General features: G+C 45.4%; 2 protein-coding genes and 1 non-coding gene across 3 annotated transcripts in view; all 3 read right to left on the bottom strand.

The window, feature by feature from the left end:
• The window catches only part of AQP12B (aquaporin 12B), a 14304-nt gene extending 8562 nt beyond the window's left edge, over window positions 1-5742 (bottom strand). The window contains exons 1-2 of the mRNA XM_088466626.1: window positions 5136-5742; window positions 2512-2628 (exon numbers count right to left, since the gene is read on the bottom strand). Of these exons, the coding sequence (XP_088322752.1) occupies window positions 2512-2628; window positions 5136-5742 (724 nt within the window). The remainder of the gene's footprint in view (window positions 1-2511; window positions 2629-5135) is intronic.
• A 2806-nt stretch (window positions 5743-8548) lies between these two features.
• Window positions 8549-89837, bottom strand: PAK2 (p21 (RAC1) activated kinase 2). The gene is made up of 15 exons (XM_088466635.1): window positions 89670-89837; window positions 60126-60337; window positions 40988-41082; window positions 39814-39964; window positions 38730-38764; window positions 38533-38634; window positions 37062-37188; window positions 36203-36266; window positions 34372-34420; window positions 31342-31454; window positions 23470-23587; window positions 22734-22833; window positions 21823-22019; window positions 21361-21498; window positions 8549-12380 (listed from the first exon to the last, which is right to left on the bottom strand). Exons 2-15 carry the CDS (start codon window positions 60313-60315, stop codon window positions 12294-12296), a joined length of 1566 nt encoding a protein of 521 aa, XP_088322761.1. The 5' UTR covers window positions 60316-60337; window positions 89670-89837; the 3' UTR covers window positions 8549-12293.
• On the bottom strand, window positions 45187-45301 carry LOC148534420 (U5 spliceosomal RNA). Its single transcript, XR_015877656.1, has one exon. It is a non-coding gene; the product is annotated as a U5 spliceosomal RNA (small nuclear RNA).
• Window positions 89838-120272: the final 30435 nt, after the last annotated feature.

Here is a 120272-nt window from a genome sequence, read left to right on the forward strand (position 1 = left end):
GAAGGAGACTCATCATCACAGCCATGACCTTTGTGAATACCCTGGGGGTTGATGATAAGCCGAAGGTTAAAGCCTAAAACTGGAAATGTGAATCCGAACCGCGAATCTCAGAAACGCCTGGTGAGGAGGCCAGATAGGGATGTGAAAGTAGGCGTCCTTGATATCTAGAGATACCATGAATTCGCCCTCCTCCAATCCCGCAATCACTGACTAAAGGGACTTGAACTTGAAAATCTTTAGGTATCGATTGAGATCCTTCAAGTTCAGAATAGGTCTGACCGAGCCGTCGGGCTTTGGAACCACGAAAAGAGTGGAGTAAAAACCCTTTCCAGTCTGATGTATGGGAACTGGGACCACCACTCTCTTTGATAGAAGCTTGTCTATTGCTTCTTTTAGAACGACACTCCTGTCGTTGGAAAATGGTAAACCTGTGGTAAAAAAATCAAGGTGGAGGTTGAAACTGAAAGTCGAGCGTATATAATGAGATCCCAGACCCAAGTGTCCGTACAAGTTTCCGTCCATACTTTTCCTTAGTCCAGAAGACGCGCTCCCACTCTGGGGTCCCCCAGGTGAGAGGGAAGCCCATCATGCACTGGACATCGTAGTGGACTTAACCTCCTGCAGAGCAGAGATTGTTGTTGCTGAAGGTCTGCCCCGACCTCTGAAACCACGGGAAGATGATGGTCCAACATGGCTGCATGTTGGAATGGGGGAGAGAGCCCGTTGCTGAAAGATATCGTTAATGGGGTGTAGTAGGTATTACCGCGTGGCCGGCGGTTCAAGTCCCGACAACGGAAGCCCTCCATAGGTGAAGATCCCCACTGCTAATTAGGTGAGTATCACTAACCTAATTCCCTACCCTAACCCTCCTTTAGGGGTGCCTAACCCTAAACCCCCCCTCCCCGCAGCCTAGACCTAAGTCTCCCCCAGGGGGGGGTGACTAACCCTAACTCCCCCTTCCCCTAGCCTAAACCTAAGTCTCCCTGGGGGTCCTAAAACCTGACCCTCCCTCCCCCGTGGCTGTTCGTGCCTGGCTTACCTTCGTTCGATATGCCTGGGCGTCGGTCTCCCGATGTAGGTTTAATGACAGGCGTTGGGATTTCAACGCCTGTCATTAGTAATTTGCTGGGATTTGACAGTCACGAAGCCGGCGGTCGGCATTTAGACCGTCGGCTTCCTGACTACATCCCCATTAATGATATCGTTCATCGGGTGTGATCAATGTCATGAGCGACATTGAGCACACCCTGCCAGGGACACACTAGATGATATCGCTCAGGGAGCATATCGTCTAGTGTGTATGCTCCTTTAGACTGGGCTTGTAGAGGGGGCGGAGCTAGTCACACTTCAAAAAAAATTAAAGTGCCAGCTCCACTCAGCACAGTTTATACCCCACTGTCTTGATGCCTCCAGTGTCCCCTATGGATGAAGGAGAAAACCAGTTTAAACACCACAAATTAAAGCGTATGTCTCACTGACTTATAAGACCCACAAAATTAACCAGAACTCATACTAAAAGTACAAAATGTCAGAGGCACAGGGCAAGAATTTCCTTTAGTCTCAATTTGTGCTGGTCCACTTACATTTCTGCCAAAGTGCATGTGTCTGTAGAGTGTATTGACGTGTACAACTTCTTCATGAAAAACATACTCTCCTTGGCCTGTATCTACCAGGTACACTGAGGTAGGTCCTTGCATAGGCCAGTAGTATTTGTGGTGTAAGGTAAGTAGTGTGTTTGGACTTAAGTACTGTATGATACGGTATGCAGTTTCTTATTATTATATTTTGTAATTAAAATTTATCAGGGATCTACTTTCCCCATTAAAAACCAATGAAGGATGGATAGAGAGGTATGAGAATGGGTGGTGTACGATCACTAGTGTAGAATATATGGTACTTCCTCATCTTTGCGGCCCCTGCTGGAGGCGCTGGTTACGCTATTTACGTATCTTATCCAGTCAGTGAAGATACGCAAGTAGCGTAAAGATCAGCCAGTGTCCAAGGTCATTAACTACCATCCAAGTGGGCATGGAGGGGGAATATATCCTTGTGGTGAGCGAAGCGAGCCACCGTGCCCGCAGTGTGGCGAGTGAAGCGAGCCCGCAAGGGTCCGAATGGTATTTCCTCATGTTTACGCTACTTACATATCTTCGCTGACTAGTAAAGATACGTAAGTAATGTAACCAGCGCCTCCAGCAGGGGGCCGCAAAGATGAGGAAGTACCGAATATATTCACATTCTCTGAGGTATCATCATAACGTATAATCATAGTCTCAGTCCACAGCAGCACCGATTAAGGGTGAGCAGAAAAGAGTTTATGCTCATTTCTTATTCATATTTTCTTTATTGGAGAAACAGATTGCAGACAAGCTCCAAAGAAATTAATGAGAGGGGGAATTATAAAGTGGTTCTTAAATATAATTCATGTTTGTGTGCTCTGTGGTCGTGCTGGGCTTACATTGGTAAATGACTGTTTGATCTATACATTAGTACATAGGTTCACCTACTCACCAGCTAATGAGCCACCGATGTAAACAATAACATATTCCTGCAGTGTGCTCCCGGAGCAGTCAAACGTCAGGTTGTATGCTAGAACTGGGTTGAAGTATGCTCCTGTGTATGGCTCCCCTGAGAAGAGGAACAAGATTAATGCTCAAGAAGGGTATAAAGGTGCGCCCATCCCCTACATATGCTGGAGGCATGGAATCTGGGTGCAAGATACAGCTGAATGCAGAATTGTGACCATTCAGTTAGGGTTGCACCGCACAACATTCAGCCTAGCATAACGCATACACTGGTACCAGGTGTGAAGGTCGGGTAAAGATACATGGAAAATGCTACACAAGCTGTGTGCAATGCAACACTTCCGCAAGTCGTCTTTTTATTTTGTACCAATGGATTTATTATGTGATCCTGTGTGAGCAGAAGCAATATTAATACCACTAGGAACATTTCTGTAATTTGCACAGGATAGATTCAGTGATGAATCTCTTATTGATTTACATCCATTAGCATTTTAATTTGATTTCAGTAATTTAGTAAGTCTATCTGGTTGGGGCTCTCTAGAAGTTCAACACACTAGATAGAACAAAGAAAGGCATTCTATAATCGGGGCACTCTAATAAGCCACTTACTTATAATAGTACTTTAATATGATTAAAACCTTAAAGTCTCTATCCGTAATAATCATACGCAGAACATAAAACAAGGCAAACGTGTGAAAATTTATGATTTCATACAAAGCTCAAAGTCATAAAATATACTATATTTACAAGAACATACTATATTTGTTGTTTAACATTTATCGGAATTAAATGCACCCTTCCTCTCGTCACTGTTTTACATTTCACAAGATTATTATGGATATTGAATTATTGTTTTAAGAATAATAAATAATGTTTTGTTTAATAATAATGACTTATTACAGTGCCCCATTATGGAATACTTTTCTTGGTTTCATGTGGTCCAATATTCCTCACTGCACTGAGCTGTGCGCCATCATAGACATTAGGCTACAGTGTAAAACTTGAAATACACAGTACAGAAAACAAGAGGCCATTTAGAGTTGGTTACAGCAAGTAAAACCAGAGGTTGAGTTTGAATCGGAACAAGAACCTATCTGTGTGGAGCGTGTATGTTCTCCCTGTGTTTGCATGAGTTTCCTTCAGGTGCTCCGGTTTCATCCTGCATTCCAGAAAAACATACTGGTAGGTTAATTGGCTGATGAAAAAAAAAAGTATCCTAGTGCGTTGTGTGTGTGGTCTATAAGCTCCAATGGGACAGGAACTGAAGCGAAGGACAATTTTTCTCTTTACAGCGCTGCATAGTGGCGCTATATGAACCATAATAACAATAAAGTGAGTCAGTCACAACAATATATTGTTAATACCATACTTTCCTGTCCAGCTACTCGTTATTCCGAGTTCCCCACACCTCATAGATTGCAAGTTCAACTTTACCTTCTATTTCATGTCATTATAATCTGATCCCCCTCAATGTACTGTGCTGTGCTGTCTGTGTAATATGTTGGCACATTATACCTAACCAATAATAGCAATACTACTTTACAAACAGCAATATGACAATGTTTTTTTGGTGCAGATAAGAACAGCCTCAGGTTACCTCAGCTGACAGCAATAAGTAGATGAGGTAAAATAATAGAGCTGTACAGTAACTTAAACATGGCCGGTTGATGCTGTAACTTGAGGGAGTACATTAAGGAGACCTCTCGCCGTCCTTCACACTAACGATCCCTAGGATTGGCTGTGAACACTACACAGACACTGAAGTAGAAAAGCCATGTGCACTAAACAATCTGGGAATTCCTGATTAGTCTAACCAGTCAGCCCTAGGGGCACCAAATGGGGTACTTGGGTACAGATTAATCGGGCCTCTGTAGGCGCTTAATACGCATAACCACGCACCCAACATAGTACTGTATACGAGGGTGTGCCACTGCTTCCCCTGCACCTAGGTTAATGCCCAAAGTCTCAGTGGTCCCTGTTAGTCCACATATCAAACTACATTGTAAGAATGGCTGCAGCAGCAATCATCCAGGACACGTCCAGCTCCTGCCACTGACAAACCTAAGATGCCCAGGGAGCTGAAGAACACAAATCCATTTTAACTCCATGTAGATGCAGGCTCTCTAGGAAGCGTCTGCTCACACAGAACATTATAAACATAGAAATAAGGGACTAGAGTGCTTATTACTTATATATGTGAATTAGTTCTTGGAATGGTCATGAACACCCTGCCCCAAACTGTGCGGTGTAGCTCTGAATGTACATGCAGGTAAGTGTGACTATTTTCAGCAGCTATTCCCAAATTGTGCTTAAATATTGGCAGACATTTGGGTCCCAGTACAAATATGCTTGACATCAGCTCAGCACACCATTAATAACAGCTATCATACACAAACCCCCAACACACACTGCACCTACCTTGTCCACAGACATATTGTTTCCTATGGGTGCTATAAGAACCTGACCCTTGTCTCTGGTCTGTCCTTCTTGTAGACTCATTTTTTTTAATATATATATTTAGGGAAAGCTTTGCAAACTAGAATGCTAATAAGCTTTATTAACTGAACACTAGCAATATTAGGCTAATACAGAGAGATAAGGGCTACTCACCTGCATATGCCAGTAAAGCGACAGTAAGGGCAGTTGTAGGCACCTTGTACAATAATCTTGTGTTTTGGAGGCGGAGCAGCAGTAGATGATAGCAGAAGGCACACAATGTCTCCACAAAGATGCCCTGAGCAGGGGTGGTTTGCAGGGAAGAACTGCAGTCTTGTGACATCATCCATTGGATTGTATGGAATTCGGTCAGCTCCAACATCCAATATTGTTTGGTCAAGAACTTGGCAGCCTCCATGCCGGCAAACTGAGATGCTAGTTTAATTATGGTTTCTATAAAAGGACAATCTTTGAGCAGGAACTCCTGTAGGGATACTGCCGTGTTGGCAGATGCCCCATCAAAGGTGAAACCATGAGCTAGAAACAGTACGAAGAGCAGAGTGGAGACCACGTCAGGACCAAAACCACCCCCCCACATGCCTATCTCCACAAGCATGCGGAGTTCCATATAGCAGGCACACAGCTGCAAAGAACTGACCAGCTCACTGATGGTGCATCTGTAAATCCTGGCAGGGAGCAATTTCTTTGTTATCCAGCGGATTAGCTGAGACAGGGCAACCACTGAGACAAAGAAAGCCACCAGGATGTTCAGGCCAGCCATGGTGGTCAGATGCTGCAGAAGGAAGGAAAGGCTGGCTGCAAGTCTACACTTATACACTGTTAATCTAGGTAAACGTGGCCCAATCTTCAACCAGCAATGTCAAGGGCACAGCTGGGAATCCCTCCAGCTGTGTGAGACAGTATTATACTGTTTGCCTTAATTACTACACAGCAAACATTTTTAAATGTCACTTTAGGGTTAGGTTGTTCTCATTCCTATTAACATGTACAGGGTTGTTCTATAAAAGGCAATCGGCCCTGGGCCCACCACTACAGAGTGCCTAGTAATGGATTCTGGATTGGAGAGCTTTTATCTTAGTCCCGTGGCTGTCTTGGAAACTTTTGCCTTTAAATGAAACGTAACAGTTAAGACATACAAGTTAAATATGTACCAGACTCAATGTTATAGTCCCAAATGTATTACACTCGGATTTGCTGGTCCTGCACGTTTCGGTCGATATAGCTCTTAAATTTCAAGCAGTACATGCTAAGTCGGTGACCGTGTTATTGACAGAGTGTCGGGCCCTGGTGCTACAATTCTCAGGCTAACTACCCAAAATCTGGCAGGCCGGCCTGAAAATTGTATAATGTGTACGCACTTTAATTGCTGCTTTAAATCTAGAGACTGTATAGAAGGGACCAACAAATCAAGGCCCATTACAAATGGGAGATAGTCTAAATACATTGTCCTAGCATAAGTCCTAATCTAAACCTAACCATAAATACTTTACTTATCCTATGTCCTTAAAGTTTCAGATCTTGCCCCAATTTGTAAAATTGTAACATTTTCACATATAATTACACTGTACAACAAATTAATACTTTTCATTTTTTTCCTTTCTAAAAACTAAAATGATTTCAGAATGTTTTTACTAGCTCTATTTTTTGAGCTACACTTGCACTATACTGTATGTACATTAGTAATATAGTCATAGTGAAAAGCTATTTTAAAATAATCTGATATTTTCTTGATAGAAAATAAATAACAGTTGTTTTAATTCAATCAATCACAAAGAACACAAAACGAAACAAACATACATCATACGAAAGTACTATCTAATATAGTGGCCTATTCATGCGGGTGGTTTCTCTTTGCTTGTCGCTTGTACTCCTCTTCTGGGGCATCTCTTGTCACTGTCCAACAGTAGTGATCACCTACCCTGATATCTTTGTTCCATTGCTGAAATGTCTTGGTGGAATCGCTCACTATGCTTGTCACTCAGTGCACCACACTTATCTTGTGTGGGTAATCCTGTGAATCGCATATATTTGAATAGGGGAGGGGACAAAACTGATTTAATTGGGTCATTAGGCCCCACCCTCTCTACGCGGAACACAGATTGCTGGTAAGATTCTCTCCATTCTGCCCACTTCACTAGGAATACCCCTACATCATCATAAATGGGCTATATCTCAGAACTCAGAGCTAACAGAGTTTTAAATGTCATATTCATTCTTTGCATGCTGAAATCAATTAGAAGTAACTATTTTCACATCGGGAACATTTTTATTGTTGTGCAGTGTTATTTGCTTTGAAGAAAGCTACATTTTTACTTTCAGGAAAGTAGGGAATTAACAAACTTCTATTTCTGATATGCATTTCAAGTGTAAAAGGTTATAGGCGGAAACTTATGAAAGCTTGGAGAGAGAATGTTGCGAGAGATTTAGGGGAGATAAATTACCAGCCAATCAGCTCCTAACTGCCATCTCTCACAGGCTGCATTTGAAAAATGACAGGAGCTGGTTGGCTGATATAATAGTCCTCAAACCTTTACTGAAAATGCTGGTTTTGTACGTCAAACCTTAATCTACCTTTAATTTGACCTCGAGAAAAAAAAAATTAAAGCAAAAAACAAATAGACAATAGAGATTTCTTATTCCACTACATTTAAATTTGAGAATAGGATCACAGTCCTGTAATCCACCACGGTATATCTGACAAATTAAATGAACAGAAAATGGTTCACAAGTGTAACAAGGTACACAGAGAGATTCAAAGTTGGTAAGATCAGTTGTACGATTTCCCTTGAAATTCTTCATAAGATGTGGGTCAAATGGTGTACGATTGAAGATCATAGGATACGATGCATAGAAGTGTATCACATCGCACACGATCAGTTGATATCTCTCTGCAAAACCATCTGATAGATGACGGCGAGTACACCAACTAGACGGCGGGGACGCGCATCGGGGTCGCAGAAGACTCAAAATACAACTATTGCAAACGATTGGTCTGACCAACCTGTAGAAAATGCCAAAATCGTGTTAAAAATCATCCCGCATTAGTTTACATTTAAAAGTATAGTCAGATGTGTAGGTTTACAGGGAAAATAACATAATAAAGTTCAGACAGTAGCCTTAAAACCTTTAGAAAGGTTTAAGCTGGGCATCCACTATACAATTTTCTGTTAGATATCTGTCCAATCTGGCTGGTTGGAATGAAAACCTGGTAATGTATGAGAGCAAATGACAGTCGATCATATGGGTTTCAACACTGAAAAAAGGAAATTTTTTTTTTTTTTTTTTTTTCAAATTGGTTAATTTTGTGTATTTTAACCAATTTGTCTGAACAACCATTTTTGGCTATTTTCCAGTGTTTATGACAATTGTCGAGTTTGAGAACCTGTGCCTTAGATGACAACATCTTATTGATCAATGTTACTAGAATCTCTTGGTCATTTAATGGGCATAAACACAACGTATAAGAGGTGTCTGCATCTCATATAGATGTGTACAAGTGGAAGACTTTTAATCATAAGTCATTCTAAGGCTGTGACCGCATCAACGAAATGAAAACAGAAAATATATTATTAAAATAAAACAAAAAGTTTATTCCAAGCAAGGTTGACGCACACAAATGATTCAGTAGTTATTGCCTTAAAACTTAACAATTAAATAAAAAAGATGGGATAAATTAAACAAGACAGGTAAGGAAGAACTGCAGAAAATGAATCCACAAAATAACCAATATAAAACATCTGCATGCAAAAGCTACAAGGAGGCGGAGACACCGGAAAATATAGGAAAGGTGGATTCACACTGAACTGAGGCCACTCTACCAACTACAGAAATAACATGTCCCCAAAAAGGGATTTCAAGCAATCTCAAACGTTCTAATTGGGCTATTAGCATTAACAAGGTTCAGTAGCCTGTAGAGCTGGTAGCAGTTTCATGAAGCCCAATTGATCTCTATACAAACTATATACAGTGTTTCAGGTGTTCTGACAGGAAGGAGCCAAATACTGGTTTTAATTGGCTGCAACTAACCATTGTGAAGTCTCACATATCTCATGGCTAATAAGAAATGGATGAAACTTTGTTTTGGGCACTGTATTTATTTGCGGTCAGAGGCAGCAGGACTTGGTGGCGTAGTTGGGACTAAGACGGCCCCAAAATGCTATTGGTTTCATTGAATGAGCAGCGCAAATCGTTTTGAAATAAGCTGCAGTTATGGGTGTTTACACTATTTTTTAGAACCTTTGTTTCAATGGAATGGCACCACAGCTTTTATTTTTTAAACCCTAAATAAACTTTATATATTCATTTTGAAAACCAGATCTCCCTTCAAGTCTCAAATGTTAATGAGGAGTCAGGGTGTTGTCAATAGGAAGAAATCATATATGAGAAATGCCCTATGTTCGTGTTAATGCATTGTCCTACAAAAACTCACAAAAGGACACACAACCATTCACCTATTCAACCACTAAATCCTAGCTATTTACAAGCATTACAATTTTTTTTTTTCTTTTACATTGAAATAATTACAGCCATCTTCACACTTTATTCAGATACAGTATGATGTCGTCATATGCGGCATGTTCTATACTGAGCAGTAATCACGGACTGCCGGCCGGCGCTCTGTCAATCCTAAGAGATGTATGGAAAATCTTGACATAGAAAATGAAATGCAACACAGAACACAGAGCCCTTCAGAGTATTAAAACAATCTACATTTTCATTTTACAGACTCCTTGGTTATGTAGGAGGAGGAGGAAGATGAGAAAGAGGATATTTTGGCATTAGGGAAAAATTCCAAACTTAAAAATGGCGGACCATGATTCAGCAAATGTGTCACTGATATTTCCCTATGTATACACTGAGTGTTCAGAACTTTGTGGCAAAAATGAAGTAGAGAAAACAACAACATTTCAACAAATATACATATATTCCTAACCGGATTATCTGCATTTTACGCAAATAATTCTGAAATTCTTACTAGGGAAGCCCTTGATCTCCGCTCATCAGCACCAAGGTGACGGTTCTGTGCAAAGAGTCCTGTAATAGTAACGTGTCCTCGCCAGCTGCACATAATGGAGGACGGATGCCATTCTACGGGCTGAGAATCCCACAAGAACGCATTCAGATGCAGCCATTTGGTGCTTAGGCCAAGTATCCAGACCACTATCGGACCACAGAGTTCGGTCAGTAAGATCAGATGATAATGCTGTGCGCGCCCACAAGCCAAAAGATGAACGTAGCCTAATAAATATCACACTGATTACATTAACAGGAAATGGTTTATTATACTATAGCTGGGCAGTATTGCCTTGTAACTGGCCAGCTGTAGTGATGTTTCTAGCGAAAGGCTTCTCTTGATATGTGTTCTGCTCACACAATGGCTTCACTTCCTACTGAGTGGTTGTGTAAGTATCTACTCACTATAACGCAATGAGGGTGATGAGCGAATGTTTTTACGGACAGGTCCTTAGAATGTAACAGTTCATTGCAATAAACAAGCCCATCATGGGTACAGAAAGGAGACAATAGAAGTGACACCAACAAAACAAGCAGCAAATAAAAGTTGTGGGACGTAGTATCGGCTGCTGAAAGTAGTAGCTTAGACAGTGAAAAACCTAACAAGGATAACTACAAATCATTGCATTTAGTAGGACGGGTCATTCCCTTGGCAGCAGCAACTACACAGGACCCCAACACAACAATCTGATACAGAACAAGTCAGTTACTTACTGCACCATCTGTCTGATATGTTATGTCATATAACCACCATATTAGCTAGAAACAAAGAATTGCAATCTCTATGAAGTTAAAGGCACAATAGAGGGGTTATGGTCTTCCATAAGAGGATAATATGGTGTTCAGCTTCCAGTCCTGACGGTATTGGCAAGGTTGACCTTCAATGAAATGTCCACAGACCTACATAGAGCTCCCTGCTGATATAGTGTAACAGGGTGGAATGGGAGCAATTAAGAGGCAAGAAAAGATTAACAAGGACCAGGACATATAATGCCATTCAGCATGATACTAGAATTCCCTTTTGTCCAATTAAGCAAAGAATAAAAAACCAACAGCTATTGGCCCTGTTGAAATTCCTATATACAGAAGATCGGTTGGTAATTAATTTCACTAAAGACTGGTCTTCCTGCACATGTAAGACATTACTACACTATCAGCAATCCAATGCTTTAGCAAGAAAGCAGAAGGGATTCTAGGACATACTATAACTGTGCTGCAAAAAAACTGACTTATCCATTCAAATCAGGATGGGCAGCTTCATTTCCAGGTTTTCTGCAGGAAGTACCTAACTGCTCTACATGTGTAGGAACACTGCTGGCTCAGGTTTTCTATAGCAACAACAGACTTGACCCAGGCACTTACTTTTTTGTAAACCCATATAGAATTTGCCAAATAAACCCACAAAGTAGCAAAAATGACCAAGAAGTATTAAAAAAAAAAAAAAAAAGAGAATAAAACAGAAAATGAAACATGCAGTGATCTATGGTGACTTTGGCACTACTTCCCCTTGACATGAAAGTCACAAGGATACAAAAAGAGAGAATTATATGATTCTGTAAGTTTCCCATGGGTGTATTGTTAAGAGCACTTTTAGATTATGGGAACAAGGCTGTATTAGCTACAGAAGCTGCTGTTATTCTGAATAATCATTTAGTTCATTGAAATGGCATGGCGCACATTGTACGTGCGCAGTCCTCACTCTCCCATCACCCTTAGCACGTTCCCTACTGTAAAACTGACCAAAAAACTTTAGAAAGAGTTAAGACATGTTCAAAAGTCATCAAGGAATACAAACACCTTCCCTGCCAGAGGCACGTTTCCAATCACCTAAGACGTAATGGTAAATCCAGGCACAGGGACAGTGAGTGATATATAAAGAGGCAGCATAGAGAGAGACAGAGAGACTCTGACACTGGCATGAGAGTTATTCAAGTATCAAGCAAAGGCCAGAGAACAGAAGCGGTGTCCTCAGAGGGCATAGAACAGATGCACAAAGTAAGGTCATTCCCGTAATGCAGTCGAACCCCTAAAATATAGGGCTTTGACAAAGGCCACAAACAGAACTCAGTTTTATTTTTCTGCCAGGAGGAAAAGATACACAGCATGGGAGAGCTGTATCCTTCCCAGTACGGTCACTGCCACGGCAAGGAGAGAACATCTACATTCCCAGCCTCTTCACAGAATGCTGCTGGATTCCCCTCTCGGGTGGCCTGTGAGCAGAGCTAGAGTGGCTCTTATAGAACGTTAAGATGGTTAAGAGGACAAAGGTAGAATTACATAAAAGGTCTTGATAGGATGTTAGCGGTTGCCCTTCATGGCTTCTTTTGCAGCCAGGATTAGAGGCGTCAGGCTGGACAGTGGCTTAGCAAGTTTCAAGAATGGGTGCTGCAAGGAAAAGGAGAATATATATTAAAGACAATCACTTTGTAATTCTCAGTCTTGCAGAACAGAACCTTTCCCCTTACATATACAGTCAGGTGCATAAATATTGGGACATTGACAGAATTCTCATATTTTGGCCTCTATTCACCACCACAATGGCTTTGAAATAAAACAAACAAGATGTGCTTTAACTGCAGACTTTCAGATTTCATTTGAGGGTAATTACACATCCAAATCAGGTGAACGGTGTAGGAATTACAACGGTTTCTATATGTGCCTCCCACTTTTTAAGGGGCCAAAAGTAATGGGACAAACTAAACAATCCTAAATCTAACTTTTACTTTTTTTTTTTTTTTAAACAAAATATTTTATTGGAAAACATAAGTTTGCATAAAGAAAAACAAACAAACAAAACATTGTCTTGAATATGTGATGAATTAGAACACATTCAAACTGTATACTTTTACAGAAGTAAATAATATCGATATTAACAACTCGGTAGTTAATAAATTAGCCAAAATCAACACAAGTAATACCGAGAGTTTACTAACTATTATTAGCCATAACATCCCAAAAATGTTGTATTTTATAACAAAAAAGAGAAATAGAAAGAAAAAAAAAGGAGGAACAGAACAAAACAAAAAGGGGAGGGGGGGGGGATTCAGAGGGAAGGGAAGGAAGGGAGTTTTAGGGTAGAGTATTCAACGAACTCCAGGAGCAGGACGAGTCAGAGTGAAACCATGGTAACCAAATCAGATGATATTTCGCTACTGAATTATTTTGTAAGCTGGAAATATATTCCATTGATGCAATATAGTTAATTTTAGCAATAAGAGCATCTTTTGAGGGTGGGCGGTGGTCTTTCCAGTGTTTGGCTATAAGGGTTTTAGCGGCATTACATATATGTGTAATCAGTTTATCCTGGGTTTTAGATACACCAATGTGTGGTGCATTCAATAAAGCTGATATTGGATCTAATGTAAATCCCGTACCAAGAGTCTGATTAATCAATTGGCGAACATGGGACCAAAAAAGGCGGATAGAGGGACAAGACCACCAAATGTGGAAAAATGACCCATCTTGACCACAAAGTCTCCAACACATTTTGGACGTAGCAGGAAATATGGAATGGAGTTTAGTAGGTACTAAGTACCAACGGGTATATACTTTATAGCAAGTTTCACGTATTGAAACACTAATAGAAGCTTCGGCGGTACGTAATCTAATTTCTTCCCATTGATCCTCAACTATATTCATAGCCAAGTCAGATTCCCACAGTAATTCGTGCGGTTCACGTGGAGGATGATCGGGGGCCAAAATTGAATTGTAAATTATTGAGACATTCCCTCTTCTCCCAATTGAATATAAACACAGACGTTCAAATGAGGTAGGTTTGCGCAGCGAAGGAGATTTAGATTGGGAGCAGATAAAACTAATAATGTGAAAATATTGGAAGAAGCAAGAGGAAGGGAGGTTTAAGCGATCTTGGAAGTCCTGGAATGAGGAAGGAGCAAAATTGCCTTTGATATGAATAAATCTGTCTACACCTTGAGCCTGCCATGGAGCTGCCATTTTTCTATCCCATCCTGAGGGGAATTGGGGTGAGTGGGGACGGATAGGGAGAAAGATCATAGGTGGTGCGTACTTTGTCCCATATAGCTGGAGAGAAAATTTGATAGTAGGGATTGAGTACACTGACGCCGGCCTACAATTTTTAGGAAGCCAAACCAAAGTATTAAGCATACCACTTTGAGTCAAGGAATTCTCAATATCAACCCACTTATTAACTCCTGGGTCAGAATGCCATGACAGGATGTGATTAAGATGACATGCCTTATAGTAAGACTGTAGAATAGGGAGTCCCAAGCCTCCCGTGATTGTACTTTTGCTACGAATTGATCTCCTGATACGGGGTCTACTACTCGCCCATACAAATCTGTTACAGTGTTTTTGTAAAGAGATGAGGGTTGCGTGGGGTACTGAAATTGGAAGAGTCTGGAAAAGATATAATAAACGGGAGAGAAGGTTAATTTTGAGAGCGTTTATTCTACCAAACCACGAGATATACATCCGGTCCCAGTTCTGAAGTTCCTGTGTCAAATTATTAATCAGAGGAACAAAATTAGCCTGATACAGAGAAGAGTATTTTTTAGTGATGAATACCCTAAGATATTTTATAGCGGATGGCCTCCAAAGAAAAGGAAACGAAGAGGTTAACGTGGCCTGCATTTGAGGAGAAACATATAATGCAAAAGCTTCCGATTTAGAATTATTAATTTTGTACCCCGATAAGGAACCGTAAATGGAGAGCTCCTTTTGATGATTAGGAAGGGATATTAACGGATAGGAAAGAGTCAGGAGAACATCATCCGCGAAAAGGGATATTTTGTAATGGTTTTGACCAACTGTGATGCCCTGTATATCAGTATTAGCTCGAATACGGGCTGCTAGTGGTTCGATGCATAGGGCAAATATAAGGGGTGATAATGGGCAGCCTTGTCATGTGCCGTTGTTGAGGGTGAATCGGGGGGAACAGATCCCATTTGTCAAAACCATAGAAGAGGGACAGGAATAGAGGGCTTTAATAGCCGTGATAAAATGGAGCCTGAATCCAAATGAGGAGAGAGTAGAGAATAAGAAGGGCCATGAAATGCGATCAAACGCCTTCTCAGCGTCGAGTGCTAGGACTATAGAAGGTGTTTTGGAGGCATTAATATGATGGATCAAATTGATAGTGCGTCTTGTATTGTCTGAGGCCTGACGTTCCGGCATAAAGTCTACTTGATCAGAGTCGATTAAAGACATTAATACAGAATTTAATCTACTAGCAAGTACCTTAGCAAATAATTTAAGATCAGTGTTTATTAAAGAGATGGGCCTATAATTGGTACAAAGGGAAGGGTCTTTACCGGGTTTGGGGATAACTATAATACGAGAAGCCAAAGAATCAGTGTGGAACGGGGTTCCGTTCATGACTCCATTAAATAGTTTAACCATATATGGTAACAGCTGAGGGGCAAATGTATTGTAGTAGGCCATTGAATATCCGTCTGGGCCTGGGGCCTTAGATGGTTTCTGGGTTTTTAGTGCAGCTTCAATTTCCTCAATTGAGATATCATTATTTAACAGCTGACGAGCAAATGTATCAATTTGGGGGAGGGCACAGGAATCTAGATACAATTGGGACTCAGTGGCATGAGAGGATGGGTCAACAGGTGGTTTTAAATTATATAGAGCTCGATAGTAATCCAAGAAAACCTTGTTGATACATTTAGGGTCATAGGTCAAACAACCAGTGGGGTCTTTAATTGAGTAGATGGCCTGGGCAGCTTTTTTATTGCAGAGTTTATTGGCCAACAAGGTATGAGCCTTGTTGCTTTTGTCATAGAAATTTTGATTAGCCCAGCGCAGAGATCGTTCGACCTCTTCAGCTTGGAGAGATTGCATTTCAGCTCTTGCTTTAGAAAGTTGGATAAGAGTGGTGTTGGAGTGAGTGCGCTTGTGTTCTCTGTCAAGATCTGCAACGGAGTTGGTCAGGTGAGCTATCTGTTGTTCCTGTTCTCTTTTTCTACGAGATGCATATTGAATAATCGATCCCCGTATGACTGCTTTATGGGCCTCCCAGACCGTCGACATAGTACACTCTCCCTGTATATTAAGAACGAAGTAATCCTGAATTTTAGATTTTATCAGTTCCTGAAACTGGGGGATTTTTAGTAAAGTCTCGTTGAGTCTCCATGGTGACCTACCATTCTTAGATTCTAAGAGGTCAAATGTTACTGACAAAACTGAATGGTCTGACCAAGTGTTAGGAATTATCTTGGAGTGAATTGCAGACTGTGAGAGTGAGGCACAACAAAGAAATAAATCAATACGGGAGTATACATCATGGGGTATGGAGTAAAAGGTGTAATCTCGGGTGGTGGGGTTAAGAAAACGCCATACATCAAAAAGCCCATTTTCAGCTATATTTTTTTGTAATGCTAAGGATGGGGTTGATATGTATCTACGAGGGGGGGAGCCTGATTTGTCCATGTGAGGAGCGAGAGTCATGTTAAAATCTCCCCCTACCAGTGTTTTACCTTTATGATAAATACTGAGATCATGAAAAAATTTACGAAAGAATCTGGTTTGGCCAGTGTTAGGGGCATATATGTTAGCTAATGTAATCTCCTCATGTCCAAGCTTACCTCGTATAATAATATATCTGCCCTCAGAGTCACATCTGGAATCTAGAAATTGAAAAGGGAGGGACTTTCTGAGCAAGCTTGCCACGCCATTACGTTTGGAGGCGTGGTTGGAATACCATACCATTGGGAAAGTTTTGGAGGATAGTGACGGGTGTGAGTTATTTTTCAAGTGGGTCTCTTGTAAGAAAATAATATCTCCTTTCAATTTACGAAGGGTCTTGTGAAGATGTGAGCGCTTTTGGGGTGTATTAAGACCCTTTGTGTTAATGGATAAACTTATTAAAGGCATCGCAACAAGGTTTCAAATAACAACTTAAATAATTGCCAAATAAAAAACAAAACTCTGGGGTCCGCTAGAAAGGGGAAAATGCTCGATGAGCTCGCTCTACCTGTATGGACTCAGCGGTCAGTGAAGGAGCTATTGAAATAAGTAGTCTCTTGAGATAGGATTCCAAGTCGGAAGCTGTAATGACCTCCGGGATATTACGGATTCGGAGGTTGTTCCGTCTCTCGCGATTTTCGAGGTCTTCCGTCTTATCTCGGAGAAACTCCAGTTCGCTATGTAGGCAATCCATGTTGTTGCCTGTTTTTTCTTGGAAATTCCTATGGGTGTCTGCTTGTTATTCCAACAAGGAGGTACGAGAATCCAGATCGGCGATGTCAGATTTCAATTCACCAATAGCCGTTTGAAGAGCATTCGTGAATGAGGTTTTAAGGTCCAATATCATGGATTGAAGGGATTGTATGTCCTCTTTTGTCGACTGGGCTGACATGGGATCCATCATTGGTTGAGATATAGAGGTAATAGGTGAAGTAACTGAGGTCTGTGACCCACGACGGGAGAAATGTTGTGAGATATCTTGTGAGGCAGTTTTTCTTGTTCTATTTCCTGATCTGCTCATAGTATCGTGTTAAACAAGGATAATATAGCAATGTGTGGATACATAGAGAAAAGTAATGATTATGCTTGTAGCTCAGAAGCGGGGGGAGCAGAGGATCACATATTACACCAGGAACAGCATGAGTGTATATCTAGAACGTCCACAGTTTCCACGGCCCTTATGACATCCGGGGTCAGATATAGGTCAAGAACACCAGTGTCCTATGTTCCAGGGGTAAATAAGTGAAACAGCAGAATACGGAGTCTTCTCAGTGATTTCTGATTAGAAATAATTATTCCAACAATCAGTGTTCAACAAGTGCAACAGCAGTAGCAAAGATATTAAACCCAACAGGGAGCTTCTCACTTCAGAGATAGGCAGGATGATGTCTGTGAGAGTATTCTGCGTCACATTAGTGGCCACTATTCAACTATAAAGATCCTAAATAGTTGCACGGGGCGGATTTGACCCAGTGTATGTTGATTTAGCAAAAACCACTCCAGTAATCAAAAATGCAGCAGCAATAGAAAAAATACAATACAGGACAGAGGAGTGCAGTCCTCAGGGGAAAAGATTCAAAATGGTGCTTGTAATAGTGTTTTACAATAGTAGCCCCTGCACATGTAAAGGGAGCATGGGCAAAACAGAGATCCCGGTCCAGCCGACAGAACTCACCCTTCAGCCCCTATTAGGAGTGAGACCCCGGGAGAATTATGGGAATATTTAATAATTATCTATGAGGTGGCAGGGTGCCCGTTAGTGGACTGGGCATCCCACAGTATCCCCGCTAATACGGGTCACCAGGTGTGAGGAGAAGCAGGCAAGAGCCGCATGTCACATGGGCGGCCAAGTCACAGCAGCCACCGGTGAGCTGCACAGCAAATCCGTCAGGAAGGACACAGGAGGACTCAACCATCAACAACAGGAGCCGGTGGTTCCAGACAGCGGGAGCCGCCGAGATCGTCCAGAGCGGCAAACCTCGCGGTCCTCACACGTAACCGGAGGATCGCAGCAGAGCCGGCTCTGCAGCTGAGGACGCGGCTGGCCTCGTGAGCGGGTCGGAGGGGCCACTGAAGAGACAGTCTGGTGAGGACAGGCGAGGTACAGGCACCGCACCAGGTAAGGGAGCGCTGCAGCTCGGGAGTCAGTCCGCCGGGCACCGGGTTTAAAATTGAGGCCCCGGCTTCACTCGAGTGTCCAGGCCACAATCCGCGGGAGCGAATTATTTACTCCCCGGCTCCGTAACCTCGGCCACCGTTGGTGCAGGGGGTATATCAGAGGCTGGGACAGGTGTCAATTGTCCCCAGCAGTTTTGGGCTTCTATATATTGGCTATCAGGCGGGAGCTGCAGGGAGACACGACTGATCCTGATGGACGCCAAGCCACGCCCCCCCTAACTTTCACTTTTTAATACTTTGTTGCAAATGCTTTGCAGGCAATTACAGCCTGAAGTCTGGAATGCATAGACATCACCAGACGCTGGGTTTCATCCCTGGTGATGCTGTGCCAGGCCTCTACTGCAAATGTCTTCAGTTCCTGCTTGTTCTTGGGGCATTTTCCCTTCAGTTTTGTCTTCATCAAGTGAAATGCATGCTCAATCGGATTCAGGTCAGGGGATTGACTTGGCTATTGCATAACATTTCACTTTTTAGCCTTAAAAAACTCTTTGGTTGCTTTTGCAGTATGCTTCGGGTCATTGTCCATCTGCACTGTGAAGCGCCGTCCAATGAGTTCTGAAGCATTTGATTGAATAAGAGCATATAATATTGCCCGAAACGCTTCAGAATTCATTCTGCTGCTTTTGTCAGCAGTCCCATCATCAATGAATACAAGGGAACCCAGTTCCATTGGCAGCCATACATGCCCACACCATGACACTACCACCACCATGCTTCACTGATGAGGTGGTATGTTTTGGATCATGAGCAGTTCCTTTCCTTCTCCATACTTTTCTCTTCCCATCACTCTGGTACAAGTTGAAATTTGTCTCATCTGTCCATAGGATGTTGTTCCAGAACTGTAATGGCTTTTTTAGATGTTGTTTGGCAAACTCTAATCTGGTCTTCCTGTTTTTGAGGCTCACCAATGGTTTACATCTTGTGGTGAACCCTCTATATTCACTCTTGTGAAGTCTTCTCTTGATTGTTGACTTTGACACATATACACCTACCTCCTGGAGAGTGTTCTTGATTTGGCCAACTGTTGTGAAGGGGTTTTTCTTCACCAGGGAAATAATTCTTCTGTCATCCACCACAGTTGTTTTCCGTGGTCTTCTGGGTCTTTCGGTGTTGCTGAGCTCACCTATGCGTTCTTTCTTTTTAAGAATGTTCCAAACAGTTGATTGGGCCATACCTAATGTTTTTGCTATCTCTCTGATGGGCTTGTTTTGATTTTTCAGCCTAATGATGGCTTGCTTCACTGATAGTGACAGCTCTTTGGATCTCATATTGAGAGTCGACAGCAACTGATTCCAAATGCAAATGTCACACCTAGAATCAACTCCAGACCTTTTACCTGCTTAATTGATAATGAAATAACGAGGGAATAGCCCACACCTGTCCATGAAATAGCTTATGAGTTGATAGTCCCATTACTTTTGGCCCCTTAAAAAGTTGGAGGCACATATAGAAACCGCTGTAATTCCTACACAGTTCACCTGATTTGGATGTAATTACCCTCAAATGAAATCTGAAAGTCTGCAGTTAAAACACATCTTGTTTCATTTCAAAGCCATTGTGGTGGTGAACAGAGGCCAAAATATGAGAATTCTGTCAATGTCCCAATATTTATGCACCTGACTGTATATCTAACAGAATGGATCCCATGCCAAGAGAAATAGGCCAGCTTTCTGGCAGGATGGGTCCATCCATACGTTACAGCAGAGTGGTCACATGATAGATTGGCACAGGGTGGACCATCCAGGGATGCCGGACATAGCTACTGTGTATCAACTGAATGTCTTTTATCAGATATAGGAACGACTTCCAACATGCTTACATGAAGAAGGTAAACTGGATGTGGCAAATTCCATATAGGTAAGTGGGACCTATAAAAGTAGCATGTTGTCATTTCAACTACAGTTTTACCTGGACTGTCCTAAGCTGCTCAGAGTCTGCAACACAAAACCCGTGGCAATGTATCAGCTGAGACTTGGTAAGTGTAAACGTTTTAATGCTACATTCTTTTGTATAGTGCGTGTTCAGGTGAATGAGGACAAGCAATAACCATAAGGATGCTGATATAACAAAGTGCTCTGCATAGGATATAGATGTAATACGTGTGTCCACAAAATATAAAAAAAAACAGTGAAGAATTAAAAAGAACAGAAATCCAGTTAGCAAACTAAGCGAGAGATCTAGAAGGTACTAAGAATTCTGGGCTATTACCCCAGGTTTATTACCTATATCCTCTTAGTACAAGTTATATATATGTAACAGCTGGAGAGCCACAGGTCACCTACCACAACAGAGAACATTTATACCTCTTTTCCACCAAAATCCTGGGACCGACCCAGGTTTTGGAAAACCGTTCCAACCCAGGTCAGGCCCCATTCACACCGCCCTGGCGACGCAGGTTATTCCTGGGCTGGCCCCATTTACAGTCCAGTGTTTTCTTTTCTGCCGGCGCTTGAAGATGACATCATCCCCAAGTGCCGCTAATACGGCTTCTATCGGGACTCGGGTGAGATGACCCAGGTAACCCGTTCACACCGCCCCGTAACCCAAGTCGTTATAGTGTCCAACCCTGCTCGCTACCTGGGTTGCATTGGCGGGGCACTCAACCCGTGTTATTTTTCGAAGATCCTTTCACAAGGAGCCAAACCGGCAATAACCCGGGACGTTTCGGCGGTGTGAAAGGGGTTTTAGATACTCTCTGTACACTCCCTTTCACTTACGTCAGATGTCTACCCACCTGTAGGAGCTGTCTGGCTGATCCTCGCTTTTCTACATCCATCTCCAAGGAACGATTCAGGAAGTCTCGGAAGATTGGAGACAGCTTCTCAGGATTCTGCAGCTCCGGGGTGCCGTTAGTAGCAATCAGATACAAAGCCTGAATAAAGACGGAGAGAGAGACCCTCTGTGAGCCAGCAAGATTGCACTTGGAAACATTTCAGCCTGTCCCTGAACTGTGAAAGTGTATGCCATCATTTCTCTTTAATAATTTAATATCTTATTAAATGCTTTGTTGGACTGTTCTATACAACCTGCAAAGGTAAATGTAAAATTCTTAATTACTTGTGGAGGAATAATTACTAGGCTATAGGTTTTACAGATCCCCTGCCAAATGCAATAATTAAACTACAACATCAGAACAATGTATTCATCAGTCACAGCCATGATCTTACTCATTAAATGTACAAGGTCGAGAACTTACCCTTAGAGGGTTCTCATTGAGGTAAGGTGGTTCGCCTTCCACCATTTCAATAGCCATGATGCCAAGCGACCAGATGTCTACCTTAGGACCATAAGCTTTTCTGGTCACCACCTCTGGTGCCATCCAGTATGGGGTACCCACCATGGTGCTACGTTTGCTCTGCTCAGGGGTGATCTGAGCACAGAAGCCAAAGTCAGCTACAAGAGGAGACAGAGCGGAGAATTACATCTGGTGCAGTATGAACACAATTAAGCAAAGAACAACCATAACTATAGAACACATCGTGCCAGATCCAAATGCCAAACGCTAGTATTTATACAACAAGATAGAGGTTTGATGCACAAGAAAATGCATTTTACACACATTTCTATAAAAAAGTATACAACACAAATTCCAAACCCCAAAAATAAAAGTCAGATTATACACTAAGCTAAACGACTGGTCTCTGTCACTAGAACATCATTTTTTTAATTGTCCTGATATTAATCACATAGTATTTGGTATCTCAATAAACCTAGAACTCTTCAGCAAGTCAATGACGCACTTTGGAGCATCGATCCGTAACTTTGCTGTTATATTTTGATACAAATTATCTATAATCTTACTAAACTGTGAGTTATCCCTCAAATTAGCTAATCTATAAAAAGCTCTGGATTGTAGCAAGAAAAGCACATGATTACCAGAGCTGTATGATCCTATTCAACTGATGGGAGTGACAAAACAACACAGAATCCTAAAGCAGAAAGAAATGCTGCCCAGCTGGTTTATGTTTTATCACCAGATGAATTTACTCCCCCTGAGCTGTAAGTGAAAGCAAAATTCAATGCAGCTGAGCTCGAAACGCAATTTGGAAACATAACATGCAGCCTGTGTTACAAATGTATTTAGGCAAATATAAATAAAGCACTCACTGAGTTTGACCGACCCGTCCATTCCTAGGAGCACATTGTCACTCTTAATGTCTCTGTGAATGACCTGATTGGCGTGTAAGAATTCCAATGCTTGCAAGCACTAAAATCAGACAAACACATCCATTACAACTGGCTTGCAGATCATGTGACAACTGTATTACTGCATGGGGATGAAAGGCTGTTTTTTTTTTTTTTTTTTAAAAAGTGACAACCACATGTTGGAACAAAAATGACAGATCATACTTATAGGGGCAAATGTATTATACCGGCACTTATCTTGTGCTATAAGCTCATCCTGCTTTCTCTGATCAATGTGAAGCAGAAAGCAATAACACCGAGATATTTTAACATCTTGGTCGCTGGAGTGGGGGAGAGAAAACTTTAGCGCACATGATGACAGGTAGTCCTGCCAGTATGTGAAAAACATTATAAGCCTGTTTTTTTTTTTTAATAACGTGCAATTATTTTCTGTCGCCATACAGCAGTATGGCGACGGCGGCATCGTTAGATGTTTGCAGATAAGAGAAGACAAATTTTTCTCACGCTATTTACTTTCAGAGGTCCAATGTAAGTGTCAAATAGTGCTGTTTATTTTTTACATCTCTCCATTAGCCACTGAACTTTACATCATCACCCATATAATTTGGCCATGTTGTCGTACTCTTTAATATATCTAATATCAGTCACTGGTTCTAGGCAGATGTTTAGCAATAAACCAGCAGATGGCAGCACTCACCTCTCTACACACAGCAGCTATCTGAGCTTCATCCATGCAGGTTTCTGTGACCACATCAGTGAGAGACCCTCCAGCCAGATATTCCATCACCACAAACAGCTCATCTCCAACCAGGAAGCTGCAGGTAACACACTGTATGAGTGGCCAATGGCAAGCAAGGGTGTATAGGGAGAGACCAGGCTTTTATGTGTGTATGAAATACTTCTAGATCATATAGATAAAATAGTCACATGTACTGAAACTCACTGGCTTTCATTAGATTACAGAATATATGTGCATAACAATATTCATTGGAATAACTGAAAACCAGCTGTATCTAGGTACTAGAGGTAGCAACATACCCCAGTAAACACTGTTTGAATACTAATAAAGCTGTAAATCGACATCTAATATTAGTAATAGAAGGGCGTGAAAAATGTAGAATAATAATATTTCCTTATATTATTAAGTTAGTTGAACACCCCAACATGCAGTACCCCTCTCCTGTGCTGCGACCCATCTATAAGAAACCATCTGGCTTTTATCCCCACACAAAAACATCTCTTTATAAGATTTTACCCTAATCCCAGCTGTACTACCCTTACTAATGCCCTCACTAATACCTCACTCCCCAGCTGTACTACCCAAACTAATGCCCTCACACCTACCCTACTCCCAGATGTACTACCCAAACTAATGCTCTACTCCCAGCTGTAGTACCATAACTAATGCCCTTACACCTACCCTACTCCCAGCTGTACTACCCAAACCCCTACCCTACTCCCAGCTGTACTACCCAAACCCCTACCCTACTCCCAGCTGTACGACCCAAACTACTGCCCTCACGCCTACCCTACTCCCAGATGTACTACCCAAACTATTGCCCTCACACGTACCCTACTCCCAGATGTACTACCTAAACTAATGCTCTACTCCCAGCTGTAGTACCATAACTAATACTTTTACACCTACCCTACTCCCAGATGTAGTACCCACACTACCCAAACTCCTACCCTAGTCCCAGCTGTACTACCCTAACTAATGCTCTACTCCCAGCTGTAGTACCATAACTAATGCCCTCACACCTACCCTACTCCCAGATGTATTACCCACACTAATGACCTCCCACCTGTACTAGCCACACAAATGCCTCCACATCTACCCTACTCCCCCACGTAGAAGACACATTAATGTCCCCTTGAACCTATGCAACTCCCATCTGTACTACTAATACACCGTCACACCTACCCTACACCCATCTATACTACTAATACACCCTCACACCTAGCTTACTCTGACCTGTACTACTAATACACCCTCACACCTAGCTTACTCTGACCTGTACTACTAATACACACTCACCTAGCTTACTCTGACCTGGACTACTAATTAGGGGTGAGCGGGTTCGGATTTCTGAAATCCGAACCCCCCCGATCAGAGTCCGATCAGAGTCAGGCTCGACTTTTCCCACCTGACTCGGATCTGAAATCGAGGCAAAACGTCATCATCCCGCCTTCCGAGTCTCGCGGGTTTTGGATCCTATATAAGGTACCCGCGTCGGCGCCATTTTCTCACTCGGCTGTGGACAGTGAAGAGGGAGGGTGGGAGTTAGGGCTGTGTAGTGTAGTGTAGTGCTGCTGTTGTCCACTACTTCAAAGTCCATAGGGGCTGGCTGTGTTGTGCTGCTGTTGTTAATAGGGGCTGTGTCCACTACTTCAAAGTCCATAGGGGCTGGCTGGACTGTGTTGTGCAGTCAGTTCTCCATAGGGACTGTGTCCACTCCAAAGTCCTGTGCAGTGTCCCAGTCCTAAAGGGGTGCTGTAGTGTTGTCCAGGGGGTGCTCTGTCCATCAGGGGTGCTCCCCCCAAGTGCTAAAAAAATTATATTTGTTCTGTGTTTGTGAATTGTGTGCGCAGTAGCCGCACGTGCATCAACAAAGTAGTGCCAAGCGTGCGCCTGTGTCATAAGTAAAGGGCCGGCTGGCTTGACCGTTAAGGGTGCTGTAACCCCCGAAAGTACACTCCAGTCCAAACCAAAAAAAAAATTATTTTCTGTGTTTGTGAATTGTGTGCGCAGTAGCCGCACGTGCATCAACAAAGTAGTGCCAAGCGTGCGCCTGTGTCATAAGTAAAGGGCCGGCTGGCTTGACCGTTAAAGGGTGCTGTAACCCCTGAAAGTACACTCCAGTCCAAACCAAAAAAAAAATTATTTTCTGTGTTTGTGAATTGTGTGCGCAGTAGCCGCACGTGCATCAACAAAGTAGTGCCAAGCGTGCGCCTGTGTCATAAGTAAAGGGCCGGCTGGCTCATTTCTTAAAGGGTGGTGTAACCCACAAAGTGCACTACTCTCCAGCAAAAATAAAAAAATATTTTCTGTGTTTGTGTGCGCTTTAGCCGCACGTATATATCAATATAACGTAAATGGAGGACCAAACTTTCTCCGATAAAAATAAAATAGGGAAAGATCAAGAACCACTCCCTCCTAGTGCTGTTGCTGCTGCTGGGAGTTGTTCATCATCCCAGAGAGGAAGTAGGAACATCACTATTTTTACTAAACAATTCACCCTCCAACAGTCCCTAGCGATGAGGATGAAGTACGACAGCAGTCATCCTGAAGCAAAACGTATAACTGAGGCCTTGACTGCTATGTTGGTGTTAGACGTGCGTCCGGTATCCGCCATTAGTGCAGTGGGATTTAGACAATTGATGGAGGTAGTGTGTCCTCGGTTCCAAATCCCGTCTAGATTCCACCAGCATCCTCAAAGCAGCAGCGACAAGCGTGTGTCTGTCTGTTAAAGGGTGGTGACACCCTCAAAGTGTGCTACACAAACAATTAAAATATTGTTCTTTTTTTTTCGGTCTTTGTGAAATGTGTGGGCTGTAGCCGCACCTGCATCCTTAAAGCAGCAGCGACAAGCGTGCGTCTGTCTGTTAAAGGGTGGTGTAACTCTCAAAGTGCTCCAAAAAATAAAAAACTATTTTTTGAATGTGTTTGTGACTTGTGTGCGATGTAGCCGCACTTGCATCCTCAAAGCAGCAGCGACAAGCGTGCGTCTGTCTGTTAAAGGGTGGTGACACCCTCAAAGTGTGCTGCACAAACAATAAAAATATTCTTCTTTTTTCTGTCTTTGTGAATTGTGTGGGCTGTAGCCGCACCTGCATCCTTAAAGCAGCAGCGACAAGCGTGCGTCTGTCTGTTAAAGGATTACATCGGTGACAGCATCCAAGTAGGCATGTCAGACAGTCCGTACCTGTACTGGCAGGAAAAAGAAGCAATTTGGAGGTCCCTGTACAAACTGGCTCTATTTTACCTGAGTTGCCCCCCCTCCAGTGTGTACTCCGAAAGAGTGTTTAGTGCAGCCGGGAACCTTGTCAGCGAAAGGCGTAGGAGGTTGCTTCCACAAAATGTGGAGAAGATTATGTTCATAAAATTAATTATCAACTCTTCCAGGGAGACCAGCCTCCAGAACATACAGAGGGACCTGTGGTTCCAGCGGGGACGAATTAATACTCTGTGAGGATGAGGATGTACACACTGAAGAGGGTGAGGAATCGGTGGATGAGGAGGATGAGGATGACATCTTGCCTCCGTAGAGCCAGTTTGTGCAGGGACAGATTAATTGCCAGCTTGTTTTGTGGGGGCCCAAACGAACCAATCATTTCAGCCACAGTTGTGTGGCAGACCCTGGCGCTGAAATGATTGGTTTGTTAAAGTGTGCATGTCCTGTTTATACAACATAAGGGTGGGTGGGAGGGCCCAAGGACAATTCCATCTTGAACCTCTTTTTTTTCTTTGCATTATGTACAGTTTGGGGCCTAGTTTTTCAAACTGCCATCCTGTCTGCCACTGCAGTTTCACGCCTAGATGGGTCACGTGTTTGTGCCGCCCATTCGTGTCGCTTAGCATAGTCATCCAGCTACCTCGGTGCAACCTTTTGGACATAAAAACACTATTGTGAGGTGTGAGGTGTTCAGAATAGACTGGAAATGAGTGGAAATTAAGGTTATTGAGGTTAATAATAGCATAGGAGCAGAAAAACCTACAAATTCTGTGATTTTAGCTGTTTTTATGCTTTTTTTCAAAAAAATACAGATCCAAAACACAAAACCCAGAACCCAAAACACGGAAGGGTGGTTTTGGCAAAACCAATCCAGATCCAAAACACGAAGAAAGATCCAGATCCAAAACACGAAAAGTGGCCGGTGCACACCCCTACTACTAATACACCCTCACACCTACCCTACTCCCATCTGTACTACTAATACACCCTCACAGCTACCCTACTCCCATCTGTACTACTAATACACCCTCACACCTTCCCTATACCCATCTGTACTACTAATACACCCTCACACCTACCCTACTCCCATCTATACTACTAATACACCCTCACACATAGCTTACTCTGACCTGTACTACTAATACACCCTCACACCTAGCTTACTCTGACCTGTACTACTAATACACCCTCACACCTAGCTTACTCTGACCTGTACTACTAATACACCCTCACACATAGCTTACTCTGACCTGTACTACTAATACACCCTCACAGCTACCCTACTCCCATCTGTACTACTAATACACCCTCACAGCTACCTTACTCTGACCTTTACTACTAATACACCCTCACACCTTCCCTACTCCGATCTGTACTACTAATACATAAAATAAAAAATAATTGATCAACATCAATGTTTTGTTTCCGGGGCTAAATCACACATTTACTACCCTATTCCCACTAATACTCCTCACATCTACCCTACTCCCATCTATACTATCCACACTTATGCACACACATCTACCCTACTCCCAACTGTACTACTAATACTACTAATGTAGTAGCCACACTAATGCACCCTTACACCTCCCTACTCTCCTACTTATACTAACTGCACTAATGACTCCTTACACCAACCCTACTCCCACCTGTACTACGCAAACCCTCACACCTAACCTATTCCCACCTATACTACCCACACTAATGCACTCACATACCTACCCTACTCCCACCTAATACTCCTCACAACTACCCTATTCCCAAATTAAAACTCCTCATATCTACCCTACTCCCATCTATAGTACCACACTAATGCATCCTCACACTTCCCTTCTCCCACCTGTACTACCCACACTAATACCCCTTACATCTACCCTATTCCCACACTAAGGGGTACATTTACTACAGTGAGAGTTTTTAGAAGTGAAGATGTTGCCCATAGCAACCAGATTCTAGCCATTATTGGTTGCTATGGGCAACATATCCACTTCTAAAAACCCTCACTTTAGTAAACATACCCCTAATTGCTCCTCACATCTACCCTATTCCCACGTACAGTGCCTTGCAAAAGTATTCATCCCCTTTGCATTTTTCATGTTTTGTTGCCTCACAACATGGAATTAAAATAGATTTTTTGAAGAGTGTGCATCATTTAATTCACAGAACATGCCTACAACTGTGAAGTTGTGTTTTTTTTTTATATTGTGAATCAATCAACATTTAGGACAACATAACAGAAACCTTTAGCGTACATAACTATTCATCCCCCTAAAGTCAGTACTTTGTCGAGCCACCTTTTGCTGCAATTACAGTTGCAAGTCGCTTTGGATAAGTCTCTGTGAGCTTGCCACATCTTGCCCCTGGGATTTTTACCCATTCCTCAAGGAAAAACTGCTCCAGCTCCTTCATGTTGGATGGTTTCCACTTATGAATAGCAGTCTTCAAGTCTGACCAGAGATTCTCAATTGGACTGAGATCTGGGCTTTGACTAGGCCATTCCAACACATTTAAATGTTTTCCCTTAAACCACTCGTGTGTTGCTTTAGCAGTATGCTTCGGGTCATTGTCCTGCTGGAAGGTGAACTTCCGTCCCAGTCTCAAATCACAGGCAGACTGAAACAGGTTTTGCTCAAGAATATCCCTGTATTTAGCACCATCCATCTTTCCCTTGACTCTAATCAGTGTCCCAGTCCCTGCTGCTGAAAAACATCCCCACAGCATGATGCTGCCACCACCATGTTTCACTGTAGGGCTGGTGTTCTTGGGGTGATGGGATGTGTTGGGTTTGCGCCAGACATAGCATTTTCCTTGGTGGCCGAAAAGTTACATTTTAGTCTTATCTGACCAGAGCACCTTCTTCCATACATTTGGGGAGTCGCCCACATGCCTTTTGGCAAACTCAAATCCTGTATTCTTATTTTTATCACTAAGTAATGGCTTTTTTCTGGCCACTCTTCTATAAAGCCCAGCTCTATGGAGTGTACGGCTTATTGTGGTCACATGCACAGATACACCAGTCTCTGCCTGGTCTGAGTTTTGGTGGGTGGTCCTCTCTTGGCAGGTTTGTTGTGGTACCATGTTCTTTCCATTTGATGATGATGGATTTGATGGAGCTCTGGGGGGATCATCAAAGATTTGGATATTTTTTTTTTATAACCCAAACCAGAATTGTTCTTCTCAACAACTTTGTCCCTGACTTGTGTGGAGAGCTCCTCGGTCTTCATGGTGTGATGCCTCTTGCTTAGTGGTGTTGCAGCCTCTGGGGCCTTTCAGAAAAGGTGAGTTTATACTGACAGATCATGTGACACTGAGATTTCACACAGGTGGACTTCATTTCACTAATTATGTGACTTCTGAAGGTAATTGGTTGCACCAGAACTTTTGAGGGGCTTCATAGCAAAGAGGGTGATTACATATGCACATGTCAATTTTCAGATTTTTATTTATAAAGATTCTTTCTTATTTATATTTTTCTCATTTCACTTCAATAAATTAGACTATTTTGTGCAGATCCATCACTTAAAATTCAGATTGAAAAAATAAATAAATTACAGGTTGTAATGTAACAAAAAAGGTAAAAAGCCAAGGGGGGGGGGGGGCGAATACTTTTGCAAGGCACTGTATACTACCCACACTAATGCACTCGCACACCTACCCTACTCCCACACTAATACTCCTCACATCTGCCCTACTCCAACCTATACTACACACACTAATACTCCTTACACCAACCCTACTCTCACCTGTACTACCCACACTATTGCTCCTTACACCAACCCTACTCCCCCCTGTATTACCCACACTAATATTCCTTACACCAACCCTACTCTGACCTGTACTACCCACACTAATACTCCTTAGATCTACCCTTCTCCCATCTGTACTACCCACACTAATACTCCTCACAGCTCCCTACTCCTACCTATGCATTCTCACACCTACCTTATTCCCACCTGTACTAGTTTGGTGGTGAGAAAATTTATAAGCAACTGACAAAACTCTTTGAGGTAAATTTACTAAAGTGAGTTTTTAGAAGCAAGTTTTAGAAGACATGTTGCCCATAGCAACCTATCCGATTCTAGCTATTATCTTCTAGAAGGTGCTAGTTAAATGTTAAGTAGAATCTGATTGGTTGCTATGGGCAACATCTCTTCTAAAGCTCACTCCTAAAAACTCTTACTTTAGTTAATGTACCCACCAGTCTGACCTTACAGTATAGGGCACTAGTTTCCACAGTATAACAAACTTCACCCACATCAAACATGGATAGAGAAAGCTACCATCCTCACTGCTCCATCTTAGCAACTATATAGTCAGAAGGGACACTGCTGTCAATACAACCAGGGAAGGTTTTCTTCCTAGCCCTGTATACTAAAATATTAGATACCGCCTTGTGTTACACGGCCTATATAAAATCCTTCTGCCTTTGGTGCCAATGGCTCGGTCAGTGATTGTCACAGCAGTCGCTCACTAATTCTCTGTCCCCACAATACCACCTACTCTTGCACCAAGGTACACTCTAAGCTGCAATCCTTTTACAGCATCCTGTCTCTGTGGCCTTGCATTTCCTACCACCCAGTCATCCAAGTTAGGAAAATGAATTACTTTGGTACCTGTCCAAGAAGTTCACAATATTTGGGTTCTTCAACTCTTTCATCACAAGGATCTCATTTATTATCAGCTCTTTCTTAGGCTGCTTCTGTAGATTAATTTGTTTAATTGCAACCTGTAGAAAGGCAAAACGTGGAATATGTTACTGGTGAATCTTTACCTTGAGTGATGCAACGGGATCATGACCTATTTCTATATAATATTATCACGACTGATGTGTTCAGTCTTTGACAATTATTCCAGACTCTGTATAAACTTCTCAGTCCTCTGTCTGTTGTGGTAAGGCCTAAACCAGCAACAGGAACCCAGATACTGATACACTCCAGGGGCCACACTGGGCGACCCTTTATCTTTCAAAAGGGCTGCGCATTAACCTTAACCTCAGTAATCATTTAACCAATACATTTATTCAGAGACTTTATTCAGCAGGTCCTTGATGCCTGTGCATCAAGGGCCTGCTGGCACTTATAGTCCACCTGTAAAAAAATATTAAACAAATGAAAGGACACACACAGACTGTAGAGAAAAAAATTACCCAACTGTAATATATCAGCAGGATTTTTGAGCAAGAGTAATTACCAGCTATGGCAAACAAATCTGATAATGAAGCAGCAAGGAGCTGGAGGCCACAGGAGAAGGCTCAGAGGGCTAGGGCTGGCTGTTGCCCATCACTGGTCACAGCGCTCAGAGAATATGGTTAAACCATTTTACCAGCGTGCTTCTCCCCCATCCTAGCCAGAGCTATTTTATTATTTTGTTCTACATAGGTAGTTGCAGATTACTTTTATCTGGGATTACGGCACATCAAGTCAAGGATGATACAATGGACATAGGTGAATTGGTATGCATACTGTACTTGTCCTGTAAACTGAAAGGGTTCTCACACTGAGATTTATCAGCTACAATTAGTATTATTTGCAGAATAGACCATATGGATCCATTACAACACAATATACAAAAAATGATTCATCGACCTGCCTAAAATTGTGTAGGTCCCACAGGCGTCGCCAAAACAGCTCTGACCCGTCAAGGCATGGACTCCAAGAGACCTCTCTAGATGTCCTGTGGGGAATGGGTATGAAATCCCGGCAGTCGAGATGCCTGTTATCAATATACTGAGAGCGGCATCCCGATGCACAGGATCCCGACAAGAATTGGGTAAGTATAGTAACCCTACCCCCTTCTACTCCTAACCCTCTGTTCCTACATCCAAACACTAACACTCCACCCACCCCCCTAACCCTCCCTGTTAGTGCCTAATCCTAACCCTCCCCCCTCATTGCCTAAACCTAACCTTACTCTCAGTGGTGCCTAGCCCTAACCCTCCCCCGGTGGCTAAGTCCTAACCAGTCCCGCTATTCTTACGTTCGGCATCCTGGCTGTCAGGGGTCCAGTGTCGGTATGTCACCTACTGTCGGCATTCTGGCGCCGGTCTTCTGGACGGGTAGTGGCATTCCGGCGCAGAGATTTTGTCAGCCGGGATGCCGCATGTCGGTATATTAACTACATCCTGCCCTGTGGTAACTGGCAACAAGACATTACCAGCAGATCCTTTAAGTACTGTAAGTTGTTAGGTGGTGCCTCCGTGGCTTGGACTTTATTTTCCAGTGCTCGATCACACTGAGATCTGGGGAATTTGGAGGCCAAGTCAGCACCACCAACTCCTTATCATATTCCTCAACCCATTCCTGAGCAATGTTTGCAGTGTGGCAGGGAGCATTATCCTGCGGACTGAGGCCGGCGCCATGGGGGAATACTGTTGCCATGAAGGGGTGTACTTGTTCTGCAACAATGGTTAGGTAGGTGGTACATGACAAAGTAACATCAACATGAATGCCAGGACCCAAGGCTTCCCAGCAGAACATTGCCCAGAGCATCACACTGCCTATGCAGGCTTGCCTTCTGCCCATAGTGCTTCACGGTGCCATCTCCTTCCCCAGGTAAACGACACACGCACACCCATGATGTAAAAAACAAAACGTGATTCATAAAACAAGGCTCTCTCCTTCAATTGCTCCATAGTCCAGTTCTGATGCTCACATGCCCATCGTAGGTGCTTTTGGCAATGGACAGGGGTCAGCATGGGCACTCGTCTGTGGCAACGCAGCAAGTTGCAATGCACTGTTCTGACACCATTCTGTCATAGCCAGCATTAACTTTCAGCAAGCTGTGCTACAGAAGCTCGTCTGTGGGCTAACACCAGGGGGCTAGCCTTCACTCCCCGTGCACATACTGAGAACACGTCACAAGACCTACTGTTTTGGAGATGCTCTGACCCAGTCATCGAGCCATCACAATTTGTCCCTTGTCAAAGTAACTTAGATCCTTACGCTTGCCCATTTTTTTCTGCTTCCAACACACCAACTGAGTGTTCATTTGCTGCCTAATATATTCCACCCTTAGACAGGTGCCATTGTAACGAGATAATGAATGTTATTCACTTCTTCTGGCAGTGTTGACTGGGGTATCTATGTATGTAGTAATATTACACTGGGGAAGAGCTATCTGGTATAAGATTTAAAGCAAGGGTATTTATCACGCTCCAGCTGATGTGGAACTAAACAACTTAGCATGCCCTCCCATGAATTTGCCATTTAGACATTCTAAAGCTGGGGCAGGGCATACTGAGACATGTAGTTCAACACCAGCTGGAGGGTCGCATGTTGAATACCCCTTTTATCTAAAAGGCTATCCTTTCTGCAGGCAGACCAGGTTATGATATCAGTAAGCATTGGGCTCTTACACACAAGGATACAGACAATTTGGTTGTATGGATTATATCTTGTGTAGTCCATGGATTACATCTCCTGAACTGCGCTTAGTAATGAATTGAGTAGAGGTCAGTATCGGACCATTCTTCTAAGCTAAGAAGTTTGCAGGGAACAGAAGAAATTGAATAGAATCACATTACAGCCTTTACACCGTTACCCAATGTATAAGTGTAACAGGCCTAGATCAGGCAACACAGGATACACACATGTGCCACAACTTACGACAAGATGAAAATGTTATTAATCATTATTGAGTCTTACCTCTTGACCAGTGGCTACATCGATAGCAGTGAAGACCGTCCCGGAGGCACTGAAAAGAACTTTGTACATTAGTTACGCTTCATTCATAGAAGATAAATATGGATATTCCTATTGTAAACTGTAACAATGTAAAGGTAACTTTCTCTGGCATACATGAGGCAAACCACAACATTTACCAGTATATAATACTTCAAATCTAAGTAATAGATTACCCCATCTGCCTGGGACAAAGCATATACTCAGAAACAGTCCTCTCTAGGCATACAAACTTCAGCCAACCAAACCACCAGCATCATGCAGAACCCGTCCATGGTAGACAGGCAAATAAAGATGTATGCACTACCCCCTTCTGTGTACATGCATACAAGCTTCCAGGAAGAACCTATATGCTGAGAGTTTACTATTAAAGTTATTCAACCATCAAACAACATATATTGAATTTATCCAACCCTGTATATAAACATTGATGTCCCAAACATGGCATTCACTTTTACACTTACTATTTTTACACAGTCAGATGTCTGCCTTGAAAAACTTTTCACTTCAACTACTTTAATCACAGAAATAAATCCACTACCTAATGTTTATTTTATACGAACGTTTATATTATATTTATGTTCTTTGGAAATTTTATAATTTTTTTTTTTAGATTGTATCACCTGTTTTCTTGTATAATTTTCCCCTTAAATTGACATAATAAAAAAAAACCTTTAAGACGTAAAAACAAAAATATGTAAAGTCTTACTGGTTGCTAATGGTTACCACACTTTATGGCACAGTTACCTGTGTGCCGATATGCATAGCTATTCCCTGTGTGTTCTTAATTTATTTTTTATTTTATTTTGTCAAGACTTGTCAATAATCTAAAGGATTTCAGGTTCACTTACTGTAGATAAATTGTGGTGTGAATGTAGTCACTAGGCGCTACCTTTGAAACTGATGGACAAGTCTTGAAAATAAATCACTTAAAATTACATATATACCACTCCTATGTGGTTATAATTAGCATGTCAATGAACCGACCAGTGTCATAGATATCAAAACATGCACATTTTATTATAATAAAGACAATGGTAAAATAAATGAATAAAACTTTGCCAGGGTGGCTGCTTTACCAGATAATCGGTTTAAACGGGCATTGGTGTTAGTATTTTGAAGACAGGTGGTCCGGATCACCTTAGTCCTCTCTGCCACTGCTTTAGCCGTCCTGGTCCACAGTCCCCTTTTTCCTCCTGGTTGCCTGGGGCAGAGAGGACTAAGGTGATCCGGACCACCTGTCTTCAAAATACTAACACCAATGCCCGTTTAATCCGATTATCTGGTAAAGCAGCCACCCTGGCAAAGTTTTATTCATTTATTTTACCATTGTCTTTATTATAATAAAATGTGCATGTTTTGATATCTATGACACTGGTCGGTTCATTGACATGCTAATTATAACCACATAGGAGTGGTATATATGTAATTTTAAGTGATTTATTTTCAAGACTTGTCCATCAGTTTCAAAGGTAGCGCCTAGTGACTACACTCACACCACAATTTATATGCTTTACCACTAAGGTCTGGGGTAGACCTAGAACGTTCTCATAGGCTGCTCTCCTTATGTTAGTGCAGCGCAGCTGTGCATCCCGAAACATATCCAACTATTTGTCACTTACTGTAGAAACTATTAAAAAGAGCACATAAATCATTCTAAACTACTGGCACAGATTAATCGTGGCTGTCTTGACTCTACAAAGGGACAGATATGGATTATGAGTTGGTGACTATTGATAATGTATACTTATAGAAGACATGTTGCTCTACAGTATTATAGATAATAAATACTCACCCTTGTCCAATCTTTTCATACCGGGTGTATTTCTTCTTTGGATCACCTATGCTCACTATAGTTCCTATAGAGAAACGTAGCAAACCAGTGAAAAACGCGTTGCTTACACTCAATGTAAATATATAAATGAAAGGACAATGGTTACAAAAGATTCCGCCACTTTACAGAAGCTGTGACAAATCCCGGGGGAGACGGAGGTCGCCACATTCCCTAACAACTGACCTCTGGCGTCTGATTTTATTCAGATCAATGCCCTGCTCTGTTATATGGTAGGGCTGGGCTCAGGATTAACAGCGTATAAATACAGTGCAGAAAACCATCTATATATGACCAGGGGCGTTTCTAGAGAGGAGGGGGCCCGTGTGCAGTCTCCGACACGGGCCCCCTCATCTCTGTCCGGCGGCCGGCAGCACACTGAGCTGTGCGCGGCCAGCGCCGGAGTTATAGACTCTGGGTACTAGAGTGCACCCAGAGTCTATAGAGTATACGCTGGTCACCGGGAAAATGGCAGCTGCGGCCATTTTCCCTGTACTGCGCATGCGCAAACGAAGGGAAAATGGCCGCGGCGGCCATTTTCCAGTCATTTTTACAGTGCTGGACCCCCGTGCCGACGTGGAACTCCGGAGAGGTAAGTTATACTATGGGTGCAGGGTGTGCGGTGCGGGGACCCCCTGGACCCAGGGGCCCGTGTGCCCAGCACACCCTGCACCCATTATAGATACGCCCCTGTATATGACTGATAAATGTAAACGTGTGGAATCTCTTGATGAGATTATATACACAGGTAAAGGACAATTCACAACTACCGATTGGGAGTTAACATAATACAAAAAACAATTAAGCAAAGGAGATAACTTACGAAGTTTGTCCATGATCTCTTCATCACTCATCTTTGTCTTCTTTTTCTGTCTGTCTGCACCCTTTGCTGCACTATCTGCATCGCCAGCAGGGGGAGGAATTGGGTCAATCACAGATCGTGTGTACATCTGTAAAGAGGAGACGGAAGATACAGAGGATTATAAAGGTGTTTTACTTCTCTAAATACAACAAAAGTATACCGTATTTTACAGGGGAGTATCAACAATGCCCAAGGGGGCCTGTGTGCAGTGGGCCCCCTCCTCTGAGCAGTGCCCACCAAGATCCGAATCTTACCTTGTCCGGCGCCTCCTCCATGGTGCCATCTTCCCAGTGATATTCAGGAAGAGGGCATATGCACAATATCAGAGTCTCTGCTTTCACTGAGCAGAAAGTCTTCCTGGAGAGGTCACTGGGAAGAAGGTGCCACTGAGGAGGGGGGACCCACTTGCTGGCACAAGGGCAGTATACTATGGGTGCAGGGCCCATGTGCACCGCACACCCTGCACCCATTATAAACACGCCTATGGTATTATACCAGAATCTGCGCTACTGTGAAGAACTACTATGCCACTCTATACTGCTGCTGATGTGTGTCTAGAATGTCAGACAGATGCGACAACAGAACACACTGCACCAAAGAAAGTGCGATTATCATCTTTAAGAAAGGACATTCAATCATAAATCCAGGAATTGTTACTTTTACTGTGCTTAGTATGAGCTTAGTATGAATAGCAAATCAGTATTAGTCACATGTAATTAACATATTCCGGACTGCTGTGGATACATTTATGACAACAAACATATAGGGATACAAACTGTTTATGGGTAAACAAGGAACTATACAAGGCTTGATAAGCTTTCATTTTTTTTTTTTAAACTACGAGGAGCTTTTAGGAGTCGCACTTTAATAAAACGTTTTCCCCAATTTGATTATTAGCAGAACCAATCCACTTTATTCTATCAGCATCAAGCTGGGAAACTGCTCAGGACCCTATTTCTTAATGTTTCACAGAGAATCGTGGGCCAATCAGGTGCTGACATTCTGGTCAACTCTCTCAAACACTTTACATGGTCTCCAAAGAGACGTCTGGTAACGGCCACATGTCCATAGGATTGTTCACGGTGAGAGCAGTAAAGATATGAAATCATTCCCAGAAATGTTTTAACAGTCTAAACACATAGGGGGTCAATTCTATTAGATGCAAGGAGGGCGAGTTGCAGCTGCAACTGCATAGATTTGCAAACTACAGCATCGCAAACCACCGCCACCCCCTCCCCTCGCAGCCCAATCTCTCTCCAAACTCGCTGCTTTTTGCACATAGCCCTATGGTGCGGAGAACAAAATCCAGAGAGTCTGGCATGTACCATAAGTGCCCACATATAGGAGATTCGCAGCTAATAGGATCGACACCAATGCTTTCCTGGCATTTACATATACACAAAAACAGCGTCACAATCAGGAAGTTTCTTACAGATTTTGTATGTTCAGGTCGTGGAGCAATAACTGGAGGAGTCGGATCATCTTCATCATCATCTGTCGCTGTCCTTGTAGGTTCAGATCCTTTTGCATTTGGCTATAAAAAGCACCATATACATATAGTTAAGTCTATGCTCATTGATGGACTGGACAGCTTCAACTAAAAGAGAATGTGGACAAAGTGTTACTTACAGCTGGTGACGCACCAGAAGGGAGGCCATCTTTATCTACAGAGGAGACAGGAAAATACTGGCATGTGATGAAGTGTCATTGCCTAGTGGAATAGTCTACTGTCAATACAGAGAACATGTCAGGAGTTCTGCATTTTCACAAGGAAATCTGACCTGACCTTTGGTGCTGACTCTGGGCCAGATTCACTACCGTACGCAACTGCAATAACGCATGCAATATGCCAATGGTTTGCACTGTGCATGCACCGCAGTGGTTGTGCGTGAACCGGCCGCTGCGATCGGGACTGCAGACCCATCGCAGAGTGACTGACAGGAAGTACTGTTTGTGGGTGATGACAAGGGGGTGCTTGGAGAAACACAGGTGTGCCAGTGCGTTCACACGCCGTTACAAGGGCATCCATAATTAACCCCTGCGACGGCATACGCAGCCGGGGTCTCATAGCGTGCGCTAAAGTAAGCAATTCCTGAGTGAGACCTGATCTGCCTTAACCGTGCGTATGGGTCCGATGTTACCGGTTGTTTCTCTATGTTGCCCTAGTATACGGATGTGAGTAAGGGGAAGTGGGCGTCCTTAGGTTAGGCTGCGATCGCAATGTGAATGCACACATTTACATATCACCGCTGATATTAGCAACTGCATTGCATGCGTATAAGCAGAATAGCGATCCTTGCTGAATCAGGCCCTCTGTTGGATCTTGTCTATAAGACAAACAGCTATAGGTACAATCTGTCACATCCCTTTATGTAACACGATAGAGAATATATATATATATATATATATATATTCATTCCAGACAGCTGTGCAGCCACAGAGTTTACAGCACAAACATGAGGGAGGTGTGAAAAACTGGTATGCGATTTAATAACTGTGGCTAGGTCAACGCATTTTGCCTGTGACATCCCATCCTCCCTCCCACATGTATGAATTAGCTGACTGGAGAGGACCTGTGATACACAAAGAAACAGCACAAGGGAAACATACTAGGATGGCTGGGAGTGCCTCGTTTTAGATCGAGAGAATCTCACTAGAAGTCTCTTGGGGTTCTGCAGTGGTGTATAGGACCTCTCAGGCACAGTGCACGTACCAGGCGCAGAGAAACTAAGGTACTTCTGTTTGGCAGTGTCCTTTGAGTCATAGAACTTCAGCACATCCAGCACAGCCTGTGGGTTCTTCTTCTGCTCGAGTTTGGTGATGTTTGAGGTCTGCAGCAACCGTGCCCACTGCTCCGGCATACCCTAAAAGGCACAGCAAGGACATTTACTCTATTTCACGTTACATTAACACGCTGACCACATTGTTATCTGCTTCGCAGTAGGACTATGTTCAGGACCTTTCATAAATTGCTCTGTGCCTTTAAGTCTCCTTATGTGAGAAACTACCCACATTGAACAGAAGACAAATCAATGCAAACATATGGCATCACAAATAATAATGTTCTAACTCCGGATTCTTCCGTTAGAAGGATGGCACAGAACAAATCAATGTACGGGAACTTCGCCTTCAGACAAGGGAATCAGCAAGGTAGATTATTTTCACTGGCCACATACAGGCTTCTTCCTGCACGATGTGAAAGCTGGACCAGAGGATTACCGTTCACTGTCAGCAATACTCAGTGGTTGGTGCTGAATCCCTACCAGCGCCACTAGGGAAGTGACACACAGTGAAATAGTGGCGATATTCTGATGACATTTAGGGGTTGATGTATGAAGCGGTGATCAGAGTGGACCAGTGGAGTTTCCAGCTAGCATTTATCAAATACATTCTATAAAATGATGGGTAAGTGATTGGTTGCTATGGGCAACTCTCCACTGGTCCATTTCTCCACTCTTTTCACTGCTTGATACATAAACCCATAATGAAATGCACAAAACTGATACTATCACTTACAATACAATCATTATCTGTATTATGGCATTTTGGGGCAACACATACGGCAATAGGTTGTGTGCTTGGGCAACATTAGGCATCGCAACAGAGATCCTGTGTATATACACCGTTACATTAGAGATCTGAGTTTATATGTTGATATTTCCCATGGCAATGTAAATAGACACATTATAGTATAATAGTACATAAATATTAGGCTGATGTGAGGCTACTCATTAGAAGTGTAGTAGAATAGCATCACTAGCCTTTTGGTAATATTAGCAATTGCCATGATACAATGATGTGAAGTGCATTACATTGCTGGTGTGATGGTGCCTGTTGTCTGGTACTGCGCATATAACGTTACCGTGGTTGTCACGTGACACACTTACCGTGAACTCTCCAGTCACCGCATCGAAGCCCACGTGTATAGTGTGTTCAAAGTCAGAGGGCGGGGAGATCTCAGGACGCTCTTTCTTTTTACCCACTGCCAAAGACAAAGACATGAATCACATGATTTCTTCATGTAAAACCTGACTCCAAATTCATTTACTGACATTTATGTGAGGCATTCAATTAAAAAAACTTCTTTAACAACAACTTAAAATGAAATTTATCATGAGTAAATGTACTTTTGATTCGGGAAGGCAACTCAAAGCCAACGTCTACTGCCCAGCGCCATCTCAGTGTACAACTAACAACAAGTGGGCATGATGGAGTCAAATGGTAATAAAGGGGAACTTGTTACTTTGGGCAGACCTAGACATGTAAATGGATGCCCAGATTGCTATACCCTTGTAAGATTCCTGCAAATTTGGGCAAAGTCATCCTACAAGTTTCTGTAACTGCAAAATATCACTCCACTGTAATGTAAGTGTGTTATCAACTGCCATGCTATAGAGCTACTGGTCTCCCATCTGCATCTCTTGCCATTCTGGAAGCATGAAAACAGGATTTTGGTACTTACCGATAAATCCCTTTCTCCGATTCCACAGGGGACACTGGAGTTCAAGACAGTGGGGTATAGACGGTGGTAGAGCAGAGCCTGGCACTTTAAATAATTCTGAAGTGTGACTGGCTCCTCCCCCTCTATGCCCCATCAGCCCCAGTTTAAGAACTGAGCCCGAGAGGAGACGGTAGACAATAGGAAAATGAGGAGAAGGAGAAGACCACAGAACGGAACAATACCGACTGAAGAAGAACAGAGGAACCCTCTGCAGAGAACACATGCAGTCACACAACTAGATAAGGACCCAACAAAACGGCAGGAACGCAGCGCTGGGCGGGCGTCCAGTGTCCCCTGTGGAATCGGAGAAAGGGATTTATCGGTAAGTACCAAAATCCTGTTTTCTCCTTCATCCACTAGGGGACACTGGAGTTCAAGACAGTGGGGACGTCCCAAAGCCAACCTCCCGGGTGGGAAGCGCGGAGTACTTGCCGACCTCCCGGCCAACCGAAACAGGGACAGCCCAAGACTGGAGGCATGTCGTAGAGCCAGGAGACAATCAGAGCTCCTTGCTGAACAGTCACAGACATTCCACAACTTACAGCGTAAATTCAATGGAATACGGCTAGAGAGAGTACCCGCAGATGAAAAGCATCAGAACACCGTAAGCTCAGCCAAAAACAGACCAAGCAAGACCGTTGGGAGCAGAAAACCCCAACTAGAATCCATAGAATGGCAGTAACATGAGAACAAAACTCGAGAAAACCGTATTAGCGACAACTACAGGAAGCTGCAACAGTCTCAGACAGCAGAATCCCAGCACTGCGGGACATCATATAGATAAAAGTATAATGAGACCAATATACAGAGACAGAGCTGGACCTGTCCACAGACTCCTAACAAAGCAAACAAGGAGGCAAGAATCACGACCTAACAGTCGCCCTGAACCATTCTCGAGGTCCAACTACTAAAGGGTTGGTAACCAGTGGAAGGTTTAAACCATAGAAGTTGTCAACGAGTGGAGATCCCACTGGCATGAGGCAGAGGCGGATACGAGAGGATTGAGACTACAATTCCTTCCAGTGGGTCAGACGGCAGTACCACCCATCCTGTCAAACAGCAGACAACTTCCTTCATGATGGTAGAGTGTAATCAGTACCAACAACTGGCCTGAACATAGTATGAAAACACCCAGGATACCCTTAGCAGAAAAAGAGCACGGATGCCACCTCCACCCAGGGAGAGCTACCAATATAGGGAAGTATCCCATCCGCAAGGCTAAAGCACTAGGACAACTATGAAGGTACCATTCAGGTACCTGTCAGTGTGCTGAATTATCAACAGATACTGAACAGGAAACAAACCAGGCCCCCTGTATGGAACATAGAGACTGTCACACTTTATAGTAAAGATGTGCATTAGCCCATAGATGTACTTCAGTCCATAACCCCAACAGATTCCAGTAGAATAGGGTCACAAATCTCAATGTTGCAATTATGCACCCACACACCAGGAAAGCTCTAAAGTGTACAGCCAACTGATTTAAAAGAGCGGAAGGCTGCTAGGACAGCAACTAGGGTGCATAAGAGAGAACAACAGCTATGTCAGGATGCATGAAAAAGAAAGCATCTGCCGAGGCATTAGTGGGGTAAGCCCGCTTACCTGTGAGCGACCAGAAGCCCTCTGGACGCTATGTAGGATGTCACTGACCTTATTCATCTCACAGCAAACCACCACGTCAGGTACAGAGAGTAGCCTTAGTGGCAAAGATCAATGCTCTACAGCACGGACTTCAGTCTGGAGATGCTGCAGAAGAAAATACTGTAGAAACTAGCAAATTGTTAATGGAGACAAGAAGGTCGTACAACAGGACGCTATACCTGAGCCTGTTCCATTAGGGATATGTATCCATATAGAGATTACACATACCCCAAAAACGGTCTGCTAGTGTACCCTTACATTAACACTTATAATGGTGAAGTGTGTATTACGCCCACAATCTGATACAACCCAGGCCAGACCCTGCCTATATCGACGGGTGGCCCTAGGCCTCATGTAAATTAACTAAATAAGCCATGAGGATGGAATAGATCCTGGATTCTCTATGTACTGATAGGAAATGTACCCAAGTGACCTACAGATACCTATTGTAGTGAGATATGCGACAAGACAATAATATAAGGTACCAGAATCGATACCGAGAAAGGTACCTGTACATAGACATAGAATGCGTTAATTATCCCAAGTAAAGAAGAGATATATCCGTAGTGATAACGCCAGTCAGGGGCAAAAACAGATTTCTCCAATTATTAGGAAAATTCATACAAGGAACGGGAATATATCAGTATATATACACATTCACACATATAAACATAGCTGCATGAAAAGGCAAACTCTCTGAAAGGAAGAGTTAGTACCGACATAGTAAGTCACTTGTCAAACTCCTGCACCAGGAGATCCGCACGCTACATTACATATATATATACACATATACACACATACACATATCCCGCACCAGGAGATCAGCATGCTATATCTATATATACACACATTGCATTCCTAGTGTCTTACAAGTTTGTTACTAAGTGCGCCCTAGAGTGTAGTTGTAATTAATAGGTCCCCTGAAGTGGACACTGTAGATATAGACTGATGGAAACAGGACTATAACCCGAGGCGGGTGTAAGTACATATCCTTATATACATGTGTGGACATACAGGAAGGCCCCTGGACATGTATAGAGTCCATACTAAAAGCAATGCCGTAGGAGTCTCTGACTATCCTATGTAAGCTGCAGAACATGTCTCTAATCTATAGAGCCACCATATAATATGTATGGATATAAGCGACAGCTTCTGGTAAACCCTGGCAGCTTTCCAGACGTGGAATAAGATGTATCTTAATGAATGTGGAAGTATAGGAATACCTACACATATCCATAATTATATACATAATATACACACACCACCCAATCCCTAGGGAGAGATGGTGTAAAGCGGAGTTATAGAACAAACTACCAGATCAGGAGAGTCCAGCCTCCCATCGCAGCATCCTCTTTAAATATACTAGGTATCAGACATAAAACTGATAAGAACATATCCTACCCCTGCTTTAATGGTAAGGATAAGAAGCAATATATATATATATATATATATATATATATATATATATAATAATATATACATATACACACACACATACATCTGTATATACACACACACATATATATATACTTAACACATACATAAATCCCTACATGCCTACGCGTACCTACATACAAGATTAGTAGGTGGCGATATAATTTGAAAAATATAACACGGGCAATAGTTAGAAGGAACTGAGCCCCAGGTCTAAACGCAGGGTTAGTACAAAATACAAGTATATACATACATGTGGCTTACCTCCACACAGGGAGACTACTCATGTGCCGCGCGTGGACGTCATTCTGCTACGGTGTTGGGGCAGGAAATGTTAGCAACGTACTATCCCAGACTGATTGCGATCCTGGGACTCTTCCGTTACCGGTGTACTCGCTTTATCAGGTGTGCCCTTCTGGCTCCAGATGATGGAAATCAAAAGATGACCTCAGTGATGTGAGACAGCAATGCCAACCACTACAACGGCCATACGTTACTTCTTGTGTGTGCAGCCCAGCAGCTGCCGGGCATCAAAAAATTACATGAAACTCATGATTGTTCCTCTCCACGGAAATCTTAAGTAAAAGGCGAAAGATTTATTCGATCTGAAGAGAAACCACAGTATAAGGGAATAAATAAGATATAAATCCCTATAGATGCACAGATGCATACCTTCTAAGGTAAGCACCGAAGGCTGTTGAGATTTAACATATGTGCAGCCACATATGTGCATGAGAAGAGTACGGCTCATTCTTAAGGCGAGCCAATGTGAGGCATAAGCCTGGGGATGGGACGCACCCTTGTGCTAACCTTGGGTTAAAGATATGCAATAACCGTCATTTCTGGCAGCAGCCAGAACAGTGGCCCCAACTATTTAGGCAGAGTGATCTCTGGCAGCTATAGATGCAAGAAACACACTGCATTATTCTGTTACACATCAAGCATATTTGCCCCAGATGTTCAATGTAATAAGCCTGTCGCACCTGGAATACCCAGGCGGTCTCCCATCCAAGTACTAACCAGGCCTGGCGCTGCTTAGCGTCCAAGATCAGACGAGATCGGGCGTGTGGCCGTAGGCGCTGATAGATATGTGGTGGGCAAAGTGGCATGGACACAACCTCTATATTAGGCTGTGGCATGTTCCTCCCCGTGCTTCAGGGTGCCTGGGACCCGGACACTCACTCTATAATAGTGGCGGCGGGTCCTTTTTTTTTTTTATTATATAATATTAAACCAGTACACTGCCCAGTTCCGTAGGGGAACTACTTGCAATATAACCGAGATGAGGCAGAGCCAGATCTCTATAAGGACTGCAGGTTAAAGTACAAACTCCACAGTTGTGCCTAATAAGACCAGGTGCTGTAGGCTTAAGGAAAGAAAAAAACGGTAGAGGCCATATGCAAGCACAGGGAGAACATACAAACTCCAAACAGCTAGGGCGTACTGGGAATAAAACCCACAACCCTGTTAAGGGTTGCACCCCCCACACAACTCCAGAGTGAGGATGCAGGTGATGCTGGCAATAAGCCCCGGCTCCTTTTAAGGCAGGTGCATATGCTAATAATACTCCTGGAGTATGGCGGCATCTGTGCAAGCCAGCATGAAGTAGACTGCCCCTACTATAATAAGCGGGCGGGGCGCAAACAATGTATAGCAGGCATAAAGCGAGTGGTGGAGCGGGAATGAAATAGACAGCGCCGGTGCAATCTTCATACAAGCACCGGCGCCGCAACCCGCAGCCGAGAGCGCTGTGAATAACAGCCTCGCTCCCTGGCGGCTGTGTGCAGAAGCCAGCGCTCCTACAAGCACCAGCGCGGCAGGGAACAGCCGCGCTGAGTAGCTCCCTAAGCCCCGCCAATTGGTGCTATGTAGACTCCCTTATGGGAGTAGCGGGGCGCGGCAGGCTCCCTCCTCGTGGGGATAGAGCAGAGGGAAGATTCGGCTCTCGTGAGAGCAGCAAACAGAGCGCTGTCAGGCTCTGTAAAGTAAGACAGCGCTCATCGTGCAGGGATCAGGCATGCTGCTAGGCAGCAACATTACAGACTGTCTGAACAGTCTCCCTGTACTGGTATCCGCGCTCTATGCGCGGTAGCTCCGCCCCTTGTAATAACGCTAGCGGCGTTACAGGATTCCAGGAGGGGATATACTACAGTATATGCCACCTGAGCCTGGGAGGGGGCGGAGGGGCCGCAGATTAAACTCCGTTTCCCATAAGGGGAACAGAGCTATACTTACCACTGCTGGCATCAGGGCTGCGGCTAGGCATTCGGAAGCACGGACACAGCCTCTATATTAAGCTGTGGCGTGTCCTCCCTGAGCTACTGCCAGGGTGCCTGGGACTCCGACACGCACTCTTTTTTTAGTGGTGGCGGGTCACCTGATGCCTCCATGTAGCAGGCTGACAGACGCAGTACTCTGTCAGCCTGTCCTCAATGCTTTGTGAAAGCTAGAAATTAAAATAAAGGAAAATAAAAGAAAAAATACTAAGAGTGGGCTGGAGCTCAGCCCTATGTGACCGGCTCTCTCGGGCACATTCTAAAAACTGGGGCTGATGGGGCATAGAGGGGGAGGAGCCAGTCACACTTCAGAATTATTTAAAGTGCCAGGCTCTGCTCTACCACCGTCTATACCCCACTGTCTTGAACTCCAGTGTCCCCTAGTGGATGAAGGAGAAATTGGGATGACCAAAGTGTAGGTTACATGGCACACTAGGCACTTGATAGATTAAGTGCCCCACACATCTCAAATGTCAAGGAGAAGCAATCATTTATCAGTTACCTATACTATGTTTTGTCGGCACACATATCCACGTTTAATGGTTTACACTGTAACAAGGCCAAATGTAGACCTGGATGTATTCTGCTTCCACAAACAGAACACTTCTCCGCCCCAGAGGGGTGACCTTATAATGAGGGCTCAACTTCAATTAAGTGAGGCAAGAATAAAACAAAATGTACAACATGAAAGAAAACCGTTGTAATCGCTCAACATCTGCGTATACTGAGGAAGGGCAGGTTTACATTTATTCAACTCCAGTTTAGTTGCAGGTTAGTTTCTCCAACAAGAGTTGTAGCAGATGGTTCCCCTCATGTAGGGCCACATGGAATAATTCTCAGAAGTGGTGGGGAAAATCGTTTAGGCGATCCGGTAAGGTCCTAATGAAATGTGAGTTTTCACAATCTGAAAAGCTCTTAATACAAAATATTGTAGAAGCCTGTAAACAAGAGGACTGTAGGCCTGAGCCACAGAAGTACGCTAATACCTCCACAGCGGATGTGTGAAAATAGGCAAATGTTGCAGCAACAGGGATTTGCATTGAGATGCCCACCGGCAGCTCCGCAAATCCAAGCAACTGCGTACAAAGATTGGTCGCAGATGGACAGCACAGACGGTGTAATGGTTAGCGTTACTGCCTTACAGCACTGAGGTCGTGGGTTAGATTCCCACCACGGCCCTACTTGTGTGGAGTTTGTATATTCTCCCTGCGCATTCGTGGGTTTCCTCCGGGTGCTCTGGTTTCCACCCACACTCCAAAAATATACTGGTAGGTTAATTGGCTCCCAACAAAAAATTAACCCTAGTGTGTATGCGAGAGGGAACATAGGGCCTGATTCAGACCCGGTCGCAAGCGCTGAGCGCTCGCAACCGGGTCGATGGTGGCCCAGAGCGCACGCACTCGAGCAATCCGTCGCTCTGGGTCTCACACTCGATGTTGAGTGATGGGAACGCCTACCGTCTGGGGGCGGCCCCGCTGACATCACTGTTTGAGCCGAAAGCTCTCTGAGGCTTGCGGCCACGAGACCCTACCACAAGGGTCTCGTTGCAAGCCCGATGGTCGCGAAGGTCTTGACCATCGCGACCATCATCATGGCCGCTCACTATAGCTGTGGGTGGCAACCCACAGCAATGCGAGCGTCCAGGAGGTCGCTCCATAACAAAACAAAACAAAAAAAAAGACGCCCTGATTCAGAGCGAGCGCTTTGTCAGAGCGTCCAGCTCTGAATCAGGGCCATAGATTGTAAGCTCTGACTGGAACCTGCCTAATGTGAACGGCCAAGTACTCTCTGTAAGGCGCTGCAGAATAGGTGCGCGCTATATAAATAACTGGTAATAATAATAATAATAATAATAATAATAATAATAGATGACTCGATAATCAGCCTTCTGAGTAACCCTATGGTCGTGGAAAATGAGCACCGGAACTGAGATGTTGGAGCCATTTTTACTGCGTACAGGATTGCAGGCGCAGGATGTGATATGCCCCGAAAACAGTCATGACACACCAGCACCACAAACTGTCGCTGCCTGTCAATCACTTGGTAAATAAATCCTCGCTGCGAGAAACAATGAAACTTGGGCAGATCACCAACAATCGCTCAACCGTGTAACCATCCGCATTACGTACTATTCTGAATCAGGCCCCATGAAGGTGAAACAGGTGCTGTACCTGTGTGGTCCTTTGCTCTTTACACCAATTGAATGAGCCCATTTTCAGTGGTGTAGGCCAAAGATGCAAAACAAGCTGTAGGATTAGACTGGGGCACGGCCTCGGAGTCTGTCAGCAGGCTTCATTCACATTATGGGCCTGAATCAGTGATGAACCTAGTTCCAAATGCGAATGGACCCAGCCTACTCATCTGTATGCATAGAGATCTTTGTGTAGGCACGTGTGATTCTGAGTTGGACGGATCTCGCCCATCTCTCTGCTGTACCGAAAATTGCCAATTCTGAGTGGCAACTGGGCGTATTCATGGAAGAGAACTGCCACCTGAGTGTGTTGCCATTCTTAATGGTGCGTATGCAGTGTGTAACTCTTGCACCCAGCATAGGGTAAGGGTAAATTCCGATGACGGTGATAACTGCTGTGTTTGCAGATGGAGCTGCTGCACTTGGATACACAAATGTGCGTACAGCTGAAAATACTAAAGAAAAATTACATTTGCATACTCATCGTAATGTGTATGTAGCACGTGTATGTAGATGTGTATGATCTTGGGCGACTCAGAATCAGGCTCTATGTCTGAAGTGAGGCGGGGGGAGCAACAATATAGCTCGTCCACAAAATCCTCCCCATACAAGAGATCACACATGAACGGTGCTAATGGCTTCAACATCATATCACCAGTTCACGTACATGGCTGAGGACAGACACTCACACAATAAGGATCTGGCCATGTGCACTGGAGCAGCGAGATACTGGGACAATCAGTTTTGTACAGAGAGACACACAATCTGTTCAACCTGATTTTTTTACATACCCAGCTCATGAATTCAAGGAGATTTGAGATAAATATACTGAGAGGGTATTACCTGTATTACTGGAGAACTTTGATATAAAAAAAAATAAATAATAATTTACAAAATTATTGCGACTGTTTATGTAGTTGAACAAAGAGAATACCTTTTGAGTAATGATCTGTTTTGCAATTAAGAAGTTTAAATCGGATAGAACAGATTTGCTTTAAGTTTATATATGTAATGTAAGGTGACTTAATTCCATGTGAAATTTATTGTCTAATAGTATTTTTCATATGTACAAGCAGTGTCTATTTTTGATTGTTTTGTTGTCCATCATCTAAAGCAGCAGTGGCCAACCCGCGGCTCTCGAGACGCATGAGGCTCTTTCTAGCTTCTAATGCGGCTCCCAGGCTCGCGGCTCGGCAGACCCCCATTATTACTGAGAATACTGGTCTCTGAAACCATCAGAGACTAAAGAAGCCTCTGATCGCTTCAGAGGCCAGCATTCCCAGTAATGCAGTTCCCGGGTGACGTCATCCGCGATGTGAGGAGCCTGCGCGTCTGCTAGATCCGGTTAGATCCAGCAAGCGGCGGAAGCAGCAGCAGCAAGACCCAGGAGCCCTGACGGCGTGGAGTGGTGCCAGCATGAAGGTAATAGGGGGGAGGGGGAGCTAGTGCTGGGGGCACTTCCTTAGGGGGCACAGCTACAAGGGACAAAGCAGAAGGGGCACAATTACTGGTGGGCATTACATAATGGGCACAACTCCAAGTGGGCATTGCATAAGGGCCACAACTAATGGGGGCATTGCTTAAGGGTCAAAACTACTGGGGCAATTGCTTAATGGGCACAGCTACAGGGGCATTGCATAAAGGCCACAACTACTGGGGGCACTGCTTAATGGGCACAACTACAGAAGGGCACTGCATAAGGGGCACAGCATAATGGGCACTGGCATTCTCAATGTTTTTTGTGTGGATCTGGCTTGTTTCTGTGTATTTTATGTGAACGTGGCTATTTCAGTGTTTTCTATTGCTCTGGGAAGATTATGTAAAATGTGTTTATTCAATGTCCTGAGCTCGCCCCCAGCGTGACACAAGGTCATGCTCCTGCAAATGTCATACCAAAGGCGTGCGCACAAAAATGGGGCGTGGCCTTGTGACAGCTAGACCACGCCCCATTTTTTGCGCGAACGCCTGCTATCGGCTCTTTCGCTTGACTACATATATTTTTTGGCTCTTTACCTCTGAGTGGTTGGCCACCCCTGCTCTAATGCATGCAGCTTGCCACTCTCTGTGTGTTGTAGAGTCGGATCTAGTCAAAATATTATGAGTCTTGGCTATACCTGGCAAACTGCTGTGATTGGCTGAGCTATACTAGGGCTTAACATCGCAAGAGATAAATATTTAACATAGTAAAGAGGAAGCTGAAGATGAAAGGTTCCTTATTTTAGGGAAATAAACATATCACAGCAAAGCACAAGAGATGTGTAACCAAGGCAGAAAGCAGGAAGAAATTATTTATTTTTTCTTTATTCTGGTCACTAGGATTATTCAGAGTCCAATGTAAGTACATACCAATATTAATACTGCCAGAAATAGGAGAGAGAGGCAGGGAGACCACTCGCATGCGTCAAAGAGGGACTGGGGGAATAAAAAGTTTGTGCTCGACCTCAAGAGTAACTGAAAAGTCGCAGAAAAAAAGTTCTAAGTAGGGAAAATCTGACTAGAAGTTGCACCAGTCTGCCAGGCTGGATGAGGAGGGTGGTCCAGGAGCCTCAGATATCGGAAAGGGTTGTATTGGGGGTAGAGGCTCAGAGCTTTAAGAAGAATATTAATGGCTCAGAGTAGCCCTGGGCAAAAAAAATCCTCAGCAACCCTGGGAGCCATGCTGACACAGAGGACCTGCAAAATGTTTCATTACTCATCAGTGTGACAGGGAGGCAGGAGAAAGACAGAGACAACTGGAAGCAAACACCCTGTGCTACTTCCAATCTGTGGGGATGAAGAGCATGTAAACGCAATCAATTAGTTATATAGTGGTGGAATCTTAATGACCTATCTTTTGGGGCATTGCTCTCTTTCGGGCAGAATCAAAGGGCCCGGTGCAAGCTCAAAGGCTTGTTTAAATGCACAAGTGAGACCTCGGCGAATTGAGGAGGCAGCTTTCACCTAGTTGAGTTCTTTACATTTTTTAGGTACTCTTGAAGAATTTTCACCTGTGATAATAAGAGTTTAGTGATAATATGAGATATGGTAAGAACTTACCTTTGTTATCTCTATTTCTACGAAGTCCATAGGGTTCCACAGGATACCTTGAGGTATAGGTGATGATGTCAGGCATCGGGCACCATAGAGTGAAGTTGTCAGCCTCCCAGGATGCACGAGGGTCCCCCTCCTATACCCCGCCCCTGAGCCAAGGCATCTCAGTTACGTACCAAGCCATAGGCCGGAGGAGGAGAAGGAAGAGAGAGAAAAAAGATCTGGACACACACAAGAATCACATTCTCACCAAAGGGAGACGGAAAAACCGGTGACCAGAGTAAAGCCCATCTGCAGCACAGGTGCGACAGGGCGGGAGTCCTGTGGAACCCTATGGACTTCGTAGAAATAGAGATAACAAAGGTAAGTTCTTACCATATTTCATATTTTCTACATAGGGTATCCACAGAATACGTGAAACAACTTTGGAAAGAAATTCAGGATGAGTGCGCAGGACTCCCCTGTTTCTATGAAAAATCAGGAAAGGGGGTCTACAGGAGATAGCCCCTAAGTCAGAAACACGTCTGGCCGAAGCAATGGCCAGAAGGAAAATTGTTTTAGCTGTCAGCCATTTAAAGGTCCACTGAGCCCAGTGGTTCAAACGGCGGTCCCTGGAGAGCCCTCGGGTCCACAGCTAAATCCCAAGGTGCAACCGGTGGAACAAAAGGCGTCTGAATTCGAAGAACACCTTGCATAAAGGTGCGCACATCAGGGATTGCAGCAATCCTACGATGAAACCAGACAGACAGGGCCCGTCACCTGCACCTTCAGAAAAGCAAGGCGAAGCCCATGGTCTAGTCCCGCCTGTAGGAAAGCTAACACTAGACAGACGGAACTCCCGAGGGGCATAACCTCTCGGTCGACACCACTGGAAGAACGTATGCCACACACGATGTTATATCCTTGTAGAAGATGGTTTCCGAGCTCTTAGAATAGTTTGTACTACAGAGCTGGAAAACCCCCTGGAACTTAACATGGCCGTCTCAACAGCCACGCCGTCAAAGACAGCCGAGTCAGTCTGGGGGAAGACAAGGACCCTGTGACAGCAGGTCCGGTCGTAGCGGCAACCGCAGAGGAATGTCCACGGACAGACCGTGAAGGTCTGAGAACCAGTGCCGCCTGGGCCACGCGGGCGCTATCAACAGGAGCGTCCCTCCTTCCAGTTTGAATTTCCGGTTTACCCGTGGAAGGGAAAACGGAGGAAAGAGATAAGCAAACCGGAACGTCCACTGGAGACGCCTTTTCATCTCTTGTTCGAGACCCGTACACCGGCAACTTGTTGTTGTGCCGTGATGCCATGAGGTCTATCTCTAGAAGACCCCACCTGTCCACCAGAAGTTGAAAAACGTCCTGGTGCAGAGACCACTCCCCCGGATGAACGTCCTGGCGACTGAGAAAGTCCGCCTCCCAGTTGAGGACTCTCGGGATGAATACTGCTGATATGGCCGGGAGATTGCGCTCTGCCCAGACCAGGATGCGGGACACATCTACGAGTGCCGCCCGACTTCGGGTTCCTCCTTGCCGATTTATGTAGACCACGGTGGTGGCGTTGTCCGACTGGACCTGCACGGGGTGACCTTGGAGAACCCGATGTGCCTGCTGGAGAGCATTGAAAACCGCGCAGAGTTCCAAGATGAGTCCATCTGCCGTTTCGCCACCCAAAATGGACGACCCTTGTTGAGGTGGGTCGTCTGCAACCACCAGGCTAGGGACAGGCGAACCTCCGGAGTGAGCACCATCGTCTGGGACTTTAGACTCTGAGGCAGTCCATTCCATTTGGACAGGATCAATTGCTGCAGAGGTCTGGAGCAAAACTGGGCATATTCCACCATGTCGCATACTAACACCATGGAGCCCAGTAACCTCATCGCCGAGTGCAGAGACACTCGGCGACTCTGCAGACAACTGCGCACCCTCAACTGTAAGGCAGAGATCTTTTCCCCCGTCACAAAGATCCTCTGCTGTCTGGAGTCACAAAGATCCTCTGCTGTCTGGAGTCCAAAAAGGCTCCGAGGTGCAAAATCCTCTGAGACGGGATCAGGGTGGACTTTTGCCAGTTTATTAACCAGCCGTGGCGTTGCAGTACTGCAATTGTCAAGTCCAAGTGGCGTAGAAGGAGCTCTGGAGATCCTGCTACCAACAGAAGGTCGTCTAGGTACGGCAACATGCGGACTCCCTGCAGCCGCATGTAAGCCGCCATGACCTTGGTGAACACTCGCGGTGCTGTCGCCAGGCCAAAGGGTAACGCCCGGAACTGGAAGTGATCGTTGCGGATTGCAAACCTGAGGAACTGTTGATGGCGTAAAAGAATAGGGACATGCAGGTAAGCATCCTTTATGTCCAACGACACCATGTACTCCCCAGGTTCTAGCGCCAGAATGATGGACCGTAGGGTCTCCATCCGAAACCATGGCATCCGCAAGGACTTGTTGAGGGCTGAGAATCTGACGGTACGACCCATTGGGTTTCTGCACCAAAAATAGATTGGGATAGAAACCCTGGCCCCTCTGGGAGAATGGAACAGGCACTATAACTCCAGCCTGGAGCATAGTGTGCAAAACCTTCCGCAGTTTCCCGGCTTTGTTCCGGTCTAATGGAAGGCCCGTGGTGAAGAATCGGGATGGGGGCCTGTGCCGAAAGGAGAGGGCATACCCGTGAGAAACCACGTGAACCCAATTGTCTGTCGTGGTTATCGACCAACACTGGGCGAACTGCAGCAGGCGGCCTCCCACTTTGTGATCCCCCAAAGGGAGGCCCAGACCGTCAGGCCGCAGGTTTGTCATCTGACTTAGGGGCCGGACGTCTGGTACTCCAGGCCTGTTTCCTGGGCTTGGCCGATTTTTTGGGGCCAGTCTGTCGGGGAAAAGACTGTGCTTTAGGCCTACCCTGGGCCGTGTAAGGCCGAAAGGACGACGTACCCGAACTGGAAGGGACCGCAGCAGACGGGAGACATGCAGATTTAGCTGCCGCCAGCGTGGCCACGATTTTGTCCAGATCCGGACCAAATAGGACTTCTCCATTAAAAGGCAAAGCTTCCAAGCCCTTTTTGGAATCAGCGTCCGCCTTCCAAGATCGCAACCATAAGGTGCGACGAGCAGCCACAGCCGCCAAAGAAATCCGAGATGTGAGGGTACTGATATCCAAGGCCGCTTCATTGATGTAAGTGGCCGAATCCCGGAGATTGCTTACCAACTCGGCCTGTTCAGCCGAACAGTCGGAATCCAAAGACGCCTGAAAAACTATCAGCCCAGCGCTCCATAGCTCTGGCTACCCAACATACGGCCATAGCCGGTCTGGATGCCCGCCACCGCGAGGGAATAAATGGACTTTAGGCAGATCTACACCTTGCGGTCCGTAGCATCCTTCAAGGAGGACATGGAGGGCATGGGCAATGTGGCACTTCGGACTAGGCGTTTCACATGAGAATCCACCTGTGGAGGGGATTCCCACTTAGAAAAATAATTGTCCGCAAACGGATAAGCCACCGCTAAGCGCCTCTGAGGCTGATACCGTTTACCAGGGTGTTTCCACGCCTCCTCTAAATGGTCTGCTAACTGACCCGAAAGAGGAAACACTGTGGCGTCACCCTTAATATCCTTAAAAAAGGCATATTTGGACTTGGACACCGGAGGATCGTCATCCTCAATAACTAAAGCTGTGCGGACTGCCCGAATAAGGCCAGGAATATAAACCTTGGACTTAGGGAGACTGTGGGGTACCATCAGTTGTCTCGGGAACCCCTGCATGGGTGACGACACCACTGACTGCTGGGATAATCCCATCTGGGAAAACGCAGGTGGCGGAGCTAACTGGCCCGCCAGGGCTGTAAGCGCTTTAGCGAAACAAACCCAGGGAGGTTCCTGTATCGGAGCCGTGACAGTAATTTACCGCGCCAATAAATAACACTGTAGAAATAGCCCCTCCGCGTTACCCTCCCCCTCCGCTATCGGTACATTGCACTTAGGCCCTCATTCAGAGCCACTCGCTATCGGCAGAACGCTCGTTCCGAGCGATGTTCGCACATCTGCGCATGCGTACGGTTTTTAGTACGCATGCGCGAACCAGTCAGTGCGGCCGAAAATCATTTGTACGCAATATAGCGAGTGCCTGCTATTTTGAGTGACAGAATGAGGCGTATGTGGGTGGTAACGGGAAGGTGCTTGAAAACGGGGAGTGGAGATCAGATCGCAGGCGTGCTTAAAGGTCAAAACGGGCGTTTTATGGGTGTGCATAATTAATACAGCAGCGTCAATGACCACGTCACTTGGTTTTTTATTAACTCAGAACTGCTCGCAAAATAGCGGCTGAAAAAACCAACCACAAGAATAGCGAGCAGTTCATATCCTGTTCGATGTACTCGATTAATCTAATAAATAGCGGACATGACGTATGGTGCGAGCGGCCAGGGGGCGTTTTTAAGAAATAAAAGAGCGTATGTTTTGCTCGCTCGTTCAGACTTAGAGGTGTGAACAGACTGCAATGTGCGAACAGATCATTTGCATAGCCACCCCTTGTTTTTGAACGAACGCAAATAGCGAACGGCTCTGAATGAGGGCCTTAGTACACATAAGCTGGAGAGGAAATTCGCTCTCAGACATGATGGTAAGTATGTGACCCCTCTCACTGATACTCGTTAGTATAGTGGGAGAACCACCTTGCAATCACCGCACCGCAAGGGATTTAGCAGAAGAAGAGCAGGGACAGTAAAATGGCTGACAGTAGAATGTGAAAGTACAGGCAGCACTATCAGCGCTGTTCCTCAACTACGCGGTCACAGAGCCTGGTAGGACACAGCGCTGCATACACAGACCTGTAGTCAACAAAGGAGAGGTATGCCGGGGTACCCAGACCGCGATGCCACTGATCAGCAGCTTCCACAGTGTTCACCATGCTTTGCAAAGATGGCCACAGAGGAGCAGAGAGGAGGCCGGCCTGTGAGAGGAGCGCTGCCACAGGGCCAATCGGCAGCGCAGAGAGGGCTGTGTGCAGCGGGGGAGGCGCGCTCCCCTGGCATGCAATTAACCCCTGGGACGCCGCAGCACTACCGCTCAGCTGCAGTCCGCTGTCCCAGGGGGGTAGTGGAAGCGGAGGTTAGTTACCAGGCTCCACGCTGCAGCCAGTCCCCAGGGAGCCCCGTGCCTGGGGACTTTGGACCATGTGTTCAGCAGGGACCCACCGCGGGACCCTGCTGCTTACCTGTTGCCCCCTTGAATCCGGCCATGGTCCGAAACATCTGGGGTCACCGCTAGCCATGACCCCAGATGCTTACCAGCATCCCCGGATCAGTACCGGCGGGGTGTAGGGGAGACAGCATGGACGTCAGTAGTGACTGTCCATGCTGTACTTCCAGATGTGCAGCCACAGCTGCCTCGAAGAAAACTTCAGGGGCTATCCTTAGCCCCCCTCTAAACAGGTGCACCGACTCCGAGCCGGGCACCAACGAAACTGAGATGCCTTGGCTCGGGGGCGAGGTATAGGAGGGGGACCCTAGTGCATCCTGGGAGGCTGAAAACTTAACTCTATGGTGCCCGATGCCTGACGTCATCACCTATACCCCAAGGTATCCTGTGGATACCCTATGGACCCTGATGTAGAAAATAAGAGTTTAGCCAGCACCTGCTTCTGTAAGGGTCCAGTACTCAGTTAGCTTGTCAGTGTTGCTCAACCTCAACAGCTGAGGAGCCAAAGGACGCCACTGCAGAAGAAAGCACCTACATGGTCTCTTTGCAAGTTGCTTCAATCATGGACTGAAGGGATTTTGGAACATCTTCTAAATCTTTTTTTACATTTAGTATTGTACCCTGTACTTTGTCTTCAGAGATACAAAGAGGGTTGCCATCTTGAGGCCTAGAAAATAAAGTTAATCCTGGAAAAAAAAAAAAAAACAATCCAACCCTAGACTTTCTGGGAGGAGCATGACATCGTTTAGTTGTCTATTTAAGAGAATGTCTTTAAGCATTTAGCAATTTAGATGCATCAAAATGTTGACATAGCTCTTCTAATGCAAGTCCTTCATGAACAGCGGTCAGACCTTACCACAGGTGAAGTAATCCTTTAAGCGGTCCATATACAGTTTAATATCCAATTACTGATGCATGTATCACTCTAAAATGAGCATGATTTGTGAGAACGTTTTTAAAATCCAACATAAAAGATGCAAACAGACCGATATCTTCCAACTAAGTAACTAATGTGTTAGTGTAACTTGGAAGAGGGCAGGTTCAAAACATGTCCAGCCAGCATTATAAAAAATACTTTATAAACACAGACAATAGTTTAAGAAAGGTAATCTAGAACGACAAGAACACATTGCAATAGCAAATCAAAAGACTAGAAGCCAAATGCCTAGAAGCAGTACCTAAACACAGGGCCTGATTCAGACCCGCTCGCTAGATGCGTTTGCACGCAGTCAAATTATGCGAATCCCGCGATCACACGGCAAGGCGTTAGCAAGCCCACTATGTCTTGGCGTGCGATCGCGGTGTGTATTTAGACGCCCACCAGCCTGTCTTCCCATGTCTTCTCCAGGAAGTGTATGCAACAATCGGTAACATCGAACCCATAGGCAGCACTTGTGGCTGACCATACCCTACCGCAAGCACTGCGAGTGCTTCAGTGTATAATTCAGGCATGTGACGTGTATTATAACGCTGCATCTTAATTATGCACGCCTCTGAAACGGCGTTAAGACGCTCAGACATGCCCGTGTTCGCACCACCACACCCCCATCCCGTCACCACCCATAAACGGCTAATCCGGTCACTCATTCAAGCGAGATGGCTATTAGCAGTGAGCGAACGCTTCCCGATCGCATGGACTAGTTAGCGCACTGCGACTTATACGCGTGCGCGCATTGCAAACATCGGCAGGCTACAAGCAAACGCAGCCTAGTGAGCGGGACTGAATCAGGTCCACAATCCCTGGCGTGAATGGGACTACAACACTCTGCTTTATACAGTAGAAGCAATACATCTGATTACTTTACTAATGAGAAAAATTAATTGACTTGATGGGGAATGTTTTTTTCTTGTGTGCACTATCAAATAGAAAAATGAGGTTGTCTCCAGCATTAGCACACTTGGACGTTGACCACACGAAAACTGTTTTAGCTTTAACAGACTGCAAAACACAGCACCTGTGATCCAAAAAGACCACTATTTACCATCTAGATAAGATGGAGAACCAACAGACATCTGTCAGAACATTTGGGAAATGTTAAGCTGCGTACACACCTATAGATATATATGTCCAATCTGTCTGGTCAGATGGAAAATCTGGTAATGTATGGGAGCAAGTAACAATAGAAATTTGTTACCGAACACTGGAAAACGGACCAGATTTTCCTTCGCACCTGACACATTGAACAGATATATACCGTTATGTTCCCAAACTAACAACTGATGACTCCCCAACAAGATTAGCAGTACCGGGCTCATATATACACCGATTAGCTAATAGTTAGGTCTAAAACGGCCAAATTGTCTGCCCTTATCACAGTATACATGGGCGCCTTAGTTCCTGCCAAGTGGTGATGCTCTAGAGGGCAAGTCATTATTTTACCATAACAGAAGCATTCAGTACATCCAAATATCTGTCAATTACTAGTACTTGAACATTTTTATTATGGTTTACATCGGTGGCACTTGTACTCTAATCTCCTTACCACAGGCGCCCACAGAGACACAAATCTTCAGTGGATTTTATAGGAAACCTACCAGTATGTTTTTAAACTGTGGACAATACACACACTCCATGTAGGCTAACAGTGCTATGTACAGAACTGGGCCTAAGACCCCACGGCTGCAATGCTGCTCCTATGCTATCCCATGTTCTACCATCTAATTTACCTTATATGACACTTTCCCTATACAAATGTGGCCACTGGCCTACAGAACATTCCTCACCAAGGTATCCAGGGAAAACTGCCCAACCAGCCCTGTGTGGCGGCTCACCTTTCTCATTGCTGGAGAAGATTGATATGATTTTGTTCCTGGATGATTTTCTCTCTTCAGGGATCAGAGGAAGGGGCTTTAGGCTGTGATTGCTAGACAGTGGATCTTTTGTCCCAGAGCTGAAGACTGCGCTGCTCATCCGCACCGGAGGGGCTGGTGGTTTATCCTCGATCTCGCCGTTGTCAGACATGGTTGCTGCAGCTGAGTCAGACCTTGAGAACAAGATAAAAACTATATCAGACTACAGCACCAAATGGAAGCACCGAAAATTTCTTTATGCACAAAAAGAAAAAAACACACACAGTAGGTGACTTGAGATGAGGAGTAAATATTAAATATCATGGTCTTCGGATGCTTTAGTTAGGTCAGAGAACAAATTGAAACATATCTGCGTTACACCGTGTTTTCCATCTGCCTCGTGAGTTTGGCCTAGTACTATAATGGAGTCCAACCCAATAGATTAGACACTACACCGACATTCGTTCCATATTATTTTATAGATGTACTATTAAAGCACTGAAACACATGACGACCAGGTCAGAACAGACAACTTTATTTATAGTTTTCTATAAAATATGTATTGTGACAGCGAGAACTTCTGGGCCCATACAGCTCATTTATAGTCATGGAAATACAAGGTCATTTCTACAATCTATTATGCTTTAAAGTAGAAGGTGCCTCGTTCCTTACAATACAGACATTTTCCTAATGAACTCTGAAGTGATGTCATCAGAACTCACAGGATTATAAGCAATGATCTACGATACACATATTAGTATACCGGGGTCAATACATAACTATGTTCCACTGTAACAGTCTAGTAATCCTAAGGTGAGAGAAAATATAACAGTAGGTTTGGTGTAATGATAGCTGAATGCAAAGCTCCAAAATGCCAAATGTACTAGTGGTATAAAACTATAAACACAATACTTTCAGTTCTATAGGATTATACTCATGTGTATTTTAAATAAGAAGTACAGGTACAAGATCTATTATTTAGAATGCTAGGGACAGGGTCTTCCCCTAAATATATCAATATAGATTCGGGCGCAAAACACATAAAATCTCAAGATAAAATATCCAATTACTTTCCTATACGTATATAAATAAAAAGAATTCTATTAAAGCTGCTTCTAAAAAAGGGGGATAAATTCTGTTTCTCCCCAATTCAAACATAAACCAAAAATAGAATCTTATTAAGAAATAGACACAATTGTCCTGTTAAATATAAGGATAGTAAAATTAAGTGATTAAAAAGAGTGCTTAAATATCAATTTGTGTTTTTATTACTTCAAAAGAAACACACACACACACACACACACACACACACACACACACACACACACACACACACACACATATATGATTAAAACAATAAAAAGCAATAAACATATATCATAATCAGACAGGTTACGAAAACAATGTATATATGTATCAACACAAAGGCGGTCCCTTGGGGCAATAACGGTGAAGAACCCTAATCACTAACATCCTAACTTGATTTGGAGTACAATCCATGTTTACAAGACCTATTCATATTATGTCCAGGCACTATAAGCAAACAACTATTTAGTGCCTCAGCTCGTCCAGACTTTCTGTCCCCCGTTTATTGATGAGAGCAGGGTGAGAGGATTGCAGTGTATCGGCCCGCTTCTTTTTAAGTTGACAGGTAGATATCCATTTCTGTTTATGGACACCCATTACAGAGGGAAATAGTCCTAAAAGAACAATTTGATTTAAGCTTTGTGTTGATGGACGTATACATTGTTTTCGTAACCTGCCTGATTATGATATATTTGTATTACTTATTATTGTTTTATTCATATATAGGTGTGTGTCTTCTATTGATGTAATAAAAACATAAATTGATTTTTGAGTGCTCTTTTCAATAAATCAGTTAATTTTACTATTATTATATTTAAACAGGACTATTATGTCTATTTCTTAATAAGATTCTAATTTTGGTCTGCCCCTAAAAAGAATGCATGAGTCTGCCTGTACCCTCCTGAGGTGGCAGCAGAAATCAGAAAAATAGTCCCTGCTTTGATCGCCCAAACTACTGTTTGGGTATGCTGAGCAAGACTTTAGACGGGTTTAGCCACTTTATGTGATTGAATATCACCCCTTCAGTTTAGACAGAGGATTTTGACGAGCAAAAACAATTGAATTTCCCCCTATATAATTGAAAATAAAGTTCATACAGATATGCCCTCACACACTGTGGCTTCAGTCGCCCCGAACTAGCCAGGTCCCTGGCGACTCAGGCGCCCCAAACGTTAAAAAACTTTTTGCTTAAAATGTTTGAGTTATCTGCACAAATAAAACAACTGGGAGCGACAAAACTACTTTGCTAGATTGCAGTGATCAATTTGATGTGCAACATTTATATGTATCTGTGTGTGAGAAGGAGTCTGAAGTCCTACGATGCGGCTTTTTCTCACTCCAAGTTCAAAGTGCTCCATCCATGACTTTATACAGGTTTACAATTATTCCTGTGCGGTTAAAGTAGCAGCCCAGCGTCTCTAGTACACTATGGCTGGTGTGTTGCACAAAAAAAAGACAACATTACACCTATCGGAGCGGCTCAAATGTGCCCGGGGTCCTGCGCCGTATGGCGCATTCAGGTTAGGTGTATGAGGACACATCTGTACATATGCTTTGGGAAAATGTAAGAAAACAATCTTTAAATTGTATTAACAACGCATTTTGAACATGTTTCCATGTGTATTTGATGCTTTAGAGTTTTGCCAATTATAATATATTGTACTGGACTTTCTCCTTACTCCATGAGAAATAGCAGGTTAGCACCCAATGAGCGCGAAAAGCCACCATTCATCTGATTTCTTAAGAATATGGAAGATTGGGAATAGGGAAGGGCACTGAAATCGCCCTAACAGCTGGGGGTAGGATTATCCCCACACCTCTTTGAACTCCTGTAGTGCTTAGGACAAGTCGTGTTCTCAGCCCTGAAAGGGTTAAAGCACTGGGGTGGATTACCTGTGGCTCTTCGACTAATACTGTCAGTATTTCTGTGACAACTGGAAAGCATCGCTTCTCATAAACCTAGAAGTGCAACTGGCTAAAGTCCAGTATTCACAAAAACAAGTGCTCCGTAACAGTGATTGCTGCCGCAGTTACCGGGGATACAAGGAAACAATAGCATAAAGAAAAGTATTTAGGGAAATATACGCTGCAAAATATTATACTCCTTTCCTGCACACAGTGAAGGTGGTCATTTTCATTCCTCAGGCCCATTTATGTCACAAGTTCTGAATACATTAATAGGCTGCTTTCAGTAAACCTCCCAACAACGGGGACCAAAATAAGCATCACCCACAAGCCGCCCCAACTCTCACACAAATGCCCACTTTAGTGCAAACTCCTCCCCTCTCAATGTCTGCGAATCGGGACTGCATTGCTAAAATCAGAACAATTGAGAGGTATGCTTGAGGCATATGAGTGGTAGGTCTACACTAAAAGGTAGAAAGTCAACAGGTCGACAGTCAATAGGCTGACAGGTATAAAAGGTCAACAGTGACTTAGACTGACAGGGTAAAAGGACAACATTCAAATGGCTGACACATGGCTGTCATGATTTTTAGGGTTAGTAAGGCTAAAATAACAAAAAAAATTGCGTGTCAAATATTTGAATGTCGACCTCAGTCACTGTTAACCAATTACCTATTAACTGCCTATCTTCTTAATGTAGACAGATCAATCCACACCCATGCTTCAGTCCATAATATGGATGTCTCCACAACGTGCAGGCAGCAAGTACATATTAAGTCAGTGTTTAACCTAAATGATTGTGCAGCTGTTGTATAGATACCGTGTGAGCAGCTAACACCGTAGGGAAGATATGAGAATATATAGTCAGATTACTTGGCAAAACTGGGACCGATGAAAGAGGAAGACAAATATAGTGCAGCAAATAACCACTATTCACACACAGTATAAGATCAATCATTTGCAATAAATGTGACACATTGAGTAATACGCTCTGACAGTCTCTTCTCCTATTTTCAGGTGAGCGCAGGTTTTATATGCTGCAAGATGATTGGTTATTTGCTCTACACATTACAGGTGTTCCTCTCTCCCTGGAGTCCCAGCAGCACAGAGGAATTCCCAATACTGATATTTGTGGGAAGGACCCTAGAACCTGTGCCTCTCTTTATGCCATGGGGCTTGTTTTCCTTCATTTTCATCAAGTCGGGTGGTGCTTGTCTACCACTTGCATTGAAGATTGAGAAATCCCAAAGCAGCAAATTATTATTGGTACATACTGCAAGCTCCCTACATTATAGAAGGTTTACAATAAGGCGGCAATGTGCTGGATTCACCGATGACTAATACCCCTTTGCCACTGGCCAAAATACCTGGGTTATTGCAGGGTCAACCAGAGTAACGGCTCAGTGGAAAAGGGTCCTAGTAAAAAAATCCCAGGTCGATTGAACCGGCATTTCTTCCCAGGTCTCCAGCAGGGTTTTATGTGGGAAAAACCCGGCTCAGTGGAAACGGGTTACCAGAGGCTTCTGACCCGGGACCCGTCTCCCGCATGGTGATTGTGCGTCATTCAGAAGGCAGTCTGTGTGACAGTGGTCACCGGGGAGGGAGAGATTGCAGCCTCTCTGTATGGTCCACACTATTCCGGTTTGCTTTATACGGGAAGGCTGTAATCTCTCCCTGCCCGGTGACAGCTATCACAGATAGCCTCCCAAATGACAGCCCCCTCTCCAGAAGGACCCCCGGTAAGAGCCGGGATTTTTGGTGGAAAAGGGGTATAAGTCACCAGGGTCTGATATTTGGAATAGGTCCAGTCATGAACAGAGAAATATAGGGTGGCAATAGCGTCTGTGGGGGGAGATGTTACAAGCAATGTAAGGGTGGAGAAGTGGACAGGTTGCAATAGGAAAGTGGCTGAAGATGGACTTGCATTGTGCCATGCTGTCATACAATATTTACTTGCTCCATACCACTGCACAGAAGAACTTGTACTCTTGTGTAATATTATTTCTTTGGAAGGCACCTTTTGTTAAGGCTTACTGGCAGTAAACAGCGCTAATCGCTGCTGCCTATTGTAGTGTATTTGTATGAAGAGGAAGTGTACATATGTCACAATACTGAGTCTCGTAGTATGACGTCCAAAGAGAAATAATGACTGAAAACATCTAACACCACAATAGGTCACTATCACAAAATGTGTTTTCAACTCATATATACCTATAGTTTATTAGGCAACATGAATAATCCATGGTGGCAGGCAGACATGGTAACCTTCCTAGGGCGGAATTCAATTGTTGTTTAGGCGCCTGTCAGCAGCTAATCAATTGTTTGCCGATCGGGCGCGAGTGCACGATTTCTGCTCCCAGCCTCTTGTGGTGGCGGAGCAGAAATCTGCGGAGAGTCGACTGTTTGAGCGCCCTAAAACAGGACTTTGCTTTACACAGCTAAACCCCATACATTTGGGCACAATAAGCGCAACAAGTAATGCAGATGTGTCTGGTCAGCAAAACAATTGCTCTGTTGGCCAAAAAAAACAATTGAATTCCCTCCCTGGTACCCACCTTTCTGGAATACTTGTAGGAAAAATCCAGACTAAAGAGGGAAGAGTAACATTATAACAAAACCTCAATGTTTGTTTTCATCTCTGTGGTGTAGTTACAGTGTTGCCCTCAAACTGGCACCTGTGTGCTATAGAGACTAGACATTGGGATTTTACTTCAGGGCACAGCAAAGATTCTGGGGGAGATTTATCAAACCTTATAAAACAGGACAAGTGTAGGTGTTATGTATAGCAACCAATCAGTTTCTAAATATAATTACTAAAGAATGTACTAAATAAATGTTGGTCAGCATCTGACAGGTTGCTATGGGCAACCAATACACTGGTCCACTTAGAAAGTTTGATAAATCTGTTATTGGACTTTTTTTTTTAAAGTTCTAAAACATTTTTCTTGATAGCAACTCAAAATATCCAGTCTAGCACATCATTTGACATATCCAGTCCACCGCCAGTCTATAGGCCATAGAGGGCGATTCAGCTAATTTTTTTTTTTAAGGCGCACTAATTAACGGGCATCCAATGTTGCAATTCAAATGTTTTTGGGTGCCCATTATTGCACTTGTCACACTCATTTAGACTGGGCTAAGCCGCATAAAACGGTTAAACTAATCTAAAGACCTGGGTAGGACGCCCAAACCACGGACTTTTCGCACATTTAAGCTCACCTCCGACGGGAGCTCAGCATTGACAGCCGCCGTCCCTAACACCTGAATTGCCCCCATTTACAAAAAAAATCCAGTCTAGCACTAGTGTCCAAAATAAGGACACCCCTGGGGGTATGAAATGTTATAGCTGGAAGCACGAGACACACCGCCCCACCCGGATTCACACACACGTTTATTTGTACAGCACGAGTGAAACACGTGCTCCATTTCAGCATTGGTACCAGTGATGGATCCCAACAGGCTCGTAATGTTGCAGTGTGGCATTTGTGTGGTCAAACTGATAGTGTCACGTGTTCCTTGTCTTTGGTGTTGCAAAGTGATAACTGTATTGCTGTAAAGGTGCTTGTGTGAAATGAGGAATTGCAGGGTGAAGATGTGGTGTTAATAGCACTATATTGGGGCACAGTTACACTTGCAGAGTGCAGTGTGGTGTTACCATGTAATGTGACGAAAGTAGAATTTCGAAGTTGTGTCTTAGTAAGTTATTCATTGTGGTTGGGATTGACGCCATTTGACTTTTCTATAATATTGTTTTTTGTGACGGTGGGTGTAACCTTAAACGAGGCATACATCCTTTGGATTGATCATGCTCTGCAACAGTAACGATCATACTGATTAGAAAAAAAATATACATATATATTTACTTAATATGGGGTACGATAAAAAAAACAAAACACATGAAACCTGAAGGTATATGAGAGCACTTACAAAGGTTAAGAACAACTACTCTAGAACATTATTTGACATAACCAATGTAGCAGCAGTCTCTAAAGTGCGATTCAATTAGCCGTGGCACTTACTGCAGGGTTTTAGCTCCCGGGTTAAATGCCCAAAGCTATTCAAATATTTCCCGTGGTAAGCCATAGCTCCTGGGTTAAATGCCTAGAGCTATTTGACTACCATCCGCAGTAACACCGTGACTCGCCCCGGAAGCCCTAGTTAATAATACGGATTTCTGCTCCCACTTCAGGAGGGTGCGAGCAGAAATCCACGATAAGTGCACCCTCTAGGATAGTCACGAGTTACAGCGGGCAGTAACTGAATAGCTAAAATCCTGCGGTAAGTCCCGCGGATAAGTGAATTGCCCCCTAAGATACCATTTGAAATATTGAGTCTAGCACAAGTCTCTAGAACATCATGTGATATATGCAGTCTAACAGTCTTTAGATAATCATTTGATGCTAGTATTTTGGAAGGTTCATTTGCCGGGTCACTAGCTGTTGTCGGAGGCGTAGCGTGCAGCCATGGCACCGGAAGCATGCTATTGCTACAGCCCCCCCCCCCTTAATTTACTGAAGTTTGCTAAACTAGTCGTGGGCTACATTTGCCAAATCAGGAGCTCAAACCTACCAATTGCTCGCTGGCTATCAGGGCACACCATAGATAAAATAAAGGCAGGGAGGGGGATGTATATTTAAGCAGTCCACTGCGAGCAGCAGCTGCAGGGGCACTTGTCCAGAAGTAATGACAGTCACAGGCAGAGAGACGGGCAAGGACTGGAGGCAGGTGAGTAGGTGGGTGAGGACGGGAGATGGGTGAGAAGGCATGCTAGTAGGAGGGGGAGGACTGGAGGTGGACGAGGACTAGAGGCAGTTGAGGAGGAAAGTGTGGATAGATGGGAGTGGGCTGGAGGCAGGTGAGGTGAGTGGGCGGGTAGGCAGGAGAGGATTGGATTAAGGCGAGGAGCCAGTGAGGTGTGCTGGTAGGTGTGAGCGGACTGGATGGGGGCAAGGAGACGGGAGAGGAGGTGCGCTGGTAGGCAGAAGAGGACTGTAGGTAGATGAGGACTTGAAGCGGGCAAGGAGGAGGGCGGGTAGGCAGGATAGCACTGGATGGAAATCGGAAGACAGGCATGGAGGCGTGCTGGTAGGCAGGAGAGGTCTGGAGGCAGAGAACTATACGGGGAGTTGAGCTTGTGAATGTAAAATAAAATAAGTAACAGTGTTAATTATAATTATTAATAATTATTGTAATTAGAATTTGTTGGCTGCCCTACATCTTTTTTTTTTTTCTTCTCCCTCTCACCTCTCTTTCCTGTCTTCCTCTTCTCCCCTCTTCTTTCTCCTTTTACCGAGTGTATCAGAGCTGCAGGGGCCTCCGTTGCAGCTCACTGCCTCACTTCCACAAGTAGGTTAATGCCGGTAACAAATCCCTCACATCCCCCCACTCGCGGCTGCAGCTTCCCTCACCCAAAACACTGAACAGAGATCCAGCCCGTACCTGCCCCCCAGCGCAGTCCACCTCTGCTTTCAGGATCCACGACGGGCGCTTAGGTGTGGCACTGTGCAGGAGCAGAGAAGGAGGCAATCCGGGAGAGAAAGCATCTCACCTGGGAGTCTATTATCTATTATACAACTGCTGGAGTCAGACTTCATCCCTAGCCAGTGCCCTCTGATCTGCCCAGGGCCCATGCTCCACTGGTACCACCCTCCCTACGTCCCTGGCTGTTGTGCCATGTTTCCCCCCTCTGTATCTTACCTCTCTCTCCCCCTCCCCCACCCTGTCTTCCCCCTTTTTCCTTTTTTATTATTTGCCCCAACTACCACCTTGGTCCCGTAATCTGTCTTGTGTCCATTATGTAATGGTAAGAAGCTGCAGACAATTATTTTCCATCTATTAGTTTGTCTGTGTCTGCTTTATTCCTTTCCTGAATTACAAAAGCTTTTTTTTTTTCCAGCAGCACCCCCACCTTGCTCATTCACCCGCATTTCATCCACCAACTCCAGCGTCTTTTCATTTATTAATTTACATGTTTCATAAACAACTTATTGCTGTGAGAGACTCTCTGGGCCTCATTCAGAGATGCACACAACCCCGATGGTTTACGTACAACCCCGATTGTTTGCGTACATCCCCGATGGTGGGCACCTGCACAGGACCTGTTTTGCGTAGGTGCACAAAGCGTCCTGCGTCACTGCACAGGCTGCAGCAGTTTAGCAGCCTGTGGGGGGCGGTGCTGACCTCCATACCAGAAAATCGGGGCCTTTCGCATCATTTCTTCTCAGCGTTCATCTCTGAATCAGTCCACTCCTTGCCATTAATAAAGTGTGCCAGCTCTGTAATAGTCTAGCCTTTCAGAATCAGAGTAATGCGCATGTTTAGCGGTCAGTCTGTGCACGCGCCACTTGTTCAGACTCAGCATGCTTCGCAGACGTGCGCGGCCTGTGCTTTATCTGTCGGGATATGAACATAGTATGTGATATGTGGCAAGATTACAATGAACACTAATCCAGGGTAAGGGAAAACCTGATGATGGTGGTGGCAATGAGTATAACGTCCCCAGCAAGTGCTTCCCTATTGGTGTCAGTGGGGCTTAGAGCAGAGGGTGCGCTTCGCCCCTCCGGCTCTTACTGTGCATGTCAGGGACAGACATTTTAGCAGATTATAGGATATCCAGTCACACGTGTCAAGAACAGGGGTAGGCAACCTGTAACACTCCAGTTGTTGTGGAACTACACATCCCAGTATGCCTTGCCACAAATTTAGCATGCCCTACAACAAAACTGTAACTGCAACTGGAGTGACACAGGTTGCCTACCCCTAGAACATCAGTTGATATATACAGCCGAATCGGAAAGACATATCCGCCGGATCGTTTTGTGTGTACAACCAATCTGTGCGCTCCCGCAGTCGGCTGAGTTTAACAGCCAAACGGACGATATCGGATGAGGCGCCGCGCAAGATAATGAAGGACATAACGAGGGATCTTCATTACATCGTTCTGATGTGTACTGCAGAAATGTCAGCCCGTCGGCCGCCATATCATCCGGGTAAATCTAGGAACCAGATCAGGGAGCCCAGTCAGAAATGCTTCTCACTCACAGTTACAAAATATAGATTAGATCACAGGTTCTCAAACTCGGTCCTCAGGACCCCAAACAGTGCATGTTTTCCAGGTCTCCTCACAGAATCACAAGTGAAATAATTAGCTCCACCTGTGGATCTTTTAAAATGTGTCAGTGAGTAATAAATACAACTGTGCACCTGCTGGGTGACCTGGAAAATGTGACCTGTGTGGGGTCCCGAGTACTGAGTTTGAGAACCTCTGGAATAGATGCAAAAGAAATGTATTTCATGGCTGCAGATAAGCAACATTATAGCTAGCTTGTGTAGCGAGCATTATCTAAAGACATCTGCTAGAGACATGTGCATTGAATTAGACAGGACTATAACAAGGTTTTCATGAGTCAATGAAAATTAGTGGCCTTGACTGAGCACTCCAGGGCTGTGTCCTTCAGGACAAAGAATACAATTTACCACCATGCCCATACCAATCATTTACATTGAGTCGTTTTGTGTCAGGTACAAGACACAAAACACAGAGAGCAATAAGCACACCAAAGCCAACAGCGAGGCCCTTCCTTACGCAAACACAAGTAAAGGACATGAACGGGGAGGGTATGGAGGCATAGAGATTCGTGGTGCTTATTCACAGCGATGGGGTTAAGTTCCAACCAGGACACTATGGGTGTGGGGTTTGTACGTTCTCCTCATGCTTGCGAGGGTTTGTTCCCAGTCGGAAAAAATATATATACTGGTAATTGTAAGCTCTGATATGGCAGGGACTGACAGGGACGACTAAACATTCCTTATAATGAGCTGCGTAATATTTTGGTGCTATCTGAAGGTTAATAATAACAAAAAATAAAAATATCAAAAAGGAATTTGCTAAAGATTGCTAAAGCATAACTAAGCAATCAGTTACAAGTCCTGGGGGAGGGAGGGTGTACTGACCACTGGTAGAGGTTTCTGTCAACCACTAACGTTACATAGCCTCACTTAAGTGATCCTACATAACCTATTATGTACTTGTGTATAGTCCACACTTTAGGGATGTTTCTCATTTGGGAGCAAATCAAAAAGAGCAAAGTAACTTTGTATCTGGCATAAACCATGTTGCAATGTAAGGGGTGCAAATGTTTATATTTTTTGCATGCATGGTAAATACTGGCTGCTTTTACATGTAGCCCACAAGTGCTGGACAGCTTTATTTTTACACTGAAATTTAGATCTTAGACTCGCCCCTCTCATATCTAATGGCACGTATCCACTTGCTGATTAAAATGAGCGATTGAACGATAACGTTATAATTCAATCGCTCATTATTCGTGCATGAAAATGTCAAAAAACGACCAGCAATGCGCGCTCCCACTGGTCATTTTTGACATCTATCATCTCCTGAACATGCCGGTCAATCTGCCATGTTTGACCATGTTCAGGGATGAGGGAGGGTGCCTTCACGGAACGACATATCGTTCAGTGTAGGCACTGCAGTGGATGAGGAACGACTGCATGACTACAATCTTGTAGTCATACTGTCGTTCCACTATCTGCTAGCGGATACTCAGCTTAACTCTCTCTGCTCATTTTACATCTGCCCGACCAGCAGTGCATCATGGTATTACCAAGGTGCAAAGTTACTTGCTCTTTTGTGCTTTGCTCCCAGCTCAGAATCAGCCCTTTGTGTGCAGGGAAGAGCAGCGGTTGTCTGAATCACACATGCGAGTCCCATACTTGCAGTGATCACACACCTGTACATTCCTCCCGGCTCCCTACACCCTGTGCTGCCACTGAGGAAGTGAAATCACACATGCGAGTCCCATACTTGCAGAGATAACACACCTGTACATTCCTCCCGGCTCCCTACACCCTGTGCTGCCACTGAGGGAGTAAAATCACACATGCGAGTCCCATACTTGCAGAGATCACACACCTGTACATTCCTCCCGGCTCCCTACACCCCGTGTGCTGCCACTGAGGAAGTGAAATCATACATGCGAGTCCCATACTTGCAGAGATCACACACCTGTACATTCCTCCCGGCTCCCTACACCCTGTGTGCTGCCACTGAGGAAGTGAAATCACACATGCGAGTCCCATACTTGCAGAGATCACACACCTATAATAGTCAGACACATAATGGTCATGGGGCATAATATGTACGTGTGTGACGTTAATCTATATTCACCACGGCTGCATTATACCATGTGGGGTGTTCCATATGTTGAATCAACATCATGCGGCTTTAAGTAGAATAATCATCATTTATTATTAAATGGAACATCATTTTCCAAATACATAGGGCGGAATTCAATTGTTTTAGCGTGCCCGAACTCCCGTCTAAAGTGATGGGAGATTGCAGGGCGCTATTCAATTGATGACGATGATTGCGCTGATCACGGCCATAGAGGTCGGGTATAGCCGCATAAAACGGCTATACCCGACCAAAGTGCTTGGCGCGATCTCGAAAAGTGCCGTTTGGTCACCCAAACGGATCATTTTTTGCCCATTTCAGCTCGCAACCCCCTGGGGGTGCGAGCTGATATGGTTCACCGGCAGATCGCGCCCGATAGGAGCAACAATAGAATAGCTCCGTCAGGCGTGAAGGGGGCTGGAAACAATTGAATTCCGTCCATAGTATTTATGTAAAAATGCAGCAATTTTTACAATGCTAGATCAGTTTTAGATGGGAATCACTTATATTTATGTAAATAATTAAGTTCAAGACAGCACCCCCACCCCAAAATAATAATAAAGTATCCCATAGCACAGAATATAATGTGATTGTACAACAAGTTTATTCAAACAAATAAAAAAATTGTGTGGCATGTGAGGGCAAATCAGAGGTGTTTGGGGGTCAAAAGGCTTTCTGGCATTATAAAGTAACTAGCTAGAATAATACGCACAAGGTTTCCACTGCATGTAAAACATTTCACAATTATGTTGTGGCACGCAAGCCAAACATGTCACCCTCTGAGAACACAGCCATTGTTCTCTAGCTGGGTCTGGCTATTTGTGCAGCAGAGCCAGGCACCTGCAGCACTGGCAGATTCCACTAATGCTATCTCTGTCCTCTGCAGGAAAGGGAACACAAACAGCAGTTGCGTCATAGGAGGAAGCAAATCAGAAACCAACCACTTGTAAACACGCTACTCACTGATGGGAAACCTGCAGCCTCTCCAAAAGCTGGGCACACTGATAGATATATCGGCCATTCCATTGAATGGCCGATATATCTATAGTACATCTGCAGGTGTGTACACCTGATGTGTCTGTGAAACGATGTTGTTCACAGACATATTAGATCAGCCCTGCAGCACAGCAGATGGCCGATATATCTGAAAGACACTTCTGGTGTATACAGGCGAACTGCCAATTGCCCATACACCTGCTGCAGGGACCCGGCGGTTAGTGACAGCTCAACTGGGAGGGCAAATTTAAATGCCCGCCCAATTGTGACATCAAGCCCAACACATTGGGAAAATGATATGCACTTACCAATCGGCAACCTAGTGTGTACCCAGCTACAGAGCAGTCCTGGGACTGTGCAACTCCTGCACACCCATAAGTAATGGGGGCCAAAAGGAGCGCAGAAAACAACTGAATTCACCCCTCGCATGATAAACAGTAACTAACAACTGTATTCTAAGGGTAGCTTCACTAACTCCAATAGCATCACATAGTACAGTCCTGGACAGCCTGCTGTGACTCTCCAAACCCTAGCATGCTCTGCCAGATGGTAGCTGGCTGGATATGCTGGTACTTGTAGTATCACAACACCTGAAGGTATATTTACTAAAGTGTGGGGCTGTTGCCCGTAGCCACCAATCAGATTCTAGCTATTATCTTCTCTAGAAGGTGCTAGACAAATGAAAAGTAGAATCTGATTGGTTGCTATGGGCAACAACTCCACTTCTAAAAACCGGCACTTTAGTAAATATACTCCCTGGAAAGCCACAGGTTGTCCAGGCATGATGTATAGGAGACCAAGGCACAAAACCAACTCGCTAAAAGACCTATTCATTATCGGGAACAAAATTGTTCGGATCCCTCGTCACAGCCCAGAACTCCTCCTTATAGGAAGGAGCCGGGCTCCGGGAACCAATGCATCTGCAGATGGTGTAAATTCACAGTTTGCTGCATATTAGGCAGCCCCATCAGGCCCCCTAATAATGAATGGGCACATTACTAAAAACAGGAGGAAAGTAGCAGTTCCAAATGTTTAACAGGCCCATTAGTGATAATGAATATGCCATCAAAAACAGTGACAGTTCATGTTATCCAGATCTGCAAAAATACACAACAATACAACGTAATCCTATAGGTTATGTGTTCTCTGGTGAGAGCTTCTGTCGTCATGGACAGGAAGTACAGGCACATTTAACAACAACTTAGTACATTAATATTTTGCTGGGTCAGTAATTGTCCAACCTGTTTTCAGACAGAAATCCTCAAATCATGAGCTGTTGGGAAAAATTCCCCCGATGGTGCCTAACCCCCCCCCCCCCTCCCCGCAGCCTAACCCTAACCCTCCCCAGTCGGTGCCTAAGCCTAACCCAACCCGGCAGTTACCTAAACCTAACCCCCCCCCCCTCCGATCTTCAACCTAACCGACATACTTGCCTTTGGGATGCCGGCGTCGGTATCTTAATCCCTTCGGGATTCTGGTGTCGGTATCCTGACATCCGGCATCCCGTCCGCCGGCATCTTGACTGGATCCCCTCTGAAGCTACTGTGGCACTACAAGCATAAGCATGCCCTGCCAGTCAGAGTCTAGAATTTGCAATTGCATAACATCTTGAGCACCAACTATTTTATAAACCTCTTCTACATCAAACATTTAAAAATAAAATTTACAATGTGGCAAATTTACTACAGAAATCTTGCAACAAGTTTCTCAACATCACATCCATATCACCGCAAGGGCTGAAAGATCAGACTTGCAGATTTGCTAAACCCTTCACAATGGGCAAGGCCGGTTTCATTTTTCTGCTCCCTACCCAAGGCAATGAACACGAACGGCCCACCTGAGACATCCACCTGAGCAACCAGAGTGGATTTTGATTTCAAAAGGTTAAAAGAATAAGATGTATAGATTATAACCCATTCATAAAAGTGCAATTCATTTTTATCCCAATGAAGTAGTGCTGCATACTGACTATAACGTAACCTCAGCTTGACAGGAAAAAGGATACGTTGTTCTGCGGACTAAGAATGTGTATATAAAAGGCAGTTCCGTCCAGGATTTCCTATTGGAAAGCCACTTACTCTCTCAGTAAATCTCGGTCATAATTAGACTTACAGATGAGGGGAGACTCGCCCCTCCCACCTCACCCACAAGCTTACACTTCAGGAAACAGGTCTCACCATCCATGCACTTCTCATACAATGTAACAAGGTAACCAAATTACACACTTAGTACATGTTATTAAACATGGCAAATATGTGAGAGATTTTAAAATCTGGTACAATTTGCATCAGGCAACATACAAAAACATTGATTAATTATAACATTACATAGTACAGTTGCTGCATTGCAATCCCTATGCTGTGTCCTACTGATGCAAGTACACGGGTCCCATTTTTACCTTTATAAGGTATTATATGGAGCTCTCCCGTTAAACCTATATATTTGACCCCTGATATGTATGCAGCAATGCGATTTGCTTATGATCCATCCTGTGTGGTTTGTCATTTGTTTATTTCACTATTTGTAGTTATTTGCCTCCTGTCACTGGTGTAAGTTAGGCTCCGTTGAAAACCCTTAATTGCTATATTGGGTGTGGTAAAAGGGTTTGAAGTTCAAAATGTTGGCATTCAAACTATGGACATAGTCTCAAAGTCAAAATTTCGAGAAATTGGCTGGCCGTGCATACAATTGAATAGTTCCTGTGCTATTTACAGAGGAGCTACAGGAGGTGAAATCAATTGAATTGCCCCCATAATGTCAAAATGTTCAACATATCAACATTATACATATCAGCAGTACTATTTTATTCTAAAGTATAGGGTACAGGGTATTTGGGTACACACTTTATCAACTGATTCGCCAACACAGCAAGCGACTAGGTAACCTATACTGATTTACCGATCGGCTGCTCGATGTGTGTTCCCTGATATCACTACTGGGCGGGCATTTGAGTTGAGCTGTCAGTCACTGGCAGTCCCTGCAGCAAGTATACAAGCTGTCGGCTGACCACCCGTACACACAGCTGGATGCGCAGATATACCGACTATCTGCTGTCCTGTAAAGCAGATGTGATATGTCTGTGAACGACGTCGTTCACATACATGTAGGGGCTACACACCAGCCGATGCAATCGTGATATAGCGCCTAGCGTAGTGGTTCACAAAACTTTTTTGACTCACAGTGCCCTAGAGTATCAGAATTGTTTCCATGGCACCCGAGCAAAAAGTTTCTGATTGAAAAATTAAGAAAAAAAATTAAATGAAGTAAATTGTGTTTTAATGCACCCTTAGGTTCTGTTATGTGGTGGTTGACAGGGCTGCACTTCTTTTTGCCCACACAGTCTTTGATTGGCAGCCATTAGCACTGGTTTTGCCTATCACACTGAATAAAATTCATTTTATTTGGTACTGGACCACCAACCCAATGCACCCCTGCAAGTGCCCTGAGGCACCCCAGGGTGCCACGGCACACAATTTGGGAACCACTGGCCTAGTGTGTACCCATCTTAAGTCTAACCCTAACGCTTATATTTTCATTAGGTACACATACATATGCATAATGAAAATGTCAACATTCTGAATATAACTACATACTGCTATATTGTTACTATTTATCACAGTGAAACGGAATCCCAGCAGTCGGTATGCCTGCTGTCAATATACCAACAGCGGCATCCCAATGCTCAGGATCCCGACAAGGGTCCGGTAAGAATGGTAACCCTTTGCCCTCTCCCCCTAACCCTCTGTTCTTGTCTCCTAACACTACCCCCCCCAACCCAACCCTCCATGTTAGTACCTAAATCTAACCCTCCCCCCCCCCCCCTTGGTGCCTAAACCTAAGCCTCCCCCCATGGTGCCTAACCATAACCCACCTTCTGGGGTACCTAACCCTAAGCTCCCCCTCCCTTAGCCTATCGACGCGTAAATCTAACCCTCCCCCCCAGCGGCAAAGACCTAACCAGCCCCGCTATACTTACGATCGGTATCCCGGCTGTCAGGATTCTGTCGCTGGCATCTCCACTACTGTCGGCATGCCGGCTATAGGTATAATAAGTGCATCCCCAGTCAAACCTAAGGTGGGTACATACTAGAACGATATCGGCCCAATTTGTTATTTCCGTGCAAATCGGAACAAATCGGGCATATCGTTAAGGGTGTTTGCCAAATTTGCGCACTCCCATGCGATATCTTCTGGTTGGCCATGCTGCACTGCCAATCAGAAGATATAATTTACGATGCCATGCTGCCAAATGCAGCATGGTATCCTACATCACGCAGTCGCCTCCTGCATCGTGCAAGCACTTGCCAATGCAGGGTCCCAACGCCCATCGGATCGACCGGCTACAAATCGTTCTAACGTGTAGCCAGCTTTAGAAGCTGAGATGGACAATTAAAGAAGTGCTGAGTTTTTGTAATGTATCAGATTTCTTTTGTGCAATAATTTTGTTACCATTTAGTTTCTGGTCATATTAAACGGTTATGCAAATAATACTTGTACAGGGTGGGCCAATAGTCTATAGGGAAGACAGTTTTTAACAAAATGTAACTATTCTCAATATATGCACTCTATATGGTTACCATTACAAACAATCTCCCATTCATGGTGAACTTAATACATCTGGTGTTATGTGCAAAATTGCATTTCGAATGTGTTCCTTTAGGCTAGGGGTGGCCAACCAGTCAGAGGCAAAGAGCCAAAAAATACCTGTAGCCAAGTTAAAGAGCCTACGGCGCTCACGCGCAACAATGGGTTGTGGCCTAGCTGTCACAAGGTTTGTGCCCCTTATGCAGTGCCACCTGTAGTTGCGCCCCTTATGCAGTGCCACCTGTAGTTGTGCCCCTTATGCAGTGCCCCCTGTATTTGTGCAGCCAAAAAGTAGTACCCCTTAAGCAGTGTCCCCTGCATTTGTGCCCCTTAAGCAGTGTCCCCTGCATTTGTGCCCCCAAAAGTATTGCCCCCTGCATTTGTGCCCCCTAAAGTAGTGCTCCTTAAGCAGTGCCCCCAGCCCAGTACTTACCTGACCACGCTGGCTCTGGCTCCCGTTGACTCGCTCTGACTAGATCTAACTAGATCCAGCAGACGCACAGGGCAGGCTCCTTACATCGTGGGTGACGTAATGATGTCACCCGTGCAATGCATCACTGGGAACGCTGGCCTCTGAATCGATCAGTCTTCTTTAGTCTCTGCTCGCTTCAGTGACCAGTGTTCCCAGTTCCAACGGGAGAGCCGCATTTTAGAAACAAAAGAGCCGCAAGTTGGCCCCCCCTGCTTTAGGCGATTCATGTTTCATCTCTTTTCCTGGTACACTGTGGTTTTCGAGTAGTATTAATCAAGTGGGAATAAAATAGCATTTTAAAAAGTGTTAATAATCCTTATGTATGGAAATTCACCCATTTATGGAGACATTTGTACCACCCTGTCTTTTTGAAACCATTAACTACACAGTCAAGTTTAACCCCTTCGCTGGCAAATGGTGGTGGAAACTTACCTTATAGTCCTGTCCTTATAGCTCGCAAGACAATATATTATAGAACGTGTTAGGAAATCCAGAGGTGAAGGAGTTTTAAAGCCCAGGTCTACCCAATCCTGGTATCAATAAATACAGGGTTTTCCTCATTTGATGCGGTCAGTTTTCTATTTTTCAAAACGGTATTCCTTGTTGAGCTACTGTATTATTCCTACACATTTCATTCAATTAAAAAAAAAAAAATGCATCATCATATTCAAATGTACATTATAAAAATCTACATGTAGACTTCCATATTTTTTTAAGGTGAATTAATTTGCTTGTGCAATTTAAAAAACAATATGCACACAAATGCTACAGATGTGTCCTCATACACCGATTGTTGTAGATGCCCAGTTCCGAGGCAGCGCCTATTGCAGATTTCTGCCGCACCCTCCTCTAGGGCTTTGGCGCTGGGCGCAACATGTGCCGGATGTGCCTTAATTGCAGGGCGTCCAGCACTTAGCACTAGAGAAGCTATTTAATCAGATAATCCCATGCAGTTGGTCGAGAGAATACAGCCGATGCGACCAGTAAGGGGCTGGTTGCGCCACTTTCGAGGGGAGCTATGGGCGCCAAAAAACAATTGAAATCACCCCACATAAGGTCTATACGCCATACAGCGCAAGTTGCCCGGCACAACTGAGACCATAGTTTTCTTTCAATTGTGCGTCTTATTTGCATTGCAGACGCAGCTTACAATCATTCGCCATGTACTAGAGACGCTAGGCTATGACGTTAACCGCAAAGGAATGAGTTCTAAACACGTAGAAAGCCACAGATGAAGCACAATGTAGCTGGGTGTGAGAGAGAGAGCTGCAGCTGCTCGCATCGGGGCCCTTCTTACACAGATTCAGACTCGGTGGCACACAGATATACAACTGTCTGACATCACATTGATCAGTACAAGCCAGCAATGTAGTTCTGTCTCTCCGAGTTGTTTTATTTTTTTCAAATAAAGTAGCACATTTTGAGCAACAGTGTATGAGGACGCATCTGTATTCTTAGAAAATTCAATTCAAGGTCTTAGATTAAAAAAAACAAAAAAAAAAACCACCAAAAACACTGAATTTGTGTGGGTGCTGCATAGATTATTACGTATTGCCCAAACGGGCTCAGCAGCGAAGGGGTTAACAGGACAAGGTTTCCAATCAACAAAGGGATGTCTATGCTTAGAAACAGTTAATGCTCCTAACAGAACTCACCTGACAGATTATTCCTGCCATGCTTTAATTGTTTATCTTTAACTGCCCAACTAAAGAACGTAAATCTATAAGCCAAACATGCTTCAAATCCTTTGGCAAAAACCTGAGGAATTAAATGACTAATCGCATAGGCACACAAAGGCCTTAAATCACAGCGTTCATACTTGTGGGTGAAGATATGCAGTAAACACCTGTGTGAACAGAACTGAGCATGGCGATTCTATTTTGCATACAACAGTCAATATTCATTTTTATAAATTCTTTATTTTCAAATAAAATGTTTCGACATCCGATATTCTATATGGAACAGAAATATTTTTACCCGAAAAACGCCTGCCACCATTACACACACTTATGCTAGCCACACGCTGGGGGATCGATAATAATCTGATCAGGGCCATTACCAGCCATGTTAGTAGGCAGATGACAGATTTGGACCTAGGTATATGGTCACCATATAATTATAAATAACGTATGTGTTTCAACATCAACACGATGTGCCGTGACAGGATGGCACAGCGCATCTGCCGGAATCGCAAGTTATCCCTCGCGCCCCATAGATGTGATGTTGGCACTACCGTCATTGGCCAATATGTGCATAGTCGGGCATTGCTGTGATGCCTACGCAGCACATCGCACAGAACTGTGTGTAACTAATGTTTATAGAACACTTATCTGGTCTATTAGTCAACCAATAGAAAACTGGTCTTATTCTTTTTTTTAGCATAAAACATTGCATGAATTAACTTCCATTAATAAACATAATTAGGATGTTTGTGTATAAAGCACTAAAACAAAAAGTAAAGAATAGTAAGCTATAAGCCATAAAATAATATCAGTGTTAACCGGACAGTCCAGTGCAGTAAAAGTAATCCCAAACCAGTCTACTTAAAGGCAGGTGAAGCTCCTTCCAAAGCCTTAGGACAATAGCCTAAAGGTATCAGATACAGGTCAAATAGCTGAGAATTCAGTACATTCCAACAAAGCAACACTCTGTGCCTGCTTGTAGTCACCAATCTTTACCTAAAAGATCCCATACATAATGACAGAACTTGGGAGTGCTTAACACATTATGTATATATTTGCTGTGCAGTTGGATGCAATCAGGCATTATTGACAAAAGTGACTGCATACCTAATGGTATTACAGCCATGAAGTGAGCACGGTATAGAAAAGATAAGCCTCCTTGATTGTAACCTCATCTGAAAACACTTTAGTTTTGCTAACATACTGAAACATTTTTCATATATGCACATTATAGATATACATTATATAAAATATATATATGTCCCCTGAGACCGGAGGTATCGACTGCCTTAACACGCGGCCTTACCTGTCCCCTAAAGTCCTGTTGCAGTCTGGGTCCTCTCCGGGGGCTTGGCTAGCACTGACCCCCGGAATGCCCTCCGAGATCCTCAGATCGGTACTGGCGTCGCGGCACCAGAGGGGTAAACTGGGCGGCAGCGCAGACGTCCCTCGGACACAGAGCGGCTGCGCAGACGTCCCTCGGACACAGAGCGGCAGCGCAGACGTCCCTCGGACACAGAGCGGCAGCGCAGACGTCCCTCGGACACAGAGCGGCAGCGCAGACGTCCCTCGGACAGTCTGCTGCTGCACGCTCTAGTTGAAGAAAAGAGAACACAAATGAGATCATAAAAATAATAGCTTAAGGCAGTGATTCCCAACCTCGGTCCTCAAGGCACACCAACAGTCCTGGTATTAGTGATATCCATGCTTAGGCACAGATGGTTCAATCAAAGTAACGGAGGTACTAATTAAGTCACCTGTGCTCAAGTATGGCTATCCTTAAAACCTGGACTGTTATTGTGCCTTGAGGACCGTGGTTGGGAACCCCTGGCTTAAGGGCTGCCTAAGCAGCCCCCCTGCGTAATGGCGACCCGACTCCGGCCGGGCACCAACGAAGCTGAGGTGCCTCTGGCTCGGGGTATAGGGAGAGTGTACCAATGCATCCTGGGAGCTGAAAGCTTTTAACTACGTGGTGCCCGGATTTAGTTCCATCACCTACACCCCAAGGTCTCCCTGTGGACCCTGAAGAAGAAATATTATATAAAATGTTGGTAGCTATTTTATATGAACCAATTTGTAATATAAATTCAGTATACATCCAGACAGCAGCATGTGATCAAGCTCAATGCTACCTATGTGAGGCTGCCAAAACAAATCTGTGATCTAAAAATAAAAATGCCTGCAGACATGGACCTTGTAAAGGCAGGTGGAATTCGCTGGAGAATGTACAAGACATGCAGTAACAAGCCAAAAAAGTGGAATCAAAGTTTTAGAAAGGAAAAAAAAAAAAAACAAGCCCACAAATCAAATGTCAGTACAGATTCCCACCTTCTTAACACCTCCAATATGAGGCCAAGGTTCACCGAAAACATACACCAGAAAGGGTAACAACAAATATACTTCTAGATCATTGCGCAGAGCAAGAAATAGAATATAAGCATGCATGATTAACCCTGTGAACTACAGTATTCTGCTGTTGTCTCTACTGTATCTATTTTTCTGTGTTGGATTACAAGGCATTAAGATGGGTCCACACTATACGATCCATCGTGCGATATAGCGTTCTGTAGTGATTTGTAACAATATATCGTATGGAACGTGCAGTCCTTCGCGATGGTCGTTCATCGTATCGTCCCATCTGTTGTCCTGCAAAGAAATGAATGACACCATGCTGCTACACGCTGCATGTAACAATATATCGTGCCGTCGTACACGGATCGTGCAGTGTGTACAATTCGCGTGATATGTTGTTACATCGCGTAGTTCCGTCGCTGGATATCATAAACGTTAGATATACCTAGAGGCAGCATCGAAAAAGTAATAGCTTGTCCAAACAGTTTTCCCATTCTGGGGCAGAAGTAATTCAGCGCGATGTGATGCGGAGTTGGACGCGCTAAAGGAAATCATGGATAAAAGTCATCTCCAGAGTTTTTTTACAATTGAATTCCAAACTCCCCAACAATTGTCAGAGCAAAAAACTGCGTTAAGCAGGGGAAAGTTCACATTTTAAAGGTAAAAATGTCGGGAATCAGCGCAGAACCTCTGGTACGCCCCAGCCAATGGATAACCATGTACTTGGCGGAGTTTAAATTGTATCATTTGGCCAATAAAGACATGTCAGATTTTCTCTGAAAAGCTCATAAAAGAATTAAATGAAGTGGGACATGTATGTATAGAAGTTACATTAATGGGAAAGTGATATTTGACCTTGCAGATGGGAGTTACAAGTGTTTTTTCCCATAATTTTACAAACTGGTATAAAAACACTGAAAATTACTTTATAGACATTTTTCTGGGTCCCGACATACTGAAAAGACTAATTTGCTGAAAAACATTTTTAAAATATGTAAAACTCAACCATTTGATAACAGTACATTTGCTTATAGCCACTAACAGCCTTCTAATACTGTTCTGCCATTTTTACGGGGTTCAGGATTCACTCTGTTATGTACTTCTTCCATGTCGCGCACTATAGAATTAATAATGAGTTATGTGTCTAGACTCTAGATCATCACGAATTGCAAGAATCACGGTAGTATGCTTTATAAAGATTAGTTGCGTTGTGCAACATTTTTAAGGCGTGAATTCGCATTTCCAAACTCCTGCAGAATTAAAATAGGCCCCTATATATGAGGTTCATGTCATACTGAAGAGGACGCAGCACAGGACGCAATGCCGATATTTATGCAGATCAGGCGACTATTTGCCATTGCGCATGCATCACGATTGCTTTGCAATTACGTACTCACAGAGAATCAATTCACAAAGTGCGTGCCATGTGGTCAGCGTTTGGTGGAGGTTAACTGGAGAGTGGTTAGAATAATTCAGGCATGTATGGCCTTTTAAACGCTGTTCTGCGGGCGCGCATAAATTAGTCATTGTGATTGTATGCGCAGCATGAGAGCTGCAGTGTTTGCGGATGGTCAGACTTGCTGTAGATGCTGCGTGACTGCCCAATGTGCGTTGATGGTGCCAATTTTTACGCAGGAGTGTGACATTGGATGGATATGAGAAGGCAGCAGTGGGCGTCTTTATGCCGGCTATGCATTGACAGGCGTTAGGATATATTCACATCTGCGCTCCGTGGAAAATCGCACCCGCGATTGCATTAGCGTCTTCTGCTGAATCAGTCCCTTAGTACGGAGGAAAAGATCTAAGCCTGTACAGTCTCCATGAGTATCAGTTATCCCTAGAGTACATCCCAGTTGTGTGCCGGAAGCATCATTCCTTCAGTGTGTGAATCACATTACAGCAGATAGAAGCTAGAACGCCAGTTTGGGCAAGCCTGAATGCCAGAACACGGGTAAGGCATGCATTGCTCTAGGGCATTCCTAAAACCTCTTGTGAGCAGTTCTACAAGCGCGAAAGCTGCAGATTATACAGTCTGGTAGGGTTACCTGTCACCAAATGTAACTAATTACATATTTAATAAAAACTGTTCTGCTTATCTACATAAACGGAGCAGACACTCAGCGTAAGAGCAGAAAACCAAATACTGCCGTTTCAAGGTCTTTAGCCCACATGTATTACACAAATCATAAATAATTGTACAGTGTAAATGAGAGCATAAAGGCTTTTTCCATTCAACGAGCTTTCCCTAACACTGCATAGAGCCGAGGTTCCCAAACGTGGTCCTCAAGGCTCCCCAAGAGTTCAGGTTCTAGAGATATCCATGGTTAAATCACAGGCGGTTAAATCAAATTGGCTGAGGCACTAATTAAGTCACCTGTGCTCAACCATGGATATCTCTAAAACCTGGACTGTTGTGGAACCTTGTGGACGGCGTTTGGGAACCTCTACTATAGGGGTGCAAGTGAAAGCTTGCAATGTCGGCGCTACCGGAAACGGACGATATGTGCGCAGTCACAGCACAATGCTTTGAATTTAATTGCTCCCAAAGAGGCTTAACTAATCATATAGCACATTATGTACTAACTACAGATTTGTCCTCATACATCTAGGGGTCTATTTACTAAGCCTTGGATGGAGATAAAGTACCAGACAACCTGCTCCTAACTCATTTTTCAAACACAGCCTGTGACATGGCAGTTAGGAGCTGATTGGCTGGTACTTTATCTCCATCCAAGGCTTAGTCAATAAACCTAGTGTCTACACGCCATACAGTGCAAGACGCCCGATGCAACAGAGACGCTCCGAGAGGCGCTACGTACCATATTTGTCTTTCACTTCTGGGTCTTATTCACAGAAAAACTCCATTCACAGTGTACTGCACAGAAATTAGTTTTATACATGTACAAAGTCGCAGATGAAGCACAACGGCACTGGTCGCGAGAAAAAGCTGCGCCCGCAGCATCGGATCATTTCTTACACAGATTCAGACTCCATTACACACAGATATACAAGTGTCGCACATCAAATTGATCAGTACAAGCCGGCAATGTAGTTTTCTTGCTCCCTGTTTTATTTATGTGAATAAGATGCACATTTTGGGGAGAATACAATTATTTTTGGGGGCGCCAGACTGTTTCTCCGATCGGGCACGAGTGCCATGGGTACCCGGATATCTGCAATCAGAAATCCGCAAAAAGTCAGCTGTTTGGGTGCACTACATAGTACTTTACACAACTAAACCTGGTGCATTTGGGCACTCGATCAGAGCAACAATTGAATAGCTCATGTTGAGCGCCCAAAAAACAATTGAATTCCCCACTTTGAGCGTGAGAGACGCTTAGTGCAGCCAAGTTGTCCAGGACATGCCACACTGAGAGCCGCTATCTGCCGCGAATTGAGCAACAGTGTATAAGGAAGCATCTTTATAACCCACAGCAACCAGGCTATAATGTCACTAACTTATCACAGTACACCCTAAAAACTGAAAGCCGTTGGTTGCTATAAGTTATCTATATAAAACACCACAATTGAAAATAAGCCTTAAAAGGCATCTGTTGCTCAATCCTAATTACAGGGACATAGTAATGGACAAAACGCCTCCTCATCCGCAATTCCCAAACAGAGAAAGTGCTGACCAGGATAAGTGCAACCTGTGCTGGGCTACCTACGGGTCTTGGCTGTCAGTAGTATGCCAGCAATAGCAGGGTCCTCACATAACATGGGAGAGCTGATGCGGCTTTTACACACTATGGATGCACCCATGCTAAAATATCGCAAAAAAAAAAAAAGTAAAAAAAAAAAACTAGTGCATTCAGTTATTACAGATATATTTGCAGAAACACTTTCTATTCCAACAAAGAGTAGGTCAACTTGCATTAAAAGGGGGGCTGGTCATAAGGATTAGTGGAGCGAAAATGGAGAAAAGCATAAATTACTGCAAGCACAATTGTGTCATGGAAAACACATTTTCTCAAAAGAAATTGGGCAAGTTATAGTAAATCCAAATACGACACCAGGCTCGGAGCTAAAAAGCCTAAGCTGCAGAATTATAATGTATGTGTGAACTACTTTGATATGACCACCAAACAGCACCAGTGACAAACATTTATCTACCAGACTGTCATGTTATTTTATAACTATTTTATACTGGCCTAGATACACAGCAGAGAACTTTGTCCTAAAACATAGAAGAAGTCCAGGTTAATGATCTTAATATAAACCCAAAACAAAACAGTCAGCAAAAACAAAAACTTGAAACAAGTGACATCTCTAATCTATTATAATTTAAATGGAAATCCTTTGCTCATACAGAGCTCATTAAATTACTTAGTATAACTGTACAATAGGGGCCGTATTCAATTAGAGGCGAAAAGCCTTTTTCACCTGTTTTTTGACGAAAATATCGCCTAAAAACTTTTCGCCTAATTCAATTCCAGGACAATTCCACCTAAGCGGATACTCGATGGATTGAAATTGCCAAAAAAAGGTTCTCCAGTGTATAGCAGGTGAAAAGAAGTGCACAATCTTTATTTTGGGGTGCAAACGTGTGAAAATGACTCAGAACCCTTGGGACAGCCCCCAAAGGACAAATCTGAAAAAAAATAAATAAATCAAAAACACAAAAACCTAAAAACACCCCCCAAAAAAGACGTCATTTCTGGGGTGAAAATGTAAAAAGTGGGGAGACAAGCATAAAAACTAGCTAAATAGGCTTCTTGGGGTGCTGCAAGGATGGGTCAGGTGTTTTTGGGATTGCAGGTGCATGCAGCAGGTGGATTTTTCACGTTTTTAAAAAGTTCACTTTAGAGACATAAAAACATGCTAGCACCCATTTTCATGTACCCCAAATTTGACTGGACTACTTGTTTTCACCAAAAACTACAGCTTTATGCCATTCTTCACCACTTTTACAAAGACGCTAATAGCAAGCAATTTACACAACTTAAGTACCCAAAATAGTTTTATTAGGGCTATTAGTACACATCTACATTTATTTCCTATGTTAGTGCATCTTTTTCTGGGGTACAGACTGATTTCCCCAATTCCTTCAGTACTTTTCGCCTGTTCTGCATTTGCCCATTTCCGTTTTCGCCTGTTTTGCAATTGAATTAGGCGAAGAGCGGGGACGAGCACGGAATAAATTCGTCTCTGAAACAGGCGAATGAGGCAGAAAGTCGGAGAGGCAAAAACTTTCTGACTTTTCGCTTCTAATTGAATAGGGTCCATTGTGTCAATTTAATTAGAAGAGAGTTGGCATCTATGAACCACTAGCATGGCAAATTTACAGCGCAAAGTGAATTTGTAGGCCTTAGTCAATTTCATACTCAGATTGTATTTTCCCAGCAAGTCTGCATTTATCTGTGCGCACCCCCCTGAGCATGTGAAAACGTAGGGAAAATCTTGGTTGTAAAGTAAAAATGTTGGGACACAAGGCCTGATTCAGAGATGGACGGTATTGCACAGCTGCAAGAAAGCTGCTGTGTAATACCGTCCAACAACATGTAAATGCAGCAGGTGGTGTCTATAGAAAATATTTACCTCCTGCTTTGCATTTGTGATCCGAGTGTCCGTAGGTGCTGCCTAGGATCACCATCACATCACTCAGGTGGCCAGTTCCTGGCAGATTGTGAGACCGGGAAATCTGCGTCCACCGATGCAGACCTGAACTCGTCACTCCCGGAAAACGGGGGTGACGCGCCCCTATCTCCGGGGACGCTGCCCATGAACTCCCCAAACGCCATAGCCTGTCAATCAGGCTACGGCATGGAGACACTGCAAGCAAACTCGCAGACGGAGGGCTTCACATGTACAGTACACATGCTGCGCATTCGCGGTCCTCCCACCATCGGAGATGGACTAACCATCGGGTTAGCTTACATCTCTGAATCAGGCCCACAGTACAGAAACTTTTGTTCCCCTCCCAATAAATAATCATGCACTTGGAGGGGATTAAATAGTGTCATTTGGAAAATAAAGCGATGTCAGTTATCAAGTGAATTTTTCTAAAAAGCTGAATAATGAGTTAAATGCTTGGGACATGTTTGTAGAGGTGTAAACAATGTTGGACATGTATGCAGGGGTATTTTATTGATGGGTAAGTGACTTTTGAACTTGGACATGGGAGTTAATGTTTTTTTTCTTTCGCAACTTTTTGCAAACTTGTATAAAAACACTGAAAAATCTTTTTACAGATTTTTTTCTGTACCCCAAAATTCTGTAAAGACTTTCGTTTGCTTAAAAATACTTGCTGGCTATCATTTCCCACCATTATAAAAAATAAAGTGCAAAAATTAGACCCATTCTGAGAACCTTTACTTATGGCCATTATACTGTCCTGCTAGCTTAGGTTCCACTTTTTGGGGAGACCAGAATGATTTATCCACTTTTTCATGCATTTCTCCCAGGTCGCTTTTTGTAGAACAGTCACGTGACCGCGCTGTAAGTCGCCATTGCTAACTGAATTTCATATTTCTGGGTTGCTAGCATTGCTGCCATGCATGAGGATATTCTCTAAATGAATGTACTACTTAATGCCAGCGGGTAAAGTCACCAGAGAGCAGACTGGCACTGCAGTGATTATAGCTAAGCTTTAGTGATTACACAGCTGGTAACATGGTAGGATACAAACACACAAATCTGCATTTTCACTCGATTACCTGTGAACTCCTGCAATCTGCAAGGAGGGTTACACAATTAACATACATACACCAAAAACAATAATAAAATGAAGATGTTCATTTGCACATGTAACAACTATTTCCCAATTTCAGCCACCAAGAGCCTCACACAGCAGAATGTAAGAGCAGCAATGCTGTCATAGGTATAGGATGTTCTACTGACCTATGACTGTATGATGTGAGGCTGACTATTCTGTATTGTCCTATGTGATAGTGTGACCATCTGCTCACATACATAACAATATAATGTAACAGGTTACCAGACTGTTGTATGGATAGACTTTACATACCGTTCTCACCTATAGGACATTTATATGAACCACGTTCATTAGCAGCATGTCACCCTATATAACGTGTGTGTAACACCCTCCTAATGATACACGTGCTGTGGCTCATGCTCCCCTACATGCTGACTGGGGCCCCATTAATAGTACATGGTGCAGTCATATAATCAGGCGGGTGGCGGTGATCAGGGGGTCTTCCCTCCCACACACACACACCACACTGCGCGGCGGGTCACACACACCCTCTCGCCCTATGGTGGGAATGTCGCATTGCTGCTGGAGGTTGCGCGTTTACCGGGCGTTCGGGTGTAAAGCTGCGGCCTGGACTCCCCGCCGGTGCCGGCTCCCTCCTACGTTCTCCTCCTTACAGGCTGCCGCTACTCCTCTCGCTGCACAGACCCTCCTATCCCTCACCCTTTCCGGTTCCGGGTGTGCAGCCAGCACGCCACCGCCTCCTCCTCCTCTTCCCCTACCCCTCCTCCGGGCTGTATGACAACGCTCCGATCACCCAGGCCTCATTCGTTCTCCTCTTCCTATAGCACAGTGTGTAACCAGCCGTCTCTATACACTACCCTATACCCCTCCTATAGCACAGTGTGTAACCAGCCGTCTCTATCCACTACCCTATACCCCTCCTATGGCACAGTGTAACCAGCCGTCTCTCCTATACCCCTCCTATGACACAGTGTAACCAGCCGTCTCTCCTATACTCCTCCTATGGCACAGTGTAACCAGCCGTCTCTCCTATACTCCTCCTATGGCACAGTGTAACCAGCCGTCTCTATACACTACCCTATACCCCTCCTATAGCACAGTGTGTAACCAGCCGTCTCTATCCACTACCCTATACCCCTCCTATGGCACAGTGTAACCAGCCGTCTCTCCTATACCCCTCCTATGACACAGTGTAACCAGCCGTCTCTCCTATACTCCTCCTATGGCACAGTGTAACCAGCCATCTCTCCTATACTCCTCCTATGGCACAGTGTGTAACCAGCCGTCTCTCCTATACTCCTCCTATGGCACAGTGTAACCAGCCGTCTCTATACACTACCCTATACCCCTCCTATAGCACAGTGTGTAACCAGCCGTCTCTATCCACTACCCTATACCCCTCCTATGGCACAGTGTAACCAGCCGTCTCTCCTATACCCCTCCTATGACACAGTGTAACCAGCCGTCTCTCTCCTATACTCCTCCTATGGCACAGTGTAACCAGCCGTCTCTCCTATACTCCTCCTATGGCACAGTGTAACCAGCCGTCTCTATACACTACCCTATACCCCTCCTATAGCACAGTGTGTAACCAGCCGTCTCTATCCACTACCCTATACCCCTCCTATGGCACAGTGTAACCAGCCGTCTCTCCTATACCCCTCCTATGACACAGTGTAACCAGCCGTCTCTCCTATACTCCTCCTATGGCACAGTGTAACCAGCCATCTCTCCTATACTCCTCCTATGGCACAGTGTGTAACCAGCCGTCTCTCCTATACTCCTCCTATGGCACAGTGTAACCAGCCGTCTCTATACACTACCCTATACCCCTCCTATAGCACAGTGTGTAACCAGCCGTCTCTATCCACTACCCTATACCCCTCCTATGGCACAGTGTAACCAGCCGTCTCTCCTATACCCCTCCTATGACACAGTGTAACCAGCCGTCTCTCTCCTATACTCCTCCTATGGCACAGTGTAACCAGCCGTCTCTCCTATACTCCTCCTATGGCACAGTGTAACCAGCCGTCTCTATACACTACCCTATACCCCTCCTATAGCACAGTGTGTAACCAGCCGTCTCTATCCACTACCCTATACCCCTCCTATGGCACAGTGTAACCAGCCGTCTCTCCTATACCCCTCCTATGACACAGTGTAACCAGCCGTCTCTCCTATACTCCTCCTATGGCACAGTGTAACCAGCCGTCTCTCCTATACTCCTCCTATGGCACAGTGTAACCAGCCGTCTCTATACACTACCCTATACCCCTCCTATAGCACAGTGTGTAACCAGCCGTCTCTATCCACTACCCTATACCCCTCCTATGGCACAGTGTAACCAGCCGTCTCTCCTATACCCCTCCTATGACACAGTGTAACCAGCCGTCTCTCCTATACTCCTCCTATGGCACAGTGTAACCAGCCGTCTCTCCTATACTCCTCCTATGGCACAGTGTAACCAGCCGTCTCTATACACTACCCTATACCCCTCCTATAGCACAGTGTGTAACCAGCCGTCTCTATCCACTACCCTATACCCCTCCTATGGCACAGTGTAACCAGCCGTCTCTCCTATACCCCTCCTATGACACAGTGTAACCAGCCGTCTCTCCTATACTCCTCCTATGGCACAGTGTAACCAGCCATCTCTCCTATACTCCTCCTATGGCACAGTGTGTAACCAGCCGTCTCTCCTATACTCCTCCTATGGCACAGTGTAACCAGCCGTCTCTATACACTACCCTATACCCCTCCTATAGCACAGTGTGTAACCAGCCGTCTCTATCCACTACCCTATACCCCTCCTATGGCACAGTGTAACCAGCCGTCTCTCCTATACCCCTCCTATGACACAGTGTAACCAGCCGTCTCTCTCCTATACTCCTCCTATGGCACAGTGTAACCAGCCGTCTCTCCTATACTCCTCCTATGGCACAGTGTAACCAGCCGTCTCTATACACTACCCTATACCCCTCCTATAGCACAGTGTGTAACCAGCCGTCTCTATCCACTACCCTATACCCCTCCTATGGCACAGTGTAACCAGCCGTCTCTCCTATACCCCTCCTATGACACAGTGTAACCAGCCGTCTCTCCTATACTCCTCCTATGGCACAGTGTAACCAGCCATCTCTCCTATACTCCTCCTATGGCACAGTGTGTAACCAGCCGTCTCTCCTATACTCCTCCTATGGCACAGTGTAACCAGCCGTCTCTATACACTACCCTATACCCCTCCTATAGCACAGTGTGTAACCAGCCGTCTCTATCCACTACCCTATACCCCTCCTATGGCACAGTGTAACCAGCCGTCTCTCCTATACCCCTCCTATGACACAGTGTAACCAGCCGTCTCTCTCCTATACTCCTCCTATGGCACAGTGTAACCAGCCGTCTCTCCTATACTCCTCCTATGGCACAGTGTAACCAGCCGTCTCTATACACTACCCTATACCCCTCCTATAGCACAGTGTGTAACCAGCCGTCTCTATCCACTACCCTATACCCCTCCTATGGCACAGTGTAACCAGCCGTCTCTCCTATACCCCTCCTATGACACAGTGTAACCAGCCGTCTCTCCTATACTCCTCCTATGGCACAGTGTAACCAGCCGTCTCTCCTATACTCCTCCTATGGCACAGTGTAACCAGCCGTCTCTATACACTACCCTATACCCCTCCTATAGCACAGTGTGTAACCAGCCGTCTCTATCCACTACCCTATACCCCTCCTATGGCACAGTGTAACCAGCCGTCTCTCCTATACCCCTCCTATGACACAGTGTAACCAGCCGTCTCTCCTATACTCCTCCTATGGCACAGTGTAACCAGCCATCTCTCCTATACTCCTCCTATGGCACAGTGTGTAACCAGCCGTCTCTCCTATACTCCTCCTATGGCACAGTGTAACCAGCCGTCTCTATACACTACCCTATACCCCTCCTATAGCACAGTGTGTAACCAGCCGTCTCTATCCACTACCCTATACCCCTCCTATGGCACAGTGTAACCAGCCGTCTCTCCTATACCCCTCCTATGACACAGTGTAACCAGCCGTCTCTCTCCTATACTCCTCCTATGGCACAGTGTAACCAGCCGTCTCTCCTATACTCCTCCTATGGCACAGTGTAACCAGCCGTCTCTATACACTACCCTATACCCCTCCTATAGCACAGTGTGTAACCAGCCGTCTCTATCCACTACCCTATACCCCTCCTATGGCACAGTGTAACCAGCCGTCTCTCCTATACCCCTCCTATGACACAGTGTAACCAGCCGTCTCTCCTATACTCCTCCTATGGCACAGTGTAACCAGCCATCTCTCCTATACTCCTCCTATGGCACAGTGTGTAACCAGCCGTCTCTCCTATACTCCTCCTATGGCACAGTGTAACCAGCCGTCTCTATACACTACCCTATACCCCTCCTATAGCACAGTGTGTAACCAGCCGTCTCTATCCACTACCCTATACCCCTCCTATGGCACAGTGTAACCAGCCGTCTCTCCTATACCCCTCCTATGACACAGTGTAACCAGCCGTCTCTCCTATACTCCTCCTATGGCACAGTGTAACCAGCCATCTCTCCTATACTCCTCCTATGGCACAGTGTGTAACCAGCCGTCTCTCCTATACTCCTCCTATGGCACAGTGTAACCAGCCGTCTCTATACACTACCCTATACCCCTCCTATAGCACAGTGTGTAACCAGCCGTCTCTATCCACTACCCTATACCCCTCCTATGGCACAGTGTAACCAGCCGTCTCTCCTATACCCCTCCTATGACACAGTGTAACCAGCCGTCTCTCCTATACTCCTCCTATGGCACAGTGTAACCAGCCATCTCTCCTATACTCCTCCTATGGCACAGTGTGTAACCAGCCGTCTCTCCTATACTCCTCCTATGGCACAGTGTAACCAGCCGTCTCTATACACTACCCTATACCCCTCCTATAGCACAGTGTGTAACCAGCCGTCTCTATCCACTACCCTATACCCCTCCTATGGCACAGTGTAACCAGCCGTCTCTCCTATACCCCTCCTATGACACAGTGTAACCAGCCGTCTCTCTCCTATACTCCTCCTATGGCACAGTGTAACCAGCCGTCTCTCCTATACTCCTCCTATGGCACAGTGTAACCAGCCGTCTCTATACACTACCCTATACCCCTCCTATAGCACAGTGTGTAACCAGCCGTCTCTATCCACTACCCTATACCCCTCCTATGGCACAGTGTAACCAGCCGTCTCTCCTATACCCCTCCTATGACACAGTGTAACCAGCCGTCTCTCCTATACTCCTCCTATGGCACAGTGTAACCAGCCATCTCTCCTATACTCCTCCTATGGCACAGTGTGTAACCAGCCGTCTCTCCTATACTCCTCCTATGGCACAGTGTAACCAGCCGTCTCTATACACTACCCTATACCCCTCCTATAGCACAGTGTGTAACCAGCCGTCTCTATCCACTACCCTATACCCCTCCTATGGCACAGTGTAACCAGCCGTCTCTCCTATACCCCTCCTATGACACAGTGTAACCAGCCGTCTCTCCTATACTCCTCCTATGGCACAGTGTAACCAGCCGTCTCTCCTATACTCCTCCTATGGCACAGTGTAACCAGCCGTCTCTATACACTACCCTATACCCCTCCTATAGCACAGTGTGTAACCAGCCGTCTCTATCCACTACCCTATACCCCTCCTATGGCACAGTGTAACCAGCCGTCTCTCCTATACCCCTCCTATGACACAGTGTAACCAGCCGTCTCTCCTATACTCCTCCTATGGCACAGTGTAACCAGCCGTCTCTCCTATACTCCTCCTATGGCACAGTGTAACCAGCCGTCTCTATACACTACCCTATACCCCTCCTATAGCACAGTGTGTAACCAGCCGTCTCTATCCACTACCCTATACCCCTCCTATGGCACAGTGTAACCAGCCGTCTCTCCTATACCCCTCCTATGACACAGTGTAACCAGCCGTCTCTCCTATACTCCTCCTATGGCACAGTGTAACCAGCCGTCTCTCCTATACTCCTCCTATGGCACAGTGTAACCAGCCGTCTCTATACACTACCCTATACCCCTCCTATAGCACAGTGTGTAACCAGCCGTCTCTATCCACTACCCTATACCCCTCCTATGGCACAGTGTAACCAGCCGTCTCTCCTATACCCCTCCTATGACACAGTGTAACCAGCCGTCTCTCCTATACTCCTCCTATGGCACAGTGTAACCAGCCATCTCTCCTATACTCCTCCTATGGCACAGTGTGTAACCAGCCGTCTCTCCTATACTCCTCCTATGGCACAGTGTAACCAGCCGTCTCTATACACTACCCTATACCCCTCCTATAGCACAGTGTGTAACCAGCCGTCTCTATCCACTACCCTATACCCCTCCTATGGCACAGTGTAACCAGCCGTCTCTCCTATACCCCTCCTATGACACAGTGTAACCAGCCGTCTCTCTCCTATACTCCTCCTATGGCACAGTGTAACCAGCCGTCTCTCCTATACTCCTCCTATGGCACAGTGTAACCAGCCGTCTCTATACACTACCCTATACCCCTCCTATAGCACAGTGTGTAACCAGCCGTCTCTATCCACTACCCTATACCCCTCCTATGGCACAGTGTAACCAGCCGTCTCTCCTATACCCCTCCTATGACACAGTGTAACCAGCCGTCTCTCCTATACTCCTCCTATGGCACAGTGTAACCAGCCATCTCTCCTATACTCCTCCTATGGCACAGTGTGTAACCAGCCGTCTCTCCTATACTCCTCCTATGGCACAGTGTAACCAGCCGTCTCTATACACTACCCTATACCCCTCCTATAGCACAGTGTGTAACCAGCCGTCTCTATCCACTACCCTATACCCCTCCTATGGCACAGTGTAACCAGCCGTCTCTCCTATACCCCTCCTATGACACAGTGTAACCAGCCGTCTCTCTCCTATACTCCTCCTATGGCACAGTGTAACCAGCCGTCTCTCCTATACTCCTCCTATGGCACAGTGTAACCAGCCGTCTCTATACACTACCCTATACCCCTCCTATAGCACAGTGTGTAACCAGCCGTCTCTATCCACTACCCTATACCCCTCCTATGGCACAGTGTAACCAGCCGTCTCTCCTATACCCCTCCTATGACACAGTGTAACCAGCCGTCTCTCCTATACTCCTCCTATGGCACAGTGTAACCAGCCGTCTCTCCTATACTCCTCCTATGGCACAGTGTAACCAGCCGTCTCTATACACTACCCTATACCCCTCCTATAGCACAGTGTGTAACCAGCCGTCTCTATCCACTACCCTATACCCCTCCTATGGCACAGTGTAACCAGCCGTCTCTCCTATACCCCTCCTATGACACAGTGTAACCAGCCGTCTCTCCTATACTCCTCCTATGGCACAGTGTAACCAGCCATCTCTCCTATACTCCTCCTATGGCACAGTGTGTAACCAGCCGTCTCTCCTATACTCCTCCTATGGCACAGTGTAACCAGCCGTCTCTATACACTACCCTATACCCCTCCTATAGCACAGTGTGTAACCAGCCGTCTCTATCCACTACCCTATACCCCTCCTATGGCACAGTGTAACCAGCCGTCTCTCCTATACCCCTCCTATGACACAGTGTAACCAGCCGTCTCTCTCCTATACTCCTCCTATGGCACAGTGTAACCAGCCGTCTCTCCTATACTCCTCCTATGGCACAGTGTAACCAGCCGTCTCTATACACTACCCTATACCCCTCCTATAGCACAGTGTGTAACCAGCCGTCTCTATCCACTACCCTATACCCCTCCTATGGCACAGTGTAACCAGCCGTCTCTCCTATACCCCTCCTATGACACAGTGTAACCAGCCGTCTCTCCTATACTCCTCCTATGGCACAGTGTAACCAGCCATCTCTCCTATACTCCTCCTATGGCACAGTGTGTAACCAGCCGTCTCTCCTATACTCCTCCTATGGCACAGTGTAACCAGCCGTCTCTATACACTACCCTATACCCCTCCTATAGCACAGTGTGTAACCAGCCGTCTCTATCCACTACCCTATACCCCTCCTATGGCACAGTGTAACCAGCCGTCTCTCCTATACCCCTCCTATGACACAGTGTAACCAGCCGTCTCTCCTATACTCCTCCTATGGCACAGTGTAACCAGCCATCTCTCCTATACTCCTCCTATGGCACAGTGTGTAACCAGCCGTCTCTCCTATACTCCTATGGCACAGTGTAACCAGCCGTCTCTATACACTACCCTATACCCCTCCTATAGCACAGTGTGTAACCAGCCGTCTCTATCCACTACCCTATACCCCTCCTATGGCACAGTGTAACCAGCCGTCTCTCCTATACCCCTCCTATGACACAGTGTAACCAGCCGTCTCTCCTATACTCCTCCTATGGCACAGTGTAACCAGCCATCTCTCCTATACTCCTCCTATGGCACAGTGTGTAACCAGCCGTCTCTCCTATACTCCTCCTATGGCACAGTGTAACCAGCCGTCTCTATACACTACCCTATACCCCTCCTATAGCACAGTGTGTAACCAGCCGTCTCTATCCACTACCCTATACCCCTCCTATGGCACAGTGTAACCAGCCGTCTCTCCTATACCCCTCCTATGACACAGTGTAACCAGCCGTCTCTCCTATACTCCTCCTATGGCACAGTGTAACCAGCCATCTCTCCTATACTCCTCCTATGGCACAGTGTGTAACCAGCCGTCTCTCCTATACTCCTCCTATGGCACAGTGTAACCAGCCGTCTCTATACACTACCCTATACCCCTCCTATAGCACAGTGTGTAACCAGCCGTCTCTATCCACTACCCTATACCCCTCCTATGGCACAGTGTAACCAGCCGTCTCTCCTATACCCCTCCTATGACACAGTGTAACCAGCCGTCTCTCTCCTATACTCCTCCTATGGCACAGTGTAACCAGCCGTCTCTCCTATACTCCTCCTATGGCACAGTGTAACCAGCCGTCTCTATACACTACCCTATACCCCTCCTATAGCACAGTGTGTAACCAGCCGTCTCTATCCACTACCCTATACCCCTCCTATGGCACAGTGTAACCAGCCGTCTCTCCTATACCCCTCCTATGACACAGTGTAACCAGCCGTCTCTCCTATACTCCTCCTATGGCACAGTGTAACCAGCCATCTCTCCTATACTCCTCCTATGGCACAGTGTGTAACCAGCCGTCTCTCCTATACTCCTCCTATGGCACAGTGTAACCAGCCGTCTCTATACACTACCCTATACCCCTCCTATAGCACAGTGTGTAACCAGCCGTCTCTATCCACTACCCTATACCCCTCCTATGGCACAGTGTAACCAGCCGTCTCTCCTATACCCCTCCTATGACACAGTGTAACCAGCCGTCTCTCCTATACTCCTCCTATGGCACAGTGTAACCAGCCATCTCTCCTATACTCCTCCTATGGCACAGTGTGTAACCAGCCGTCTCTCCTATACTCCTCCTATGGCACAGTGTAACCAGCCGTCTCTATACACTACCCTATACCCCTCCTATAGCACAGTGTGTAACCAGCCGTCTCTATCCACTACCCTATACCCCTCCTATGGCACAGTGTAACCAGCCGTCTCTCCTATACCCCTCCTATGACACAGTGTAACCAGCCGTCTCTCCTATACTCCTCCTATGGCACAGTGTAACCAGCCATCTCTCCTATACTCCTCCTATGGCACAGTGTGTAACCAGCCGTCTCTCCTATACTCCTCCTATGGCACAGTGTAACCAGCCGTCTCTATACACTACCCTATACCCCTCCTATAGCACAGTGTGTAACCAGCCGTCTCTATCCACTACCCTATACCCCTCCTATGGCACAGTGTAACCAGCCGTCTCTCCTATACCCCTCCTATGACACAGTGTAACCAGCCGTCTCTCTCCTATACTCCTCCTATGGCACAGTGTAACCAGCCGTCTCTCCTATACTCCTCCTATGGCACAGTGTAACCAGCCGTCTCTATACACTACCCTATACCCCTCCTATAGCACAGTGTGTAACCAGCCGTCTCTATCCACTACCCTATACCCCTCCTATGGCACAGTGTAACCAGCCGTCTCTCCTATACCCCTCCTATGACACAGTGTAACCAGCCGTCTCTCCTATACCCCTCCTATGGCACAGTGTAACCAGCCGTCTCTCCTATACCCCTCCTATGACACAGTGTAACCAGCCGTCTCTCCTATACTCCTCCTATGGCACAGTGTAACCAGCCGTCTCTCCTATACTCCTCCTATGGCACAGTGTAACCAGCCGTCTCTCCTATACTCCTATGGCACAGTGTAACCAGCCGTCTCCCCTATACCCCGCCTATGGCACAGTGTAACCATCCGTCTCTCCTATACCCCTCCAATGGCACAGTGTAACCAGCCGTCTCTCCTATGGCACAGTGTAACCAGCCGTCTCTCCTATACCCCTCCTATGGCACAGTGTAACCAGCCGTCTCTCCTATGGCACAGTGTAACCAGCCGTCTCACCTATACCCTTCCTATGGCACAGTGTAACCAGCCGTCTCTCCTAAACCCTTCCTATGGCACAGTGTAACCAGCCGTCTTTCCTCTACCCCTCCTATGACACGGTTACCAGCCGTCTCTCCCTATACCCCTCCTATGGCACAGTCTCTCTTATGCCCCTTCTATGGCACAGTGTAACCAGCTGTCTCTCCCTATACCCCTCATATGGCACAGTAATCAACCGTCTCTCACCATTACCTCATAAGGCACAGTGGCCCTCATTCAGAGTCGGTGGTTTCCAAACCACGCATGCGCACGGTTAGTTGTGCGTATGAGGCTTTGCGATCCAAAATGCTGTAGATCGTACGGCTTACGAGCAGGAAGTGGCTTCCAAGAGTTCATTGACATGAAAGGGCGTTTGCGGGTGTTGACGGCAGTGGCGTAACTAGGGTATTTGGAGCCCAGGGAAAATGTAAACATGGAGCACCCCCCTTCCTACTATGTGCGCGTGCGGTGAAAAATGGGCGTGGTCACTTAAAAATGGGGCGTGTCAACATGACACACCCCTTTATCGTCACAATACTTTCCATATGCACTTTAACCCCAGTAGTGCCCCCTATACAGTACCCCAGTATGCAATGTCCCCAGTTGTGGTCCCCCTTAAGCAGCCCCCCATTAGTTCCCCTTCTACAGTACCACCAGTATGCAATGCCCCCAGTAGCCCTTATGCAGCCCTTCATTAGTTCCCCTTATTCAGTGCCTCCAGTAGTGGTCCCCCCTATCCAGTGCCCCTTATACAGTGCCCCCTGTAGTGGTCCTCCATATTTAGTGCCCCCAGTAGTAAGCCCCTTATATAGTGCCCCCAGTAGTGGTCCCCCTTATGCAGGCCCCCAGCAGTGATCCCCCTATCCAGTGCCCCCTGTAGTGGTCCTCCCAATTTAGTGTCCCCAGTAGTGGTCCCCTAGTAGTAAGCCCCTTAAATAGTGCCACCAGTAGTAGTCCCCCCCAGTAGACGTTCCCCCTCCTGATGCAGTGCCCCCAGTAGTAGCTCCCCCCGCAGTAATAGTGTCCCCAGTAGTTGCAGTCCCCACCAGTAGGTATCCCCAGTAGTAGCAGCCCCCCCAGTAATAGTGTCCCCAGTAGTTGCAGCCCCCCCCAGTAATAGTGTCCCCAGTAGTAGCAGCCCCCTCAGTAATAGGGTCCCCAGTAGTTGCAGCCCCCCCAGTAATAGGGTCCCCAGTAGTAGCAGCCCCCCCAAGTGATAGTGTCCCCAGTAGTTGCAGCCACCCCCCCAGTAATAGTGTCCCCAGTAGTAGCAGCCCCCCCCCCAGTAATAGTGTCCCCAGTAGTTGCAGCCCCCACCCTCCTGGTGCTATTGGGCAAGCGCTAAGGGGGAGGGAAGGGGTTCAGCTGTGCAGCACAGGACCGGCGCTGGAAGCCTAGCGCCGGTCCTGTGTAAATGTGTAGTGCTGACCGCAGTCACTGCGTTCGGCGTTACACTGGCTAACTAGGGCGTGCTGGTACCGTGGCGCCCAGGGCACGTACCCCGCTCGCCCTGCCCTAGTTACGCCACTGGTTGACGGGGGTGGTGGTCTGAAAACGCAGGCGTGCCTCAGTGTTTTGAGGGCGTTTTAGGGGCGTATATAATTTACCTGCTACGACCAACATAGAAGGCCGGAAGTAGTAAAACATCACTCTGCGAGCAGGTTCGAGGCCTGGCTGATCGTACAGCTTGAGGTTGGGTACGTGCTCTCGCAAGCCCCAGAATACAATCGATACTATCGAATGTTATTGATGTTAGGATTGATGTTTCTTATTTTGAGCCACACAACGCAAGCCGCTAATAATCGTTTGTTGAAGCTAATAACACTGCTAATTGGTTTGTAAATGATTCAGCTGTGTTAACATTAGCGAATAATAAGAATAAATACATTTGATGGGGATGGCTTACTCTATGCGGTTTTTTGTTAATTTTAACATGCATTTAACAACAACACAACATTATTATTCCAAAATCCGGGTTTAAAATCTTTTTTATTTACAAACGCACTACCAGTAAAACATCAGCATGAACTAAATGACATTAGAACAATACAACACAAGCGGCCGCAACCATCAGAATAAAATTAACAGCGACTGACAACGATTGACTCGATTACCAGCTGCTATCACGCGCTAGCTAGAGGTGCATTGTTCACGTATGGGTGTCTCTTTGGTTGCGACCGACCGGCCGTGCGATTGCTTCCTTTTCAGTTTCTCGGTCGTTGGGCGTACGACCGAGCGGTCGCTTACGGCCGACTCTGAATGAGGTCCAGTGTTACCAGCATCTCTCTCTATCCTCCACATGTGGCATAGTGTAACCAGCCGTCTCTCCCTACTCTCTTCACCTAGCTCCTATGAATGGCACACTGTATTCCAGCATTTCTTCCTCCCTCATATGGCACAATGTAATTTAACACCGCCTCTACCTCTCCCTTTCCCTTTCCAGCTCATTAGGCACTCTAATTCTGCATTTCTTTTTTACCCAGCACCCAAGTATGGCACACTTTAATCCCACATAGGGATGGCCATAGACCATTAATGGCATATAGCCAATAGCAAGTGTTTTTGTAAGCAATGGCATGGCACCAATGACGCAGAATATTGGTGGTGTCAGCCCAATGGCTGAGATCTGTGCATGCGCAGCAATCAGCCATCAATGGTTTTCTGCCAATTTCTAAATATAATCAATGACAGAGCCATCAATTGGCCATCACTAATCCAGCATCATCTCCTCCCCAGACCCCTAGCTCCTATGGCACACTGTAATCCAGCATCTTTCTCCACTCCTCACCCAGCTCCCATGGCACACTGTAATCCAGAACTATTTCCTCCCCTATCTTCTATTTCACACTGTAATCCAGCATCTTTCTCCACTCCTCACCCAGCTCCCATGGCACACTGTAATCCAGCATCTTTCTCCACTCCTCACCCAGCTCCCATGGCACACTGTAATCCAGCATCTTTCTCCACTCCTCACCCAGCTCCCATGGCACACTGTAATCCAGCATCTTTCTCAACTCCTCACCCAGCTCCCATGGCACACTGTAATCCAGCATCTTTCTCCACTCCTCACCCAGCTCCCATGGCACACTGTAATCCAGCATCTTTCTCCACTCCTCACCCAGCTCCCATGGCACACTGTAATCCAGCATCTTTCTCCACTCCTCACCCAGCTCCCATGGCACACTGTAATCCAGCATCTTTCTCCACTCCTCACCCAGCTCCCATGGCACACTGTAATCCAGCATCTTTCTCCACTCCTCACCCAGCTCCCATGTCACACTGTAATCCAGCATCTTTCTCCACTCCTCACCCAGCTCCCATGACTGTAATCCAGAACTATTTCCTCCCCTATCTTCTATTTCACACTGTAATCCAGCCACCCATTTCTCTATTCTCATTCACTTCCTATGACAAACTGTAATCCAGCTCCTCTTTCTTTTCTCACCCAGCTCCCATGACACACTGTAATAGTGTCTCTTTCTCCTCACCCAGCTCCCATGACACACTGTAATAGTGTCTCTTTCTCCTCACCCAGCTCCCATGACACACTGTAATCCAGATCTTCTTCCTCTCCTCACCCAGCTCCCATGACACACTGTAATATTGTCTCTTTCTCCTCACCCAGCTCCCATGACACACAGTAATCCAGATCTTCTTCCTCTACTCCCCCAACTTCCATGGCACACTGTAATCCAGGGCTTCATCCTCTCCTCACCCAGCTCCCATTACACACTGTAATCCAGCCCTTATTCCTCTACTCACCCAACTCCCATGGCACACTGTAATCCCTCTACTCACCCAACTCCCATGGCACACTGTAATCTAGCACTTCTTCCTCTACTCTTCACCAAGATCCCATGGCACACTGTAATCCAGCATTTCTTCCTCTCCTTATCCAGCTCCCATGGCATACTGTAATCCAGCGCTTTTTCCGCTCCTCACCCAACTGCCAGGGCACACTGTAATCCAGCACCTTTCTCCACTCCTCACCCAGCTCCCACGACACACTGTAATCCAGCGGTTCTTCCTCTCCTCACCCAGCTGCCATGGCACACTGTAATCCAGCACCTTTCTCCACTCCTCACCCAGCTCCCATGTCACACTGTAATCCAGCATCTTTCTCCACTCCTCACCCAGCTCCCATGGCACACTGTAATCCAGCATCTTTCTCCACTCCTCACCCAGCTCCCATGGCACACTGTAATCCAGCACCTTTCTCCACTCCTCACCCAGCTCCCATGTCACACTGTAATCCAGCACCTTTCTCCACTCCTCACCCAGCTCCCATGGCACACTGTAATCCAGCATCTTTCTCCACTCCTCACCCAGCTCCCATGGCACACTGTAATCCAGAACTATTTCCTCCCCTATCTTCTATTTCACACTGTAATCCAGCCACCTATTTCTCTATTCTCATTCACTTCCTATGACAAACTGTAATCCAGCTCCTCTTTCTTTTCTCACCCAACTCCCATGGCACATTGTTATCCAGTGCCTCTTCTTCGCCTCACCCAACTCCCATGGCATATTATAATCCAGCGTCTCTTCCTCGCCTCTCCCAACTCCCATGGCACATTGTAATCCAGTGCCTCTTCCTCGCCTCACAAGAGTATGCATAATACAGAGGTGCCGTCATTCACCTAGTATTTTTATGTCATATGATGCAAGACGTTTGGCGCGATTTAGACACTACGCCACGGGTAGCTATTTGTACTTTTTCTTAATTTGTGTGTCTTATTTGCATTGTAGCCACATACAAAGTAATACTTTTGTTGCAAAGGAATTGGTATTGTCGCAGATTAAGCATAAAGATACGTGGTGAGCGGCGTGGCGCAGCTGCTTATACCAGAACTCTTCCTTTTTATACAGATTTGTGACTTAATCGCACACATACTGTAAGTACACAATACCAGCCCCAGCAGTTAGTGTACCCTTGCACTGTACTTTTGTCTCATTAGTTATGCTAATAAAACACATATTTAAAGAGTAACATACTTAGCTCTGCTAAATTACAAAGTCCATGGCACACCAAAAGGGGCTATTTTTCGCGGTATGAGCAAAGGTGTGTATGTGGTCACGTGTAATACAGCATTATAGATGGTCTATAGCAGGAGTAGGCAATGTTCAGAACTCCAGCTGCTGTGGAACTACATGAACTGTTGGGGTACCTTGAGGACCACGTTCGGGAACCTCTGGTATAGGCTGTAGAGGAGAGAGTGAGAAAAAAAAACCTCTATAAAACATTTCACTCCTATAAAATAACATAAGTGGTCAGGAAAAGGATGAAACATCCCATAATAAATATACCTATTACCTACATAATATAACCAGTAGGAGACAGAACTGAGCTTTGTGAGCACATATTCTCTGTTAGCTGGAGAGAGGGGGTTAGTTTTAGGCACCCTCGGGGGGGGGGGGGGGGGATTTAAAAAGTTAGGCACCCCCCAGGGAGGGTCAGGGTTAGGCACCACTGGGGGAAGGAAGGGTTAGGCACCCCCCCAGGAGGGTTAGGCATCACACGGGGAAAGTTAGGGTTGGGCACCACTAAGGGAGGGAAGGGTTTCCAGCCTCAGTCGGGATCCTGACGATTCGGGCTTCCAGCATCGGTATTTAATCCACCGGCAATACATACGGCAGCATTACATGCGGATTCCTTACCACCAATGCCTCAGATTCTACATATGGTAACAGCAAATGTTTGTCTCTTTCTACCTGGAGCAGACCGCATCATTTTATTTTTGTTCATTTTGAACTCCTTAGTTCATTGCTTCTGTGATTCCTCACTTAGAATGTTTTTTTTTTCATGAGCACAAGGGCCTTTGCATGGTGCCATCTTTTTAATCTATCTGCAGTTACTGCTTTAAAATTTGTCATACCCTTCTTTTGCCTGCATTCTCAAAACATGAAGTGACACTTAACTCATAACTCACTGGATGAGGTGTGCCGTCTATGGATTTACTTGTCCAAGACAGAAGTTTGTCTATTATTTACATAAATAATGATGGCTATTCTGTGGGTCTATTCTGCAATGTATACAGTGCCCCCTGGGTTATCACTGCACTTGTATTTCCTGGTCAGTGCATTAAAGGGTCTCAGCAGATCAATTCTGCTGAGGAGCCACTTGGTATATTTTTTCTGATGTTATGCAAGATACACATCAGAAAGGCAAAGGCAGTTACTAACAGGAAGGTCCTCTAGGTGGCTAATATTACTTGGGCTTTTTCTCTGCCATTAATGTTGAGTTTGGGACATTGCACCATCTGTGTTCTCCTATACCAAAAAGTTAAAAAGGTGAGTTATGGTAAAACTTACCTTGGTTAACTCTCTTCAATGGTGTCCAGTCCTCCAGGTCCCACCTACACCCCAATGTCTCCCTGTGGACCCTAACAGGGAAGATATCATAGTACATTTAGTAGGCAAAGGTTTATCTTTTTGCAGCATTTGCTGAAAAACCATAGCCCCATGCATAAATGAAAGGTTTCCGAACATAGCTTCACATGAGATAATTGTACAGCAGTAAGGTATTAGCCAAAGTCTGTACTGAGGTAGACAGTACGCCTATCCCTGGGGGAGACAAATAATTTGCAGGGGGTACCTGCTGTGGCCATCCCATAGGGGGAGCTACCACTGGGACTGCTACTTGGTCCACAAGTTTTGCCAGCACTTGTGAAAAGGCAGCCCAGGGTGGGTCCTGAGGGAAAGACAATGGGGCTGATGGACCTGGGGCTGTGTAACAATTAATACAGAGACCATCCTGAATGAGGTCCTCTGTGGCTAAGCCCGCAGAGCAGGACTTACAAGATATCAGAGTAGGAGGAACAGCATCAGGCTGCTTGTTATTCTTTCCTCTGCCAGACATTGTCACAAGAATAATAGAATACACAGTATGATACAGTGCAATGAACACCTTGCAGCATGTGTAATATGGCACAATGTAGTGTGCAACCGTGCTATATATGGCATATTGTAGTGTGCAACCACGCTATATATAGTATGTCATTGTACCTCACATCTGCTGTTTAAGTGTGAGGACTATGAACCCCCAATACCTTAGTATGTCAGGGTATAGTTGAAAAAATGGACAGGTATAAACTAGGGGTGTGCACCGGCCACTTTTCGTGTTTTGTGTTTTGGATCTGGATCTTTCTTCGTGTTTTGGATCTGGATTGGTTTTGCCAAAACCACCCTTCCGTGTTTTGGGTTCTGGGTTTTGTGTTTTGGATCTGTATTTTTTTGAAAAAAAGCATAAAAACAGCTAAAATCACAGAATTTGTAGGTTTTTCTGCTCCTATGCTATTATTAACCTCAATAACCTTAATTTCCACTCATTTCCAGTCTATTCTGAACACCTCACACCTCACAATAGTGTTTTTATGTCCAAAAGGTTGCACCGAGGTAGCTGGATGACTATGCTAAGCGACACGAGTGGGCGGCACAAACACGTGACCCATCTAGGAGTGACACTGCAGTGGCAGGCAGGATGGCAGTTAGAAAAACTAGGCCCCAAACTGTACATAATGCAAAGAAAAAAAGAGGTTCAAGATGGAATTGTCCTTGGGCCCTCCCACCCACCCTTATGTTGTATAAACAGGACATGCACACTTTAACAAATCAATCATTTCAGCGCCAGGGTCTGCCACACAACTGTGGCTGAAATGATTGGTTCGTTTGGGCCCCCACAAAACAAGCTGGCAATTAATGTGTCCCTGCACAAACTGGCTCTACGGAGGCAAGATGTCATCCTCATCCTCCTCATCCACCGATTCCTCACCCTCTTCAGTGTGTACATCCTCATCCTCACAAAGTATTAACTCGTCCCCACTTGAATCCACCACCACAGGTCCCTCTGTACCTTCTGGAGGCTGGTCTCCCTGGAAGAGCTGATAATTCATTTTGATGAACATCATCTTCTCCACATTCTGTGGAAGCAACCTCCTACGCCTTTCGCTGACAAGGTTCCCGGCTGCACTAAACACTCTTTCGGAGTACACACTGGAGGGGGGGCAACTCAGGTAAAATAGAGCCAGTTTGTACAGGGGCCTCCAAATTGCCTCTTTTTCCTGCCAGTACAGGTATGGACTGTCTGACATGCCTACTTGGATGCTGTCACCGATGTAATCCTCCACCATTCTGTCAATGGTGACAGTATCATATGCAGTGACAGTAGACATGTCAGAAATTGTTGCCAGGTCCTTCAGTCCGGACCAGATGTCCAAACTTGGTCCTGCCTGCCCTGCATCACCGCCAGCGGGTTGCTTAGGATACCTAAGTTTTTTCCTGGCAGCCCCAGTTGCGGGAGAAAATGAAGAAGGAGCCGTTGACGTGTCACGTTCCGCTTCAGCTGACAGTGTGTTCACCAGCAGGTCTTTGCACCTCTGCAGGCTTGTGTCGGCCGGAAAGAGAGACACCACATAGGCTTTAAACCTAGGATCGAGCACGGTGGCCAAAATGTAGTGGTCTGATTTCAACAGATTGACCACCCTGGAATCCTGGCAAAGCGAATGAAGGGCTTCATCCACAAGTCCCACATGCCGAGCGGAATCGCTCCGTCTTAGCTCCTCCTTCACTTTCTCCAGCTGCTTCTGCAAAAGCCTGATGAGGGGAATGACCTGACTCAAGCTGGCAGTGTCTGAACTGACTTCACGTGTGGCAAGTTCGAAGGGCTGAAGAACCTTGCACAACACGGAAATCATTCTCCACTGCGCTTGAGTCAGGTGCATACCCCCTCCTTTGCCTATGTCATAGGTGGATGTATAGGCTTGTATGGCCTTTTGCTGCTCCTCCATCCTCTGAAGCATATAGAGGGTTGAGTTCCACCGCGTCACAACCTCTTGCTTCAGGTGATGGCGGGGCAGGTTCAAGAGTGTTTGCTGGCGCTCCAGTCTTCGGCACGCAGTCGCTGAATGGCGAAAGTGGCCAGAAATTTTTCGGGCCACCCAAAGCGTCTCCTGCACGCCCCTGTCGCTTTTCAGAAAATTCTGCACCACCAAGTTTATTGTGTGAGCAAAACATGGGACGTGCTGGAATTTGCCCAGATGTAATGCCCGCACAATATTGGTGGCGTTGTCAGATATCACAAATCCCCAGGAGAGTCTAAGTGGGGTAAGCCACTGGGCGATGATTTCCCTCAGTTTCTCTAAGAGGTTGTCGGCGGTGTGCCTCTTACTGAAACCGGTGATACACAGCGTAGCCTGCCTTGTAACGAGCTGGCGTTTCTGAGATGCTGCTACTGGTGACGCTGCTGCTGTTGCTGCGTAAGGTGATACATCTACCCAGTGGGCTGTCACAGTCATATAGTCCTTAGTCTGCCCTGTTCCACTTGTCCACATGTCCGTGGTTAAGTGGACATTGTGTACAACGGCATTTTTCAGGACACTGAGGACACTTTTTCTGACGTTTCTGTACAGTCTCGGTATCGCCTGCCTAGTGAAGTGGAATCTAGACGGGATTTGGAACCGGGGACACACTACCTCCATCAATTGTCTAAATCCCACTGCACTAATGGCGGATACCGGACGCACGTCTAACACCAACATAGCAGTCAAGGCCTCAGTTATACGTTTTGCTTCAGGATGACTGCTGTCGTACTTCATCCTCCTCGCTAAGGACTGTTGGAGGGTCAATTGTTTAGTAAAAGTAGTGGTGTTCCTACTTCCTCTCTGGGATGATGAACGACTCCCAGCAGCAGCAGCAACAGCAGCAGCGGCAGCAGTAGGCGTAGCAATGCAGGATCCTCCGGAGGAATCCCGGATAGGAGAGTCAGTCATGCCAGTGATATGGCCTGCAGGACTACTTCCGATCCTGACTAAGGAGGAAATTGACGAGGAGGGAGTTGACGGTGTGGTTTGCAGGCGCTTGGATACAACAGGACAACGGGATTTAGGTGTCCCTGGACTGCTTACGGTCTGAGCCAAAGTTTCTGAACTTGACAGTAACTTTTTATGAACGCGCTGCAGGTGCCGTATAAGGGAGGATGTTCCTAGGTGGTTGACGTCCCTACCCCTACTTATTTCACCTTTACATATGGTACATATGGCAAGACAGTTGTTGTCCGGATTTGGATAGAAATATTGCCAGACCAAAGAGGTGGAATGTTTGGTCTTCTGCCCAGGCATGACCGTGATGGGCTTTTTCATCCCACGGACAACAACTGTCTCCCCCGGAGCCTGATTTAAACAAACCACATCACCATCAGAATCCTCCTCGCCAACTTCCTCCTCAGCGCCAGCTACACCAGTATCCTCATCCTGTTGTACTTCAACAGTGACATCTTCAATTTGCATATCAGCAAGTGGACTGTGGGTGCTCCTTTCAGCACTTGCAGGGGGCGTGCAAATGGTGGAAAGAGCCACCTCTTCCCGTCCAGTGCTGGGAAGGTCAGGCATCGCAACCACCACCACACTTGGACTCTCTTTGGGGATTTGTGATATCTTCTTAGAAAGCACAGTTCTTCGCTGTGCTTTTGCCAGCTTAACTCTTTTGATTTTTTTAGTGGGAGGAGTGCTTCCATCGTCATGTGAAGCTGAACCACTAGTCATGAACATACTAGGGATCGACCTTAGCCGTTCCTTGCCACTCCGTGTCGTAAATGGCATATTGGCAAGTTTACGTTTCTCTTCAGCTGATTTAAATGTCTTTTTCAAGGTCATTTTCCTGAACTTTGCCATTTGGGATTGTATGTGCCCTCTACTATGACATTGGGCATCGGCCTTGGCAGACGACGTTGATGGCATGTTATCGTCTATGTCATGACTAGTGGCAGCAGCTTCAGCACTAGGAGGAAGTGGTTCTTGATCTTTCTCTATTTTATTTTTATCGGAGAAAGTTTGGTCCTCCATTTATGTTATATCGATTTGATATATACGTGCGGCTAAACACAGAAAATAAATTTTTTTTTTGGTTCGGACTGGAGTGTACTTTGTGGGTTACAGCACCCTTTAACGGTCAAGCCAGCCGGCCCTTTACTTATGACACAGGCGCACTCTTGGCACTACTTTGTTGATGCACGTGCGGCTACTGCGCACACAATTCACAAACACAGAAAATAATTTTTTTTTGGTTTGGACTGGAGTGTACTTTCGGGGGTTACAGCACCCTTTAACGGTCAAGCCAGCCGGCCCTTTACTTATGACACAGGCGCACGCTTGGCACTACTTTGTTGATGCACGTGCGGCTACTGCGCACACAATTCACAAACACAGAAAATAATTTTTTTTTAGGTTTGGACTGGAGTGTACTTTCGGGGGTTACAGCACCCTTAACGGTCAAGCCAGCCGGCCCTTTACTTATGACACAGGCGCACGCTTGGCACTACTTTGTTGATGCACGTGCGGCTACTGCGCACACAATTCACAAACACAGAAAATAATTTTTTTTTGGTTTGGACTGGAGTGTACTTTCGGGGGTTACAGCACCCTTTAACGGTCAAGCCAGCCGGCCCTTTACTTATGACACAGGCGCACTCTTGGCACTACTTTGTTGATGCACGTGCGGCTACTGCGCACACAATTCACAAACACAGAAAATAATTTTTTTTTAGGTTTGGACTGGAGTGTACTTTCGGGGGTTACAGCACCCTTAACGGTCAAGCCAGCCGGCCCTTTACTTATGACACAGGCGCACGCTTGGCACTACTTTGTTGATGCACGTGCGGCTACTGCGCACACAATTCACAACCACAGAAAATAATTTTTTTTTGGTTTGGACTGGAGTGTACTTTCGGGGGTTACAGCACCCTTTAACGGTCAAGCCAGCCGGCCCTTTACTTATGACACAGGCGCACGCTTGGCACTACTTTGTTGATGCACGTGCGGCTACTGCGCACACAATTCACAAACACAGAAAATAATTTTTTTTTAGGTTTGGACTGGAGTGTACTTTCGGGGGTTACAGCACCCTTAACGGTCAAGCCAGCCGGCCCTTTACTTATGACACAGGCGCACGCTTGGCACTACTTTGTTGATGCACGTGCGGCTACTGCGCACACAATTCACAAACACAGAAAATAATTTTTTTTTTGGTTTGGACTGGAGTGTACTTTCGGGGGTTACAGCACCCTTAACGGTCAAGCCAGCCGGCCCTTTACTTATGACACAGGCGCACGCTTGGCACTACTTTGTTGATGCACGTGCGGCTACTGCGCACACAATTCACAAACACAGAAAATAATTTTTTTTTTGGTTTGGACTGGAGTGTACTTTCGGGGGTTACAGCACCCTTAACGGTCAAGCCAGCCGGCCCTTTACTTATGACACAGGCGAACGCTTGACACTACTTTGTTGATGCACGTGCGGCTACTGCGCACACAATTCACAAACACAGAAAATAATTTTTTTTTGGTTTGGACTGGAGTGTACTTTCAGGGGTTACAGCACCCTTTAACGGTCAAGCCAGCCGGCCCTTTACTTATGACACAGGCGCACGCTTGGCACTACTTTGTTGATGCACGTGCGGCTACTGCGCACACAATTCACAAACACAGAAAATAATTTTTTTTTTGGTTTGGACTGGAGTGTACTTTCGGGGGTTACAGCACCCTTAACGGTCAAGCCAGCCGGCCCTTTACTTATGACACAGGCGCACGCATGGCACTACTTTGTTGATGCACGTGCGGCTACTGCGCACACAATTCACAAACACAGAAAATATATTATTTTTTTAGCACTTGGGGGGAGCACCCCTGATGGACAGAGCACCCCCTGGACAACACTACAGCACCCCTTTAGGACTGGGACACTGCACAGGACTTTGGAACTGACTGCACAACACAGTCCAGCCAGCCCCTATGGACTTTGAAGTAGTGGACACAGCCCCTATTAACAACAGCAGCACAGCACAACACAGCCAGCCCCTATGGACTTTGAAGTAGTGGACAACAGCAGCACTACACTACACTACACTACACTACACAGCACTAACTCCCACCCTCCCTCTTCACTGTCCACAGCCGAGTGAGAAAATGGCGCCGACGCGGGTACCTTATATAGGATCCAAAACCCGCGAGACTCGGAAGGCGGGATGATGACGTTTTGCCTCGATGTCAGATCCGAGTCAGGCGGGAAAAGTCGAGCCTGACTCGGATCGGACTCGGATCGGGGGGGCTCGGGGGGGTTCGGATTTCAGAAATCCGAACCCGCTCACCCCTAGTATAAACTGACAGTATATAAAAGAGAGATTAGCGCTACAAACGCAGAAAAAAAACATTACATGTCTGCAATGGGCACTAAAATCAACTACACAGACCACAGTGGCTGGTAGGATATAGCTCTGTATAACCTGGCCCGTGAGAGAGGTATACAGGGAGACAGGTCCCAATGCTTCCCCGAGACCTGCGGGCCTAAAATGGCTGCCGCACGTCTCTGAGGGGGCGGAGGGTGAGGGATGAGCAGCTGAGAGAACACCAAGACCGCAGTGGAAAGGCGCACTGAGCTGGTGGAGGGGCTGCAGGGAGAGCGCCTTATCCCCTGGCTAACTTCAACCACCGGGTCCCCTGGCCTTAATAATATGCCTCTGCGCCAGTATCGTTATGCCCCGGTGATCTAGTGGAGTAGTTGGCGAACCAGTGTCCACATCAGCGCCTCCGGTCTGTCTCCTGAGACCGGAGGCAAGACTGCACTAAGACACGGGTCCCCACGAATGTGGTTCCGCCTTATAGGTAGAGTAGTTGGCGAACCAGTGTCCACATCAGCGCCTCCGGTCTGTCTCCTGAGACCGGAGGCAAGACTGCACTAAGACACGGGTCCCCGCGAATGTGGTTCCGCCTTATAGGTCATTTAAAAGAATTTTCTTATGTAGCAAAAGATATACCTTTTCAAGCCTCCACTTTAATGTAAATATTATACAGAAAATGTATACGAAGCCAATAGATCCCTTGGGGATGTAGTCAGGATGCCGGCGGCTGGAATGCTGACCGCCAGAATCCCGACACTGAAAGCCTGGCATGGGACTAAAGATAGGCGTCTAAATACAGACACCTATCATTAGCCCCACACCGAAATCCCGACGCCCGGCATACCGAACTCAGGTAAGCCGGGCGTCGAGAGCTGTTAGCTGCGCGGGGGGGTGGGCGGGAGATATAGGTTTAGGCACCACCCTGGGAGGGTAAGGGTTAGGCACCCCCCCCCCCTGGGAGGGCTAGGTTTAGGGTGCGGCGAGGGGGGCTAGGCACCATGGGGGGGACTTAGTGTTAGGCACTGACCCGGAGTCTTAGGGTTAGGCACCCCCAAAGGAGGGTTAGGGTGCAGACTCCCCTTCAGTGACAGGAGCCGAGTGCTGCACTGTAGCATTAAGTGCAGCACTCGGCTCCTGACATTGTAAGGGAGCCGGCACTGCAACAAGGCACCTCATGCACCCCCCCTCCAGTACCAAGAGAGGGACCACGGGGGTTCGGGCTGCGATGCCAAGCCCCCGTCCCGCGAGGCCATGCCCCTGTCCCACAAGGCAACGCCCCTTTTTGCCGGTACAGAGTCCCTCCCCGCACCAGGTGACACCGTGAGGAGCAACGCCACTGTGTGCATAGTAACAAATAATATGTATAGGATTGCCATATCATCCCCTTAATTTGGGACACATGAATTACACAGGTTCTGTGGCTGGCTGACTTCAAGTTTTCATCTCACCTGGTTTTATTCAGCCACAGACTCTGTGTAATTCATATGTGTCCGAAATTAAAGGGATGATATGGCAAGCATGGTCTAAATGTGAAAAAGTATTGTACTGTAAATGGAAGATCTTACACACACACACATTTTATGCCAGGAGTAAATAATTCTGTTAGATAGAAGAGTTTACGTGGATCCAATAGTGCTAAGAAGTAAAAGAGGAGAAGTCTTTCCTGCACTGCCCTCTACCATAGTAACGTCACAAGATTCCCTGCTCAAAGGAGGAAGAAGCACACAGCACTCACCGTGATACATACGTGCTATGATGGGGGCTACAAGGACAAAGGGCCTGATCAGAGGTGGACGCAGTGTTGGGGATACATTTACTAAGATGGGAGTTCTATTAAGAAGTGATGTTGCCCATAGCAACCAATCAGATTCCAGGTATTATCTAGTAGAAGGTGCTAGATAAATGAGAAGTAGAATCTGATTGGTTGCTATGGGCAACATCAGTTCTTAATAGAACTCCCATCTTAGTAAATTTACCCCTAGGTGTCAGTTGCAAGCAGCCAATGTTTTCAGGCTGCATATTCATCAATCGAACTGCGCACGTGCCACGATGGTCTTGCGACGGCAGTTGTAGTGTGGATTAGGACGCAGCGTGAATGACAGACAGATACTGCTTGTAGGAAGTAATAGGGGGGAGTGGCAACTCAATTGCTGGCGTGTCACAGCCAGCGTCTGCGTCTTCTTACGCAGTGGTTCTGGCCCCGGCATCTTACTTGCTACGGGTATTCTGAGCAACCTCATGGTTGCTCAGTGGTCCAATGGTGCGACCGCTGTTTGTCCAATGCTGTATCCTTGTACACAAGCGTTGGATCTGAGAAATCTGCGGTGGGCGTCTCTGTATAAAAAACAGCTACTGCGACATTTGCACAACTTCTCAGACCCGCTGCATACGGTTCAGGGCTGCAACAGCCGTTGCATCCATCTCTGAATCAGGCCATGTATGAGTGAATGGCATTTCTCTGGGTTCTTTTGTATGCAATAATTATTTGGGACCAGTGGTGTTCACACTGCATTAAAATGGCAAGGTGTGACTCATGACTCTGGGACCTCCTGGCAGGTGGCTAGCATGGTCCTGTCTGACTTCCTATTAGATAAGTTTAGGTGCAGACTGCTCTTTCTTAGGCACACAATACATTGAGCCGGATAGGATTGGAACTGTCTTGGCTTATTTAGCCAGGGAAGAGAATATGCCGCCACAGTTGTTACACAGATTCGGGTTCCCCAGGGACAGCTTCACACCAATACTCCTGCCATGGTTTTCTTTGATTGTTTTGCTAAATTGTATTCCTCTCATGCACATTATACACTAGAGGGATTGCTGAAATACCATGGTAGTATTAAGGTGCATACACACTAGACGATATGCTCCCTGAGCGATATCGTCTAGTGTGTCCCCGGCAGGCTGTGCTCAATGTCGTTCATGACATTGAGCACAGCCGCTGAACGATATCATTAGCGATATCGTTCAGCGCCGGGCTCTCTCACCCATTCCCTGACATGCAGCAACCTGACGAGGTCGTCAGGTTGGCCTGCATGTCAGCCCGATGAACGAGGATGACGAACGACCCGCGGGAACGCGCGTCGTCGTCATCGTTCATCTTTTGTGTGTTAAACATGGACGATAAAGTGGACGACTGAACGATAACGATATCGTTATCGTTCAGTCGTCCACTTTAATCGCCCAGTGTGTACGCACCATTACTGTACTCTCCATTATTGTAATAATCCTGAAGCCTAGGGTAGACCCCTTGATTTTTGATTCCTTTCAATTTCCCTCCTGCCCATTGATGTTAAAAGTTTTGCTAAAATATCCTTAGGGGTAAATTTACTAAGATGTGAGTTCTATTTAAGAAGTGATGTTCCCCATAGCAACCAATCAGATTCTACATCTCATTTATCTAGCACCTTCTAGAAGATAATACCTGGAATCTGATTGGTTTGCTATGGGCAACATCACATCTTAATAGAACTCCCATCTTAGTAAATTTACCCCTTAGACTTAATACTGTGATTCAGGAAGTTGTCCACCCGCCTTAAACTGGCTTCATGCTAGGCAAGTCTACCTCTGAAAACCTTAGACAATTGTACACGCATTTACAGATGTCGCGCTCCATGGATGATGGGGCGGTGGTGGTGACCTTGGGCACTGCAAGGTCTTTTGATTCCATAGAGTGGCAATATCTTTGGAAGGTTTTAGTTAGATTTGGATTTGTTCCACGACTTTATAGCTTGGAATAAGCTGTTATACTCAAACCCTTTGGGGAGAAGTTGCATAAATGGCTATTTCACTCCATCTTTTTGACTCCGCGGGGGCACGAGGCAGAGCTGCCCTCTGTCTCCAGGCATCTTTGCCTTCGCCCTCTAGCCTGTGTTATTAGGAATCATCCTGGTATTAGGGGGTTAAAAGCTCAGTAGAGACTGGATACTGTGGCTCTTTATGTGGATAATATATTTTTATCTATGTCTTGTGTGTCACTCTCCTCCTTTGGGCGGTATACCATTTCTTTCGTATTTGCAGATCAACTGGAACCAATCTTATATTCTCCCCTTACATGGTCCCTGTCCTCCCAGTGGTTCCTTGTTACCAGCTTGGAGTGGACTACCTCATGTAAATATTTGGGTCATAGCACGGATTTCCGCTTTTGTCACCCTTTGTTCAGTCACAAATCCACTACTTGAAAACTAAAGTGCATGTTTGTATTAAACTCCCAGTTACTGGCCAGGTTAACTTGATCAAAATGATGGTCCTACCTAAATTCTTTTATGTATTTCGGCAAGCCTATATCTAAATTTCTCCCCGATTTGTCCATTAGTTACTTGTCCTCTTTAATCTGGTGGGGATAAACACCTGAGAATTAAGCTTAAGACTTTGGGCCTGATTCAGACCTGCTTGCTAGGATGCGATCGCTTGTAGCTGGCCGATATATACATTCTGCGCATGCATATGCATCGCAGTACGCGTGCGCAAACCACTGCGACAGATCGGGAAGCACTCGCTCACCCAGCATAGACAGCCCAGTTGAATGAGTGACATGAGAGGTCGTTTGTGGGTGGTAACGGGCAGGCCACTAGAAACGGGGGAGTGGAGGTACGAATGCAGGCGTGCCTGGGCGTTTCATAGGAGTGCATAATGAACAGGCAGCGTCATTGTACACGTCATCTGGTTGTATTTCACACTGAAGTGATCGCAGTGCTTGCGGCCCGGTATTGTCAACCTCAAGTGCTGCGAGCACATCCGATGGTGCTCGATGTGCCAATGTTTATATGCTCTTCCAGGAGATGACGTGCACAAGTGGGCGTCTTACTAATGGCTGGTGGGCGTCTGCATACACAAAGTGATCACTCGCCAAGACATAGTGGGCATGCTAATGCCTTGCCGTGCGATCGCCTGCCTTGTTGGGCGTGCGCTGGATTTGCATATACTGGTAGCGAGTGATCGCATCTAGCGAGCAGGTCTGAAACAGGTCCTTTATGTAGACCTACATATATGGGTAAACTTGCTCTTCCGAATTTTAAACTTTATTATTTTGCCTCTCAGTTGGCACACTTGAGTGGCTGAACCCTGGTTTGGGGGAAGCTAGAAGCTTCACACACTACTGATCCAGCAAGATACTAGCAGGCATTCTCTGTTACAGTTGCTGGGGGAAGGGGGGTAGTTCCCTTTGGAACAGGTGTGTCTTTTCCCTTGGCCACCTGTACAGAGATGGTGTACTGAAATCTTCTGCACAGCTGTGGAACAAATTTGAGGTCCCAAATTGTTTTTTTTTTTTTTTTCACACCTTCAGTTGAGACACACGTTGTAGGCACAGTTTGCTTCTCGGGTCCCTACGATTACTGGTGACCCTATCAAATTCTTATTACAGTCTTCTAGGGAGAAGAAGCTGATATCCATGATTTACTATTACTCTTACCAGGGAACCTGACCCTAACCTGAAGAGGCTTAGGGAGCAATGTTATGGCCTGCGAGATGCCGGCATTAGTGCAATTCCGGCAAGTCTGCCATTTTTTTTTTTTCTTTCTTTAAGCTGCATTGATTTATAAGGTAACACCATGTTGGGTTTTGCTTTTTAAATTATTGCCGCTTTAAAAAAACAGGGAGACTTGCTGGAATTGCATTTCCCTGAGCTAATTGACCTAGGTCTGTTTGATAATGAGGAATGGGCTTTGTTACAGTACAGTCCTCTGAAGGCCACCTCGGCTACAAAATATCAACAGATTCAGCTTTTTATACTCCATAGAGTTCAACTCAATTATTCCTGACTGGATCCCTGAGCATTTGCCCTAAATGTTCTAATACCCTGGATTTCTTTTCAAATCTCATTCGGGATTGCCTGGTTATCAGATTGAGTCACCAGATTACAGGGTGACCTGTTGACATCACCAGGGATTCCTTGCATGCTACAAGCCCCAATGGCAGTGGAAGTTTAGACTGGGGAGGATTTATTCTTTATATAATATTGGGCGATTTTAGAGCTGCCAAATCTATTAATGAAAAACTACCAAATATACTGTATCTTTCCAAAAATGTTCAAATGAGACACAAAACATCATCATGAAATAATACAACGTGTCAGACATATTAACCTGTGGTTACACAAACCGCCGGTTGACCAGCCAATATAAACAGTACCCAAAATAAGGTAGATTTGAGAGACAGGATAGTTTAAATCACAACTATCTTGAATTTAATCCTGTAAAAAAACAAAACAAAAAAAAACACACACAATATAGAACCCCTTCCCTTCCTGAGTGAGCCAAGATACTTAGCACAGACCCGTAGATGGGGCCCGAACCTACGTTTGGGCACACAAACCTAGGAATGCCCAGGCTAATGCTAAGTGGCCTTGGTCGGTTTGCTTTAAACTGTACACAATTTAGGGATTTCTAATCGCCACAGATCAGTGGTGATTATTAGTTTAGGCCAGTGGTTCCCAAACTTTTTTGAATAATGGCATCCTAGAATATCAGTATTGTTTTCATGGCACCCTAAGCCAATGAGAAATTCAGGAAAAATATGTATTGAAGTAAATTGCGCTTACCTGTCATCCCTAGGCTCAGTTATGTGGTGGGGGACAGGTCTGCGCTTCTGTTTGTCCACATATTTACACTACACTGAGCATAAAAAATTTGATTTGGTGCTGCACCACAAACCTGATGCACCCCTGCAAGTGTCCCGAGGCACCCCAGGGTGCCGTGGCACACAGTTTGGGAACCACTGGTTTAAGATACAGATTCAAATACCCAAAAAACCACCAGAATGGCTTCCAGCGGCTTTGCATTTTTTATTACAGAAGGCTGATTGTACTCGCAGCCTATACATTATACAGATTGATGTAATGAGACTAAAGAAACATTGTGCCACAAGTGTTTTCTCTATTAGACAGATAAGAGCGAAGGTTACCACCTGACAAAGGATCTTATTGAAATTAGCCCCCTACATCTGAAATGTTGATAAACCTTTTTTTGTGTCTTGTACTAGTGATAAATATTAGGGATGAGCAGGCTCGGATTAGTTCCGATTTTTCCCGCCAAAAATCGGGTCTCAGAAAGAGGTAAAACGTCATCTTTCATGGACAAACCTCATCTTTCATGGAGTTTTGTCCATGAAAGATGACGTTTTGCCTCTTAATGAGAACCAATTTTTGGCAGGAAAAATTCTAAATTTGGCGGAAAAATCCAAACTAATCCGAACCTGCACATCCCTAATAAATATATATAAAGCAGGTGGCAAAAAATTTTCATAAGTGATGATATCACAGGCCAAGGTGACATACCATAGTGTGAACTTCTCCTCATAGTACCAATATAGAAAACTGAGGGAGGATACCTAGATCATTGTTTGCCACCAGGATATTATGGTTACTTATACAGCGTTTACTTTGTAGTAGTTTAAATTACCTATTTGGCCTTCTTTATACTCCATGTCTTTTTGAAAATCCCTGATATGTGCTT

This window comes from Taudactylus pleione, unplaced genomic scaffold (genome assembly GCF_031769625.1).
Source record: "Taudactylus pleione unplaced genomic scaffold, aTauple2 ptg000066l, whole genome shotgun sequence".
Taxonomy (NCBI): domain Eukaryota; kingdom Metazoa; phylum Chordata; class Amphibia; order Anura; family Myobatrachidae; genus Taudactylus; species Taudactylus pleione.

Excerpts from the sequence above, each read along its gene's own strand:
- PAK2 (XM_088466635.1), bottom strand. The coding sequence starts at position 60,315 with ATGTCTGACAACGGCGAGATCGAGGATAAACCACCAGCCCCTCCGGTG. Across the intron at positions 31,455-34,371 it reads ATGTAGCCACTGGTCAAGAG|GTTGCAATTAAACAAATTAA; the intron begins GTAAGACTCAAT and ends GCCTTTCTACAG. Across the intron at positions 12,381-21,360 it reads CAGCCAGACAGCTCCTACAG|CACCCATTCTTGAAACTTGC; the intron begins GTGGGTAGACAT and ends TTTTCCTTGCAG.